We start from the raw sequence: 144,179 nt of genomic DNA on the forward strand, positions 1-144,179 counted from the left end.
CTAATAGTATGGCCGACGTCCGTCATAAGGAAACTGTGTTAGAATTAGAGATATATTCCTGTAATCTCAAACTAATTCTATCTCTTCCTCTCCCGTAGCTTCTCCTATCTCCTTTGTAACAAACCGAATCCCTAGAGATCGGTAAACTCCTTGTAAGCCACGACAGGGGCCTTTCCTGCCTCAGATCAATATATACGCATGCGGCTCCCTCATGAGGGAGTAGGAACGCTTCCCATCTAACATGGTATACAGAGCCATCCTCTTCCTATCGATCTAGCCAGCTACCTCCTTCCTCGATCGCCCTCGCCATCCTTCCTCACTCACCCTCGCCATGTCGTCGTCATCAACCGTCTCCCTCAACCTTGGCACTCTCCCATCAGAGAAGCTCACCAAGACCAATTTCATCCTATGGAAGGCACAGGTCATGCCGGGCCTGCGAGGAGCGCAGGTCACCAGCCTGCTGGACGGATCAGACGTAGCGCCACCGAAGACGGTGTAGCAGCAGCAGACGGACAAAACCGTCACCACCGATCCCAATCCTCTGTACGCTCAGTGGATATCGAAGGATTAGCAAGTCCTTAGTCACCTCCTGAACTCCCTATCAATGGAGATTCTCTCCCAAGTAGCGAGCAAGGAGACGACCTTCGACCTCTGGACTGCCATCACCACCTTATTTGCCTCGCAGTCCCAATCGCGCATCACCAATCTGCGGATCGCCATCACCAACACCAAAAAAGGCTCTATGTCTAGTAGTGCCTTCATCTCCAGGATGAAGAACCTGGGAGATGAGCTTGTAGCAGCGGGACGCCCCGTCTCGGACCCTGAGATGGTAGATTACGTCCTCGCTGGGCTTGACAGGGACTATGACCCTGTTGTGGCAGCCATTGGCGCAGTTAAAAATCAGATTTCAGTAGATGATCTGTTCGCCCAGATTGCAGCGTTTGATCAGCGCGTGGAGATGCTCGGTGATGGTCCAGATGCAGGATTCAAAACCTCAGCAAACTTAGCCTACAGGGGGCGCGGGCGCGGCTACAATAGAGGCCGCAGGTGCAGCAATAGCAGGGGGCGCGGCCGAGGCAGGCGCCCCTCCCCAACTCCATCTGGTGGAAATAGCGGCGGCAGTGGTGGCCGCGGTCGTCCATAACAACAGCGTCAGCAGGTTCGAGATTATCCAGAATGTAAGATTTGCTACAAGCATCATCCAGGAGGTGCTCGTGATTGTTGGCATCGATATGATGATGAAGATGAACACGAGGAGAAGGAGGCCAACATGGTCACCGACTCCTATGGTGTCGACACCAACTGATATGCAGACACGGGCGCCACAAATCACATCACAGAGGAGCTCGAGAAGCTGACGATCAGAGACAAGTATCGTGGAGATGACCAAGTGCATACTGCTAGCGGTTCTGGTATGAAAATCACTCACGTTGGTAGTTCAATTGTCAAAACCCCCATAAAAAATTTGCATCTAAAAAGAGTTCTATATGTCCCTTCAACATCAAAAAATCTCCTTTCAGTTCATAGATTTACTCTTGATAATCGTGTCCTTATTGAATTTTATCCTTATTTCTTTTTGGTAAAGGACTTGGACACGAGGAGAGTGCTTCTTAGGGGCAAGTGTGTGGGAGGTCTCTACCCACTCATATCTTCGTCATCATCATCATCGAATAAACAAGCTTTTGTTGCTGTCAAGCCTTCTTCAGCAAAGTGGCACAGTAGATTAGGTCATCCTTCATCAGCTATTGTCAAGCTTGTTCTTAGCAAGAATAAACTTCCCCACTCTCATGAGTCTAGTGTTGAGTCTATTTATGATCCATGTCAACAAGCTAAAAGTCATCAGTTGCCATATCCTATTTCATTTAGTGTTTCTACTGCACCTTTGCAACTTGTTTTTTCTGATGTCTGGGGGCCAGCTCCCACCTCTGTTGGTAGACACTCGTATTATGTTAGCTTCATCGATGACTATAGCAAATTTACATGGATCTATCTTCTTAAGAAACGATCCGAAGTGTTTCAAGTTTTCAAGAATTTTCAAAACCTTGTTGAGCGAAAACTAAACACTAAGATTATTGCTATGCAAACCGGCTGGGGAGGTGAATACAATAAACTCAATCTCTTTTTTCTAGAGCTTGGCATATCACACCATGTATCATGCCCTCATGCACATCAACAGAACGGCTCGGCCGAAAGGAAACATCGTCATGTTGTTGAAGTAGGGTTAGCTCTACTAGCAAATGCATCCATGCCACTAAAGTTCTGGGATGAGGCATTCTTGACTGCCACATACCTCATTAATTTACTCCCTAGTAAAGTCATCAAATTTGAAACTCCCATCACACGTCTTTTTGGTACAACTCCCGACTACAAAACACTTCGTGTATTCGGTTGTGCTTTGTTGGCCTCACCTTCGTCCATACAATACACATGAGCTTGCATTCCGTTATAAAAAGTGTGTGTTTCTTGGATATAGTCCAATCCACAAAGGAGTCAAATGTCTTGATGTTTCCATTGGTAGAGTTTATATCTCTCGAGATGTTGTGTTTGATGAATCTGTTTATCCTTTTGCATCCCTTCATCCCAATGCCAGAGCACTTCTCAAGAAAGAATTACTTCTTCTTCCACCACATCTCCAAAACATTGATCATGGGGGCGACAATTGTACTAACCCAACTGATGATCCTACTAGTGGAACCATGTCTCCTTGTGTGCAGGATCATGCAGCAGAAAATCGGTGCAGAAAATGCTCAAAATTTTGAAGAAAACGAGCTTATATTGCATGTGCCAGAAGAAGACGGAGCAGGCGCGGAGCACGAAGCAGATCCGCCGTCACCTAGAACTCCTGTGCGCCAGGTCGCCTCGGATCAAGCGCGCATATTTGCTCTGGATCGCGCGCCAGGCAGGAGCATGCAGCGCCAGTTGGAGGGCGACACGTCACCGCATCGCGACGAAACTCCGCGCCGCGCACCGCGTCCCACGCGCGGGCCCAACGCGTCGACAGCGATAGGCGGATCCGGGTCAGCATCGGGATCCCTGACCCACGCGCGCGTGCAGGCCAGCAGCGCAAGATCTTCTGCGGCTGCTGCTTCTGGTGGGTCGGCCACATCACAGGCCACACGGCTCGGATCGGGATTCGCTGTGGAAAGAGAATCTGAGGCATCCCCAGGATCCTCTGCGGCTAGTCCTGCTGCATCAACTCCTGTGCCAGCTCTAGCTACAGCTCCATGTGTCATGACTCGGCTCCAGAAAGGTATACGAAATCCAAAAGTTAGAACTGACGACACTATTCCATATGGTATGATGTGTATCACAGGAGAACCGGCAAGGTTAGAAGATGCCTTAGGGGATCCAAGATGGAAAATGCAATGGATGAGGAGTACTCAGCTCTCATGAGGAACAAGACTTGGCGTCTTGTACCTGAAAAACGAGGTAAAAATATCATTTACTGTAAGTGGGTTTACAGAATCAAGAAAAAGGCAGATGGCACCATTGACAGGTATAAAGCACGCTTAGTTGCAAAAGGTTTTAAACAACGTTATGGTTTGGACTATGAAGACACTTTTAGTCTGTTGTTAAAGCTGCAACCATTAGGCTTGTGCTAGCAATTGCTGTGTCCAGCGAATGGAGTCTGAGACAGCTAGATGTTCAGAACGCGTTTTTGCATGGTGTTCTGGAAGAGGAGGTTTACATGAGACAACCACCTGGGTATGAAAGTAAGAAAACACCTCATTATGTGTGTAATCTTGACAAGGCACTTTATGGTTTGAAGCAGTCACCAAGGGCATGGTATTCAAGGTTGAGCTCTCAGTTGAAGTACCTTGGTTTTGTTGCATCCAAGGCTGATACATCACTGTTCATCTACAACAAAGCAAGTATAACTATATTTGTGTTAATATATGTTGATGATATCATAGTTGCAAGCTCCTCTCAAAATGCCACTAATGCTCTTTTGAGTGATCTGAGTTCACAGTTTGCCTTGAAGGACCTTGGTGATCTACACTTCTTCCTAGGTATTGAAGTTAAGAAGATTCAAGATGGCATAGTACTGAATCAGGAAAAATATGCCACTGAACTCCTAGCTCGTATGGGGATGAAGGACTGCAAGCCTTCACCTACACCATTGTCTTCTTCAGAAAAACTTTCAGCTTTTGAAGGAGAGCCACTTAAGGAAGAAGAGAGCACAAGATACAGGAGTGCAGTAGGAGCTTTGCAATACCTGACAATGACAAGACCAGATATATCCTTTGCTATTAACAAGGTTTGTCAGTATCTTCATGCACCTACCACTGTACAGTGGACAACTGTTAAGAGAATTGTACGATATGTAAAGCACACTGTGAGTTTAGGTCTTCAGTTCAGACGCTCTAACTCATCTCTTGTTAGTGCTCTCTGATGCTGACTGGACAGGATGCAGTGATGACAGAAAGTCAACTGGAGGTTTTGCAGTTTTCTTTGGCTCAAATCTCATTTCTTGGAGTGCCAGAAAACAAGCCACAATGTCCAGGTCAAGTACTGAAGCTGAATACAAGTCACTAGCAAATGCTACTCTGAAATCATTTGGGTTGAATCATTGCTCAATGAGTTGGGAGTTAAGCAGCATCGTGTGTCATGTTTGTGGTGTGTCAACTTGGGAGCCACATAACTTTCTGCAAACCCAGTGTTCCATGGCAGAACCAAGCATATAGAAATTGACTTTCATTTTGTAAGAGAAAGGGTTGCAGAAAAGAAGTTAGACATACGGTTCATTCCTCTCCAGAGATCAAGTTGCAGATGGATTCACTAAAGCTTTGCCAGTCAAGCCCTTCGAGGAATTCAAGAAGAATCTTAATGTAGGATAGTTGAGATTAAGAGAGGGTGTTAGAATTAGAGATATATTCCTGTAATCTCAAACTGATTCTGTCTCTTCCTCTCCCGTAGCTTCTCCTATCTCCTTTGTAACAAACCGAATCCCCAAGAGATCGGTAAACTCCTTGTAAGCCACGGCAGGGGCCTTTCCTGCCTCAGATCAATATATACACACGCGGCTCCCTCACGAGGGAGTAGGAACGCTTCCCATCTAACAAACCGAACCGAATTACGATGCAAAAAGAAACCAAAAAGTTCATGTCATCACTCACCCTGGGCCCCTGCCCGGCGGTACACCTACCGGCCTTCTTGCATGCCCAGTACTCCTGCCCTTGCCCGTCCAGCGTCCCACCACGGATTGCCAGGCCGTCGGCATGGTGGAACATGATCCACGCCCTGTTGTCCACTGTCGACGGTGCGAAGACGGTGCTGTTGTTGTCAATGGCCACGTCCACGCCGGCGCTCCGGCAGGGCCCCTTGAAGTAGGCCTGGCTGATCAGGAACCTGCCTGCCGGCACCCATAGCACCGGCCGGGAGCCGCAGCGCCCCGTGTCATTGCATGCCGCACCCCACGCGGCCAGGAACGCCCCCGCCGAGTCCAATACCTGCCCACCACGTTGTACTCTACCGCCGCCGTCAATGCCACTAATGCCGTCTCTGTGAAGCTATGCTATGATGATAGCCTAGGTACTCATCAAGTATATAAAGAAAGCCTGGAGCTAGATCCCTCAGTCAAGTACTAGTAATCCTCCTTGATGTATATAGAATCGTTTACGGACCGTGCAACAACCTTCCTCCAATCGTGATTTGCGGATTTCACTAATTTCTATTACCCCACGAGTAGTATTCTATTTGTACGTTGTCTTGGGCGTGTCTAACGCGCGCGCTCGATTTCCGACCAGAGCGCAAACAACAACTTCAGTCTTTTTTGAGACAAAAAAACGACAACTTGAGCGATCGGGTTTGGTCCTATTCCCGGTCCGGATCGATCCCGGCCGGGAACGCTCTACCTATTCATGAGTTTGGCCCAGCGCTGGCCCAATACCTGCCCTAGTCTCTTTTTCTTTCCACGTTTTTTTCTCTTGGGCCTGTATATTCCTATTGCGCCCATTCCTTATCTGGGAAAGAAATTTTCAGGGACAGTAATGGGCGGCAAATTCCACTTTTGATTGAAATAAACCCCCAAAAAAAAGAGACTGAAATAAACTAGCACTTTCAACAAAAATTAATTGCTAGTTTTGCACAGAAAAATTAACCTATCCTTCTATTCCCTTCGATTAAATTTGTCCATGTTTTTATTCAGACAAAAAAAAGCATGCTCAATTGAATTGATCTACAGCTTTTTGGTTGAATCGGGAATGTTCATTGAATTGATCTTCTATGAAAAATTTCAAATTAACGACAAATTTTCGAAAGCATGAACATATTTTGTAAATTCTGAACAACTATTGAATTTATGATTTCTGGAAATCATGAACATATTTTGAAATTCATGAAAACTTTTGGAAAACTCAAACATTTGTTGTGTCAATTTGGTGTCACGTGCAAGCGACGATGTCCACCTCGACTCGCGTAACATTAAGACAGGATGGCAGTGGTGTCACGTGCTCGTCTTGGCGTTCAACGTCGCAACCGCGGCGACGTCCACCTCGACTCGCGTAAGCCTAAGACAGGGTGACAGTAGTGTCACGTGCTTGCTCGTCGTCCGTCTTCACACCACGAGGACGCCCGCCTCGACTCACATACACTAGTAGAAAAGGGGGCATCAGTCCCGGTTCGTGAGGGCCTTAGTCCGGTCTTGAACCGGGACTAAAGGGTCGTTACTAATGCCTCCCCCCTTTAGTCCCGGTTCAAACTGGAACCGGGACTAAAGGTCGCGGCCACGTGGAGCTCCACCTTTAGTCCCGGTTGGTAACACCAACCGGGACTAAAGGAAATTTTATGATTTTTTTTTGAAAAAAAATTTGATTTTTTTTTGAATTTTTTTATTTTCAAATTTCTGAATTATTTTAACCTCTAATCTCTAATCACCACCCTCATCACTGCTCAATTTATCCTCTAATCTCTAATCACCCCTCATCATTCATAATCATCTAACTTCCCGAACGGTCACCCATCCTCCCACTCCCCCAGCCTGAGCATGCTTAACTTCCGGGTTCTATTCTCCCTCTATTCCAAGTCTGCACTTGTTGTTTTGCTGACAATAGTAAGATGTCAATTCTATTAACCCTCAGGAATTTTGCGTGAGCATGAAATGACACATTTCACTGTTTGAGTTTGAAACTATTGTTTTAAAAAACAATAATTATTTAGTAACACTAATATTTCTTGAATAATTAGTCTGACCATTGTTTGACCACAGTTTGACCAGATTTGACTAAAATTCAAAATAACTGAAATAATTATTTAGTAACACTAACATTCTAGAATAATTAGTTTGACCATTGTTTGACCACAGTTTGAATTTTTTTTGATTTTTTCCACTCTACATCTTAAAAGCTCCGTAATTTTTTTTTCTGTTAGGTTTTTGAGGATTCTAAAAATGTTTAACGTGGTTCCCCGGTTAAATTTGGATGTAACTTTTCGAGTAGATGATTTTTCATATAAAAAACATTTTCATCCGAGTCAGTATGCAAAAGTTATGCCCATTTTACTAAATTCTAGAGAGATTTTGCAAATAAAGTCAAAATTCATATTTGTAAATTTTCCCAACAACTAGACCACATATCACATGGGAAACTGAAAAGGCGATCCACGGGGGGGGGGGGGGGGGGATGGGGTGGAGTTTGAAAATGGGACCTTTAGTACTGGTTCGTGCCATGAACCGGTACTAATGCCTCAAACCCCATTAGTACCGGTTGGTGGGACGAACCGGGACTAAAGGTCTAACCCTTTAGTCCCGGTTGGTGCCACGAACCGGGACTAATGGGCATCGCACCCTTTAGTCCCGGTTCGTGGCACCAACCGGGACTAAAAGGTCCAGACGAACCGGGACAAATGGCCCACGTGGCCCCTGGGCACACGAACCGGGACTAATGCCCCCATTAGTCCTGGTTCTAGACTAAACCGGGACTAATGGGCTAACCCGGGGTGGACCAAAGCCCTCTTTTCTACAAGTATTAACACTAAGACAGGGTGGCAGTGGTGTGACGTGCTCGTCTCGGTGTCCGTTGTGGTAGCGACGATGACGTCCGCCTAGACTCGCGTAACCCTAAGATAGGGTGGCAGTGGTGTCACGTGCTTGTCTCGGAGTCCGTCATCGCCATTGCGACAACGTCCGCCTCGACTTGCGTAACCTACTCTGAGATTGTAAAGGATAATCGGACAATTACGGAAGAGCGGTTTGAAATATTCAAGGCGTCTTGTGTTGCCGCAGCTACCAAAGAAAAGTCAGAGTACATGAAGGGGCTCCAAGAGAGGAACATGGGGTGCCACCACCTCAGAAGCCGTGGTTACGCGGGGAAGAGGTCCATATGGGCCAAGGAGGACACGAAACGTGAAAGTCTGGGCATCCCAGACCCCTTGGCGGAGTTCACCTTCCCGTAGGAGCGTGACGTTATCAGGGCCTGGTACCGTTGGGACCCAGTCAAGAAGGTTTTCGAGATGGACGCGGTCACGACAGAGTTCATGAGACTGCTGGTAATTTTAGCTTCTGATCAATTCGACTCCATGTTTAGTCATATTTGTAAACGATCCTTGTTCCTTTTGCAGAAAGAGCAATACAGGATTGCTGGCCGAAAGCGACTCGCCGTCAGAGGCGTTGGCGAGGCCCAAGTGGGACACCCCATTCAACTGGGCCTTGAACATATTGAAAGGACTTCCGGTGGACACTCGGTCGTCGTATGGACGCGTGCACGGTATCGAAGACGGCGCCACGTGGAAGAAGTACTACCGTGATACCATGGGGGAGAGAAAGGAAAGACTGAGGTTAAATGAAGAAAACATCGACAAGAAGGTTGCGATTGGGGTTGATAAGAAATTAGCTGAGACAATCAAAGCAGCGGTAGCTGCCGCAAAAGAGGAGATTGCAACTTCCTATACTGTCTTGGTTCCGGCTATCGTCAGTTGGACCAAGCAAAATCCAAATAAGGATGTAGAGGACTTTCCCCTTTTCAACTTCTTGGGGAGCAGCTCGACTAGCGTTGCAGCAGCACTTGCCCCCGCACCTGCTCCTGCACCGGCTCCTACACCGGATCCTGCACCTGCTCATAGCAGCCCGTCCTCCGTCTCGGACGTGCTCGGCGGTGCTTCGTCTTTGGCTGAGCTCGACGCCCTCACGGTACTTGTCACACCGACCCTCTTCAATATATGCATCAATCTTCCGTTTCCATTGCCTTTCGGATGTCTCACGTCACAGACATGTCTTTGCAGGCCGACATAACCCCGTGCACTATACTGTACACTATCAGTGGCTAGAAGGTGGACGTGGGGAAGGCGACGATAGTGAAGCCGAAGGAACAATTGTTCGACAGCCGTCCGATCCCCCTGATGTCTTCAAGGTTTCCGTGGCCAGTGTCAAACCGGGCCACAAGAATTTGGCTCCTCCGATACTAGGGGGAGATGACGATGAGACCCGGCGGTGGCTCGGCGATTGCAAGAGTTGGGTCCTGTTGTGGCTAAAGAGTCTGCTTCGTCTGGAGGCGGCCAGGAGCACACTCACCATGACCACGCAGCCTCAGCAAGGTATGAACATCAACACCCCACCTACCCAACTAGCGTCGCCTGTCGTGCCGGGTGATAGCGGACGGGGTGAGGAAGAGGCTCCATTAATCACTGATGACGTCGCCGCCGTCGAAGAAGCAATGCATGATATCGATGCCATCGATGAGGATGAGGATGACGATGACACTCTACAGTATCTCAATACTGGCGCCTATGACGACGGCCGTTTGATGGCTCAGCAGTATGAGTACTCAGGGTTTGAGCGTCATGAGTCAGTGCCTGAATTGCCGGAGGATGAACGTATTATAGACGACCTTCTAGTAGCAAAGAAGCAAAGAAGCATAGGAAGAGATCGAGCAAAGGCAACAAAGCTACTTCTATGATCTAGCCGACTTCGCAGCCTCTGGTTCAAGACCATATACCTATCCCCGGTGCGGCAAAATGGCATATCCCCGGTCATCCGGTCCTACCTAAGGCAGCGGTAGAGGCTATATACGGCGACCTAAGGAGACTTCATGACGATGTGCTGCGGAGAGAGAAGAGCCTGATCCCCTAGGAAAATCCAGGATACCCGCTCTACGTGGTTAACGTGCCGCATCAAAGGTTGTACGTCGACACATTCGCTGCGGAGAAGTTCTTCCTTCGATTCGATTACATCTTCGACATGTTTCACTTGAAAAAGTTGGATTTTAATTTTGTTCGCCTTTTTGCCTTGCACATGAACCACATCATTAGGATTGAGCAGATACCTTATATCTGTGTCGCTGACCCGTACTTCATGCATGAGGGCTTCTTGGCAGTCTGCCCAAAGCACCGTGAATACGCGTATAACTAAATTGCTGATTTCATGGTCACCAATAAGGACAAGTAGACGATTCTCGTGCCTTATCATCCTATGTAAGTCATCCGCAGATATCTTTCCTTCGATTTCAATCATTCATTTGCACGCGTGGAGGCTAGATTGAGGTGTACTTATTTTGCCCAGCGACAGGCGCGCCGTCCTCATCATCCTTTACCCCCCCCCCCATTCTTCCACGCTCTTTACTTGGACTCGTCAAAGAACACGAAGAAAAAATATTACACCCACATAAGGCCTGTTCTCGACAGTGCTATCTTTACCTGCGACCTACGGGGCGGAGAGATCAAGAACAGGAAGACAAGGAACCGCGCGCCCGCCTTCGGCTATAAGACCGACTTCTGCTGCATCCAACAACCAAGTGATACTCTTAGTGATGGATTCTATGTCCTCTACCACATGCTGGAGTACAAACGGGATCAATAGAACCTTCGAATGTCACCTCGATCCGGCGATGCCCATATTCTGTAATGGGCAAAGAACCTAGGAGATGTCCCGGATCATCGACTCCGAGCTGAGTTCTATCACATCTAGCATGAGCTTGTCCAAATCATCATGAAGGAGGTCCTCGAAAAAACAGGGATGTTCTACGAAGAAGGGCAAATGTCGAGGGAAGACGTCCAAACACGCGTAGCCGCTCAACGTCTCGACCTAAAGCCTTTCAGTATGCTCGGGGACTATCTCCTTAACTTGGATGGATGACACGACATGTTGGAGTGATTGACGATAAATGACAATGTGTCCGTTTAGTCCATACTTTCTCTATGACGAAACTTTGAGTTATGCATGACGAAACTTTATTTGTGATGTAATTAAACCGTCCTCCTCAACTAGCGAAGATCACTCTAGTTAGGGCATTTTGGGTATGATGAACTTTGTTAGTTATGCTTATGATATGTTGCTTCTTTTATTTTCAAGTCTGTCTTTTTCTGTTGCTCAACTATATATGTTGCATATCAACGACTCATGTGACAATGCAGGTGCATAGATCATCGATGGCGAAGAAAGTGCTATGCCAGGAGTATACGACGAGTGGCCGAAGTGTCAGGCCCAGGTGTACCAGTTTCCGAGCGACAGCCAGTAGTTAGTTTAGGTTCATGCTAGTGCGAGAGAGGGATATGAACCGACGCCTCAGGAAGTACTACATTATGTATGATGAGACATGTCATGTAACTTGTATAGCTATATCGTGATTATGATGTGATGATATGATTTGTGTTGGATGATATGATGAGACTATTATGTGTATGATATGATGAGAATATTGCATGTTTATGGTATGATTAGAATACTGTATAAAACCTGTAAAAACATCGCAAATACGTAGCAAAAAAATGAGAACATATAGTAGTAGCACCCTTTAGTGGTGGACAGGCAAACACTGCTGCTAAAGCACTTAGCAGTAGCACCGGTATGGAAAGCACTACTATTAAGTAGGTATAGCAGTAGCATGTGTCAGAACGCGCTACTGCTACATGCGCTACTGCTAAACGTTAGCTGTAGCGCCGTATCAGTAGCGCGGTTACCCACGCTACCGATACACCAAACACCCGCACTACTGATGGGCTTTTCCCTAGTAATGCTTATGGTTACGTTTTGAAATCACCACCTCATGTTCTGCCTTGCAATATTGTCTCTGTTTGATCAAAGTGCATGAATCTCTAGACACACCATAAGGCAACTTAGTATTGAAAATGTTGTGCATGACTGCACATTTTTGGAGAAATATTCCTGAAATTGATACTAGCTCCATCTTTTTTTTTGTTTGCACGTAATTGCAACACACTCTTTTTGAGCTTCGCTATTCAGAGATTTAACATTGGTTGTGTTTTTCTGCGGCTTAGCAGAAGCGTCGTTGTTGGGGGTCGAGCCACTAATGTAGAAGATTCATAGCGGGATTCGCCAAGTGGATGCTGGCATCCTCCTGCCGTCCGGCACCGGGTTTGGTCTCCTGATCCCAGGTTCCATTAGCTTTGCAATATCTATGATCTTTACAGTAAGACTGGTTAATATGGCCAAACTAATGTGTGAAAAGGAGCCTAATCCTTTTATATTACAATTTTTTTATCTTTGGTATACACACCTCAGCTTTAATAATATGTTCTGTGACAGATTAGGAGTAGGAGTATTTGTCCGATATATATTTATGGTGCAGCTTTGTCCAAACTGATAATTAGGTGGTAGCTTTGTTAATAATAATTAGAAGCTTAGAACTGTCAGTAAATCCATGGTATTTACAAACATGAGTGACAGTACTAGGACTGAATTTATATTCAAGCAGGGATCATGTTAGTATTTGGTGCATGACAAGGAGCGGAACTTTTGCAAGCAGATCTGTTTGGTTTGTGCTGGTTTACTCAATTCTTTGTTTGAAAATTATGGGATTTTGTATCTAGATTTGATCCTTTTCTTTTAACTGTTAATGTCAATAACAAAATTCTACACTCGCCGTTTCTATAGTGAGGCACATTGGTCGTGTAGGAATGCCACCAAGTTCGAAAGCAAACATTTTCTCCACTGTGTTTAAACTTCAAAACCATAACCAAATTTTGAATCCCATCTTATAAACATTTTTATTTTTGGTAAAAAGAGCAACACTAGCATTTTTTGTGGTGATGCAGGCGTGTGACGATGTTGATTTTTGGGTATGCAGGAGTTTCGTTCCCTCTGGGCTATGGTTTCCGATCTGATATGGTGTTATTGCGAGCGTGACGATGGTGATTTTTGGTGGTGATGGAGGAGTGTAGTAGCCTCAATGCGGCGACCGAGTCGCTCCTGAATGCGCGGAGAAGCAGTGCCGCCTGGCCGGCGAAGTGGCCGGCAGCAGGAAGTCCACCGTCGAGCACAGCAATATCTGGAGTAGAGAAGCAGAGTTGGATTCCAGTTCCGACGCCGAGATCTCTGCTCGCCGCCGCCACTCCCCCCATCCTTCTTCAGTCCCTCCCTCCTCAAGGCCGGCGCCTCCCCGGACGGAGCGGCCGGTCACCCTCCTTGAATTTGACACGGACCGTCCCGCGGCTTTTTCCTCTGTTTACCTAGGGCTACGGGGGCTTCAGGCAGGTACCTGCAGGGTCTATATCTGTGTTTATTTTTTCGCATCTCAAGCTGATGAAATGAACCGTAGTAGATCTGTGTGGTTTGTGTTGAATCTTTTTTTTGTCCCGATAACTGCTACACGTGTGAGCGTTAAGGGATCTGCCCACACGTTCTGTGTGGTGCCTAAGAGGACCAGCCCACACGCTTGTGTGTGGGTAAAACAACTAGCACCCACACGCCTTTGTTTCCCTCCCGGTCCCTCTTATACGCGTGCGTGTGGGCGAAATAGATAACGCCCACACGCCCGGTACGTCAGGCCTCGTACCTCGTGGTCTTGCACGCCCCACGTGACACTTTACCGCGTGCACGCAGTTGCCATGGGCCGGACCCTCGTCTATGTTCGTTTAAGTGCAGTTGCCATGTCGCTGAACTACGGTTGCCATGTCGGACAACTACAGTTGCCATGTCTACTCAATTGCAGTTGCCATCTCAGGTCAAAGTTCCAGATTGCCATTTTTTGGACAACTACAGCTGTTGCCATGTGTGGTCTGGTCTACTGCAGTTGCCATGATTTCAAAACTTTAGGAGTTGCCACCTACTAACACTAGGCAGTTGCCATGTAGCACTGAAAAAATGGCATGGCAAAAAAACATGTTCGGGTAAAAGAGAGAGTTGCCATGTGCTCACAAGCACGTTAGGGCAGTTGCCATGTAAAAAGAAAGAGTTGCGATCTGCTTACGTGCACGCTAGGGCAGTTTGCCATGTACCATGCAAAACATATGGCAACTGACATGTTCGGGTAAAAAAAGAGAGTTGCCATCTGTTTGCAATCACACTAGGGCATTGCCATGTACACTGCAAAACGCATGGCAACTGGCAGCTTGGGTGTGGGAGAGGAGGCGGACGTGTGGGCGAGATGGCAAACGCCGACACACCGGCCCTTGTGCGTGACTGAAAACTGGTGTGTGGATGAACTGCTAAACGCTCACACACCGGCCCCTCCGTGTGGTAAAACAGATGTGTGGACGAATTATGTCACACACCACACACACGTCTTATCCTACGTGGCACAGAAAATCAGCCAGATTTTGCCAAGATTCGTGCATATAGTACTGGACGGTGATGGATGCGTGTGGTCGAGATGGTCAACGCCCACACGTGTGAGCGTTAACATTTCCGGTTTTTTTTCGCGGGATGGCTAGGACTCTTGTAATCCTTTTAGGAGTAATATTTTTTAGCTGGTTACTTTTTTGAGAACTAATTACATTTTTAGAGAACCTTTTGATGCGAAACATTTTCTGAGAATGAATCGGTGGGCTTCTTGCCCACTGGCTTGGTGTAGCCCGTCACTAACCACGTTTCATGCTAAACAAAGAAAAGGCCCAAGGCCTAGTTTGCTAAAGGAGATAACGTTGGGGTCTTTCTTCCTCTTAGACACACATCAACCGGTGCGTTTCATACAGAGCACTTTGCAGCCTATCAAAAAAAAAATAGAGCACTTTGTAGCGCTCCAATGGCGACTCCGATAGATCAGGCGAGATACTCGGGTGCTCGCACGGACCTGGCTGGGGGTCCCGGGGGGTGTGCGGCAAGGCTGCGAAAGAGTGCCACCGTCCACTGGCTGTAGAAGCGGGCGGCTAGGCCGTCGACGGCAGTGCGGTTTGAAGCAAGAAGAAAACCAATGGGAGGAAGAAGAAAGAGATCCAGCCATTGATCTTGTATCCGACGGCTGAAAAATCCCAAAAACATTTTTTTCCAGGCGAGTGACATATAACCAGACCCCCACACTTCACTGTTCGCCAGTTGGTGCTTGGCCAAGAAGCAAACGACCTTGTTTTCGTGCAAGCTCAACATGGTTGTATCCACCAAGAGGTGATTAAAACATGTCTCATCGTCCAACTCCAGAGCCTCGGGCTGTAGCAGTCCATCAACGCCGACGCCGTCGGCCATCGAGAGTTGAGAATCATAAAGCATGGAGTCCTTCTCCCAGGCATCCAATTGGCACCAATGGCTCATGGCCGTGGTGGTGGTAGACTGGTAGTCCAGGTGGAAACAAACCAAACCAGGGAGGAGGAGGAACAAACCACCTCGACGTACCTGATGTAGCTTTTGTTGCCCTCCCCCCCACCCATGTCGAATGCGATGGCTTGAGGTTGCAGCCGATAGTTGGTGCCATAGAGATCTGCAAATATGCAGCCGGAGATAGTGGAGCTCAGAAACCGAGCAGAAGCCGCGGCTGAAAAGTTGGGCTTCTGCTCCTCATAGCCGGCTCCAAAGTGGCCAATGACTGGTTTGCCTCCCGCAAAAGCACGTAATACTGCCGAAATACCCTTATCGGTTCAGTCAAATACCCAATCAACACGAGCGACTTTTCCCCATCACCCCAACCACGGGTAAGGGTGGACATGGTCCAAGCCGGTCCAAGTCGTCGTTTGGACAGGCTGCCGCCAGTCCGAGCCGGACCGGACCGAGAAGCATGGCGGTCCTGTTTTTAGGGACCAGACCGGCAATGGCGAAGCTCGGGCCGGACCGAGAGGACCGGTCAACTGACAAGGGCAGAGCGCACACTGGAGCTCCAGCGGTCTTCGGTCCGCTCGATCGGACCAGCTTTAACTGGACCGGGCCAAAGATTTTTTTGGTCCATCTTTTAGGGACCGGACCGGCCTTTTTTTAGCGGGCCTGGATCGAGCGGGCCGCGAGTCGGACCGGACCGCTTCGTCCACACTGAAGCGCGGGTAGGGTTCCTCGCTCGCCGCCTCTGCCGACGGACGGCCTCAGCTTCTTTCCGTATCGCCGGATCTGGCCGTTGCCGAATCCGGTATTGGCCGTCCCCTTCTCTCCCTGTTTAGGCTCCTTTGCTGGCCCCTCCCTCTACCAGCGTGGGCGGCGAGCGAGCGGTGTGCGTGCTATGTGTGTGTGTTCTGCCGCTGCTGCCTTCGCTATGTGCTTGTGTTGGAATCTGTATGAGCATTCATCAGATTGTATGTCTGTTTTACAAGATCACATGTTTCTTTTTCTGCAGCTTCACAAACTATGAGGAAAATCATTGAGATAAATCCCTACATGTGGGCAACGATGCCAGCCGATGTTGTTACATGGTGCTGCTGCTATGAAAAAATGATTCTCGTTTGGAATTGATTGTAAATTGGTACGGGGAATTTTTTTCGTAGCTGTAATACTAATTGGTAATCTATGTTATGATGAGTTCCAATGTATTGTCATATGTCAAATTTGTCTAAATACACTATCTACACCATCAAACAAGTGAAATCCTCTATAACACTAAGGTCCCTAGTTTTAAATAGCCCACATTTAATTGGGGTCTCCAATTAAAATTGGGTCAACCGATTTTGACCGGGTCAACAATTCCACAAAGCTCTCTCATTAAATTGTTTTATACTATACACTATGCTTTCTAATTTTTAATGTCTAACAATTAATTAAGGTATTCAATTTAGAATTGTGCGATCTAATGTTGACTGGGTCAACAATTTCTCAAGCTCTCCTATTCAATTCTTTTAATTCACTATGTTTCCTAATTTTGAAGCTCTTTCATTCAATTAAGGAATTCAATTTGTGATTTGGTTTACGACTTTGACCGGGACAACAACTTTTCAAATCAATTAGCCGCAACCGGCCTACAAAAACATATCAATCCCATGCGCCCTCCCACCACTAAGAAAAAAGAAGCGCCATCATGTGATATTATAGCACCAATATAGTATATACAACCACCGACATAGAAATTTCTTCACATAAATATAGATTGGTTAGCGGATAACACCGAATCACACCACGAAAGGCCACCCAATCAACGCATTATAAATAAAAATAAAACACGCTCTATCATCTCCCCTACCCGCCAAACTAAACATTCCACCGGTTTTAAAATATAAGGGGTATTAGTTTTTTCGAAAGTCAAATTTCTTTTTACCTTGACCAAGTTCAGAGCAAAAATATCAAACACTGAGAATACTAAACAAAAAAAAAGTATGGAAATTCATTTCATGATGAATCTAAAAATACCGATATGATATGATGGATTTTAATATATTTCTCGAAATATTTGATCAAACTTATAAGTTTTTCCTTTTCAAAAAAGTAATACACCTTATATCTTGAAACAAAGTGATTCTTTCTTAAGAGACCCAACAACACCATCGACGCAACAAAGTGCGCCCAACCCTTATAGTTTTAGTTAAAACCCATGAAAATGGCCATTTGCCGCAAAAAGAACTCTTAAATGAGTCATTTACAATCATAGCAGTACAATCAAGACGTTAAACTGATTTACCGAACAATTAAGGGCATTTTGGTTATTTCAGCATGTTTCTGCATCAGCCGCAGCTACTACAACATAACCATCAAATGACTGCATCTCAGCTCCAACCTTTTTGCTGCAGCCGCTCCTTCCAGCCGGAGCTGTTGCAGCTGCAGCCAGGGAAGTTGCATCCCAATCAAACCCACCTATAATATTCTGGGAATGGCTATCTCTTCATGTATACGCGATGGTGAGGGCGATGAGGCCGCCGTGGGTGGAGAGGACCAGAGACTCCTCAGTAAAGTAGGTGTCAGTGGCCCAGGCGAGCACGTAGGAGATGCGGGGTGGGCGGCGACGAACAAGGTGGCCTGGATGGCCATGGCGCGGTGTTTGTTGTCTGGGTCGGTGGTGTGGTACCTAGTGATGGTGGCGTTTATGTGCTCGCCGAAAAAGGGCTTGTTGTCTAGAATGCAGCTCTTGGGGGGATCAGTCACAACGCCGGTGTCGATGTCAGACGGAGTTAGCGAACCTAGCGAAATCCCTGCCTTAGGAGCCTGATGCGAATCCATCCTAGATAGCCTTTCTGGATTGGATTGGATTGGATTGGAATTTCTCGGATGGATCTTGACTATCGCCAATCAGACCAGTCAAGAGTTTCAAACCATACATTCACGTGGCTTGGCTAACGCGGATAACGAAAGGAATGGATGGATAAACATAGCTTTAATAATTTATTGTGTTTGGCATTAACAAATGTCACAGTTTGTAAACCGTAGTATCCACAGTATCATGTTTTCTTAACACAGCACATACACATATGCTCATACATACACACATACTCACCTCTATAAGCACCTCTGAGATACTGAGTAGGCACATAATCTTGATATTCACGAACTCACCATGGGTCTGCTCCCGCTGAACGAACAAAGTCTAAAGTGAATCCAGAAATATACAAGCACCATTGTCAAGTCTAGGACCAGAACCTTGATGGACTGGTTTAACCATAAATAACCTAACCATCTAAGATAGGCTTAGTTCTCAATAACGTGTGTTTTAGTATTTGAGAAAGAGCTCTTCGGCTCTTTTTTCTGAACCGAATTTCAAAAATTGTGGTATATAAAAAATTGAGTATTCACTGTCTAAGCATTGAAATGTCGAGGTTGCATTTGTCAGTTAAGTAGTTTTAGAGTTTTTTTTAGGAATATCATGTTATTTTAGAAATCATAGATTCTAAAAAAACCTATATGTTAGGTATCAATAAATACCACATTCTAATAAATCGCAGTACTACATTTCTAATAAATCGTAGTAAGCATAGTATCTCCAATACTGTAGTATTTTTGCAGTATCTTAAAGAGTTCTTTCTTCTAAACCACAGAAGTTTTCACAAACAGAAGTATTCATTACTCAGACGTTAGAATATTGAGGTTTTACATCATCACAGTTTTAAATATGAAAAACGCTCGCCTTCAGCCAGCGGATCGCACCCGAGTGTCCGCCGTCTCGTATGTGCGACACATGTCCTGCGTGGCTTGCCTAGAATTATCTCTTGCATTTTTTCAACTGAGCTCTTGTTGCAGTTTGCCCACCGCAACAACTCGTGTGTTGCAGGACCTGGATCCTTGAAGGTGTTGCCCCCGCAGCCGAGGTACCCGCTGCCGCTCCCTACCTTCCTCTTGCTCCACTCGCCGCGCTGCCGCATGTAACGGCACCGCCCTTGCTGTTGGAAATATGCCCTAGAGGCAACAATAAAAGGATTATTATTATATTTCCTTGTTCGTGATAATTGTCTTTTATTCATGATATAATTGTATTATCCGGAAATCGTAATACACGTGTGAATACATAGACTACAATACGTCCCTAGTAAGCCTCTAGTTGACTAGCTCGTTGGTCAACAGATAGTCATGGTTTCCTGACTATGGACATTAGATGTCATTGACAACGGGATCACGTCATTAGGAGAATGACGTGATGGACAAGACCCAATCCTAAGCATAGCTCAAGATCGTGTAGTTCGTTTTGCTAGAGCTTTTTCAATGTCAAGTATCTCTTTCTTAGACCATGAGATCGTGTAACTCCCGGATACCGTAGGAGTGCTTTGGGTGTACCAAACGTCACAACGTAACTGGGTGACTATAAAGGTGCACTACAGGTATCTCCGAAAGTGTCTGTTGGGTTGACACGAATCGAGACTGCGATTTGTCACTCCGTATGACGGAGAGGTATCTCTAGGCCCACTCGGTAATGCATCATCATAATGAGCTCAAAGTGACCAAGTGTTTGGTCACGGGATCATGCATTACGGTACGAGTAAAGTGACTTGCCGGTAACGAGACTGAACGAGGTATTGGGATACCGACGATCGAGTCTCGGGCATGTAACGTACCGATTGACAAAGGGAATAGTATACGGGGTTGCATGAACCCTCGACATCGTGGTTCATCCGATGAGATCATCGAGGAGCATGTGGGAACCAACATGGGTATCCAGATCCCGATGTTGGTTATTGCCCGAGAGCCGTCTCGGTCATGTCTACGTGTCACCCGAACCCGTAGGGTCTACACACTTAAGGTTCGGTGACGCTAGGGTTGTATGAATATGAGTATGCAGTATACCGAATGTTGTTCGGAGTCCCGGATGAGATCTCGGATGTCACGAGGAGTTCCGGAATGGTCCGGAGGTAAAGAAAACTATATAGGAAGTGGTGTTTCGGCCATCGGGAAAGTTTCGGGGTCACCCGGTATTGTACCGGGACCACCAGAAGGGTCCCGGGGGTCCATCGGGTGGGGCCACCCATCCCGGAGGGCCCCAAGGGCCGAAGTGGGGAGGGGAACCAGCCCATAGTGGGCTGGTGCACCCCCCTTGGCCCACCCCCTGCGCCTAGGGTTGAAACCCTAGGGTGGGGGGGCGCCCCACTTGGCTTGGGGGGTACTCCACCCCCTTGGCCGCCGCCCCTTGGGAGATTGGATCTCCCAGGGCCGGCGCCCCCCCTTGGGGGCCTATATAAAGGGAGGGGGGAGGGGGGCAGCCGCACCCTAAAGTTCTGGCGCCTCCCTCCCACTGCTACACCTCTTCCTCCTCACGTGCTTGGCGAAGCCCTGCCGGAGTGCTGCTGTTCCACCATCACCACGCCGTTGTGCTGCTGCTGGAGCTTTCATCATCAACCTCTCCTTCCCCCTTGCTGGATCAAGACTGAGGAGACGTCACGCTGACCGTACGTGTGTTCAACGCGGAGGTGCCGTCCGTTCGGCGCTAGGATCTCCGGTTATAGGATCACGACGAGAACGACTACTTCAACCCCGTTCTTTTGAACGCTTCCGCGCGATCTACAAAGTGGTATGTAGATGCAATCTCTCTCCCATGACTCGTTGCTTAGATGAACTCATAGATGGATCTTGGTGAAACCGTAGAAAAAAATTTAATTTTCTGCAACGTTCCCCATCTGTGGCATCATGAGCTAGGCCTATGCGTAGTTCTCTATTGCACGAGTAGAACACAATTTTGTTGTGGGCGTAGATCTTGTCAACTTGCTTGCCGCTACTAGTCTTATCTTGCTTCAGCGGTATTGTGGGATGAAGCGGCCCGGACCAACCTTACACGTACGCTTACGTGAGACCGGTTCCACCGACTGACATGCACTAGTTGCATAAGGTGGCTGGCGGGTGTCTGTCTCTCCCACTTTAGTTGGAGCGGATTCGATGAAAAGGGTCCTTATGAAGGGTAAATAGAAGTTGACAAAATCACGTTGTGGTTATTCGTAGGTAAGAAAACGTTCTTGCTAGAACCCGATTGCAGCCACGTAAAAGATGCAACAACAATTAGAGGACGTCTAACTTGTTTTTGCAGCAATTGTCATGTGATGTGATATGGCCAGAAGTTGTGATGAATGATGAATGACATATTGTGATGTATGAGATCATCTTGTTGTAATAGGAATCACGACTTGCATGTCGATGAGTATGACAACCGGCAGGAGCCATAGGAGTTGTCTTTATTTTTGTATGACCTGCGAGTCATTGAAGAACGCCATGTAAATTACTTTACTTTATTGCTAAACGCGTTAGCCATAGAAGTAGAAGTGGTCGTTGGCGTGACAACTTCATGAAGGCACAACGATGGAGATCATGATGATGGAGATCATGGTGTCATGCCGGTGACGAAGATGATCATGGAGCCCCGAAGATGGAGATCGAAGGAGCTATATGATATTGGCCATATCATGTCACTACTATATAATTGTATGTGATGTTTATTATGTTTTATGCATCTTGTTTACTTAGAACGGCGGTAGTAAATAAGATGATCCCTTATAATAATTTCAAGAAAGTGTTCCCCCTAACTGTGCAGCGTTGCTAAAGTTCGTCGTTTCGAAGCACCACGTGATGATCAGGTGTGATAGATCCTTACGTTCACATACAACGGGTGTAAGACAGATTTACACATGCAGAACACTTAGGGTTAACTTGACGAGCCTAGCATGTACAGACATGGCCTTGGAACACAAGAGACCGAAAGGTCGAACATGAGTCGTATAGAAGAGACGATCAACATGGAGATGTTCACCGATGATGACTAGTCCGTCTCACGTGATGATCGGACACGGCCTAGTCGACTAGAGGGATGTCTAATCTGAGTGGGAGTTCATTAAATAATTTGATTAGATGAACTTAATTATCATGAACTTAGTCTAAAACTTTTGCAAAATATGTCTTGTAGATCAAATGGCCAACGCTCATGTCAACATGAACTTCAACGCGTTCCTAGAGAAAACCAAGCTGAAAGATGATGGCAGCAACTATTCGGACTAGGTACGGAACCTGAGGATCATCCTCATAGCAGCCAGGAAACAATATGTCCTAGAAGGACCGCTAGGTGATGCACCCGTCCCAGAGAACCAAGACATTATGAATGATTGGCTGTCTCGCGCTGATGGTTACTCCCTCGTTCAGTGCGGCATGCTTTACAGCTTAGAACCGGGGCTCCAAAAGCGTTTTGAGCAACACGGAGCATATGAGATGTTCGAGGAGCTGAAACTAGTTTTCCAAGCTCATGCCCGGGTCGAGAGATATCAAGTCTCCGACAAGTTCTATAGTTGTAAGATGGAGGAAAATAGTTCTGTCAGTGAGCATATACTCAAAATGTCTGGGTTGCACAACCGCCTGTCCCAGCTGGACATTAACCTCCCGGATGAGGCGGTCATTTACAGAATCCTTTAGTCGCTCCCACCAAGCTACAAGAGCTTTCTGATGAACTACAATATGCAGGGGATGGTGAAGACCATTCCTGAAGTATTTTCAATGCTGAAGTCAACAGAGTTTGAAATCAAGAAAGAACATCAAGTGTTGATGGTCAATAAGACCACTAAGTTCAAGAAGGGCAAGGGTAAGAAGAACTTCAAGAAGGACGGCAAAGATGTTGCCGCGCCCGGTAAGCCAGTTGCCGGGAAGAAGTCAAAGAATGGACCCAAGCCTGAAACTGAGTGCTTTTATTGCAAGGGGAAGGGTCACTGGAGGTGGAACTGCCCCAAATACTTAGCAGACAAGAAGGCCGGCAACACTAAAGGTATATTTGATATACATGTAATTGATGTGTACCTTACCAGTACTCGTAGTAACTCCTGGGTATTTCATACCGGTGCCGTTGCTCACATTTGTAACTCACAGCAGGAGCCGCGGAATAAGCGGAGACTGGCGAAGGATGAGGTGACGATGCGCGTCGGGAATGGTTCCAAGGTCGATGTGATCACCGTCGGCACGCTACCTCTACATTTACCTACGGGATTAGTTTTAAACCTCAATAATTGTTATTTAGTGCCAAGTTTGAGCATGAACATTGTATCTGGATCTCTTTTAATAGGAGATGGCTACTCATTTAAATCCGAGAATAATGGTTGTTCTATTTATATGAGAGATATGTTTTATGGTCATGCCCCGATGGTCAATGGTTTATTCTTAATGAATCTCGAACGTAATGTTACACATATTCATAGCGTGAATACCAAAAGATGTAAAGTTGATAACGATAGTCCCACATACTTGTGGCACTGCCGCCTTGGTCACATTGGTGTCAAGCGCATGAAGAAGCTCCATGCCGATGGACTTTTAGAGTCCCTCGATTATGAATCATTTGACACATGCGAACCATGCCTCATGGGCAAAATGACCAAGACCCTGTTCTCCGGAACAATGGAGCGAGCAACCAACTTGTTCAAAATCATACATACCGATGTGTGCGGTCCAATGAGCATTGAGGCTCGCGGAGGATATCCTTATGTTCTCACTCTCACTGATGACTTAAGTAGATATGGGTATGTCTACTTGATGAAACACAAGTCTGAGACCTTTGAAAAGTTCAAGGAATTTTAGAATGAAGTAGAGAATCAACATGACCGAAAGATAAAATTCTTACGATCGGATCGTGGAGGAAAATATTGAAGTCACGAATTTGGTACACACTTAAGAAAATGTGGAATCGTTTCAAAACTCACACCGCCTGAAACACCTCAGCGTAATGGTGTGTCCAAACGTCGTAATCGCACTCTATTGGGTATGGTGCGATCTATGATGTCTCTTACCGATTTACCGCTATCATTTTGGGGATACTCTAGAGACAGCTACATTCACTTTAAATAGGGAACCGTCTAAATCCGTTGAGACGACACCTTATGAATTATTGTTTGGGAAGAAACCTAAGTTGTCGTTTCTAAAAGTCTGGGGATGCGATGCTTATGTCAAGAAACTTCAACCTGAAAAGCTCGAACCCAAGTCGGAAAAATGCGTCTGCATAGGATACCCTAAAGAAACCATTGGGTATACCTTCTACTTAAGATCCGAAGGCAAGATCTTTGTTGCCAAGAACGGATCCTTTCTGGAAAAAGAGTTTCTCTCGAAAGAAGTAAGTGGGAGGAAAGTAGAACTCGACGAAGTACTACCTCTTGAACGGGAAGTAGTGCAGCCCAGGAAAATGTTCCTGTGATGCCTACACCAACTGAAGAGGAAAATAATGATGGTGATCAAGGTACTTCGGATCAAGTTGCTACTGAACTTCGTAGGTCCACAAGGACACGTTCCGCACCAGAGTGGTACGGCAACCCTGTCCTGGAAATCATGTTATTGGACAACGGTGAACCTTCGAACTATGAAGAAGCAATGGCGGGCCCAGATTCCAACAAATGGCTAGAAGCCATGAAATCCGAGATAGAATCCATGTATGAAAACAAAGTATGGACTTTGACTGACTTGCCCGATGATCGGCGAGCGATAGAAAACAAATGGATCTTTAAGAAGAAGACGGACGCGGATGGAAATGACACCATCTATAAAGCTCGACTTGTCGCTAAGGGTTATCGGCAAGTTCAAGGGATTGACTACGATGAGACTTTCTCTCCCGTAGCGAAGCTTAAGTCCGTCCGAATCATGTTAGCAATTGCCGCATACTATGATTATGAGATATGGCAGATGGACGTCAAAACGGCATTCCTTAACGGGCATCTTAAGGAAGAACTATATATGATGCATCCGGAGGGTTTTGTCGATCCTAAGAATGCTAACAAAGTATGCAAGCTCCAGCGATCCATTTATGGGCTGGTGCAAGCATCTCGGAGTTCGAACATTCGCTTTGATGAGATGATCAAAGCATTTGGGTTTATGCAGACTTATGGAGAAGCCTGCGTTTACAAGAAAGTGAGTGGGAGCTCTGTAGCATTTCTCATATTATATGTAGATGACATACATTTCATGGGAAATGATATAGAACTTTTGGACAGCATTAAGGCCTACTTGAATAAGTGTTTTTCAATGAAGGACCTTGGAGAAGCTGCTTATATATTAGGCATCAAGATCTATAGAGATAGATCGAGACGCCTCATAGGTCTTTCACAAAGCACATACCTTGATAAGATTTTGAAGAAGTTCAAAATGGATTAGTCCAAGAAGGGGTTCTTGCCTGTATTGCAAGGTGTGAGATTGAGCTCGGCTCAATGCCCGACCACGGCAAAAGATAAAGAAGAGATGAGTGTCATCCCCTATGCTTCAGCCATAGGATCTGTTATGTATGCCATGCTGTGTACCAGACCTGATGTAAACCTTGCCATGAGTTTGGTAGGAAGGTACCAAAGTAATCCCGGCAAGGAACACTGGACAGCGGTCAAGAATATCCTGAAGTACCTGAAAAGGACAAAGGACATGTTTCTCATTTATGGAGGTGACGAAGAGCTCGTCGTAAAGGGTTACGTCGACGCTAGCTTCGACACAGATCTGGATGACTCTAAGTCACAAACCGGATACGTGTATATGTTGAATGGTGGAGCAGTAAGCTGGTGCAGCTGCAAGCATAGCGTCGTGGCGGGATCTACATGTGAAGCGGACTACATGGCAGCCTCGGAGGCAGCGCATGAAGCAATATGGGTGAAGGAGTTCATCACCGACCTAGGAGTCATACCCAATGCGTCGGGGCCGATCAAACTCTTCTGTGACAACACTGGAGCTATTGCCCTTGCCAAGGAGCCCAGGTTTCACAAGAAGACCAGGCACATCAAGCGTCGCTTCAACTCCATCCGTGAAAATGTTCAAGACGGAGACATAGAAATTTGTAAAGTGCATACGGATCTGAATGTCGCAGATCCATTAACTAAACCTCTTCCGCGAGCAAAACATGATCAGCACTAGAACTCTATGGGTGTTCGATTCATCATAATGTAACTAGATTATTGACTCTAGTGCAAGTGGGAGACTGTTGGAAATATGCCCTAGAGGCAATAATAAAAGGATTATTATTATATTTCCTTGTTCGTGATAATTGTCTTTTATTCATGCTATAATTGTATTATCCGGAAATCGTAATACACGTGTGAATAGATAGACCACAATACGTCCCTAGTAAGCCTCTAGTTGACTAGCTCGTTGGTCAACCGATAGTCATGGTTTCCTGACTATGGACATTAGATGTCATTGACAACGAGATCACGTCATTAGGAGAATGACGTGATGGACAAGACCCAATCCTAAGAATAGCACAAGATCGTGTAGTTCGTTTTGCTAGAGCTTTTTCAATGTCAAGTATCTCTTCCTCAGACCATGAGATCGTGTAACTCCCGGATACCGTAGGAGTGCTTTGGGTGTACCAAACGTCACAACGTAACTGGGTGACTATAAAGGTGCACTACAGGTATCTCCAAAAGTGTCTGTTGGGTTGACACGGATCGAGACTGGGATTTGTCACTCCGTATGACGGAGAGGTATCTCTGGGCCCACTCGGTAATGCATCATCATAATGAGCTCAAAGTGACCAAGTGTTTGGTCATGGGATCATGCATTACGGTAGGAGTAAAGTGACTTGCCGGTAATGAGACTGAACAAGGTATTGGGATACCGATGATCGAGTCTCGGGGATGTAACGTATCGATTGACAAAGGGAATAGTATACGGGGTTGCATGAACCCTCGACATCGTGGTTCATCCGATGAGATCATCGAGGAGCATGTGGGAACCAACATGGGTATCCAGATCCCGCTGTTGGTTATTGCCCGAGAGCCGTCTCGGTCATGTCTACGTGTCTCCCGAACCCGTAGGGTCTACACACTTAAGGTTCGGTGACGCTAGGGTTGTATGAATATGAGTATGCAGTATACCGAATGTTGTTAGGAGTCCCGGATGAGATCCCGGACGTCACGAGGAGTTCCGGAATGGTCCGAAAGTAAAGAAAACTATATAGGAAGTGGTGTTTCGGCCATCGGGAAAGTTTCGGGGTCACCCGGTATTGTACCGGGACCACCGGAAGGGTCCCGGGGGTCCACCGGGTGGGGCCACCCATCCCGGAGGGCCCCAAGGGCCGAAGTGGGGAGGGGAACCAGCCCATAGTGGGCTGGTGCGCCCCCCTGGCCCACCCCCTGCACCTAGGGTTGAAACCCTAGGGTGGGGGGGGGGGGAGACGCCCCACTTGGCTTGGGGGGTACTCCACCCCCTTGGCCGCCGCCCCTTGGGAGATTGGATCTCCCAGGGCCGGCACCCCCCTTGGGGGCCTATATAAAGGGAGGGGGAGGGGGGCAGCCGCACCCTGAAGTTCTGGCGCCTCCCTCCCCCTGCTACACCTCTTCCTCCTCCGTCACGTGCTTGGCGAAGCCTTGCCGGAGTGTTGCTGTTCCACCATCACCACGCCGTTGTGCTGCTGCTGGAGCTTTCATCATCAACCTCTCCTTCCCCCTTGCTGGATCAAGACGGAGGAGACGTCACGCTGACCGTACGTGTGTTGAACGCGGAGGTGCCGTCCGTTCGGCGCTAGGATCTCCGGTGATAGGATCATGACGAGAACGACTACTTCATCCCCGTTCTTTTGAACGCTTCTGCGCGATCTACAAAGTGGTATGTAGATGCAATCTCTCTCCCATGACTCGTTGCTTAGATGAACTCATAGATGGAACTTGGTGAAACCGTAGAAAATTTTTTAATTTTCTGCAACGTTCCCCATCACTTGCGACGTCAGTAATGCCGGCCCGAAGCTCCATGGAAGTGATCGGGCTCGCCCGTCGCCTGACTCTACGGCTGCTGTCGAGCTGTGCATGGCCGCCCCCGCCTGAATCTGCTTGTCCCCAGCCCTTCTTGGTACCTCGTCGTTCGTCCTGTTTCCTCGGCATGTGTGCTGCCGCCGATTACCAGTTCGCTGCCTCTGCCTGGGAAAAAATAATTCTGCAACATCACCTTTGTTGCAAAAATGTTTCTGCAACAAGAACTATGTTGGGAAAAATTCTGCAACAAGTTCTCCGTTGCAAAAAAAATCTTGTTGCAAATTATTTCTGTAACAAGACCTTTGTTGCAAAAACATATCTGCAACATCACCTCTGTTGAAAAAGTTTATACAACACGACGTATATTAGAAATGTTCCTGCAACACCGTTGTTGTTGCATGAGAGGTGACACACATGGATGAGTAGATCGGACGGCTCCCGGCATCAATCCAACGGACACCCAGGCGGCGGATGTTTTATAGTTATTCATCGGCTGACGCGTAGCAGCCCCCTTTAAATATACCTACAATTCACCCAAACTAACCCTAATCTTAGAGTACTACGGTTTTAAAAAACTGCTAAACTAAGTCTAATTCATTTTTCCATGGCACTCACTCGGGTTGCATTTATTTATTTCAACATATCTACTAATTCAATAACTTTAATCTCAATCAAGGTGTGTGGTAACGTGAACTCATATTTCGCCGGTTAGAAGCCATTTTGATCGTTATAAGATATAGAGAAAAGTATATTTTTCGTCCCTCAACTCTTAACGAAGTCTAGATTTGGTGCCTCAACTTCAAAACCGGACAATTTGCACCCTCAATTCTTGAAACCGGATAAGTTTCGTCCCTCAACCCAACCGACTGTATTTTGACGCTGACTCACTCCGGTTTTTACCAAGTTGTGGTGCCCACGTGGCAAGGTAATTCTTTCCTTCCATCTACTATGTATGGTATGGACATTTGACAAACATTTGGCGTGCTATGCCTGCCACCCCGCTACCAACGACCTGCCTCTGTCGCACCATGTCCATCATCACCACAAGCAGAAACTCGCACGGCGTGCGTCGGGGCGTGCTGGTGCTGCGTCGGACTCGCCGCTCTCGCTCGGCTTGGTGCACGGCTTGCCCTTTGCGTTCAAGTCCTGCGAAGTGGACAGGTCACCGGGCTCGTCGGGGGAGCAGCGCAGCTCGACGTCGTCTCCGTTGCTGATGTCCTCATTGACAGAGTGCTCGCTGCGGCAACCTGGCGATAGTGCAGTGTTTAGCCGTGTCAACCCCTTTGCCGTGGTGGCTCTGCACATCGGCACTCTGCGTCGGGGATGCCGAAGCTTGCAGCACTCATGTCCGGGTTCAGGTGCGCCTGCGTTGAAAGACACGGATGATGTGCAGCTGGAGGAAGTGTTCGAGCTGTGCTTGTCTGACGTGTTTTGTCGGTTTTTATTTGATGTTTTTTTTGTTGGACTTTCGGATTTGGCTGTGTGCATCCTAGTTATGCAGAGGCCGGGTGTTACTCATAATGCTTTGTATCCACTTGATGCTACATTTTGAATTAATAAAATCGCACTTTATCAAAAAATGTGCATGTCGTGGGCATGATGCATATCTGCATGCATGTGTGTACATGTTCGGGTCGTGCGCTAGGCCACCGGATACAAAGACCACCACCAACTACCTATCGCCGCGCACCCCCCTGCCCGGCCTCCGCGCATAGGTCCTCCTCGCCGTCCTCGTGCTCACCGTGTGCTTTTGTCGCTGCCAACGACGGTGCTGTTGATGCCCTACGTCGCCCAGAGCCTACACCAGTGAGGCACCATCCCCCGCTCCACGAGTGCGCGTAGTCAGATGAACTTGTGGAGTAAGCACGCGTGTCGTCATGCTCGGCCTCCGTGCTTTGCGACGAGCATAGTGCGGGTTTCAACGCAGCTTCGACGTCGGCGACCTGCACCGCTGCGTCGCCTCGTCCTCTGGCTCCAGTACGAGGGCCGCGACACTACTAGGGAAAAGCCTACCAGCAGCGCGGGTTTTGGGCCTATTAGTAGCGCGGGGGCGGCGCTACTACTACGTCCGTTAGTAGTAGCGTTGGTAAAAACCCACGCTACTACTAATTTTCGATTTTTTGAATTTTTTTGATTTTTTTTAATTTTTCCCCCTAATTTTCAAATTTTTGAATTATTTTAACCTCCAATATCTAATCACCCCTCATCACTGCTCAATTTAATCTCTAATCATCTAACTTCCCGAACGGTCACCCATTCTCTCACTACTTCAGCCTGAGCACGCTTAACTTCCGGGTTCTATTCTCCCTCGTTTCCAAGTCTGCACTTGTTGTTTTCCTGACAATAGTAAGATGTCAATCCTATTAACCTCAGGAATTTAGCTTGAGCATGAAGTCACACATTTCACTGTTTGAGTTTGAAACTATTGTTCTAAAAAATAACACTAATATTTAGTAACACTAATATTTCTTGAATAATTAGTTTGACCATTGTTTGACCACAGTTTGACCAGATTTGACCAAAATTCAAAAAAACTGAAATAATTATTTACTAACACTAATATTATTGAATAATTAGTTTGAACATAGTTTGATCAGATTTAACAAAAAATAAAAAAACTGAAATTTGATGAATTTTTTTGCCTCAAGATCTTAAAAGCCCTTAATTTTTTTTCTGTTAAGTTTTTGAGGATTTTGAAAATGTTTAACAGGGTGACAGTACTAGGACTGAATTTATACTCAAGCGGGGATCATGTAGTATTTGGTGCATGACAAGGAGCGGAACTTTTGCAACCAGATCTGCTTGGTTTGTGCTGGTTTGCTCAATTCTTTGTTTGAAAATTATGGGATTTTGTATCTAGATTTGATCCTTTTCTTTTAACTGTTAATGTCAATAACAAAATTCTACACTCACCGTTTCTATAGTGAGGCACATTGGTCGTGTAGGAATGCCACCAAGTTCGAAAGCAAACATTTTATCCACTGTGTTTAAACTTCAAAACCATAACCAAATTTTGAATCCCATCTTATGAACATTTTTATTTTTGGTAAAAAGAGCAACACTAGCATTTTTTGTGGTGATGCAGGCGTGCGACGATGTTGATTTTTGGGTATGCAGGAGTTTCGTTCCCTCTGGGCTATAGTTTCTGATCTGATATGGTGTTATTGCGTGCTTGACGATGGTGATTTTTGGTGGTGATGGAGGAGTGTAGTAGCCTCAATGCGGCGACCGAGTCGCTCCTGAATGCGCAAAGAAGCAGTGCCGCCTGGCTGGCGAAGTGGCCGGCAGCAGGAACTCCACCGTCGAGCACAACAATATATGGAGTAGAGCAGCAGAGTTGGATTCCAGTTCCGACACCGAGACCTCTGCTCGCCGCCACCGCTCCCTCCATCCTTCTTCAGTCCCTCCCTCCTCAAGGCCGACGCCTCCCTGGACGGAGCGGGCGGTCGCCCTCCTTGAATTCGACACGGACCGTCTCACGGCTTTTTCACTAGTAGAAAACATGGCTTTGATTCGGCCAGAAAAGAGCATTAATCCCGGTTGCATTACGAACCAGGACTAATGTGAGCATTAGTCCCGGTTCGAGCGGCTAGTGCACCGTACAGGCATTAGTCCCGGTTCAAATGCGACCTTTAGTCCCGGTTGGTGCCACGAACCGGGACTAAAGGGTGCGATGCCCATTAGTACCGGTTCGTGGCACCAACCGGTACTAAAAGTTAGACCTTTAGTCCCGGTTCGAGCCACAAACCGGTACTAATGGGGTTTGAGGCATTAGTGCCGTTCATGGCACGAACCGGTACTAAAGGTCCCATTTTTCAAGCTCTACCCCCCCATCGCCTTTACAGTTTTGTAAAAAGAAAAAGAAAATGATAAAAACTTCAATAATTAAAATCCTTCCAGATGTAGTTATGTTACTACATGTACTAGTTAGGAAAATTTAAAAACTTAAATTTGGACCTGTTTTACAAAATTTAGGGAAACTGTAAAACGGCTATAACTTTTGCATACGATGTCAGGAAAAATGTATAATATATCAAAATGTTGAGCACGAAAATCCGCATTTGATTTTGACTACCTACGGCCTGTTTGCAAATTTTAATTATTATCAAATTCTAAAAGGAAAAAAAGTTATGCTCAAATTTCAATTTTTTTTGAATTTTTGTTAAATCTGATCAACCTATGGTCAAACTACTTATTCAAGAAGTATTAGTGTTACTAAATAATTATTCAAGAATATTAGTGTTACTAAATAATTATTTCAGTTTTTTTGAATTTTGGTCAAATCTGGTCAAACTGTTGTCAAACAATGGTCAAACTAATTATTCAAGAAATATTAGTGTTACTAAATAATTATTTCAGTTTTTTTGAATTTTGGTCAAATCTGGTCAAACTGTGGTCAAACTATGGTCAAACTAATTATTCAAGAAATATTAGTGTTACTAAATAATTATTGTTTTTTAGAACAATAGTTTCAAACTCAAACAGTGAAATGTGTGACTGAATGCTCAAGCTAAATTCCCGAGGGTTAATAGGATTGACATCTTACTATTGTCAGGGAAACAACAAGTGCAGACTTGGAAACGAGGGAGAATAGAACCTGAAAGTTAAGCGTGCTCAGGCTGAAGTAGTGAGAGGATGGGATGACCGTCCGGGAAGTTAGATGATTTGGAATGATGAGGGGTGATTAGATATTAGAGATTAAATTGAGCAGTGATGAGGGGTGATTAGAGATTAGCGGTTAAAATAATTCAGAAAATTGAAAATCAAAAAAACATTAAAAAAATTCAAAAAAAATCATAAAATTTCCTTTAGTACCGGTTGGTGTTACCAACCGAGACTAAAGGTGGACCTCCAGGCAGCGGCCACGTGGAGGGCCTTTAGTCCCGGTTCGTGTAAGAACCGGGACTAAAGGGGGAGGCTTTAGTAATGACCCTTTAGTCCCGGTTCCAGAACCGGGACTAAAGGCCCTTATGAACCGGGACTAAAGGACCTTTTTCTACTAGTGTTTCCTCTGTTTACCTGGGGCTACGGGGGCTTCAGGAAGGTACCTGCAGGGTCTATATCCGTGTTTATTTCTTTGCATGTCAAGCTGATGAAATGAACCGTAGTAGATCTGTGTGGTTTGTGTTGAATCCTTTTATTTTTTTTGCAGGATGGGTTATGTTGAGTCTGCCATGGCTAAGACTCTTGTAATCCTTTTAGGAGTAATATTTTTTAGCCTGGTTACTTTTTTGAGAAATAATTACATTTTTAGAGAACATTTTAAGAATGAATCGGTGCGCTTCTTGCCAAAATCACTAATTAAGGAGTACTCCTTGCGGAGATCACTCCAACTTCCCCAGGTTGCGACAAGTGGCGCGCTGCATGTGCACCACTTGTCGCAACCGGGGAGTTTTCCCTTTTTTCGTAGATCCGTTTATTCAAAATGTTTTATCTCTTAAACCGTGCGTCCAAATCTCGAACCGCTTTCTCCATTGAATTCCTCGCGTCGAGATCTTCAAAACTAGATCCCATGTTGATAGGTTTTGACGAACTTTTTTTTCATGAAAAAAAAGGACGAAAAAAACCACCGAAAAAACCAAACCGGGAACACGGGTTTTTTTCCCTTTCCGAAAGAGGCACGCCCGTGCCTCTGAAGAAATCACAACTGTGCCTCTCGCGGAAGCAAAACCGTGCCTCTCGCGAAAGAAAAAAAAACAGAAAACGCATTTTTTTCCTTTTCCGAAAGGGGCACGCCCGTGCCTCTCGCGAAAGCACAACCTTGCCTCTGGGGGAAGCAAAACCGTTCCTGTCGCGAAAAAAAAACAGAAAACACCTTTTTTCCCTTTCCGAAAGAGGCATGCCCGTGCCTCTCGCGGAGGCAAAACCGTGCCTCTCGCGAAAAAAACAGAAAACACATTTTTTTTCCGAAAGAGGCACGCCCGTGCCTCTCGCGAAAGCACAACCGTGGCTCTCGCGGAAGCAAAACCGTGCCTCTCGCGGAAGAAAAAAACAGAAAACGTGTTTTTTGTTTCCGAAAGAGGCACGGGCGTGCCTCTCGCGAAAACAAAATCATAACTCTCGCGATTTTTTTTTTCATTTTTTGCGCAAAAAAAATTTGCACCCTCAATTCTTGAAAAAGAATAAGTTTCGTCCCTCAAACCAACCGACTGTATTTTGACGCTGACTCACTCCAGTTTTGACCAAGTTCTGGTGCCCACGTGGCAAGGTAATTCTTTCCTTCCATCTACTATGTACGGTATGGACATTTGACAAACATTTGGCGTGCAATGCCTGCCACCCCGCTACCAACGACCTGCCTCCGTCGCACCATGTCCATCATCACCACAAGCAGAAACTCGCACGGCGTGCGTCAGGGCGTCCTGGTGCTGCGTCGGACTCGCCGCTCTCGCTCGGCTTGGTGCACGGCTTGCCCTTTGCGTTCAAGTCCTGCGAAGTGGACGGGTCGCCGGGCTCGTCGTGGAAGCAGCGCAGCTCGACGTCGTCTCCGTTGCTGCTGTCCTCATTGACAGAGTGCTCGCTGTGGCAACCTGGCGATAGTGCAGTGTTTAGCCGTGTCAACCCCTTGGCCGTGGTGGCTCTGCACGTCGGCACTCTGCGTCGGGGATGCCGAAGCTTGCAGCGCTCGTGTCTGGGTTCAGGTGCGCGTGCGCTGAAAGACACAGATGATGTGCAGCTGGAGGAAGTGTTCGAGTTGTGCTTGTCTGACATGTTAGCATGATCATTCGTGTCTTAGCTAGTTTAGTGGCATGTTTATTTTTCCTTGTGCATGTGCATGCCGTGGCAGCATAACCTCCAGATCGACCCACCACCTCCTTCGACATAGGCATATTGTCGGTCTATAGGACTCTACTATTGCCGTTTTGTCGGTTTTTATTTGATGTTTTTTTAGTTGGACTTTCGGATTTGGCTGTGTGCATCCTAGTTATGCAGAGGCCGGGTGTTACTCATAATGCTTTGTATCCACTTGATGCTATATTTTGAATTAATAAAATCGTACTTTGTCAAAAAATGTGCATGCCGTGGGCATGATGCATATCTGCATGCATGTGTGTACATGTTCGGGTCGTGCGCTAGGCCACCGGATACAAAGGCCACCACCAACTACCTAACGCCGTGCACCCCCCTGCCCAGCCTCCGCGCATAGGTCCTCCTCGTTGTCCTCGTGCTCACCTTGTGCTTTTGTCGCTGCCAACGACGGTGTTGTTGATGCCCTACGTTGCCCAGAGCCTACACCAGTGAGGCACCGTCCCCCGCTCCACGAGCGCGCGTAGTCAGATGAACTTGTGGAGTGAGCACGCGTGTCGTCATGCTCGGCCTCCGTGCTTTGCGACGAGCATGGTGCGGGCTTTAACGCAGCTTCGACATCGGCGACCTGCACCGCTGCGTCGCCTCGTCCTCTGGCTCCAGTACGAGGGCCGCGACACTACTAGGGAAAAGCCTACCAGCAGCGCGGGTTTTGGGCCTATTAGTAGCGTGGGGGCCGGCGCTACTAATAAGGCGCTACAGCTAATGTATAGCAGTAGCGCGCGGGTGTCACCCGCGCTACTACTACGTCCGTTCGTAGTAGAGTTGGTAAAAACCCGCGCTACTACTAATTTTCAATTTTTTTTGAATTTTTTTGAATTTTTTTTTGATTTTTTCCCCTAATTTTCAAATTTTTGAATTATTTTAACCTCCAATCTCTAATCACCCCTCATCGATGCTCAATTTAATCTCTAATCATCTAACTTCCCGAACGGTCACCCATTCTCTCACTACTTCAGCCTGAGCACGCTTAACTTCCGGGTTCTATTCTCCCTCGTTTCCAAGTCTGCACTTGTTGTTTTCCTGACAATAGTAAGATGTCAATCCTATTAACCTCAGGAATTTAGCTTGAGCATGAAGTCACACATTTCACTGTTTGAGTTTGAAACTATTGTTCTAAAAAATAACACTAATATTTAGTAACACTAATATTTCTTGAATAATTAGTTTGACCATTGTTTGACCAGATTTGACCAAAATTCAAAAAAACTGAAATAATTATTTAGTAACACTAATATTATTGAATAATTAGTTTGAACATAGTTTGACCAGATTTAACAAAAAATAAAAAAAACTGAAATTTGATGAATTTTTTTGCCTCGAGATCTTAAAAGCCCCGTAATTTTTTTCTGTTAAGTTTTTGAGGATTTTGAAAATGTTTAACAGGGTGACAGTACTAGGACTGAATTTATACTCAAGCGGGGATCATGTTAGTATTTGGTGCATGACAAGGAGCGGAACTTTTGCAAGCAGATCCGCTTGGTTTGTGCTGGTTTGCTCAATTCTTTGTTTGAAAATTATGGGATTTTGTATCTAGATTTGATCCTTTTCTTTTAACTGTTAATGTCAATAACAAAATTCTACACTCGCCGTTTCTATAGTGAGGCACATTGGTCGGGTAGGAATGCCACCAAGTTCGAAAGCAAACATTTTCTCCACTGTGTTTAAACTTCAAAACCATAACCAAATTTTGAATCCCATCTTATGAACATTTTTATTTTTGGTAAAAAGAGTAAAACTAGCATTTTTTGTGGTGATGCAGGCATGCGACGATGTTGATTTTTGGGTATGCAGGAGTTTCGTTCCCTCTGGGCTATGGTTTCCGATCTGATATGGTGTTATTGCGAGCTTGACGATGGTGATTTTTGGTGGTGATGGAGGAGTGTAGTAGCCTCAATGCGGCGACCGAGTCGCTCCTGAATACGCGGAGAAGCAGTGCCGCCTGGCTGGCGAAGTGGCCGGCAGCAGGAACTCCACCGCCGAGCACAACAATATATGGAGTAGAGAAGCAAAGTTGGATTCCAGTTCCGACGCCGAGATCTCTGCTCGCCGCCACCGCTCCCTCCATCCTTCTTCAGTCCCTCCCTCCTCAAGGCCGGCGCCTCCCTGGACGGAGCGGGCGGTCGCCCTCCTTGAATTCGACACGGACCGTCCCGCGGCTTTTTCACTAGTAGAAAACAGGGCTTTGATTCGGCCAGAAAAGAGCATTAATCCCGGTTGCATTACGAACCAGGACTAATGTGAGCATTAGTCCCGGTTCGAGCAGCTAGTGCACCGTACAGGCATTAGTCCCGGTTCAAATGGGACCTTTAGTCCCGGTTGGTGCCACGAACCGGGACTAAAGGGTGCGATGCCCACTAGTACCGGTTCGTGGCACCAACCGGTACTAAAGGTTAGACCTTTAGTCCCGGTTCGAGCCACAAACCGGTACTAATGGGGTTTGAGGCATTGGTGCCGGTTCATGGCACAAACCGGTACTAAAGGTCCCATTTTTCAAACTCTCCCCCCCCCCCCCAATCGCCTTTTCAGTTTTGTAAAAAGTAAAAGAAAATGATAAAAACTTCAAAAATTAAAATCCTTCCAGATGTAGTCATGTTACTACATGTACTAGTTAGGAAAATTTAAAAACTTAAATTTGGACATGTTTTACAAAAATTTAGGGAAAATGTAAAACGGCTATAACTTTTGCATACGATGTCAGGAAAAACGTATAATATATCAAAATGTTCAGCACGAAAATCCGCATTTGATTTTGACTACCTACGGCTTGTTTGCAAATTTTTAGAATTATCAAATTCTAAAAGAAAAAAAAGTTATGCTCAAATTTCAGTTTTTTTTTGATTTTTTGTTAAATTTGGTCAACCTATGGTCAAACTACTTATTCAAGAAGTATTAGTGTTACTAAATAATTATTCAAGAATATTAGTGTTACTAAATAATTATTTCAGTTTTTTTGAATTTTGGTCAAATCTGGTCAAACTATTGTCAAACAGTGGTCAAACTAATTATTCAAGAAATATTAGTGTTACTAAATAATTATTTCAGTTTTTTTGAATTTTGGTCAAATCTGGTCAAACTGTGGTCAAACTATGGTCAAACTATGGTCAAACTAATTATTCAAGAAATATTAGTGTTACTAAATAATTATTGTTTTTTAGAACAATAGTTTCAAACTCAAACAGTGAAATGTGTGACTTAATGCTCAAGCTAAGTTCCCGAGGGTTAATAGGATTGACATCTTACTATTGTCAAGAAAACAACAAGTGCTGACTTGGAAACGAGGGAGAATAGAACCTGAAAGTTAAGCGTGCTCAGGCTGGAGTAGTGAGAGGATGGGATGACCGTCCGGCAAGTTAGATGATTCGGAATGATGAGGGGTGATTAGATATTAGAGATTAAATTGAGTAATGATGAGGGGTGATTAGAGATTAGAGGTTAAAATAATTCAGAAATTTGAAAATCAAAAAAACATTAAAAAAATTTCAAAAAAACCATAAAAATTCTTTAGTACCGGTTGGTGTTACCAACCGGGACTAAAGGTGGACGTCCAGGCAGCGGCCACGTGGAGGGCCTTTAGTCCCGGTTCGTGTAAGAACCGGGACTAAAGGGGGAGGCTTTAGTAATGACCCTTTAGTCCCGGTTCCAGAACCGGGACTAAAGGCCCTTATGAACCGGGACTAAAGGCCCTTTTTCTACTAGTGTTTCCTCTGTTTACCTGGGGCTACGGGGGCTTCAGGAAGGTACGTGCAGGGTCTATATCTGTGTTTAATTTTTTGCATGTCAAGCTGATGAAATGAACTGTAGTAGATTTGTGTGGTTTGTGTTGAATCCTTTTTTTTTTTTTTTTGCAGGATGGGTTATGTTGAGTCTGCCATGGCTAAGACTCTTGTAATCCTTTTAGGAGTAATATTTTTTAGCCTGGTTACTTTTTTGAGAAATAGTTACATTTTTAGAGAACCTTTTAAGAATGAATCGGTGCGCTTCTTGCCAAAATCACTAATTAAGGAGTACTCCTTGCGGAGATCACTCCAACTTCTCCAGGTTGCGAGAAGTGGTGCGCTGCATGTGCGCCACTTGTCGCAACCTGGGAGTTTTCCCTTTTTTCGTAGATCCGTTTATTCAAAACGTTTTATCTCTTAAACCGTGCATCCAAATCTCGAACTGCTTTTCGCCATTGAATTCCTCGCGTCGAGATCTTCAAAACTAGATCCCATGTTGATAGGTTTTGACGAACTTTTTTTTCATGAAAAAACCGGACGGTAAAAACCGACGAAAAAACCGAACTGGGAACACGGGTTTTTTTCCCTTTACGAAAGAGGCACGCCCGTGCCTCTGACGAAATCACAACTGTCCCTCTCGCGGAAGCAAAACCGTGCCTCTCGCGAAAGAAACAAACAGAAAATGCATTTTTTTCCTTTTCCGAAAAAGGCACGCCCGTGCCTCTCGCGAAAGCACAACCGTGCCTCTGGCGGAAGCAAAACCGTGCCTATCGCGAACAAAAACAGAAAACGCCTTTTTTTCCCTTTCTGAAAGAGGCACGCCCGTGCCTCTCGCGGAAGCAAAACCGTGCCTCTCACGAAAAAAACAGAAAACACGTTTTTTTTTCTTTCCGAAAGAGGCACGCCCGTGCCTCTCGCGAAAGCACAACCGTGCCTCTCGCGGAGGCAAAACCGTGCCTCTCGTGGAAGAAAAAAAATAGAAAACATGTTTTTTTGTTTCCGAAAGAGGCACGACCGTGCCTCTCGCGAAAACAAAATCATGACTCTCGCAATTTTTTTTTCATTTTTTTGCGCAAACAAAATTTGCACCCTCAATTCTTGAAACCGGATAAGTTTCGTCCCTTAACCCAACCGACTGTATTTTGACGCAGACTCACTCCGGTTTTGACCAGATTGTGGTGCCCACGTGGCAAGGTAATTCTTTCCTTCCATCTACTATGTATGGTATGGACATTTGACAAACATTTGGCGTGCAATGCCTGCCGCCCCGCTACCAACGACCTGCCTCCATCGCACCATGTCCATCATCACCACAAGCAGAAACTTGCACGGCGTGCGTCGGGGCGTGCTGGTGCTGCGTCGGACTCGCCGCTCTCGTTCGGCTTGGTGCATGGCTTGCCCTTTGCGTTCAAGTCCTGTGAAGTGGACGGGTCGCCGGGCTCGTCGGGGGAGCAGCGCAGCTCGACGTCGTCTCCGTTGCTGCTGTCCTCATTGACAGAGTGCTCGCTGCGGCAACCTGGCGATAGTGCAGTGTTTAGCCGTGTCAACCCCTTGGCCGTGGTGGCTCTGCACGTCGGCACTCTGCGTCGGGGATGCCGAAGCTTGCAGTGCTCGTGTCCGGTTCAGGTGCGCCTGCGCTGAAAGACACGGATGATGTGCAGCTGGAGGAAGTGTTCGAGCTGTGCTTGTCTGACGTGTTAGCATGATCATTCGTGTCTTAGCTAGTTTAGTGGCATGTTTATTTTTCCTTGTAAATGTGCATGCCGTGGCAGCATAACCTTCGAATCGACCCACCACCTCCTTCGACATAGGCATAGTGTCGGTATATAGGACTCTACTATTGCCGTTTTGTCGATTTTTATTTGATGTTTTTGTGGTTGGACTTTCGGATTTGGCTGTGTGCATCCTAGTTATGCAGAGGCCGGGTGTTACTCATAATGCTTTGTATCCACTTGATGCTACATTTTGAATTAATAAAATCGCACTTTATCGAAAAATGTGCATGTCGTGGGCATGATGCATATCTGCATGCATGTGTGTAGATGTTCGGGTCGTGCGCTAGGCCACCGGATACAAAGGCCACCACCAACTACCTATCGCCGCGCACCCCCCTGCCCGGCCTCCGCGCATAGGTCCTCCTCGCCGTCCTCGTGCTCACCGTGTGCTTTTGTCGCTGCCAACGACGGTGCTGTTGATGCCTTACGTCGCCCAGAGCCTACACTAGTGAGGCACCGTCCCCCGCTCCACGAGCGCGCGTAGTCAGATGAACTTGTGGAGTGAGCACGCGTGCCGTCAAGCTCGGCCTCCGTGCTTTGCGATGAGCATGGTGCGGGTTTCAACGCAGCTTCGACGTTGGCGACCTGCACCGCTGCGTCGCCTCGTCCTCTGGCTCCAGTACGAGGGCCGTGAGGACGAGTTTGACTGCCGCCGCTGCTCGATCCCTGTAGCCGGACAACCTCGCTCCTCAAATGCACCCGCTCCACGGTCTTCCCCATGAAGTCCTCCGACGATGAATCTTGGTGCGGTGGTGATGGAGTCACTGGTCAACGTGGCCATGGACGGCGGTATCGACTCGCTCGTGCTCCTCTTCCTCCAAGAGCTCATCATCGTCAGCAGCTCTAGACCTTGGACGCCAAGTGCTTGATAGAATACCCACACTACAAATAAATCAACGAAAATGTTAACGCCCACACGTGTGGGTGTTTGTACATCGCCCACACGCCTCCATCACCACTCATTTTGCCACGTATGAATAGATGACATCAGCAGATTTTTTTTTTTTTGGTTTTCGGCTTAAAAATGTTGTATCTCCTAAATAAAAAAGCGAACTAAAAATCCGTTTTCACCATTAAATTCGTCTCGACGAGATCTTCAAAACTAGACCCCATGTTGATATGTTTCGACGAAATTTTTTTTTGCCAGTAGTTGCCACGATGTTTACACTGCAGTTGCCATAGGACTTAAATTAAAGTTGCCATGTGGCAATTTTAGTTCGTAGATCATGGCAATTTTAGTATTTTGATGATGGCAACTCCAGTACTTTGACCATGAAAATTATTTTTTGTATGAACCATGGCAATTTTACGTGCATGTATCATGGTAATTTTAGTTTATGGTTCATGGCAAGTCTAGTTTCTTAATTCCCCATTTTATAAATGTCAAAATTTACTTTTAAATGTAGAAGAAAATAGCTGAAACATATCATGGCAACTTCAGTGTAAACATCATGGCAATTCATATGCAATAGACATGGAAACTTTTAATCTAAAAAAAATTTCATCAAAACATATCAACATGGGATCTAGTTTCGAAGATCTCACCGCGAGGGATTTAATAGCGAAAACGGATTTTCAATCGGATTTTTCGTTTAAGAGATAAAACATTTTAAAAACTGAAAATCCAAAAAGATTCATGCATGCATGCATGCGATGACGTGGCAATCTGTTTACATTAGAGACGTGTGGTGCGTCTCCCTTCCAGCCAGACGTGTGGCAGTTAGCGCGACCCTAAATCAAAGGGGAGAAATAGATTGCCACGTGTATTAGAACCAGTCAAAACCGCGCCGAGTCAGCAGAAAGACAGCTTTGGTTGGTAGAGGGACGAAATTTGTCCGGTTTTAAGAATAGGGGGTGCTGGTTGTCCGGTTTCAAAGTTGAATGACTAAATCTAGACTTCCTCAAAAGTTTAGGGACAAAAAATATACTTTTCTCTAAGATATACTACAAAACAACACATATGCATGTTATAGGCTAAAAATAATTGTTGTTTGACATAGTTAGCAAGTTGAGGAGTCTGTCGGCAAAGATTATATAGGCCCCCTCTCAGTATCGGGAATAGAGAGTTAAACCTTTTCTGTTCTTGAGAGAGTTCTAGAGTGGAGAGAGAAGTGAGGCCACTTGATTTAAATTTGTCAACACGCTTTACGCCAAACGGCACAACACGCCACGCCTGCAGGGTAAGTTATTTTGAATTCCGGGCTCCCGTAAACATATACGCTCACAAATTAGAACCATGGGATTTTACACCATGATTCGCCATCTCCAAAAACAAATAAAAAATCTCAAAAAAATCAACAAGAACAACCATGCAAAATTTATGACGTTCATTCTGGTTTAACTATGTCTCAGTCAATTGAGAATCAGTAAATCCGCTAAAACTACTAGCCTGGGCTACATGTAAGGGTCGCTTTGTGATCCACCAAGCAATGATCACACGACCATGTTTTTTATCTTACGCAACCGTGGAAGGTGTATACTAGTAGTACACGAACCAGTGAGAACTCCGATCGTCAGAAGCAGCTCGGCGGTGTGACCTCTCCGGACGCGAACCCGCCGGCGTTTTGGCACTTGGCCTGCGCCGGCCGCTGGTGCCGGTACCTCGGCCTGATGTTTCTGAGCTTGATCCCGCTGCAGGGGTTGGTGCCGCTGCAGTTGAACTTCACCGCCACGGGCGTCGCCGACGAGCCCTTGATGTCCGTGTACGACAGGTCGCTGATCTGCACCCCCAAGCTCTGCAGGCACACACAACAACACAGCTCATGATATAGTCGATCGATCACGTGTAGTTGCATGCATGTACGGAAGGAGACGTACATTGCCCGGGCAGTCGCCCTTGCGGGGGCAGTAGTTCTGGTCGACGAGGATGGGGTTGGCCACGCGGTTCATTGTGACCCGTGAGAAGGAGACGTTTGTGACGGAGCCGGAGTTGGGCATCGCCCACGTCTTGATCCGCAGGCCGTTGGTCATGCCCTTCAGCACCACCCTGTCCACTGTCACGTTTCTCACCCCCTCCTCACCGTCCTGCCATCCCAGGCTCCCGTTGCTGCCACCGTCCATTCAACGTAAACACAAAACCAATGCTATCTATCAAACACTGCACAAATCACAAGCAAACAAAAAATAATGTATGATGAACTGGCAACTGAAGGTGACACCTGATGCCGTGGCCCGGACCGCACTTGATGTCCCTGATGAGCATGTCGGAGGTGCCGGGCCCCAAGGAGATGCAGTCGTCGCCGGTGCCGATGGTGGTGTTGAGGATCCTCACGTGGCGGGAGTGGCTGGCGTGGATGCCGTCGGTGTTGCGGCTGTCGGCCGGCGCGATGATCCGGACGCCTTGGACCGTCACGCCGCTGCAGTCGAAGATGGTCATGTGGAATTCCTTGCTGTCAAGCAGTGTCAGCTGCTTCACGCTCACGCCTTTGGATTGGCTAATGTCAAGCGTCTGCAATCATAAGTATGTATGGCCGGCGTCCGTCATAAGGATACTGAATCGAATCACGATGCAAAAAGAAACCAAAAAGCTCATGTCATCACTCACCCTGGGGCCCTGCCCGGCGGTGCACCTGCCGGCCTTCTTGCACGCCCAATACTCCTGCCCCTGCCCGTCCAGCGTCCCACCACGAATCGCCAGGCCATCGGCATGGTGAAACATGATCCACGCCCTGTTGTCCACTGTCGGCGGTGCGAAGATGGTGCTGTTGTTATCAATGACCACGTCCACGCCAGCGCTCCGACAGGGCCCCTTGAAGTAGGCCTGGTTGAGCAGGAACCTGCCCGCCGGCACCCGCAGCACCGGCCGGGAGCCGGAGCGTCCCGTGTCATTGCATGCCGCACTCCATGCGGCCAGGAACGCCCCTGCCGAGTCCGCCCCGCTGTCGGGCCTCGCGCCGTAGTCCACCACGTTGTACTCCGTCGCCGTCGTCAACGCCACCAGTGCCGTCAACGCCACCAACAATAGCAATAGCCTATGTCTGCTCATCCTCCGCGCGATCGATCGGGCGCTATCTCCGTCAAGCACCCGATGACGATGATTCGGTCGCGAGGACAGTTTTGTTGGCCCAGACTAGATGCCAAGTATTTTCGGGCGACGGCTACACGTGACGGCGAGCTGCGGTTTCGCTCCTCGCGCTTATGCAATCTAGCCGATACACAACGTACGCGGGAGGTATATAAAGCCTTTGACGTAGAATCCAATACGGACTCAGGAGGAAACGTGTTTAATCCAACAACAACCTTCCTATTACCCCACGCGCCCTGTTGCTGCCCGCACCGGGTGTCGCTTCTCTGGCTCGCACCAATCATCGTCATCCGCTCTCGCTCAATCATCGTCGTCCGCTACGGCCAGCCGTGCAATCTCAGCCTGCCGCTCTCGCACCGCTGCCACCTCCTCTATTTTTTTTAAAAAAAAAGGAAGAACCCCGGCCTCTGCTTCAGAACAATGCGTACTGCCACCTTTATTATAAAGCAAATAAGTTCAACAAAGGTCATGAAGTCTCAAATAAACGAACCATAAAAAGGGTCACGAAGAGCGGAATGATAAAAGAAAAGCCGCAACCGGCTGGCACAAGAAAGATAGGAAAACTAATTGCCTATCTTATTACATGATCGTCATCCAAACCGGTTGAATATAGTCCGAGCTACCATTTCCCATCGGATAGATCCAGTAACCAAACACTCCCTGACCTCCGTCTGAGCGAGTAGCGACCACATACGGATCAACGCAGTGGCTTGGAAGATAACCTGCAAAAAATGAGTATTTGTTGTTCTGTGAAAAACCAAATCATTCTTGCAGTTCCAGACTGCCCATAGTAAAGCACATACTCCTACACGAATGTGTCTCGCTGTTTGGGAATCTATCCCGTCAAGCCACGTCCCAAATAACGTGTTGATATTATTCGAAGGAGTAATATTAAAAGCAATATGAACAGTCTGCCATAAAATTTTTGCCATCACACAATCAAGAAAGAGGTGTTTGATGGTCTCATCCCGATCACAAAAAAAAACATCTCGTAGAACCAATCCAGTTGCGCTTTGTCAAGTTGTCCTTAGTTAAAATGACTTGTTTGTGTACAAACCACATAAACACTTTAACTCTCGAAGGTACTTTGACATTCCAAACATATTTCGAACTAGGAATAGAGTTAGAGTTGATAACATACAGATACATAAATTTAACCGTAAACTCTCCATTCCTGGTTAGCTTCCAGCACAACTTGTCTGGCTGTTGAGAAAGCTGCACATCCATAAGTGTTTCTCACCAGATGGAGCCATGCTTTCCAAAGGGCTCCGGCAAGTGTTCTCCTGAACTGAATATTAAGGGGAGTGGACTGAAGCACGGTTGCAACGAAAGCGTCTCTTCGTTACACAATCCTATAATGGAAAGGATATTGAAGTACGAGGGGTGTTTCCCCTAGCCATGTATCCTCCCAGAATCTTGTAGAAGTACCGTTTCCGACTAGAAACTTTGTCCTGTTGAAAAGACAGGTTTAACTCTCATCAGCCCTTTCCAAAAAGGCGAGTCCGTCGGCCTCACTGTCACCTGGGACAAAGTTTTTGAATGAAGGCACTTATTACGCAGAATTTGCGCCCACGTGGCCTCCGACTCTACAGATAGCTTATACAGCCACTTATTGAGAAGACATATGTTTTTAACCTCTAGATTTTCGATACCTAAACCCCCTTCGTCTTTCGGTCGACAAATAATATTCCATTTAGCGAGTCTATACTTTCTTTACAGGTCATCACTCTGCCAGAAGAAGCGGGATCGATAGAAATCCAGTCTTTTCCGAAGTCCAACTGGTACCTCGAAAAAAGACAAGAGAAACATAGGCATGCTCGTGAGTACCGAATTAATGAGATTTAATCAGCCCCCATACGACATCAGCTTGCCCTTCCAGCAACTCAGTTTATTTTCAAATCTATCCTCAATACACTTCCATTCTCTATTTATTAGCTTACGATGGTGAATTGGTATACCCAAATACGTGAAAGGTAAAGCCCCTAGTTCACACCCGAACAATTGCTTGTACGCCTCTTGCTCCTCTTTGGCTCTTCCGAAGCAGAACAATTCGCTTTTGTGGAAGTTAATCTTTAACCCGATCACTTGTTCGAATAAGCATAACACTAGCTTCATGTTTCTCGCTTTTGCCAAGTCATGCTCCATGAAGATAATAGTATCGGCGGCGTATTATACGATGGACACCCCTCCATCAACTAGATGGGGTACCAGGCTACCTACTTGACCAGCCTGCTTTGCCCTTCCTACTAGAATTGTCAACATGTCGACTACAATGTTGAACAGAATAGGTGACATTGGATCTCCTTGTCTCAGGCCCTTGTGTGTCTGGAAATAGTGACCTATGTCGTCATTTACTTTGATCCCAACACTTCCTTTTTGCGTGAACGATTCAACCTGGTGCCTCCAAGCCGGGTCGAAACCCTTCATGCGCAAAGCCTGTTGCAGAAATGGCCATTTGACTTTATTGTACGCTTTTTCGAAATCCACTTTGAAAACAACCTCGTCTAGTTTTTTCGTATGGATTTCATGGAGCGTTTCATGAAGGACCACAACCCCTTCTAGGATGTTTCTGTCTGGCATGAAAGCAGTTTGGGTCGGCTGCACCATAGAGTGTGCAATCTGTGTGAGTCTATTAGTCCCAACCTTGGTAAGAAAAATTGAAACTAACATTAAGAAGACAGATAGGCCTGAACTGCTCAATTCTCACATCCTCTGTTTTCTTCGGAAGCAAAGTTATTGTTCCAAAATTCAAATGAAACAACTGAAGCTGTCTGGAAAATAGATCATGGAGCGTTTAATAATGTGCCAACATTTTTTATAAAACTCCGCCGGAAATCCATCCGGACTTGGAGCTTTATTATTCTTCATCTGTGAAATCGCTTCAAACACCTCTTTCTCCGAAAATGGGGCGGTTAAAACATCGTTCTCATCTGCAGCCAACTGAGGCACATCCTCAATCCTAGACTCATCCAAGGACATAAAATTATCCTTTGGAGGCCCAAATAGCTGCTTGTAGTAATTGGTAATGTATAATTTTAGGTTTTCCTTCCCTAAAATCGTCCCCTCGTCTTACTCAAGCTGAAAAATTCTTTTCTTTTTATACTTGTCATTGGCGATCATATGAAAGAATTGAGTGTTAGCGTTCCCTTGGACAACTTTGCGAACCTTAGCTCGCAATGCCCACTTCAACTCCCCTTCTCGCAGAAGTTCTTTCAATCTCATATCCGCGTCTACTTTAGCATGAAGCTCCGAGGTTTGTAAAATTGTGGACTCGGCTTTTAAATCTAGGGACTGAATAAGTGTAAGGAGCCTTTCGTTTTCAACCTTATAGATCCCACTGAGATGCTTAGCCCACCCTTGCAAGAAACTCCTCAAGTTCCTAATCTTGTTCTGCCATCTCTCAATAGAAGACCTCCCCCGTGCATCTATCGCCCATTTCCTGGCTATCAGATTTGGGAAACCTTCTCTTTCAAACCATGCTAGTTAGAAAGAAAAGGTATTTTTATTACCCACATGCGTTGCCTCACCAGAGTCAACCAGCAAAGGGGTGTGGTCAGAGTTATCGCGAGATAACGCTTGGACTGTTACCAGGAGGAACTTCTGTTCCTAGTCGACGCTCGCTAGGACTCGATCCAACTTCTCATACGTCAGTTTTTTTGTCCTTGCCTACTATTTTTTTCTTAATCTGAAGTGATGTGCAATCAGTGATTGATTTTTTTCTTAATCTGAAGTCGTTGCCTACTATTTTTTCTGAAATAATGATACTGCCTCCACATCCTTCCTATTACTTTACTTTGTGGTTACTCATTCAGTACATATATGTCACTAAAAAAATCAAGAAACTCAAAAACTCAGGTTTGCAAATTGTCTCGTACTTCCAAACCCATTCAAATGACATTTTCCAAATTTCAGAACAATACGAAATAAACATGGGCGAGAGTATATGCCAATTATTCTCACTGTTAGAATACCAATTCATCGCTACGGAACGACCAAAAGATGTAAATATATGTACTGTGCAACACTTGTCTGGTTTTCAGATGCAACAAATATCTTAGTTTTTCTCTTGCTTTCTAGACCTTCTACACTATGTTTTTCTTTGTCCATATTCTTTGATAACACCATTTTTCTTGGCTCTTATCATTTCTCTCTACGTTGTTGTGTGGTTGTGTGCATATAACCTCGATGAATTTCACATTGTTTTCATCATTGTCGGGTTTGTATATGGCAGCATATTTGTCACCTCATAAGCATTCACGCCTAGGGCTGGGCCGGTAAAATCCGGGGCCCTGTGCGAAACTAAAAAATGGACCCTATCTAACTAGAAAAAAGAACAAACGAACAATTATAATGTGTATGATATAATGTCTTACATAACAATTGGTTACATAAAAAATCATTCTGATTCAACTCCATGTTGTATAATATTTATTTGAACAACATCATTCTTTTAGTATTCTTTGAAGTGAAATCTTCAATGATATCCTCGTAATCAATATTCTCCCCATGATGATTCAAATCTGTTTTATTGAAGAAACAAGATACGAAAGATGAATAAAATAAAATTAAAGTGATAGGGCAGCTGTCAGCATATATCAATTAGAGATTATGCGCCAATATTTGGCAATTAGATGAACCATCTAACTCACCTAGTCTTGTGTCATGTCCGAATGAACTGCTATACTGTGATCTTTAATCAAGAAGGCAAGAACTGATCTCCAACGAAGTAAACCATTCCTGCCAAAAGTTAATTAGGATTTAGGACTTAGGTGTAGGACTGCAGGATCCAAAGTTAATCAGGAGGGCAAGCTAGTGGCAGCCGGCAGGAGTAGTCAAACACTTAAACTAGGGCCTGGACCATGCAAGTATTGATGAATTCTCTAACTCTTGCCGATATCAAATCAAGACGGGGAAGGGGAACCCTCCACGACCGATCCTACACATGCTGATACATGACTAGCGAGGGTAGAGGAACATGTTTTGTTGATCTACCTGTCAGTTTTGACGATGGTGAGAGGAACATCTTCATCAGAGTTCAGAAGAAGTTAACAGGAACTCGAAAGGCTCGTCGGCTCGCCTGCCGTCGTGTTGCCCTCCGCCTCCTCTAGATGCAGTGCGGTCAATTTTGATCCGGTCTAGGTGCGCCCTCTCGTCTGCCAATTTCCTCTGGATGCGATCGATCCCATCCTCTTTTTTCTTTCGAGGGGGATCCCGTTCTGTTTCTGATCGAGGCATCGCATCGAGCAGCGGCCTCACGCGGAGTCGCGCGGAAGCGCCAGGCGCCAGCGGCCCAGCACCCAGGAGAAAATACATTTTTTTAAGGTAAACTAGGGATTTTATTAAAAGTTCACGCCATCCGGAATACAGGCAATATCTGGCAAAACCCTAGCCACACATGGAGGCCCACCGCGAAAGACGCAGCTCCCTTAACTAGCATGTGGGCCTCAAAATTACTGCATCTACTCTCAAAACTGAAATCAACAGAAAAAAAATTATTGCTACTAGTTTGAATCTCTCTAAGGATAGGAGCATAAGATGAAGATCCTACAGATTTGATATTAGAGATCACTTCTGCACTATCTGAAGCAATGACAAGATCTTGCATATTCAAATCCCGGGCTAGGGCAAGTGCTTCGCTACATGCATGAGCCTCAAGACTTGCCGGGTCAGTGAGGCCATCGAAAACCATTGCTGAAGCACCCAAAAATTTGCCCAACTTGTCACGGCATACCACTCCCGCTGCACCTTTGTCTCCTAAAATTGACAAGCCACCATCACAGTTAAACTTTGCAGCCTCACCCGAAGGCGGAAGCCAAACTTCCGCTCTCGGCTGATTCACTCGTTCTTCATTAGCCATGGGTCTTCGCGAGGTAGCTATATCTAACTCCTCCAAAAACCTCTTGATAAGATTCATAGTAGAAAGTGGACTCTGAAACTCATTATCATGAATATCTTTCCTTCTTGCCCACCAGATTGCCCGCATGGTCCGCCAGAGCCTAGCATCATCGTTTTGGTTTGATATCACATGCTCGACCCAGGAGAAAATACATAGGCCTATATAAAAATTTTGGGGCCCCTGAAAATTATGGGCTCTGTGCGGGCCGCACACTCTGTACACCTATGGGCCCGGCCCTGTTCACGCCTCTCCTTCACCCATTGTTGCCACGTTGCAACTTCTACTCCGCCTCGGTCACCTCCAACAGCGCACAACCATGATGTACCACAGAAGTGTTCTAAGAGCATCTACAATCAGGATCAGCAAATTGCGGCTCCCAAACGCTCGGGCGCGTCCACTAGCAGTGCCCGAGCAGTTGTCATTTACGGACCTGAAATGTTCAAACTCTTTTCCATACAAACACATGCAAAGTACCTAGATCATACGGAATAGCATAGGACATAGCATTTCGTTCATCGGACATCCACAAAATTCATCCAAAAGGGCCGACCGAGTTCAGATTCTACCTAATATGGCATAAAACAACTATTTTTTTAGCATAGCAGTGGGGGGTGGCCGGAATTCACTACTTCCTTGCCGTGCCCTTGCCCTTGCGGTCGGCGGCGCGGCGGTCCATCACCTACATGTAGGCGCTCGTGGCGGGAGGATCGTCGTTGTCGTCGTCGACGTCTGTGGTAGTGCCGCCCTCCAGCGACGAGAATATGTAGCCGTAGAGGCGGCTAAGAAGGCGCTGCTGCTCAATCGCATGGCGGGCCGCCTTCGCCTTAGCGGACTCCTCCCTCGTGAGGCACTTGGACGCCTCGATACCGTCGGTCTCCATTGTGGTCAGCAAGTGCCACATGACTTCGCAGAGGAGGGCCTCATCCGGCGCGTCACTGCTAGATCGGCGTCCTCCACCTTGACGAGGTTGTCCCAGTCAATGTGATCCGGTCGCTGCCAGAGCCGGCGCCAGAGTTGGCCATGGCGGACAGTAGGAGACGGAGTTGAGAGGGAGCTAAGAGGACGAAGGGCACATATAGGACTAGTTGACTGAGAGGAGTGATGGGTTTGCCTAGGGTTCATCCGGCCGGGTGGGGTTTCTATGCTGACATCGGCAGGGCTGGCGCGGGCCCTAGCGGCCCTATTCTACACGGTGACTGCATCTGGGGCATGTCAGGACGTTCCAATATCCGCCCATATATGGGGCAGAAATGGGGTTGCTGGTCAATTCGGGCATTTTGACAAGAAATGGGGTGCCTGGGTAGCGTTTTTGCGTCCGATCACTGACCGAACAGCCCGTCGGGATGTTTGGGACGGTTGTCGATGCTCTAATATATTCCCTCTATTTCAAAAAGGTTGTCTTATATTTGTCTAAATATGGATGAATCTAGATAAATACATTCGTATCTAGACAAATCTAATTCAAAAAATATATCATCTTATCGTTCCAACTAAACTACAAGATAGCATCAACAAAAAAACTTCATTGATAAGTATTAGCAGACAGTTATGAACCCAAATTTATGACAAGGCATCGTATACAAGCCCAATAAGTTTCTCAAGCAGGGGCGTACGTGCCCAATGTCCCTCTAGTTTGATATAGAGGATTTTATTATTTGTTTTTCTTATAAATATGTTATTTTTGGTTTTCCAGAATAGACCAGGATGATAAATTTTAGTTTGTTTGAGGGTTTTTAAGAACACAATACAGACACATGCGCTCATATATACGCGCGTACATTCACCCATCCTACCTTATGAAGACTTTCGAAAGACCGAACTGGCATATCATTTTGAGATAAAGGAAGTCATCGTAGGTGCCTCGTAGTGGACAAGAAAGTCTTTTTCTAACGCGCATCACTGACAATCCTGAAAAGTATCCAGCAAAATACGAGCACTCTGCTGGTCCATCAGTACCATTGTCCTCCTAACGATGCACGAGAAACAAGGTACATTTACGTGGGATTAGTAGGTTGGCGTATAAGAAATTCGTAGGTGAGAGACGAGGAAGAGAGGAGAGGTGATGGAAGACCATGACGACTACATCGCTACCCAGAAACCCTCAAATTCCAGACCGCCACACATTTTCCTCCCGATGGCTACCCCCTAGCCGCAGCCGCCTTTGTGTTGGCCCTTCGGACCATCGCGCTGCGGCACGTGGTCCACGCCACCGTCCATTGGACCATCGCCAGCGACCAGTTTTCTTCCCGCGGCTGCAGCACTCGGCGAACCGTCGCTACACCGTCTCTTCGGGCTGTAGCGCCGCAGCACACGATCCACCGCCGCCGCCCAAGGTCGTCCTCGTGGCTGCACCAGCCCGCGCTACGCCGGCCCTTCGTGCGGTAGCGCCGTGGCGCGCAGTCCACTCTGTCGTCCCCGCGCGTCGACTTCCTGTGATATGCGCTGCACCGCCTCCCTTGGCGTGAGAGCGCTACTGTCTGCGCCGGTCTTTGTCATGCCGTCGGGTTGTTCCTGGCCTACCTAGGTCACCGGGGTGGGCGATTATGTTTTATGTATTAGGTGATTTGAGAGGTGTATGGTGGTTTAGGTGACTTGGTTCGACGGGTGCAGCGACCTAGGTTCCCGTGGTGTGCGAGTATGTTTTGCATCTTAGGCGATTTGGTAGGTGTGTGGTGGTTTAGGCGACTTGGTTCGACGGGAGCAGCGACCTAGGTTACCGTGGTGGGCGAGTATGTTTTGCGTATTAGGCGATTTGGAGGTTGTGCGGTGGGTTAGGCGACTTGGTTCGGCAGGTGAGACGACCTAGGTCACCGTGGGCGGTGAGTGTGTTTTTGTGTTTTAGGAAATTTGGGGGTGTGCGGTGGTTTAGGCGACACAGTTCGGCGACCTAGGTCACCGTGGGAGGCGACTTGGTTCGGCGGGTGAGGTGACCTGGGTCACTGTGGGAGGTGAGTGTGTTTTTACGTCTTAGGCGATTTGGGGGCGTGCGGTGGTTTAGGCGACTTGGTTCGACAGGTGCGCGACCTAGGTCACCGGGGTGGGCGTTTGTGTATTTGGTGATTTGGGAGGTGTTCGGTGGTTTAGGAAACTTGGTTCGACGGGTGCGGCAACCTAGGTCACCGGGGTGTGCGACTATGTTTTGTGTCTTTACGCGATTTAGGAGGTGTACGGTGGTTTAGGCGACTTGGTTCGGCGGGCGCGGTAACCTAGGTCACCAAGGTGGACGCTCGTGTAGTTGACAATTTGGGAGGTGTTCGGTAGTTTAGGTGACTTGGTTCGACGGCTGCGGCAACCTAGGTCACCTGGGTCTGCGAGTATGTTTCGTATCTTATGCGATTTACGAGGTGTGCGGTGGTTTAGGTGACTTAATTCGGCGGGTGAGTCGACCTAGGTCACCATAGGAGGCGAGTGTGTTTTTGCGTCTTAGGTGATTTGAAGGGTCTGCCGTGGTTTAGATGACTTGGTTTGACAGGTCAGGCGACCTATGTCATTGGGTGGGCTAGTGTGTTTTTGGTTTGCATGTGTTGTCAAAGTTTGTGGTCAAAACAAAACTTGCAACTACATCCAGTTCATCAACAACTTTCAGAAAATAAAAAAAATACATAGAATTGCCTGGTTTTTATTTAGAGTACTTTATAAAAAAAATCGAGAGTATATCGGTTGACTATGTATGTTTTCGAAAAAAATCAGGTACTCTGGATTTATTTTTTCAGTAATTTTTTGTATCTCTATTATTTATAAAAAAAGTTTCAGTATTTTTTTACTCAGGCAAAGAAGATAGAAATGGCTGAAACGCGTGTATATTACTATATTTTTTAGGGCTGAAACGCGTGTACGCGTGAAATAAGGATGAGTGGGGTCGACTCGACTGGGACGCGTGCGATCTCCCACCGACGCGAATGGTTTTCCTTCATCATTTGTTAAAGCAAAGCAAGCAACATGCAGGATTCGGTATATCACGCCAGTTGGTGCTCTCTCCTCTAGTCAAACCCTTGTCGATCCCCTTCCTTCCCGGCTCCGGCGCTCTCCGCACACCGAGATTCATCTCGATCCGGTGCTAATCCGGCCCGGACCGGCGATCCCTCCCCCGACTCCCGGCAATCCGCGCTCATCTCGCGGCCGCCGTACGCCGGTCGCACCCAGCAGCACCACGTCCTCGACTACGGCATCAGGACAACCACGCCCACGCCCACGCCCACGCTCTCGGTCTTCCTGGCCACGGTGAGTTCATCCCTCTCCTTCCTCTGTTCTCTACTTCTGTTCCAAGTAGCCCTAGTGGTGGCCGCGCCCGTTGACCTCACAGAGAAAGTTTGGCTAGCACCCCCACGGTGGCCTCAATCCTGCTTGTGAAGTAGATCCGTCCTTCACCATTTACCATGAAGTAGATCCGTATTTGCAGTCGCGCCTGCTGACATTCTAACGAGCCTCGGTTTTCATGAAGTAGTACTCGTAGCTAGTAGTACTCACCATCCCTGTTTCCTTGTTTTGGTTGCCACCAGGAAAGATCACTAGATCAGCCAGCGATCCTCCATTCCTGCGTACCACCATGGAATTTTTCGCAGACTGGTCCTCTCTTCCGGCCGACCTCATCAACCGCATCGCCGACCGCTTCCTAGGCACAAGTGACGTCGACTACTACATGGACCTCCGTGCCGTCTGCCATAGCTGGCGCTCCGCCACCCAAGACCCCAAGAATTCCCCGGACCCTCGCTTCCACCCCCGTCACTGGGTCAACATCAACGGAGCCTCTTGCCGCTCCAGCACGCGCCTCTTGGTGAACACCGCCACTGGCCGAACCCTGCGCCAGGAACTCGGTCTGCTCGGTCACTATAACTCTATGAGAACCACCACAGATGGTCTCCTCGCTTTGATGGATTGTACACCCCCCCCCCCCCCCCCCCCACACACACAGTACATGTGTCCTCAATCCTTTCACAGGCTACTTGATCCGTTTTATGGCGCACCGACCCTGCGAGATCGTGGAATATGCTGCCCTCGAGTCCGGTTCTTCACCCACCATTTTCTTTTTCTGCAAGGACTACATGGATGATAACTGGGTTATACATGAATCGTCTCGTAAGGTCTACATGGCTGAGCCTGACAGTGAGTCTCTCGTCATCTATGAGGACATGTGTGCTTTCCCTTTGATCAGGCTGGCTACCAGCGGTATCTACACTATTCGCGGTGCTGACCTGGGATCCGTGGCCAGAAGGATCTTTGATCTAATGAGGTTTTACAAGGCCGATCTTGCTGAGATATCTGACAATGAATATACCATGATGTTGGACGAAAAATCTTTATGGAAGCTTTGTGTAGGACGTTGTTTCCTAACGGAATCTGCTGGAAAAGTGTTGATCATCATGAAGCTAGCACAAGGCGTCGTGGTCTACAGATTACACACTCACAACTATAAACTCGAGCATGTGGAGGACATTGGCAACTGTGCCATCTTCTTAGATCTGTATTGTTGGTGCTTGTGTGTTAATGCTGATAAATTTCCGTCCGTCCATGCCAACTGCGTCTATTACCAGAAAAGCCAACTAGCTGTTGCTAATTACTTGTGCATGTATAATCTCAAGTCCGAGAGAGAAGAAAGAGTTGATGAAAATTTTGAGCATCTTCTTTTGGACCAAACGCTGTCTCGGCTTTAAATTAATAAAGCACAGATCGGCTATAAGTACAAGAACAGCACATAAATTCAAGTCAGCGGCTGCTGGGGATACGACTCGACACGCGCATGCGTACAAGAACACAAGTATTCAGCCTCTTTGCCATAGATGGAAGGGAGTGTAGGCATCCATATTGCTCTGGCGGTGTTCCTTAAGTTTTATGTTACTTTTGTTATGAGATTGTAATGGTTTGAGTATGTTTAAGCCAAGACTTTACTTTTTAAATAACATTGTAATAATGGTTTCAGTATGTTTTAAGCCAAGACTATCCCCTTCTCCATAAAGTTGTCTTATTTTGGGCACAACTTTCATTTAGTACAATACTCTATATAGCATTTATGTGGTCTGAAGTTAGTTTGTGCAGAGGTACTGATCGAGAAGATGATGCATTTAATCTAACATAGTTTCCGAAGGAGGTAATATCACCGGTAGTCATAAAACTTGCGGTGGATGTTCAGTTTGGTGCTAAAACTTGTAAAATACGGATTTGTGGTCATCTAACTTGTTGTTTGGTGCAAATACGGTGCATTCTATTGTATCATGGCGTACACCCTGCCTACATGCCATGCCAGCGTGGCAGCGCCCACATGTCAGTGGCTAGGAGTAAATTTTTGTAGATAACTCTATATTTTTTTAGTTACGCAAAAAATGCCTAAGTCAGTGAACAATCTAAGAGAAAAGTGATAAATATTGTTTGCAGTGGCCGGATTCGAACCACCGACCTTCAAAAGGCGAGCAAACCAGGTGCAGATAATATAAGAGAAAAGAGATAAATATCATTTTCGAGCGGTGGGATTCGAACTATCGACCATAAGAAGGCGATCACACCAGATAAATAAATAGGCCCAACAACGTTTGTTGTTTCATAAGAATATAACTAATTTCTATAAGCCTTCTCTTAGAACACCTGGGCCTGCCAGCTCTAATGGGCCATGATCAGTGGGGCCCATTTTGCACCTTTGAATTTTTTTGAAAATTTGTATGTAAATTATGATCTCAGTAAGAATAATATATTATGGATTACAAAAAAGTTTGCATAATTTAAAGTAATCCAAATATTTGTAAAGTTACAATTCAAAAATATTATAAAAAACTAAACTGCTCATAGATGAGTGATTTTTTAACATAAAATTAAGAGAGCAGCTAGGTCTCGAACCCACGAGGCCGCAATCAAAAACACCCTTCACGCTCTATTGTCTATACATACAGAAAATGATTAGTAAATCAAAAAGAATCATATAAGCCTGAGTATTATATAAAAATATTTAGTAAAATGTAAGTAACAAAATTATGTTCAAATATTAGTGTGTTAAAAATATTATACATAGAAACGATGATTAGTAAATAAAACTTTTAAATATAAACTCGTGTAATATATTAGACACGACCGAATATTCATATCCATAATTTTAATTTTAAATTATGAATATGTAATTGCATGGAAATTGAACTATACAAATGTCCATATAATATTTTGGAATAGTTTTACAAATATTTGTATTATTTAAAATTATACAAACATTTTCGTAATTCATAAATAATGTCTTAAATATACAAATATTTTAAAATAATACATTAACAATTTTGAAAGTAAGTTAGTTCGTTTGTATTAATAATATCTATAACAAAAGTATTTAAACAATATTTTTCTGACGGAGATCATAATTTCCTTACTATCTACAAATTTCTAACAAAAATCAAAGATGCAAAATGGGCTACACTGATCAGCGGCCCGTTTGAGCTAACAGGCCAACGCATTTTAAAATGAGGATATGACACGTAGTTATCCTTGTGAAGTATCATTGTCATCGGCTGTGGTGGTGTGAGCACCGAGCCATCTATATGTGATATTTATCATTTTTTCTCTTATATTATTCACTGACTGGGGGGACACCTAGGCTTTTTGTGTAATTAAAAATTTGAGGGAGCTATGTAGAAACACTTACTTCAAGCCAATGCCACGCGGGCAAGGTGTATGTCCTGATATGGTAGAACACACCGTATTTGCACCACACAACAAGTTAGATGACCACAAATTTGTATTTTACAAGTCTTAGCACTGAACTGAACACGCATCGCAAGTTTTATGACTGTCATTGATATTACCTTTTTTTTCTTCATGTCTACTTCCTCCGTTCGGAATTACTCGTCGAAGTAATGAATGTATCTAGATGTATTTTAGTTATAGATACATCCATTTTTATCCATTTTTGTGACAAGTAATTCTGAACGGAGGGAGTACCAGAAAAAAGCTAAGCCCGCCTGTTAGATCACAGTGACGAGATGGATTTCGAATCGAGTGTTCCATTGGAGGCGACCCGTGGCGACTCGGGCGGCGACTCTGACCTCCGTCGCGCTTTCGGCGCGGAGGCGGCCTGGGTCCTGGTCCGACGGGGCCCCTGCGGCGCCCTGGCGCCCGCCGCCCCGGCGTGCCCTCCTGGGGAAGGACGGGCGAGCTGCGGTGGCTGTTTCTGGGCCCTGTCGGGGGTCGAGTCCGACGACGAGGACGGCATCTCCTCCCCGGGGTTTACCCCCCCTCCGGCGGGGGCGTCTTTTGGTGAGTATGTGCTCGCGGCGGCTCGCGGCGGGGCTGGTCGGGGTGACCGGCGCCGTCGCTCTGCGTCGGGCGGTGGGGGATCGCGGGCAACGGCGGTCCGCTGCTGGAGGCCGGAGGCCTCTTCCTTGCATGCTCCGGGGGCCGATCTGGTGCGCCCGCGCTCCCCTAGGTGCTCGGGGCCCGCGGCGACACCGGTGTCGACGGAGGATTGGCCTGCCCTTCCCCCTGCCTTCGACGGAGCCATCGGGGCCTGTGGCGCCGCGGGCGGCGGCGGTTGCGCCGGCGGTGGGTACGCCGCTAGGGTTGCTGACGCCTGCCCTGCCCTTGGGCCAGATCCTGCCCTCTGGGCCTGGGCCGGCCCCGCTCGGCCCGCTGTCTGTCGTGCCCCTTGGTGCGGCCCAAGGCCCTGGACCTGGACCGCGCGGCCCACCGGCTCGACCTGGCAAGGGGGGGCCCGGGAGCCTGCTAGCCATCGCTTTATATGGCTGCGCAGGGGGTGCCGCGACCCCTCGCTAGGGTTTCCGGCTCGACAAAGTGAGTTGCGGCGCCACCGTCTCCCCATCAGATCCCTCATCCCCATTCCTCCCCCCTCCCTCTCTCGCGGTCCTTTGCCGAGGCGGCGGCCATGGGCGACCGCCGTGCTGACAAGCGCCCAATGGAGCCCGCGCGCCCGGAGGAGGAGTGGCGGCGTGAGAAGGCCCTCCGGGAGGAGGCGAAGCGCAGCCAGCGGGCCAAGGGGGCGGGCACGCGGACGGCGGCGGTGGTTCCTCCCACGGTCAGGGCGGCGGATCTGGGCGCGAGCATGGTGGTTTCCAGGGCCAGGACTCTGGATCTGGCTTCCAAGGGCGTGAGGGGGATTGGGGTCCTCCTCCCCCATGGTGGGGCCAACAAGAACAGAAGAAGAAGCGCAAGCATGGCTCTCGGCGGCGTGAACTGGAGCGCAAGACACAGGATCTCCCCCCCTCTAGCGATGGCCATGGCGACCCGCTGGCGAAGAAGGCGCGGGCTGGGGCTACTCCGCTCGTAATGGCTACGGTCGATGCGCCGCGGGGCTCGGCGGCCGCCCCCATTCCGGTCGAGGAGGAGGGAGGAGAATGTTTCAAATGTGGCCGAACCGGTCATTTCCAGGCCAAGTGTACCTTCCTCCCACTCTGTGTGATCTGCAAGTTGGAGTCCCTCAGCGCGCGCCCAACGCTCGGGCCAAAGCGGCGCTGGGTGACCTATCTTCCCTGGAGAGCGCGCAACTCCGCCCAGCTGATAAGAACATGGAAATCTCAGGTAATCCACCCCCTCCTTTAAGATTCTGAACGCGTTAACCGATCCTCAAATTGCTTCGATCTTAGACGATAGCGGTTTTGACTTAGGCGAGGACCGTGGGGAGCTTGTGTCCCTTATTCGTGCTCGTGAGGAGGCCCAAGCGGCTCTGGCCGAAGCCGCTGCGGTGGCTAAGGCCAGGGAAGACGCGGGCACGTCGGTGGAGAACCCCGCCCCCCTCGTGTCTGCGGATTCCCCCACCCTGCTCCTGTCGAAGGGTGTTGCTGCAACCAGGGAGATTGCTGCAGCGCCTACGACTAGCCGTGCCCCGGCTAAGAAACGAGTGGCAAAACCGGTGACCTCCAGGGGGGTTCGCCTTCGCAATCGTATCATCTGATGCGTTACATATTCTGGAATATCCGGGGCTGCGGGCACTCGGGCCGTCGCACGCAACTTAGGGAGTATATTGCTCGCGAACACATTGACGTCGTAGCTCTCCAAGAGACTATCAAAGTAGACTTTACTTATCGGGATCTCTCGGCTTACGATCCTCTTCACCGTTTCGTGTAGGGTTGGGTACCTTCCGCGGGTCATTCGGGCGGTCTTCTTCTGGGATGTAATTCTGATGTGTGTGGCATTGTAACCTGGGACGTTGGTTCTTTTTTCATTGCTGTAACGATTAAGCATAGAACCTCACTCGCCACCTGGGCGATTGTTTGTGTCTACGGTCCGGCCGATCACTCGCGGTCGGCCGATTTCTTGCGCGAAATTCAAGCCTTGGTTGGGGCCAAGCAAGCTGCTAACATTCCAATTGTCCTTGGGGGCGACTTTAACGGTCGAGTGCAGACAAGAACAATGACAACATAGACTGGAATAGGATCTCCCTTTTCAACAACGCCATTGCGGCCTGCGCCTTACGTGAGCTCGCTCGGACTGGGGCCAGGTATACGTGGACCAACAAACAACTCAATCCGATCCGTAGTGTCCTCGACCGTGTGTTTGTCTCGTCTGACTGGGAAATAATCTTTCCCATGTGCACCCTGGTCGCGGAAACCCGCATCGGTTCTGACCACGTGCCGTTGATCTTGTGCTCTGGGGAGGACAGGATCACGCGTAGCAAGCGGTTCTACTTCGAATCAGGGTGGTTCGAGGTAGAGGGTTTCATCCCTTTGCTTCTCGCTCGTTGGGAGCGTGCCAAAACTTCGAGGGGCTGTTGCAGGGGTCCCTTGGACACTTGGATCTCGGCAGCCTGCACCCTGCGTGGTTTCCTCCGTGGGTGGGGAGCAAATCACGACAGCGAGGCAAAGCGAGCTAGGGAAGCTCTACTCGAAGAAATTAAAGCTCTCGACATTCAGGCAGACACCAGACCCTTTTCGGAGGCTGAGTGGGCTAGCCGTTATGCCTTAGAGAACCAAGTATTGGCCATCCTCAGGGAAGAAGAGGAATATTGGCGCCGTCGGGGTGGTGTCAAGTGGGTCACCAAGGGGGATGCGAACACCGGCTACTTTCACGCCTTTGCCAATGGCCGTAAACGGAAATGCACGATCTCGCGACTGCAATCGGACCAGGGGGTTCTGGTTAGCCAGGCTGAGATCTCGAGACACATCTACGATTTCTTCCTCTCTCTCCTGGGTACGGCAGAGGGGAAGGGCCTGCGCCTGCGTGACGACTTCTGGGGAGAAGAATCACGGGTCTCTCAGGCCGAAAACGACGGGCTCGCTTTAACTTTTTCCACTCAGGAGATTGATGAAGTGCTTAGCTCGATGAAAACTGAAACCGCGCCTGGGCCGGACGGATGGCCGGTGATTTTCTTCCGGCGGTCTTGGCCGGCGCTTAAGGACACGTTCTACGATATCATTAATGGTTTTGCACTAGGTACGGTTGACATTTCGCGCCTTAACTACGGCGTCATCAGTCTCACTCCCAAAGTAAAGGGGGCCGATACGATTAAGCAATACCGTCCTATAACTCTTATCAACGTCCCCTTCAAGATCTGCTCCAAGGCTTACACCACGCGGCTGGCTCCGGTCTCCCAACGTGTGATCGACCGCAGCCAGTCCGGCTTCCTCAAAGGCCGTAACATCCTGGAAGGCCCGATGGTCTTGCAGGAGATTGTTCACGAACTTAAACGCACACGCCATCCGGCCGTGCTTTTTAAGATGGACTTCGAGAAAGCTTACGACCGAGTGAACTGGGAGTTCATTCAAGAAGTTCTCACTCGGAAGGGATTCGAGTCGGGATTCATCCACCGCACTATGCAGCTGGTCTCGGGAGGCCAGACAGCGGTATCTATTAACGGAGAAATTGGGAATTTCTTCCGTAACAAACGTGGGCTCAGACAAGGTGACCCCTCCTCGCCTCTCATCTTCAATTTTGTCGCTGATGCCCTCTCGACCATGGTTCACAAGGCCAAGGCCGCGGGCCACGTCCGGGGCGTGGTCCCACACCTGTGCCCCGGCGGGATCACCCACCTCCAATACGCGGACGACACCCCGCTCCTTTTCGAACCTGACGATATTAGTATAGCCTCGATCAAGCTCATCCTCCTCGCTTTTGAGATCATATCTGGCCTGAATATTAACTTTGCTAAAAGCGAGGTGATCGCCATAGGGATGGACGATCACCAGGCCACCCGCATTGCCAACCTACTTAATTGCAAACTAGGGAGTTTTCCATTTAAGTACTTAGGGCTCCCCATCTCGGACAAACACATCTCAATCCTCGAATGGGAACCGTTATATGGCAAGGTGGCGAATCGGGTTAGCCCCTGGCGTGGCAGGTTTCTTTCCTCTGCGGCTAGGCTGATTCTGACTAATTCCAGTCTGTCTTCCCTGCCCCTATTTACTATGGGCATGTTCCTGTTGGTCGACGGTGTTCACGCCAAACTGGACACACCCAGGTCTAATTTCTTTTGGGAAGGAACTGGGACCAAGAAGAAATACCACCTTATCAAGAGGGCGGCGCTTTGCCGCCCCAAGAAATTTGGTGGTCTCGGGATCCTGAACTCCAAACTTATGAATGTGGCGCTCCTTGCCAAGTGGATCTGGAAACTTTCCCAAAACGAGCAAGGGCTCTGGGCTGAAATCCTCCGGGCCAAATACTTTCCGTACGGAAATTTTTTTGCCTCAAAGGCGAAGGGATCGTCTTTTTGGAACGACATCCAGGCTGTTAAGCCTGCCTTCACTCTCGGAGCCAAGTTCAATGTTAATAATGGGGCTTCTACGCGGTTTTGGCTCGACCACTGGCTTGGTCCGGAGCCCCTCTGGCAGAGCCATTTTGCCATCTACCAACTGGCTACCAACGTTGACATTATGGTGGCCGATGCGCTTAGATGTAACCCTCCCGCCATCTCCTTCAAAAGGCCACTCCTCACTCATGAACGCGCCAGCTGGGATGGGCTCCTAGCTAAGGTGCAAGGCTTCACTCTTCTCCACGAGAAGGACACGGTCTCTTGGTCCCTCACGAACTCTGGGAAGTTCTCGGTCCAATCCCTCTACAACAAGATGACCGAAGGACCGTCACTAGACATAGCTAGGGGGCTATGGAAAGCGGCCATCCCTCTGAAGATCAAAATTTTCCATTGGCAACTCTTCCGAGATTGCCTTCCTTCTTCCAACAACATTGCCATTAGACATGGCCCTTCGGATGGTACTTGCACGCTCTGTGGTCAGCATGAAGATGCCAACCATATCTTTTTCAAGTGCCACCTGGCCCGTTTCGCCTGGAGTGCCGTCCGTTCGGCTTTCGACCAAACCTGGAACCCCAACTCGACGTCGGACCTGCGTAGGCTCCTTCTTGCGTATAGGGGCAGTTTCGGTCGTGTATTGTGGCGATGCGTAGGGGCGCTGTGCTGGTCTCTTTGGACCATTCGCAATAAGATGACGATCGAACACAAGTTCCCTAACCACCCTGCTGACATTATTTTCAAATGCCATGTGTTCCTACAGACATGGACTCCGTTGGGGAAACGGCGTGATGCGGATCGGATGCGGGAAGCCATGGAGCGGATCCGCACGATCCAAGTTGAGGCCCGAGCCTAAGTTGATGCTTTTGGAGCTTTTTTGGCTACCCTTTGGCTGGCTGCCTGTCGCACTGCTATTTATGTTATATCTCCTGGCGGCGGTCAGCTGCTTGTCCTTTGTTTTTTGGCTTCGGCCCTTTTAGCTTGTTAAAACTGTTGTCCCTGTTATGTATTACCTATGGATGCTGCCTGCTGGTGGGCTTTATTAATTTAAAGCCGGACGCATCGTGCGTCTCCGTTCTAAAAAAAACGGAGGGAGTACCTTGGTGTCAAGCTACAGCCCCCCCCCCCCCCCCCCCCCCCCCCCCCCCCCCCCAAAAAAAATTGTTCAAAGCACATGTTAGGAGGCCTTGTTGCTAGTAGAACAAGCGGCATACTTTGAAAACTATGTATGTGGCGAATCTGCTTCGGTGTCCACTATCTTTAACTAAGAATGCAGAGGCACAATCTAAACATGTTATTTCAGTAGCCGAAGTGTTTAGTTAATAGAAACCAGACCTGCAGAGGCTCAGACGATGTCCCTTGATGTTGTATATATGTTTTCCCTACCCCCAAGCACTAGTGTCTTTTTTTTTGGTTTTCATTGGGTTTTCCCTAATTAAGCAGGAAATGTTAGATGTTTGGGTCTGATTCCCTTATAAAATGGACTATCCCACTTCTTCTTAATGAAATGCAGGACTCCACCTACCATCGCGATGAGGTTCTGGAAAGAGGAGAAATCCTAGAACACCTAATGAATAGAAGTTGGCACCTGAGGGCTGAGGCATGCATGTCAAAAGTGTCATAGGCCAAGTTATTCAGCTTCATAAGAACCTTTTTCCGCACCACCAAACTTGTCAATAAAACCATCTCCCCTTGCATTGCCTATGATTGAATCACCAGATTTATATACACAAAAGCATTATCTACCTTGCGCACAATAGCTAAAAATATGGGTCACGCAATGGCCCGAGACCATAAATAGTGAAAACAAAAGGAAAACAAAACCAGAAGTCTTAAAAAAAGAATAGAAGCAAGATCTCATTGTATCATTTAACCTCTCCAACCACGTTTTAATGCCATGAGGATCTTCCATACGATTTCAAAGCTTGATCATTTCTTGAATTAACATTCATACTCTGGCTCCATGGCATCCTTAATTATGTGCCAGAGGAAGGATGCATAATGGATGAGTAGGGGTTTGTTTGTAGACATACGTGCAACAGAGATGGTATGATTTTGGCTTGTGTTCTTGCGATATTGATGGACGGGAAAGGGGATAGAACTACATACCACCATCCAGGCAATGACTACAACAGACTGCTTTAATAAAAAATGATATAGACCAAACTAACCTTCCTTTATTTCCTTGTGGCGTTCGCTAACTCATATCATGTAGAATCCTCTACTAAGATATTTAAGCATTTAAATGGATGTGAAAAACAATATAATATATCTAACATGAACAATGTTATTGGTCTTCTATTTTCCATTTGCTCATATATATCTATATATTATACCATATTGTAACTGTGTCAGAAAGAATTACATACGAACATTTAGCATCATCATTGGATGACTAATATAAGTTTTGTTGTATGTTAAATATGCACATATAAGAAACATGTTTAATGATTACGGGTTGTGAAAATGTAAAAAAGTTTAGTATAAATACTCCCAGGTCCAACAAATCATTAAATAAATGATACAATTTAGAATGAGCTAAACAACAAGCAATTTCTTCTATTGCAAAAAAAAAAGACATTACTCTTGGAAAAAAACATACGCTTTGCTGCCCCAAGTTTATTTAAGTCAAGTTCGATAAAACCACTAGAGCGGAACTCGCGTGTTGTCTGGCAAAGCTTTAGTGAATCCATCTGCAACTTGATCTCTGGAAGGAATGAACCGTATGTCTAACTTCTTTTCTGCAACCCTTTCTCTTACAAAATGAAAGTCAATTTTTATATGCTTGGTTCTGCCATGGAACACTGGGTTTGCAGAAAGATATGTGGCTCCCAAGTTGTCACACCACAAACATGACACACGATGCTTCTTAACTCCCAACTCATTGAGCAATGATTCAACCCAAATGATTTCAGCAGTAGCATTTGCTAGTGACTTGTATTCAGCTTCAATACTTGACCTAGACACTGTGGCTTGTTTTCTGGCACTCCAAGAAATGAGATTTGAGCCAAAGAAAACTGCAAAACCTCTAGTTGACTTTCTGTCATCACTGCATCCTGCCCAGTCAACATCAGAGAGAGCACTAACAAAAGATGAGTTAGAGCGTCTGAACTGAAGACCTAAACTCACAGTGTGCTTTATATATCGTACAATTCTCTTAACAGATGTCCAGTGTACAGTGGTAGGTGCATGAAGATACTGACAAACCTTGTTAACAGCAAAGGATATATCTGGTCTTGTCAGTGTCAGATTTTGCAAAGCTCCTACTGCACTCCTGTATCTTGTGCTCTCTTCTTCCTTAAGTGGCTCTCCTTCAAAAGTTGAAAGTTTTTCTGAAGAAGACAATGGTGTAGGTGAAGGCTTACAGTCCTTCATCCCCATACGAGCTAGGAGTTCAGTGGCATATTTTTCCTGATTCAGTACTATGCCATCTTGAATCTTCTTAACTTCAATACCTAGAAAGAAGTGTAGATCACCAAGGTCCTTCAAGGCAAACTGTGAACTCAGATCACTCAAAAGAGCATTAGTGGCATTTTGAGAGGAGCTTGCAACTATGATATCATCAACATATATTAACACAAATATAGTTATACTTGCTTTGTTGTAGATGAAAAGTGATGTATCAGCCTTGGATGCAACAAAACCAAGGTACTTCAACTCAGAGCTCAACCTTGAATACCATGCCCTTGGTGCCTGCTTCAAACCATAAAATGCCTTGTCAAGCTTACACACATAATGAGGTGTTTTCTTACTTTCATACCCAGGTGGTTATCTCATATAAACCTCCTCTTCCAGAACACCATGCAAAAACGCGTTCTGAACATCTAGCTGTCTCGGACTCCATCCTCTGGACACAACAATTGCTAGCACAAGCCTAATGGTTGCAGCTTTAACAACATGACTAAAAGTGTCTTCATAGTCCAAACCATAACGTTGTTTAAAACCTTTTGCAACTAAGCGTGCTTTATACCTATCAATGGTGCCATCTGCCTTTTTCTTGATTCTGTAAACCCACTTATAGTCAATGATATTTTTACCTCGTTTTTCAGGTACAAGACGCCAAGTCTTGTTCCTCATGAGAGCTGAGTACTCCTCATCCATTGCATTTTTCCATCTTGGATCCCCTGAGGCATCTTCTAACCTTGCCGGTTCTCCTGTGATACACAACATACCATATGGAATAGTGTCGTCAGTTCTAACTTTTGGATTTCGTATACCTTTCTGGAGCCGAGTCGTGACACGTGGAGCTGTAGCTAGAGGTGGCACAGGAGCTGATGCAGCAGGACTAGCCGCAGAGGATCCTGGGGATGCCTCAGATTCGATTTCGACAGCGAATCCCAATCCGAGTCGTGTGGCCTGTGGTGTGACCGACCCACCAGAAGCAGCAGCCGCAGAAGATCTTGCACTGCTGGCCTGCACGCACGCGTGGGTCAGGGATCCTGATCCTGACCCGGATCCGCCTGTCGTTGTCGATGTGTCGGGCCCGCGCGTGGGACGCGGTGCGGGGCGCGGAGTTTCGTCGCGATGCGGTGACACGTCGCCCTCCAACTGGCTTTGCATGCTCCTGCCTGGCGCGCGATCCAGGGCAAATCTGCGCGCTTGATCCGAGGTGACCTGGCGCACAGGAGTTCCAGGTGACGGCGGATCTGCTTCGTGCTCCGCGCCTGCTCCGTCTTCTTCTGGCACATGCAATATAAGGTCGTTTTCTTCAAAATTTTGATCATTTTCTGCACCGATTTTGTACTGCATGATCCTGCACACAAGGAGACATGGTTCCACTAGTAGGATCATCAGTTGGGTTAGTACAATTGTCGCCCCCATGATCAATGTTTTGGAGATGTGGTGGAAGAAGAAGTAATTCTTTCTTGAGAAGTGCTCCGGCATTGGGATGAAGGGATGCAAAAGGATAAACAGATTCATCAAACACAACATCTCGAGAGATATAAACTCGGCCAATGGAAACATCAAGACATTTGACTCCTTTGTGGATTGGACTATATCCAAGAAACACACACTTTTTGGAACAGAATGCAAGCTTACGTGTATTGTATGGATGAAGGTTAGGCCAACAAGCACAACTGAATACACGAAGTGTTTTGTAGTCAGGAGTTGTACCAAAAAGACGTGTGATGGGAGTTTCAAATTTGATGACTTTACTAGGGAGTAAATGAATGAGGTATGTGGCAGTCAAGAATGCCTCATCCCAAAACTTTAGTGGCATGGATGCATTTGCTAGTAGAGCTAACCCTACTTCAAAAACATGACGATGTTTCCTTTCGGCCGAGCCGTTCTGTTGATGTGCATGAGGGCATGATACATGGTGTGATATGCCAAGCTCTTGAAAAAAGAGATTGAGTTTATTGTATTCACCTCCCCAGTCGGTTTGCATAGCAATAATCTTAGTGTTTAGTTTTCGCTCAACAAGGTTTTGAAAGTTCTTGAAAACTTGAAACTCTTCGGATCGTTTCTTAAGAAGATAGATCCATGTAAATTTTCTATAGTCATCGATGAAGCTAACATAATATGAGTGTCTACCAACAGGGGTGGGAGCTGGCCCCCAGACATCAGAAAAAACAAGTTGCAAAGGTGCAGTAGAAACACTAAATGAAACAGGATATGACAACTGATGACTTTCAGATTGTTGACATGGATCACAAATAGCCTCAACACTAGACTCATGAGAGTGGGGAAGTTTATTCTTGCTAAGAACGAGCTTGAAAATAGCTGATGAAGGATGACCTAATCTACTGTGCCACTTTGCTGAAAAAGGCTTGACAGTAACAAAAGCTTGTTTATTCGATGATGATGATGATGATGGCGAAGATATGAGTGGGTAGAGACCTCCCACACACTTGCCCCTAAGAAGCACTCTCCTTGTGTCCAAGTACTTTACCAAAAAGAAATAAGGATAAAATTCAATAAGGACACGATTATCAAGAGTAAATCTATGAACTGAAAGGAGATTTTTTGATGTTGAAGGGACATATAGAACTCGTTTTAGATGCAAATTTTTTATGTGGGTTTTGACAATTGAACTACCAACGTGAGTGCTTTTCATACCAGAACTGCTAGCAGTATGCACTTGGTCGTGTCCACGATACTTGTCTCTGATCGTCAGCTTCTCGAGCTCCCCTGTGATGTGATTTGTGGCGCCCGTGTCCGCATACCAGTTGGTGTCGACACCATAGGAGTCGGTGACCATGTTGGCCCCCTTCTCTTCATGTTCATCTTCATCATCATATCAATGCCAACAATCACGAGCACCTCCTGGATGATGCTTGTAGCAAATCTGACATTCTGGATAATCTCGAACCTGCTGACGCTGTTGCTGTGGACGACCGCGACCACCACTGCCGCCGCTATTTCCACCAGATGGAGTTGGGGAGGGGCGCCTGCCTCGGCCGCGCCCCCTGCTGTTGCTGCGCCCGCGGCCTCTATTGTAGCCGCGCCCGCGCCCCATGTAGGCTAAGTTTGCTGAGGTTTTGAATCCTGCATCTGGACCGTCACCGAGCATCTCCACGCGCTGATCAAACGCTGCAATCTGGGCGAACAGATCATCTACTGAAATCTGATTTTTAGCTGCGCCAATGGCTGCCATAACAGGGTCATAGTCCCTGTCAAGCCCAGCGAGGACGTAATCTACCATCTCAGGGTCCGAGACGGGGCGTCCCGTTGCTGCAAGCTCATCTCCCAGGTTCTTCATCCTGGAGATGAAGACACTACTAGACATAGAGCCTTTTTTGGTGTTGGTGATGGCGATCCGCAGATTGGTGATGCGCGATTGGGACTGCGAGGCAAATAAGGGGGTGATGGCAGTCCAGAGGTCGAAGGTCGTCTCCTTGCTCGCTACTTGGGCGAGAATCTCCATTGACAGGGAGTTCAGGAGGTGACTAAGGACTTGCTGATCCTTCGATATCCACTGAGCGTATAGAGGATTGGGATCGGTGGTGATGGTTTTGTTCGTCTGCTGCTGCTGCACCGTCTTCGGTGGCGCTACGTCTGATCCGTCTAGGAGGCCGGTGATCTGCGCTCCTCGCAGGCCCGGCATGACCTGTGCCTTCCATAGGATGAAATTGGTCTTGGTGAGCTTCTCTGATGGGAGAGCGCCAAGGTTGAGGGAGACGGTTGATGACGACGACATGGCGAGGGTGAGCGAGGAAGGATGGCGAGGGCGATCGAGGAAGGAGGTAGCTGGCTAGATCGATAGGAAGAGGATGGCTCTGTATACCATGTTAGATGGGAAGCATTCCTACTCCCTCATGAGGGAGCCGCGTGCGTATATATTGATCTGAGGCAGGAAAGGCCCCTGCCGTGGCTTACAAGGAGTTTACCGATCTCTTGGGGATTCGGTTTGTTACAAAGGAGATAGGAGAAGCTACGGGAGAGGAAGATGTAGAATCAGTTTTAGATTACAGGAATATATCTCTAATTCTGACACTGTTTCCTTATGACGGACGTCGGCCCTACATACTTATGTTTGCAGACACTCGACATTAGCCAATCCAAGGGCGTGAGCGTGAAGCAACTGACACTGCTTGACAGCAAGGAATTCCACATGACCATCTTCGACTGCAGCGGCGTGACGGTCCAAGGCGTTCGGATCATCGCGCCGGCCGACAGCCCCAACACCGACGGCATCCACGCCAGCCACTCCCGCCACGTGAGGATCCTCAACACCACCATCGGCACCGGCGACGACTGCATCTCCTTGGGGCCCGGCACCTCCGACATGCTCATGAGGGACATCAAGTGCGGCCCGGGCCACGGCATCAGGTGCCACCTTTAGTTGCCAGTTCATCATACATTATTTTTTGTTTGCTTCACCTTTTGATAGATAGCATTGGTTTTTGTGTTTGCGTTGGGATGGACGGTGGCAGCATCGGGAGCCTGGGATGGCAGGACGGTGAGGAGGGGGTGAGGAACGTGACCGTGGACAGGGCGGTGCTGAAGGGCACGACCAACGGCCTGCGGATCAAGACGTGGGCGATGCCCAACTCCGGCTCCGTCACGAACGTCTCCTTCTCGCGGGTCACCATGAACCGCGTGGCCAACCCCATCCTCGTCGACCAGAACTACTGCCCCCGCAACGTCGACTGCCCGGGCAATGTACGTCTCCTTCCCTACATCTACATGCAACTACACGTGATTGATCGACTATATAATGAGCTGTGTTGTTGTGTGTGCCTGCAGAGCTCGGGGGTGCAGATCAGCGACCTGTCGTACACTGACATCAAGGGCTTGTCGGCGACGCCCGTGGCGGTGAAGTTCAACTGCAGCGGTACCAATCCCTGCAGCGGGATCAAGCTCAGGAACATCAGGCTGAGGTACCGGCACCAGCGGCCGGCGCAGGCCAAGTGCCAAAACGCCGGCGGGTTCGCGTCCGGAGAGGTCACACCGCCGAGCTGCTTCTGACGATCGGAGTTCTCACTGGTTCGTGTACTACTAGTATACACCTTCCACAGTTGCGTAAGATCAAAAACATGATAGTGTGATCATTGCTTGGTGGATCACAAAGCGACCCTTACATGTAGCCCAGGCTAGTAGTTTTAGCGGATTTACTGATTCTCAATTGATTGAGACATAGTTAAACCAGAATGAACGTCATAAATTTTGCATGGTTGTTCTTGTTGATTTTTTTGAGATTTTTTATTTGTTTTTCGAGATGGCGAATCTTCGTGTAAAATCCGATGGTTCTAATTTGTGAGCGTATATGTTTACGAGAGCCTGGAATTCAAAATAACTTACCCTGCAGGCGTGGCGTGTTGTGCCGTTTGGCGTAAAGCGGGTTGGCAAATTTTTTGATCAAGTGGCCTCACTTCTCTCTCCACTCTAGAACTCTCTCAAGAACAAAAAAGCTTTAACTCTCTGTTCCCGATATTGAGAGAGGCCCATATAATCTTTGTCAACAGCCTCCTCACCTTACTATGTCAAACAACCTATATTTTTTGCCTATAACATGCATATGTGTTGTTTTGTAGTATATGTTATAACGATCAAAATGCCTTCTAGCCGGTGAAATATGAGTTCACATTACCACATACCTTGATTGATTAAACTTATTGAATTAGTAGATATGTTGAAATAAATAAATGCAACCCGAGCGAGTGCCATTGGAAAATCAATTAGACTTAGGTTAGCAGTTTTTTAAAACCATAGTAATCTAAGATTAGGGTTAGTTTGGGTGAACCGTAAGTATATTTAAAACCGTGATGATGTAAAACCTCAATATTCCAACGTCTGAGTAATGAATACTTTTGTTTATGAAAACTTGTGTGGTTTAGAAAAAAAGAACTCTTTAAGATACTGCAAAAATACTACAGTATTGGAGATACTACGGTTACTACGATTTATTAGAAATGTGGTACTATGATTTATTGGAATGTGGTATTTATTTATTCCTAACATATAGATTTTTTAGAAACTATGATTTCTAAAATAACATGGTATTCCTAAGAAAAACTCTAATAATACTTAACTGACAAATGCAACCTCAGCATTTCAATGCTTAGACAATGAATACCAATTTTTTATATACCACACTTTTCGAAATTTGGTTCAGAAAAAAGAGGCGAAGAGCTCTTTCTCAAATACTAAAACACACGGTATTGCGAACTAATCCTATCTCCCATAGTTAGGTTATCTGTGGTTAAACCGGTCCATCAGGGTTCAAGTCCTAGACTTGACACTGGTGCTTGTATTTTTCTGAATTCGCTTTAGACTTTCTTCGTTCAGCAGGAGCAGACCCATGGTGAGTTCATGAATCTCAAGATGATGTGCTTACTCAGTATCTTAAAGGTGCTCATAGGGGTGAGATGGGGTGAGTATATGTGTGTATGAGCGTATGCGTATGTGCCGTGTTAAGAAAAAAATGATATTGTGGATACTACGGTTTCTAAAACTGTGACATTTGTTAATGCCAAACACAATAAACTGTTAAAACTATGTTTATCCATCCATTCCTTTCTTTATCTGCGCTAGCCAAGCCACATGAATGTATGGTTCAAAACTCTTGACTGGTGTGATTGGCAATCGTCACACTACTAGATAAAACCCTAGTACTAGCGCTGGTTTTTTGCCTACCAGTAGTGCGGGTTGCCGCGCTACTACTTCGGCGCTACAGCTAACTTGTAGCAGTAGTGTTGGTTGGACCAGCACTACTGCTATACCTACTTAGCAGTAGCGTAGCTTTGCCCAGGGCTACAACTATGTATAGCTATAGCGCTCGCACCCAATCCGCGTTGCTAAGTAGCCCGCACCACTGCTTCTTTCTAACCAGCGCTACTGCTAGCGTTACAGATAATCTTTTTTTTTTGGTACGTATTTGCGCCGTATTTGTACAGGTTTTATATAGTAGTCTAATCATATCATAAACATACAATATGCTCATCATATCATACACATAATAGTCTCATCATATCATCACACTAGTAGAAAAGGGGGCATCAGTCCCGGTTCGTAAGGGCCTTTAGTCCCGGTTCTTGAACCGGGACTAAAGAGTAGTTACTAATGCCTCCCCCCTTTAGTCCCGGTTCAAACTGGAACCGGGACTAAAGGTCGCGGCCACGTGGAGCTCCACCTTTAGTCCCGGTTGGTAACACCAACCGGGACTAAAGGAAATTTTATGATTTTTTTTTGATTTTTTTTATTTTCAAATTTCTGAATTATTTTAACCTCTAATTTCTAATCACCACCCCTCATCACTGCTCAATTTATCCTCTAATCTCTAATCACCCCTCATCATTCCTAATCATCTAACTTCCCGAACGGTCAACCATCCTCCCACTCCCCCAGCCTGAGCACACTTAACTTCCGGGTTCTATTCTCCCTCGTTTCCAAGTCTGCACTTGGTGTTTTCCTGACAATAGTAAGATGTCAATCCTATTAACCCTCAGGAATTTTGCGTGAGCATGAAGTGACACATTTCACTGTTTGAGTTTGAAACTATTGTTTTAAAAAACAATAATTAGTTAGTAACACTAATATTTCTTGAATAATTAGTTTGACCATTGTTTGACCATTGTTTGACCGTAGTTTGACCATAGTTTGACCATATTTGACCAAAAGTCAAAATAACTGAAATAATTATTTAGTAACATTAATATTCTACAATAATTAGTTTGACCATTGTTTGAACATTGTTTCACCACAGTTTGAAATTTTTTCGATTTTTTCCCATTGATCTTAAAAGCCCCGTAACTTTTTTCTGTTAGGTTTTTGAGGATTTTGAAAATGTTTAACGAGGTTCCCCCGGTTAAATTTGGATGGAACTTTTCAAGTAGATGATTTTTCATATAAAAAACTTTTTCATCCGAGTCAGTATGCAAAAGTTATGCCCATTTTACTAAATTCTACAGAGATTTTGCAAATAAAGTCAAAGTTCACATTTGCAAATTTTCCCAACAACTAGACCACATATCACATGGGAAACTTATTTATTTTTTTTGACATTTTCATCATTTTCTTTTATTTTTTTAAACTGAAAAGGCGATCGGGGGGGGGGGGTGTTGGAGTTTGAAAATGTGACCTTTAATACCGGTTCGTGCCATGAACCGGTACTAATGCCTCAAACCCCATTAGTACCGGTTGGTGGCTCGAACCGAGACTAAAGGTCTAACCTTTAGTCCCGGTTGGTGCCACGAACCGGTACTAATGGGCATCGCACCCTTTAGTCCCGGTTTGTGGCACCAACCGGGACTAAAAGGTCCAGACGAACCGGGACAAATGGCCCACGTGGCCCCTGGGCGCACGAACCGGGACTAATGCCCCCATTAGTCCCGGTTCTAGATTGAACCGGGACTAATGGGCTAACCCAGGGTGGACCAAAGCCCTCTTTTCTACTAGTGTCACATCATCCAACAAAAATGATGTTGTCTCTCATCATAATACTCGATATAGCGATACAAGTTAAGTGACATGTCTCGAATACAAGCCACTGCAAGTTTCATCATCACATAGCGATACAAGTTCATCACATACACATGTTTCATCATCTATATCTAAACTAAGATATAGAAGAGAAGAGTGATCAGTATGAGGATAATGTAGTAGTTCTTGAAGCGCCGGGTCCGGTCCCTCTCTCGCGCTAGCGTGAACCTCAAGTAACTGTCTTCCGCTTCGGCTCTGCTATCGAACCCTCTCTGGCCACCGCCCGAGAACCCCGACACCTGGGCCTGACACTCTGGCCGCTCGTCGTATACTCCTGGAACCTTCCCTACATACACGGCGTAGCACTTCTTCGCCATTGATGATCTATATGCCTGCATCATCACATGATGAATTCACCGATAATATGCAACATAATATAGTTGAGAATCAGGAAGAGACATAGTTAGCAAAAAAGCAACATATCATAAACATAAATAACAAAGTTCATCGTACCCAAAATAATTAACTAGTGTTCTACACTAGTTGAGGAGGAGAGTTTAATTACATCACAACGTTCGTCATGCATAAATTCAAAGTTTCATCATAGAGAAAGTAGTGACTAAAGGGATTGTCATATATCGTCAATCAATCCAACATGTCGTGCCATCCATCCAAATCAGGGAGGTAGGACCTGAGCTCCGCGAAAGGCTTTATGTCGAGACGTTGAGCGGCTACGCATGTTCGGACGTCTTCGCGTGACATTTGCCCTTCTTCGTAGAACATCCTTGTTTTTTCGACGACCTCCTTCATGATGACTTGGGCAAGTTCACGCTGGATGTGATAGAACTCAGCTCGGATTCGATGATCCGGTACATTTCCTAGTTTCTTGGCCCATCGTGCAATATCGGCATCGCCGGATTTAGTTGGCATGCGAAGTTTCTGGAAATCCCTTCTGTAGTCCAGCATGTACTGGATGACATAGAACCCATCTCCAAGACTACCATTCGGTTGCTGGATGCAACAGAAGTCGGTCTTATGGCCGAAGCAGGGTGCACGGTTCTTTGTCCTCTTGACCATGATTTCTCCACCACGATGGTCATAGGTTAAGATAGCACTGTTGAGAACACCCTTGATGTGTGTGTAATCCTTCTTCATGTTCTTCGGTGAGTCTAATTAAGGCGCGTGGGAGAATCGGGGGTAAAGAATTATGAGGACGATGTGCCCCTCGCTGTGCAAAATAAGTACACCTCAAGTTAGTCTCCACATGTGCAAATGAATGATTGAAATTTACAAAATTATGTATGTGTCATAGAGGATATCCGTAGATGCCTTGCATGAGGTGATAAGGCAGGAAATCGCCTCCTTGTCCTTATTTGCGACCAAGAAATTGATGATCTAATTCCTCGCATATTCACGGTGCTTTGGGCAGACTACCAAGAATCCCTGGTGCATAAACTATGGGTCCACGACTGAGATATTAGATATTTGCTCGCACCTGATGATATAGTTCATGTACAAGGCATAAAGGCCGCCGAACAAAAAATCCAGCTTTGTCATGTGAAACATGTCAAAGAGGTAATCAAATCGAAGGAAGAACTTATGCGCGGGGATTGTCTGGACGTACAACCTCCCCAGTGGCTCGTTAACCACGTAGAGCGGGTATCTAGAATTTTTCGAGACGATAAGGCTTTTCTCTCTCAACAGCACATCGTCATGAAGTCACCTTAGATTGCCATTTATGGCCTCTAGTGCTGCCTTAGGTAGGATCCGATTACCGGGGACATGGAATTTCGCCGCACCTTTGATAGGCATACGGTCTGCAACCCTAGGCTACGGAGGTGGCTGGCTGATAGAAGCAGCTATGGTGCCAGTAGGGCCTTTCCTCGATCTCTTCCTATGCCTCTTTGGTACTGATGTCTACTACACAACCTTCTTCCTGTAGACGTTGTTGGGTCTGCAAGTGCACAGGTTTGTAGGACAGTAGCAAATTTCCCTCAAGTGGATGACCTAAGGTTTATCAATCCGTGGGAGGCATAGGATGAAGATGGTCTCTCTCAAACAACCCTGCAACCAAATAACAAAGAGTCTCTTGTGTCCCCAACACACCCAATACAATGGTAAATTGTATAGGTGTACTAGTTCGGCAAAGAGATGGTGATACAAGTGCAATATGGATAGTAGATAAAGGTATTTTTAATCTGAAAATATAAAAACAGCAAGGTAACTAATGATAAAAGTGAGCGTAAACGGTATTGCAATGGTAGGAAACAAGGCATAGGGTTCATACTTTCACTAGTGCAAGTTCTCTCAACAATAATAACATAGGTAGATCATATAACAATCCCTCAACATGCAACAAAGTGTCACTCCAAAGCCACTAATAGCGGAGAACAAATGAAGAGATTATGGTAGGGTACGAAACCACCTCAAAGTTATTCTTTCGGATCGATCTATTCAAGAGTTCGTACTAGAATAACACCTTAAGACACAAATCAACCAAAACCCTAATGTCACCTAGATACTCCATTGTCACCTCAAGTATCCGTGGGCATGATTATACGATATGCATCACACAATCTCATATTCATCCAACCAACACAAAGTACTTCAAAGAGTGCCCCAAAGTTTCTACCGGAGAGTCAAGACGAAAACATGTGCCAACCCCTATGCATAGGTTCATGGGCGGAACCCGCAAGGTGATCACCAAAACATACATCAAGTGGCACGTGATATCCCATTGTCACCATAGATACGCACGGCAAGACATACATCAAGTGTCCTCAAATCATTAAATACTCAATCCGACAAGACAACTTCAAGGGGAAAACTCAATTCATCACAAGAGAGTAGAGGGGGAGAAACATCATAAGATCCAACAATAATAGCAAAGCTCGCGATACATCAAGATCGTGCCATAGAGAGAACACGAGAGAGAGAGAGAGAGATCAAACACATAGCTACTGGTACATACCCTCAGCCCCGAGGGTGAACTACTCCCTCCTCGTCATGGAGAGCGCCGGGATGATGAAGATGGCCACCGGTGATGGGTTCCCCCTCCGGCAGGGTGCCGGAACGGGCTCCCGAGAGGTTTTTGGTGGCTACAGAGGCTTGCATGTTGGGGAACGTAGTAATTTCAAAAAAATTCCTACGCACACGCAAGATCATGGTGATGCATAGCAACGAGAGGGGAGAGTGTTGTCCAGGTACCCTCGTAGACCAAAAGCGGAAGCGTTAGAACAATGCGGTTTATGTAGTCGTACGTCTTCACGGCCCGACCGATCAAGCACCGAAACTACGGCACCTCCGAGTTCTAGCACACGTTCAGCTCGATGACGATCCCCGTACTCCGGTCTAGCAGAATGTCGGGGAAGAGTTCCGTCAGCACGACGGCGTGGTGACCATCTTGATGTTCTACCGTCGCAGGGCTTTGCCTAAGCACCGCTATAATATTATCGAGGACTATGGTGGAGGGGGGCACCGCACATGGCTAAGAGATCAAGAGATCAATTGTTGTGTCTATGGGGTGCCCCCTCCCCCATATATAAAGGAGTGGAGGAGGGGGCTGGCTAAAGGGGGGTGGCCCGCCCTAGGGGGGAGTCCAACCCCAACCGGGAGTAGGACTCCCCCCCTTTGCTATTAGGAGAGGGAGAGGAAAGGAAGAGGGGGAGGGAAGAAGGAAAGGGGGGCCGGCCCCCCTCCAAATTCGGATTGGGCTTGGGGGGCGCGCCCTGTGACGCCCTCGATTCAATCGTACACTAATCATACACGCAAATGTGTACGATCAAGATCAGGGACTCACGGGAAGATATCACAACACAACTTTAGACACAAATTAAAATAATACAAGCTTTATATTACAAGCCAGGGGCCTCGAGGGATCGAATACATAAGCTCGAATACACAAGAGTCAGCGGTGGTCGTGGATCATGTTCCACCATGCCGACGGCCTGGCGATCCGTGGTGGGACGCTGGACGGGCAGGGGCAGGAGTATTGGGCGTGCAAGAAGGCCGACAGGTGCACCGCCGGGCAGGGCCCCAGGGTGAGTGATGACACGAACTTTTTGGTTTCTTTTTGCATTGTGATTGGGTTTTAGTTTCCTTTGTAATGGACATTGGCCATACATACTTATGATTGCAGACGCTCGACATTACCAATCCAAGGGCATGAGCGTGAAGCAGCTGACGCTGCTCGACAGCAAGGAATTCCACATGTCCGTCTTCGGCTGTAGCGGCGTGACGGTCCAAGGCGTCCGGATCATCGCGCCGTCTAACAGCCCCAACACCGATGGCATCCACGCTAGCCACTCCTGGCACGTGAGCATCCTCAACACCACCATCGGTGTTAGAGTTGTGTCGAATATTATGTACAAGGTAGGTTACAGTTGGACTCTGAGTAGTATTGTGTTTAGATAGGATATGGAGTCGTGTCCTAGTAGGGCACTTATATCCTAGGCCTCTCATATATAGCGGGGGTAGACACACGATGTAACCTATGCCAACATAATAGCATAGGCACAGAGGGGGAGCCGGCGGCGTGTGCCGGCGCCCGGGTGGCCGGAGTGCGGTATTGTGACGGTGTCACGGGGAGGAGCGCCCGTAGTTAGGCCCCGGGGATGTAGCCATATCGGTGAACCTCGTTAACAAATCTCGGTGTCGTGCTCGTGTGATTGCTTGGTCCTCGGATGATCAACGGTATGCCTCGAATTTATTCTAACAAGTGGTATCAGAGCTAGGTCGTTCGGAGGCTACGGATTGTATTAATCTAGAGAAAGGAACAGATGGATTCATCGAATCGGTCGAACTCAGTCGCGGGCGGCGATCGAAGAGAAAACTGATGGTGCGGCGAGATGTTCTGTTCATGTAGGCAATCGGAATCAGCCAGGTGCTTGGAAGCAGATCGGATCGTTCTCGCTTGATCGATAGCGTGTAGCGTCTGCGGCAGCAAGGAGCAGCGCAAGGTAGCGACACATACTTGGAGCGACCTAGGATGTCCTAGCGGGAGCTCGGCCAGGTGGGCTACGGCCCCAGGCAGTTTTGGACATCGGATAGCACGAAAACAACAAGTTCACGTGGGGATCTCCGTCCATGACGTGTGCCATTGTGTGTTGCTGCTGCCCAGAGTAGACGCGGAATTGTCATGTTAGTATTTGGGCTGTTGTAGACATTGTCAGAGATTTGTTTGACGAAAAAAATACGGCACAAGGGCTTAGTGAGATCGTGATGCTATCATGAAAAAATGAAATAAAAGAAGGAATCCAGAAGCTACGTACGTGTGGTTCACACGGGAAAGCTATGAGGGAATTTTTTTTTTCTTTGGTTTTCTTTGTCGGTACACATGTGTGTGCGGATGACGGTGGTCATGGTGACGACTTGAGAAGTCTGGAATGTGTCTGCAGTCGGAGAAGTTCGGCTGGGTCAGACTGGACAGTCTGACAGATCGACGCAAGTCGATTGATACAGAAGACGGTGGTGGGATCAGCGACGACATAGGTGCGTGATGCTGATAGTGACTGACTTCTGTGGCGTGGAAACACGTGGCGCAGGCCCAAGGGCTTGTGTGGCTTCGACAAGGCTATGGCGCGGGGTTGATTCAAGGTGATGTACAGACGGAGCTTGAAGTCAACGGGGAGTGAGGGTGGACTGATCATCTACCATAGAGTCATGTTGAACGTGAAGCTGGATTGAGGGGCTACGGTGTAAGGATCCAGAGAATCGAAGCCTATTCAGCTGGAAAAAACTGAGTGACACGTAGTTCGGACTGGAGCCCAGTGGTCTGATGGAAGCGGGAAACTCGTCATCGGTCGATGATGATCGGTGGTACTCTGCAGCGGGGGTTGAGAGGTGTGGGTTCACGACCCTTGAGACTCGACCGGGATAGCGGAGACTCGACGCGATAATAGCGGGGAGGCGTGCGGCATGCACGGGACATGGAGACGGACCAGGGCTCTGGTGGTCATACATGTGGTGAGACAACTGCGAATTTGACTCGGGATGACTACAAGCAACGGTGAAATTCCTTCAAGTTTCAGACAGGAGGTCAAGAAAGGAGCGGTGATGTTGAGTTCGGATAACTCTTATGTGTGACACCCAATATGTGAGTTGTTCACTTTCACGCAGGTCGGTGATCGGTGTGTGATGGCGTTGGACTGATACTCTGGAAGTTGAGAGCGCAAACTAGAGTAATGTGGAACTTACTTTCGCTCGAGTGTTGATTGTGGTCAAGAAAAAGAAGGGACTATAAATTGCAGGTGGAGTCGCATGGAGTCTTTGGAGTAGCAGCGGTGCTAATGGGACAAGTTCAAGTCCAATGTACATGGAAGTTTGACACATGGACGAACTCAAGGTGGTGGAGAATATTCGACATGGTGGAGTTTGTTAGAGTTGTGTCGAATATTGTGTACAAGGTAGGTTACAGTTGGACTCTGAGTAGTATTGTGTTTAGATAGGATATGGAGTCGTGTCCTGGTAGGACACTTATATCCTAGGCCTCTCATATATAGCGGGGGTAGACACACGATGTAGCCTATGCCAACATAATAGCACAGGCACGCAGGGGGAGCCGGCGGCGTGTGCCGGCGCCCGGGTGGCCGGAGTGCGGTATTGTGACGGTGTCACGGGGAGGAGCGCCCGTAGTCAGGCCCCGGGGATGTAGCCATATCGGTGAACCTCGTTAACAAATCTCAGTGTCGTGCTCGTGTGATTTCTTGGTCCTCTGATGATCAACGGTATGCCTCGAATTTATTTTAACAAGTGGTATCAGAGCTAGGTCGTTCAGAGGCTACGGATTGTATTAATCTAGAGAAAGGAACAAATGGATTCGTCGAATCGGTCGAACTCAGTCGCGGGCGGCGACCGAAGAGAAAACTGATGGTGCGGCGAGATGTTTTGTTCGTGTAGGCAATCAGAATCAGCCAGGTGCTTGGAAGCAGATCGGATCGTTCTCGATTGATCGATAGTGTGTAGCGTCTGTGGCAGCAAGGAGCAGCGCAAGGTAGCGACACATACTTGGCGCGACCTAGGATGTCCTAGCGGGAGCTCGGCCAGGTGGGCTACGGCCCCAGGCAGTTTTGGACATCGGATAGCACGAAAACAACAAGTTCACGTGGGGAGCTCCGTCCATGACGTGTGCCATTGTGTGTTGCTGCTGCCCAGAGTAGAAGCGGAATTATCATGCTAGTATTTGGGTTGTTGTAGACATTGTCAGAGATTTCTCTGACGAAAAAAATACGGCACAAGGGCTTAGTCAGATTGTGATGCTATCATGGAAAAAAGAAATAAAAGAAGGAATCCAGAAGCTACGTACGTGTGGTTCACACGGGAATGCTATGAGGGAGTTTTTTTTCTTTAGTTTTCTTTGTCGGTACACATGTGTGTGCGGATGACGGTGGTCATGGTGACGACTTGAGAAGTCTGGAATGTGTCTGCAGTCGGAGAAGTTCGGCTGGGTCAGACTGGACAGTCTGACGGATCGACGCAAGTCGATTGATACAGAAGACGGTGGTGGGATCAGCGATGACATAGGTGCGTGATGCTAATAGTAACTGACTTCTGTGGCGTGGAAACACGTGGCGCAGGCCCAAGGGCTTGTGTGGCTTCGACAAGGCTATGGTGCGGGGTTGATTCAAGGTGATGTACACACGGAGGTTGAAGTCGACGCGGCGTGAGGATGGACTGATCATCTACCATGGAGTCATGTTGAACGTGAAGCTGGATTGAGGGGCTATGGTGTAAGGATACAGAGAATCGAAGCCTATTCAGCTGGAAAAAAGTGAGTGACACGTAGTTCGGACTGGAGCCCAGTGGTCTGATGGAAGCGTGAAACTCGTCATCGGTCGGTGATGATCGGCGGTACTCTGCAGCGGGGGTTGAGAGGTGTGGGTTCACGACCCTTGAGACTCGACCGGGACAACGAAGACTCGACGCGATAATAGCGGCGAGGCGTGCGGCATGCACGGGACATGGAGACGGACCAGGGCTCTGGTGGTCATACATGTGGTGAGACAACTGCGAATTTGACTCGGGATGACTACAAGCAACGGTGAAATTCCTTCAAGTTTCAGACAGGCGGTCAAGAAAGGAGCGGTGATGTTGAGTTCGTGTAACTCTTATGTGTGACACCCAATATGTGAGTTGTTCACTTTCACGCAGGTCAATGATCGGTGTGTCATGGCGTTGGACTGATACTCTGGAAGTTGAGAGCGCAAACTAGAGTAATGTGGAACTTACTTTCGCTCTAGTGTTGACTGTGGTCAAGAAAAAGAAGGGACTATAAATTGCATGTGGAGTCGCATGGAGTCTTTGGAGTAGCAGCGGTGCTAATGGGACAAGCTCAAGTCCAATGTACATGGAAGTTTGACACATGGACGAACTCAAGGTGGTGGAAAATATTCGCCAAGGTAGAGTTTGTTAGAGTTGTGTCGAATATTGTGTACAACCTAGGTTACAGTTGGACTCTGAGTAGTATTGTGTTTAGATAGGATATGGAGTCGTGTCCTAGTAGGACACTTATATCCTAGGCCTCTTATATATAGCGGGGGTAGACACACGATGTAACCTATGCCAACATAATAGCACAGGCACGCAAGGGGAGCCGGCGGCGTGTGCCGGCGCCCGGGTGTCCGGAGTGCGGTATTGTGACGGTGTCACGGGGAGGAGCGCCCGTAGTCAGGCCCCGGGGATGTAGCCATATCGGTGAACCTCGTTAACAAATCTCGGTGTCGTGCTTGTGTGATTTCTTGGTCCTCGGATGATCAACGGTATGCCTCGAATTTATTCTAACAAGTGGTATCAGAGCTAGGTCGTTCGGAGGCTACGGATTGTATTAATCTAGAGAAAGGAACAAATGGATTCGTCGAATCGGTCGAACTCAGTCGCGGGCGGCGACCGAAGAGAAAACTGATGGTGCGGCGAGATGTTCTGTTCGTGTAGGCAATCAGAATCAGCCAGGTGCTTGGAAGCAGATCGGATCATTCTCGATTGATTGATAGCGTGTAGCGTCTGCGGCAGCAAGGAGCAGCGCAAGGTAGCGACACATACTTGGCGCGATCTAGGATGTCCTAGCGGGAGCTCGGCCAGGTGGGATACGGCCCCAGGCAGTTTTGGACATCGGATAGCACGAAAACAACAAGTTCACGTGGGGAGCTCCGTCCATGACGTGTGCCATTGTGTGTTGCTGCTGCCCAGAGTAGAAGCGGAATTATCATGCCAGTATTTGGGCTGTTGTAGACATTGTCAGAGATTTGTTTGACGAAAAAAATACGGCACAAGGGCTTAGTCAGATAGTGATGCTATCATGGAAAAAAGAAATAAAAGATGGAATCCAGAAGCTACGTACGTGTGGTTCACACGGGAAAGCTACGAGGGAGTTTTTTTTCTTTAGTTTTCTTTGTCGGTACACATGTGTGTGCGGATGACGGTGGTCATGGTGACGACTTGAGAAGTCTGGAATGTGTCTGCAGTCGGAGAAGTTCGGCTGGGTCAGACTGGACAGTCTGACGGATCGACGCAAGTCGATTGATACAGAAGACGGTGGTGGGATCAGCGATGACATAGGTGCGTGATGCTGATAGTGACTGACTTCTGTGGCGTGGAAACACGTGGCGCAGGCCCAAGGGCTTGTGTGGCTTCGACAAGGCTATGGCGCGGGGTTGATTCAAGGTGATGTACACACGGAGCTTGAAGTCGACGCGGCGTGAGGGTGGACTGATCATCTACCATGGAGTCATGTTGCACGTGAAGCTGGATTGAGGGGCTACGGTGTAAGGATACAGAGAATCGAAGCCTATTCAGCTGGAAAAAAGTGAGTGACACATAGTTCGGACTGAAGCCCAGTGGTCTGATGGAAGCGTGAAACTCGCCATCGGTCGGTGATGATCGGCCGTACTCTGCAGCGGTGATGGAACCTCGTTAACAAATCTCGGCGTCGTGCTCGTGTGATTGCTTGGTCCTCGGATGATCAACAGTATGCCTCGAATTTATTCTAACAATCGGCACCGGCGATGACTGCATCTCCTTGGGGCCCGGCACCTCCGACATGCTCATCGGGGACATCAAGTGCGGTCTGGACCACGGCATCAGGTGCCACCTTCAGTTGCCACTTCATCATACATTATTTTTTGTTTGCTTCACCTTTTGATAGATAGCATTGGTTTTGTGTTTCCATTGGGATGGACGGTGGCAGCATCGGGAGCCTGGGATGGCAGGACGGTGAGGAGGGGGTGAGAAACGTGACCGTGGACAGGGCGGTGCTGAAGGGCACGACCAACGGCCTGCGGATCAAGACGTGGGCGATGCCCAACTCCGGCTCTGTCACGAATGTCTCCTTCTCGCGGGTCACCATGCACAGCGTGGCCAACCCCATCCTCGTCGACCAGAACTACTGCCCTCGCAAGGTCGGCTGTGTTGAGTAAATAGGCAATTTCTCGATTAAATTAATCCACGAGTAAATCACTAGCATGGCATTGACTAAGTTGATGACGTACTGACTTTGATCTAAACATGCACGTACTAAGCAAATAGTAGACAAATCTACACATACTGCTAGTCCTGCTAATATGAAATTAATCAGGAGCGGGATAAACGGGTTATACCCTCCAGTAGGCCATGCAGAGGCCGCGGCTTTGGTGGCAGCAGCGGCGTCCTCGGCGGCCTTCTTGTCGGCTTCAGCTTTCTCGGCGGAGGCACGGTCGGTGTCGGTGGACATGGTGATGATGAAGGCGACGCGGACGTAGAGGAAGTAGACGATCGGAAGCGAGCAGTCGCGTAATCGCTGCCCAAAAACCTATTCGCCCCTCACCCCGTACAGAAACCAGAAGGGCGTGGATTCGGAGACATGCTCTCTCGTCGACCGTGTACGCGGCGGACGGGATGGAGTCACCGGCGGCAGCAGCAGCAAAGGAACGACGATGGGCGTGCGCGTGAGCAGATGTGATCTGTTCGTAGCGGCTTGGGTTAGGGGACACAACACACTTACATAGACGCAGCCGCGTGGAGAGACGTGGGCTTGACCCACGTCCGAGTCCATGACAGCCCACGATCCGACGTCTCGGATCGTGGCCCTGCTATCAGAACCTCTCCGTTAATTACTGGCAAAAATAAGCGCATAGGTGTGAGCTCGGCTCGGCTCATTCCCGTAACCCGCGGCGCGTCGTGACGTGACGTGACATGACGAGGCATGGCGAGGCGGGCGGCGGAGGAGGAGCGCGCGAGGGCCTCTTCTCTTCTCAAGCTCCAATAGCATGTAGAAGAGCCACCCTTATAAACCACTCCAACTTTCCTTCCACTAGCATGGTGGGACTAAACTTCCCACCACCTTGTCATGCCACCTACATGGGCCCTTAGAGATCAAATCTGAAATTGTTATATGGGCTCTAGGCCCATCTCACATTTCAACAATCCCCCACCAGATCTCAGGGGCCCACTTTGTCCTTTGTTCCAAACGTTGTTTTGATATACTAGCGTTTCAGTGAAGACCTGTTAAGGTTGAGCTTCACCTAGAGCAAGTAGCTACACTCCTTCACAACTGAACAATGGACTATGCCTTGAATTGTCAGTTTGGCGTAAAGAAGTTTCACCACATGTCTTACTAGTACTGGGCTGCCGAAAGCTGACCCCTCAGGTGGAGCATATAAGTCACACTCCTGGCCTATTCATGAGCTTACTAGAGATCACCCCAACCTCATAGACTGTGACTAGCAGTCGGGCTCACATAGGTGTGTTCCTCCAAAGATCGCTCTGTAGGATAGCATCTTGCTTATACATATAAGCCTTGGAACACATTAAGACAATAGTCATCCTTCCATACAGTTTCGAGAGTATTGCATCTCCAACGGAGTGGGTTAGTAAAGTTACTCTCCTCAGTTCACCACTGGCTTGTTTCCCAGGTCCTACTTCACGGGATCTCCGATCACATAGGTTGGGTTACCACCATGGCAACTCATGTGGGTCTCATACCCATCTCCCTCGATGCACTATCTATCACTACACGTGATAGCCCTTTCGTAAAGGGATCTGCCAGATTCTTAGCCGTATGGACATAGTCCGGCGCTATCACTCCGGAGTTTCTTAATTTTCTGACAGCTTTTAATCTCATTCTTATGTGTTTGTTGGACTTCATGTTGTCCTTTGAACTCTTCACCTTGGTGATGACAGTCTGATTGTCACAGTTCATAAGGATAGCCGGAACCGGTTTATCAACCAGTGGCAAGTCAATCAAAAGATCTCGAAGCCATCCTGCTTCAACACCAGAAGTGTCTAATGCTGTTAATTCTGCTTCCATTGTCGATCTCGTTAAGATCGTTTGCTTGCAAGACTTCCAGGAAACAGCGCCACCTCCAAGAGTAAACATATACCCAGTTGTGGCCTTCATCTCATCAGCATCAGAGATCCAATTCGCATCACTATACCCTTCAAGTACCGACGGGTCTCCGGTATAGTGAAGTCCATAGTTCATAGTACCTTTCAGATAGCGCATAACTCTTTCAACAGCATGCCAATGTACATCACCCGGTTTGGAAACAAACCGGCTCAGTTTGCTCACAGCAAACGCGATGTCAGGCCTAGTTGCGCAACACGCTAGGATCATCAGTGAACCAATGATTTGAGAGTATCTCAATTGATCTTTAGCCATGCCTTTGGACTTTCGAATCAATACGCTAGGATCATATGGTGTTTGAGATGGTGTGCAGTCCAAATATCCAAAATGACTCAACACCTTCTCAACATAATGGGATTGCAGAAATGTGATCACATCCTCATTATCTCTCAGTAGCTTGATGTTCAAGATAACATCAGCCACACCAAGGTCCTTCATCTCAAAGTTCTGAGACAGAAACGATTTGACCTCCTCAATGACTTTGAGGTTTGTTCCGAATATCAGTATGTCATCAACATACAAGCACAGTATAACTCCTTCGCCCCCACCATGGCGATAGTATACACATTTGTCAGCCTCATTAACAACGAAACCAACAGATGTCAGAGTTGTATTGAACTTATCATGCCATTGCTTAGGTGCTTGCTTCAGGCCATATAAAGATTTCAGCAACTTACACACCTTCGTTTCCTGACCATCTATCACAAAGCCATCTGGCTGTTGCATGTAGATTTCCTCATTTAGCTCTCCATTCAGAAAAGCCGTCTTAACATCCATTTGATGGACGAGAAGACCATGTGAGGCCGCCAACGAGAGTAATACTCGAATGGTGGTCAGTCTAGCCACAGGTGAATAAGTATCGAAGAAATCTTCCTCTTCTTTCTGGTCATAGCCCTTGGCCACAAGCCTGGCCTTGTACTTTTCAATCGTACCATCGGGCCTAAGCTTTTCTTGAACACCCACTTACATCCCAATGGTTTGCAACCATAGGGACGCTCAGTGATCTCCCATGTCCCGTTAGCCATGATGGAATCCATCTCGCTACGGACCGCATCCTTCCAGTAGTCAACTTCTGGAGAGGCATACGCTTCTGAGATAGAAGTGGGAGTATCATCCACGAGGTACACGAAGAAATCATCACCAAAGGTCTTTGCAGTCCTTTGTCTCTTGCCCCTACCAAGGGTTTCCTCGTCATCCTCCTCAGGATTTTCATCATGTGTTCGTTCATAATATTCCATAGGAATGGCAGGCTCAGGAGTCTCCTCGGATTCCTGTCTAGAAGTGCTTTGCATATCTCTCATAGGAAAAATATCCTCAAAGAATGTAGCATCCTTAGACTCTATGATTGTACTGACCTTCTGGTCAGGTAACTCAGATTTCACTACTAGAAATCTATAACCAACGATGTTCTTAGCGTAGCCCAAATTAACGCAGTCCACAGTCTTGGGTCCAAGCTTACGCTTTTTGGGGATCGGCGCGTTGACTTTCGCCAAACAGCCCCAAGTACGCAAGTACGAGAGTGTTGTCCTTCTATTTGCCCATCTCTCATAGGGAGTGATCTCATTATCCTTTATCGGAACTTTATTCAGGACATGACATGCCGTCAATATAGCCTCCCCCCACCATGCCTTGGATAAACCCGACGTATCTAACATGGCGTTAACCAGATCCGTTAGAGTACGGTTTTTCCGCTCGGCAACCCCGTTTGACTGGGGTGAATAGGGAGGCGTCCTCTCACAAATAATGTCGTGTTCCGCACAGAAGGAATCAAACTCACTCGAGAAGTACTCTCCACCACGATCTGAATGGAATCGTTTAATTTTCTTTTCAAGTTGATTCTCAACTTCTGCCTTATAGATTTTAAAGTAGTGTAGAGCCTCATCTTTAGTATTTAACAGATACACATAGCAATACCTAGTGGAATCATCTATCAATGTCATGAAGTATTTCGTTCCACCTTTAGTCAATACACCGTTCATCGCACAAAGATCAGAATGTATGAGTTCTAATGGTGCCAAGTGTCTCTCCTCCGCAGCCTTGTGAGGCTGGCGAGGTTGCTTAGCTTGCACACATGACAGGCACTTAGAACCTTTGGCTAAAGTGAAACTCGGGATTAAATCCAACTTAGCTAGCCGCGTCATAACACCGAAACTTATGTGACAAAGACGTGAATGCCAAACCTCAGATTCATTAACACTCGAATGAATATGGTTCACGACTTTATTACAGAAATCTGCGAGGGAAAGGCGGAACATCCCTCCGCTCTCATAACCTTTTCCAACAAATAGTCCATACTTAGTAACAACTAATTTATTAGACTCGAATACCAACTTAAACCCTTCTCTACATAGAAGGGAGCCACTAACGAGGTTCTTCTTGATGGCGGGGATATGCTGCACGTTCTTCAGCTGCACGATCCTTCCCGAAGTAAACTTCATATCGACCGTGCCAACACCATGAACAGAAGCACTCGCGCCATTCCCCATCAATACGGACCCGTCGCCTGTGACCTGGTAAGAAGAGAACATTGAAATGCCAGCACACACATGAACACCTGCACCTGTATCCACCCACCAATCGGTAGGCTGAAACACTAAAAAAACAGTAAATAAATTACCGTACCCAGATGCACCATTCTCATTGTTGCCCACAATCATGTTGACAGACTTGGAGTCCTGTCCTGACTTCTTAAATTTGTTTGGGCACTTGTTGGCCCAATGTTCAGTCGAACCACAAGTAAAGCAGCCCTCATCCTTCTTGTTCTTCTTGAAGGTCTTCTTACCCTTCTTCTTGAAGTCGGTATTCTGTTGGACACCGTTCTTTCCCTTGAACTTGTGGGAGTTGAAGTTCCTCTGGTTCACCATGTTGGCAACAGAAGTCCCTTCGGCTCCTTTTCCGTGCGAGTCCTTTGCCCTCGAAATCTGCTCAACACTCAGATGGCCAATGACATCCTCCACAGAGAATTCACGCCTCTGATGTTTCAGAGTGGTGGCAAAGTTCCTCCAGGAATTGGGGAGCTTAGCGATTATGCAGCCCGCGACAAACTTGTCCGGTAACTCGCACTTCAGAAGCTCAAGCTCCTTAACAATGCATATTATCTCATGAGCCTGCTCCAGTACAGGACGGTTCTCAACCATCTTGTAATCGTGCAACTGCTCTATAATATACATCTCGCTCCTTGCATCGGCGGCCCCGAACTTAGATTCGAGCGCCTCCCACAAGTCCTTGGCGACATGCACATGTAAATATGCGTCGACCAGTTTATCTCCGATCACGCTAAGAACTGCTCCGAGAAACACAGTGGTTGCCTCCCTGAACGCCTTCTCCTGTTCAGGAGCAATCGTTTCCGTGGACACACCGGTGACCCAGAACACGTTCATAGCCGTGAGCCATAAAGTGGTCTTTGTCTGCCAACGCTTAAAATACGTACCGGTAAACTTATCCGGTTTCAGTGTTGCGGCAAAGCCACTTGCCAAAAAATTCCTACACATAATAGGTTTTTGGATTGTTGAGTAAATAGGCAATTTCTCGATTAAATTAATCCACGAGTAAATCACTAGCATGGCATTGACTAAGTTGATGACGTACTGACTTTGATCTAAACATGCACGTACTAAGCAAACAGTAGACAAATCTACACATACTGCTAGTACTGCTAATATGAAGTTAATCAGGAGCGGGATAAACGGGTTATACCCTCCAGTAGGCCATGCAGAGGCCGCGGCTTTGGTGGCAGCAGCGGCGTCCTCGGCGACCTTCTTGTCGGCTTCAGCTTTCTCGGTGGCGGCACGGTCGGGGTCGGTGGACATGGTGATGATGAAGGCGACGCGGACGTAGAGGAAGTAGACGATCGGAAGTGAGCAGTCGCGTAATCGCTGCCCAAAAACCTATTCGCCCCTCACCCTGTACAGGAACCAGAAGGGCGTGGTTTCGGAGACCTGCTCTCCCGTCGACCGTGTACGCGGCGGACGGGATGGAGTCACCGGCGACAGCAGCAGCAAAGGAACGATGGTGGGCGTGCGCATGCACACTTATATAGATGCAGCCGCGTGGAGAGACGTGGGCTTGACCCACGTCCGAGTCCGTGACAGCCCACGATCCAACGTCTCGGCGAGGCGAGGCGGGCGGCGGAGGAGGAGCGCGCAAGGGCCTCTTCTCTTCTCAAGCTCCAATAACATGTAGAAGAGCCACCCTTATAAACCACTCCAACTTTCCTTCCACTAGCATGGTGGGACTAAACTTCCCATCACCTTATCATGCCACCTACATGGGCCCTTAGAGATCAAATCTGAAATTGTTATATGGGCTCTACGCCCATCTCACATTTCAACGGGCTGCCCGGGCAATGTACGTCTCCTTCCCTAGATCTACATGCATGCAACTACACTACACGTGAACGACCCATGGGTCGACTATATATATGATGAGCTGTATGTGTTGTTGTGTGTGCCTGCAGAGCTCGGGGGTACAGATCAGCGACCTGTCGTACACGGACATCAAGGGCTCATCGGCGACGCCCGTGGCGGTGAAGTTCAACTGCAGCGGCATCAACCCCTGCAGCGGGATCAAGCTCAGGAACATCAGGCTGAGCTACCGGCACCAGCGGCCGGCGCAGGCCAAGTGCCAAAACGCCGGCGGGTCCGCGTCCGGAGAGGTCACACCGCCGAGCTGCTTGTGACGATCGGAGTTCTCTTAGCTTGACTGGTTCGTGTACTACTAGTATACACCTTCCACAGTTGCGTAAGATCAAAAAAACATGGTAGTGTGATCATTGCTTGGTGGATCACAAAGCGACGCTTACATGTAGCCCAGGCTAGTAGTTTTAGCGGATTGTTCTTGCTGAGATTTTTTATTTGTTTTTTGAGATGACAAATCTTCGTGTAAAATCCGATTGTTATAATTTGTGAGCGTATAGGTTTATGGGAGTCCAGAATTGCATCTAAGTTACCCAGCAGGCGTGGCGTGTTGTGCCGTTTGGCGTAAAGTGGGTAGACAAATTTTTAGATCAAGTGGCCTCACTTCTCCCTCCACTCTAGAACTCTCCCAAGAACAGAAAAGCTTTAATTCGCTATTCCCGACATTGAGAGAGGCCAATATAATATTTGCCGACAGCCTCCTCAACTTGCTAACTATGTCAAACAACCGTTATTTTTAGCCTATAACATTCATATGTGTTGTTTTGTACTCCCTCCATTCCAAAATAGATGACCTAACTTTGTACTAACTTTATACTAAAGTTAGTATAAAGTTGAGTCACCTATTTTGGAACGGAAGGAGTAGTATATATGTTATAACAATCAAAATGGCTTCTAACCGGCAAAATATGAGTTCACATTACCACATACCTTGATTGAGATTAAACTTCTAGAATTAGTAGATATGCTGAAGTAAATAAATGCAACCCAAGTGAGTGCCATGGAAAAATCAATTAGACTTAGTTTAGCAGTTTTTCAAAACCATAGTAATCTAAGATTAGGGTTAGTTTGGGTGACCGTAGCGTAATGATGTAAAACCTCAATATTCCACGTCTGAGTAAGGAATACTTCTGTTTGTGAAAACTTGTGTGGTTTACAAAAAAACAACTCTTTAAGATACTGCAAAAACACTACAGTTTGGAGATACTACGGTTACTACAATTTATTAGAAATGTGGTACTACGATTTATTAGAATGTGGTATTTATTAAGATATATTTTTTAGAAACTATGATTTCTACAATAACATGATATTCCTAAAAAAAAACTCTAAAGATACTTAACGGACAAATGCAACCTCAATATTTCAATACTTAGACAGTGAATACTCAATCTTTTACATACCACAGTTCAGAAAAAGAGGTGAAGAGCTCTTTCTCAAATACTCCCTCCGTTCCTAAATATAAGGTGTATTAGTTTTTCAAAAAGTCAACTGTTGTCTATGTTTGACCAACTTTACAACAAAATATATAAATATTTATAATACTAAATATTTAAAGTGTAAAAATATAGTTCATGATGAATCTACTGATAATGATTTGGTATTCTAGATATTGATATTTTTGTCTATAAACTTGATCAAACTTAGAGAAGTTTGACTTTTTAAAAAAATAATACACCTTATATTGAGGAACGGAGGGAGTACTAAAACACACGGTATTGCGAACTAAGCCTGTCTCAGATAGTTAGGTTATTTATGGTTAAACCAGTACATCAGAGTTCAAGTACTAGACTTGACACTGGTGCTTGTATTTTCTGGATTTACTTTAGACTTTCTTCGTTCAGTGGGAGCAGACCCATGATGAGTTGGTGAAGCTCAAGATGATGTGCCTACTCAGTCTCTCAGTGATGCTCATAGGGGTGAGATGGGGTGAATACATGTGTGTGTGTATGACCGTATGCGTATGTGCCGTGTTAAGAAAACATGATATTGTGGATACTACAGTTTATAAAACTGTGACATTTGTGAATGCCAAACACAATAAATTGTTAAAGCTATGTTTATCCATCCATTCATTTCATTATCCGCGCTAGCGAAGCCACGTGAATGTATGGTTCGAAACTCTTGACTGGTCTGATTGGCGATCATCAAGATCCATCCGAGAAATTCCTATCCAATCCAATCCAGAAAAGCTAGCTAGGATGGATTCGCATCATGCTCCTATGGCGGGAATTTCGCTCGGTTCGCTGACTCCGTCCGAGATCGACGCCGGCGCTGCGACCGGTCCCCCAAGAGCTGCATTCTAGACAGCAAGCCCTTTTTCCCGAGCGCACAAACGCTACCATCACCAGGTACCACACCACTGACCCAGACGACAAACACCACGCCACCTTGTTCGTCGCCCCCCCCCCCCCCCCCCCCCCCCCCCCACCCCCGCACTGCGTCTCCTACGTGCTCGACTAGGCCACCGGCACCCACTTTACCGAGGAGCCTCTGGTCCTCTCCACCCACGGCGGCCTCATCGCGCTCACCATCGCGTATGCATGAAGAGATAGTCGTTCCCAAAATATTACAGGTGCGTTTGTTTGGGATGCAACTTCCCTGGCTGCAGCTGCAATGGCTCCAGCTGGAAGGAGCGACTGTAGCTGCTAGCTGCAGCTAGAAGGTTAGAGCTAAGATGCAGTCGTTTGATGGTTGTGTTGTAGTAGCTACAGCTGATGCAGAAGCATGCTAAAATAACCAAAATGCCCTTAATTGTTCCGTATATCTGTTTAACATGTTGATTGTACTGCTATGATTGTAAATGACTCATTTAAGAGTTCATTTGGCTGCAAATCACCATTTTCATGGGTCTTAACTAAAACTAGAAGGGTTGGACGCGCTTTGTTGCGTCGTTGGTGTTGTTGGGTCTCTTAAGAAAAAACCACACTGTTTCAAAATAAAAGGTGTATTACTTTTTTGAAAAGGCAAAACTTTTAAGTTTTATCAAATATCCATCATATCAATATCGGTATTTTTAGATTCGTAATGAAATGAATTTTCATACTTTTTTTGTTTAATATTGTCGATGTCGATAAGTTCGCTCTGAACTTGGTCAAAGTAAAAAATAAATTTGACTTTCTATAAAACTAATACCCCTTATATTTTAAAACCGATGGAATATTTAGTTTGGCGGGTAGGGGAGATGATAGAGTGTGTTTTAGTTGTATTTATAATGCGTTTATTTGGTGGGCCTTTCATGGCATGATTCGGTGTTATCCGCTAACCAATCTATATTTATGTAAAGAAATTTCTGTGTCGGTGGTTGCATATACTATATTGGTGCTATAATATCACATGCTAGCGCTTATTTTTTTTCTTGGTGGTGGGAGGGTGCGTGGGATTGATATGTTTTTGTGTGGGATTGATATGTTTTTGTAGGCCCGTTGCTGCTGATTGATTTGAAAAGTTGTTGGCCTGGTCAAAGTCGTAAACCAAATCACAAATTGAATACCCTAATTAAATGAAAGAGCTTCAAAATTAAGGAACATAGTGAATTAAAAGAATTGAATGAGGGAGCTTGCAAAATTGTTGACCAGCTGGTCAAAATTAGACGGCACAATTCTAAATTGAATACGTTAATTAATTGTGAGGCCTTAAAGATTAGAAAGCATAGTGTATAGTATAAAATAATTTAATGAGAGAGCTTTGCGAATTTGTGGACCATATCAAAATCGGATGACCCGATTCTAATTGGAGACCCCAATTGAATGTGGGCTCTTTAAGACTAGGGAGCTTAGTGTTATAGAGGATTTCACTTGTTTGATGGTGTAAATAGTGAATTTAGACAAATTTGACACATAACAATACATTTGAACTCATCATAACATATACATTACTAATTATATAGTATTACAACTACTAAAAAGTTCCCCGGACCAATTTACATTCAATTCGAAACGAGAATCATTTTTTCATAGCAGCAGCACCATGTAACAACATCGGCAGGCATCGTTGCCCACATGTAGGGATTTATCTCAATGATTTTCCTCATAGTTTGTGAAGCTGCAGAAAAAGAAACATGTGATCTTGTAAAACAGACATATAATCTGATGAATGCTCAAATAGATTCGAACACACAAGCATATAGCGGAGGCAGCAGCGGCAGAGCACACACACATAGCACGCACACCGAGCGCATACACCCCGTACGTACAAAAGCAGCAGCACTGAGCACACACGCACGGTATTGAGCAGTGAGAACGAAGACCCGCCATGTAGCACGCACGCCACGGAGCGGCGCCGCCCACGCTGGTAGAGGGAGGGGCCAGCAAAGGAGCCTAAACAGGGAGAGAAGGGGACGGCCAATTCCGGATTCAGCAACGGCCAGATCCGGCGATACGGAAAGAAGCTGAGGTCGGCCGTCCATCAGCAGAGGCGGCGAGCGTGGAACCCTACCCGCGCTTCAGTGTGGACGAAACGGTCCGGTCCGACTCGCGGCCCGCTCGATCCAGGCCCGCTAAAAAAGGGCCGGTCCGGTCCCTAAAAGATGGACCAAAAAAATCTTTGGCCCGGTCCAGTTAAAGCCGGTCTGATCGAGCAGACCGAAGACCGTTGGAGCTCTAGTGTGCGGCCCGGTCCTCTCGGTCCGGCCCGAGCTTCGCCATTGCCGGTCTGGTCCCTAAAAACAGGACCGCCATGCTTCTCGGTCCGGTCCGACTCGGACTGGCGGCGGCCTGTCCAAACGACGACTTGGACCGGCTTGGACCATGTCCACCCTTACCCGTGCTTGGGGTGATGGGGAAAAAGTGCTCGTGTTGATTGGGTATTTGACTGAACCAGTAAGGGTATTTCAGCAGTATTATGTGCTTTTATGGGAGGGCAAACCGGTCATTGGCCACTTTGGAGCCGGCTACAAGGAGCAGAAGCCTGACTTTTCAGCCACGGCTTCTGCTCGGTTTCTGAGCTCCACTATCTCCGGCAACCATATTTGCAGATCTCTACCGACAGGCACCAACTACCGGCTGCAACCTCAAGCCATTGCCTTCGACATTGGGGGGAAAGGGGGGGGGGGGGGGGGGCAACAAAATCCACATCAGGTACGTCGAAGTGGTTTGTTCCTCCTCCTCCCCGGTTTGGTCCGTTTCCACCTGGACTACCAGTCTACCACCACCACGGCCATGAGCCATTCGGGCCAATTGGATGCTTGGCAGAAGGACTCCATGCTTTATGATTCTGAACTCTCGATGGCCGACGGCGTCGGCATTGATGGACTGCTACAGCCCGAGGCTCTGGAGCTGGACGATGAGACGTGTTTTAATCACCTCTTGGTGGATACGACCATGTTGAGCTTGCACGAAAACAAGGTCGTTTGCTTCTTGGCCAAGCACCAACTGGCGAACAGTGAAGTGCGGGGGTCTGGTTATATGTCACTCGCTTGGAAAAAAAAAGTTGTGGGTCAATCTATTTTTCAGCCGTCGGATACAAGATCAATGGTTGGATCTCTTTCTTCTTCCTCCCGTTGGTTTTCTTCTTCCTTCAAACCACACTGCCATCGGCGGCCTAGCCGCCCGCTTCTACAAGTAGTGGACGGTGGCACTCTTTCACAGCCTCGCCGCACCCCCCCCCCCTAGCCCTGACGACGACGGAGATTTTCTCCGGCAAAGTTGCACCACCACCATGTTGCCGCGCCCCTACCCTGTACCCTAATATAGATGATGACGTAGCCCTCCGACGAGCTCCTTCCTTACTTCTGGGCTCCGATCCCTCCGGCAAACTTTTTTGCCCATCTCAAAATCAATTGACCCAAAAGCTAAAATTAGTCAACTGATGCTCTAGACATGGAGACGAAGAGGCTACAAGGAGTCAATCTTCTTCAGGGTGGAAGATGCACGAGACTATTCTACAACACCATCTCCAGCCATCTCACTCAGGCCCGGCCCGGGGGGGGGGGGGGGGGTGGGCTGGAGGGGCGTCCGGCCCGGGACCCCAGGGCCAAGGGGCCCCCAGCCAGGTCCGTGCGAGCACCCGAGTATCTCGCCTGATCTATCGGAGTCGCCATTGGAGCACTACAAAGTGCTCTATTTTTTTTGATAGGCTACAAAGTGCTCTGTATGAGACGCACCGGTTGATGTGTGTCTAAGAGGAAGAAGAAGAAAGTATACTTTTTCCCTTCAAATCTGCCTCAATGGATCGAATCCCCCAGAACTCCAAAACCGGATAAATCACCCCCCAAACTTTATAAAACCGGATAAATTTCACCCCTGAGCGGTTCTGGAAAGAATTAAAGGTGGTTTTCTTATTAAGGATGCTGACTGGGCTGGTAATCACTAACTAGGCAATTAATGATGTTGACGTAGCAGTGAAAGATTCGCCATGAAATGTGGTCCTTGAGCAATCCATCAAGCTCCACCACGTCCTACAGGCTCAGATCAATGCTGCAAGTCCCATCATGATCTCGCCGATGCAGACATCGCCGTTGTCGTCACTCATGCCGTTGTCTTGCTGCATCTTGTCGCCGACAACCTCCTTGAAAATCTTCTGCGGCGGCAGAGGTCGCACACTGTCAATTTTGTTGTTCATGTGAGGCGTCTAGGATTCACGTAATTTTCGTCATACGATTCTGACCCAAGTGCCCAACCAATTCCAAGTGCTATTACTACTTGCAGAGCCCCACTTGTTCACTGTGTAGTCATCATCGTTCCTTTCCGCTCGGCACCGTACGAGTTGCCATGAAAGCAACGCTCGCCCGAGCATGGCCGGCGCAGGGGCGGGGACGGCAAGGGGAGGGGGCGCGTGTTTGCCAAGGGCGGATGCAGGCTAGGCGCGCGGTGTGGGTGGACGAGCGCGGGCACGGCCGATCTCGGCCATGGCCTTGCCGGCCGAGCTCGAGCTCGAGCGGGGCGACGCTACGAGTGAGGGAATCGGACGGGGAAGAAGGTAAGAGGGGCGCACGCTCACCGAGAGCTCGTAGGCGAAGTCAGGGCGGTCGGGGAAGCAACAGTGGTTAGGAATTTGACGCCGGTGGCTGACGAACATAGGCAAAAAAGAAGGTCCAAAAATTGGGAAATTTAACCCCAAACCGTTCCTTGTCGCTGCCCAGTCAGCATCATTAACGATCATTGGTAAGAAAACCACCTTCAATTCCTTTCAAAACCGCTCCGGGGTGACATTTATCCGGTTTTGCAAAGTTCAGGGGGTGATTGATCCGGTTTTAGAGTTCAGGGGGAATTTGATCCATCGAGGCAGATTTGAGGGGGAAATCTGCCTCAATGGATCAAATCCCCCCTGAACTCCATAACTGGATAAATCATCCCCTGAACTTTATAAAACCGGATAAATTTCACCCCTGAGCGGTTTTGGAAAGAATTAAAGGTGGTTTTCTTATTAAGGATGCTGACTGGGCTGGTAATCACTAACTAGGCAATTAATGATGTCGACGTGGCAGTGAAAGATTCGCCATGAAATCTGGTCCTTGAGCAATCCATCAAGCTCCACCACGTCGTACAGGTTCAGATCAATGCTGCAAGTCCCATCGTGATCTCGCCGATGCAGACGTCGCCGTTGTCGTCACTCATGCTGCTGTCTTGCTGCATCTTGTCGCCGACAACCTCCTTAATAAAAGGAGCCAGGCTAAAAAATATTACTCCTAAAAGGAAGATGGAATTGAGGAATCACTCAAAAAAGAAAGATTGAATTAACGATTAATTGATGGATTTTTCGCATGCTTGTTGCTTGCGGAGGCGGTAAATGTTGTCGTGTAATGGGCTTAACCTAGCAAAATAATATCTCAAAATAAAATAACCCTAAGCAAACTATGTATGGTGGCAGAGTGGCACACATGGCCAATGCCAAGATAGCTACACATATGCACACTGTGGCGGTAGCAACGACACATTCGGTACTCTCGTGTTGGCTAATTTGCATCAATACTAATTCGTTATTTTTGTAAGGACGATTATATATTATAAATTGACATTTAATTGTTCTATCAGCTTTGTTTAGTGACCTATATTTTTGGATACTTTGGCCTTAATATGTTTGTATTCATGACTGTAGCTGTTTTGTCATACACTACCAGAAACCCTAATATTTCTGTGGGTTGGAAACCGACAGGAAAAGAGCCAAACCCGATAGGGAAAGTATTTCCTGTCGGTCACTCGTCAGGGAAAGCCGACAGAGATAGTTTGACAGGGAAACTTGTTTTTGCCTGTTGGCCGACCGACAGGAAACATTTCCCTGACGGTGACCGACAGGAAAATATGATTTCGTCAGGCATAGGGTAGCCAGGAGTATACGTTATTTCCCTGTCGGTCCGAACCGACAGGAAAATTCGCAACATTTCGCTGTCAGCTCATCGCCGACAGGAATACTCATTACATTTCGCTGTGTGTTCGTGCCCAACAGGAATTTGTACATGTCACAACCAGAATTATTAGTCCTGTCAGCCCAAAACCGCCAACAATGGATGGTGCAGCTTAATGATCCATTTAAATTTGTATATTGCATCTATCTACACAAATTATACCATGATGATCCTTGTGTCAACCACTACCATAAATTGGACTGATAAGATTCAGTTTTGCACATCTAAGTACATAACAGTTCTCGACAACAAAAGATAAATTGTTCAACTTGCAAGTTGCAAGGATAAGCTTCGGTGCATTACAAACAAAATACAACATAGTTCACAGAAGTAGATAACCTGCCTCTAGTGTCTATTACAACTTCCAAAATGCTACTCTATTACCAACACCACCATTAGTTCCAAAGTTGTGTTACCATTTTCTAAGTCAACAAAGGCACTGCCCAGGTTACTACCACTCTAAGTCTCGCTTTCCAGGTTGTTGGAGTGAAGGTTAGTTGCACCAATAGCCATGTCGCTGATATTCCCATTGGAGTTGTCACCGCCAACAGTTCCACCCAAATCACCATCACCGGTGTTGTCATCAAGCGCTCGGGTTCCAATATGAGATGAATTAGTGCCCCCCTACATAAGATTATTTATTTAGACAAACGAGGAGAGGTTATGAAGCAAACCAGAAAAGGCTTCTCAATTAAAAGTTGCAGTAAACCATCAGGTAGAAAATATAAATGATAATACAACCAAATGGCCTTTTGTGAGTAAACCATCAACACATCCATTTTGGACAGATTTGGCCAACAACGTTATTAGTAAGCCATATGGGCTCCTCCGCCACTTACCACAAACAAATCTCAGATGCCATATGAGCGTCACCTGTACAGGAATGGGTGGTACCTGGATTGGAAAGGGTGCCACTCAGGGAAGGATGCGGTGGTCGAGTGACGGCGGCCACGGGCTCGTTGACGACGACCCTCTTCCGGAAGCCGCGGGAAGCTTTGCCGGCGACACTTCGGAGGCAGCGGGTCGTTGGGCTACTGACCAGCGAATCAGGCGGAGGGGGCAGACGAGAGGATGGCAGAGGCGAGGGATTTGGGGGCGGAGGGGGCAAACAAGAGAATGGAATAGGTGAGGGATTTGGGGGCGCAGCCGACAGCGAGAGATTCGGGGCGCAGCCGGCCGATGGCCGATGGAGAGAGAGCTAGGTTGGGGGCTGAGATTTGGGGGAGAATGTTCGTGAGTGAGTTAGGTCTGGAGCGATATGGGGATAGAGCCCATATGTTCTTTTTTTTAGAAAAAATAGCGGGCTCGAATTGGCAAACCGGCGGGACATGGGCTACTTTTGGCGCGAATTAGATGAATCTGTAGCGCCAAATGGTCTATTCCTATGGACCGAGAACCGACCGACATGTATATTACTATTCCTGTGAGTGAATGGACGAGCGCACAGGAAAAGAAATCTATTCCTGGCGTGCAGCTGCGGCCCGACAGTAGAAGCCCAATTCCCTGTGCTCTAACGCGGGCCCGACAGGAAAATAAGAGACTCACATAAATATTTCAGTTTCTGGTAGTGATAAATCTTTCTCTCTGTACAACCGGTTTCGCCATAAAAAAATTAGTTTGCCCTCGGCCACCTCACGAAGGGGCAATTTGGCTTGATCTCTCGCGTGACACCCTCCCCCTGGTTGTCTGCAACGGACACTTGATCTTTCGTGTACCCTAGCCAGAGACACCCCATCACCGGTCCCAGATGGACACGCCGGTAGGAGACCGCACAACATCCATCGGCCGACGCAATGACGTGATTTCGGAGAAGGCGTGTCTTTAAGTCCCATTCTATTTTTTTCCCGCAAAAAAAAAGTCCCATTCTATTTTGTCAATGACTTCATATCTAAGAATATTTAAATTTTAGGGCCCCCATATTCTAATCTCACTCTGGGCCGCCGAAATTTCAGGACCGGGCCTGATCTCACTATGCATGACTGCTGCTTCAGGTGAAAAGGGAGACCTGGAAAAGGCCAGGAATGCAGATGTTAATTTCTGAACCTTGTAGGTGCGAATTTCTGTTAAAGAAATTCGGGATGAAATGGATTTAAATGGAAAAAATAAATGGTTATGAGTTCAAGAATTCCTGTGATTTTCAACCACGCAACATTGGAGTACTCCAGCAAGGAGAAGGATTACCCAATGTCACAGGCTCTGAACGCACAAGATCAGATGGCCAAATGCAGCAACAATTGATCACTCCAAAGTCTAGCCGCCTCCTCCTCCTCCAAGAAAGAAAGTTCGGGTTCGTGCCTCTCGCCGGCGCCGGCGCAGGTCCGCCTCGTCTCCGGTGGCCCTAGGGCCATGGAGGCGCGGTGGATCCTGGCAAGAGCCGGTGGGAGGACTCGGTTTTTAGTCTTTTTTCAATCTTGCTAGGGTTTGTGTCCCGCTCAGGAAGGCGAGAGGTGGCGGCTCCTTGAAGATGGAATAAAGGTCTCCTCGCATAGCCCCCGTTCCGGCAATGCGTCTAGCATCATTGATGGACGTGTGGAGGTCTGTCTCCGGCAGATCTATCTTTGGTGGATTTGCTCGAATCTCGTCGTTCTTCGTCTACGTTCGTGTGTCTTCGGTTTGAATCCTTCCGATCTACGTTATTTTTCATTGGCGGCGGTTGCTGTTCTGGGGTGCTGGTCCTATGGGGCCTTAGCACGATGACTTCCCGACTGTCTACCACAACAAGTTGTGCCCGACTTTGATGATGGAGGAGCGATGACGGCGGCGCACCTTCGGCTCGCTTCAGTGCTTGTAGTCGTCGCTAGATGGTCTACGAATCTGGATGTAATTTTTATTTCTAGTATTCGTTATACTGTCATGATGGAAGAGGAATGGATTGGAAGTTTTCCTGTGAAAAAAATTGATCACTCCAAAACCACTACAAGGCACGGAACACTCTTCCTACACGCCGGCCGGAAGGTAGACGCCACGCCGCCACGTAGCTTTGCTGAATACAACTCCCAAGCTGCTAGCAAGCCAACCCACCAGCAACCTGCCAAGCTGCAAGGCATCTCCGGCCACGCGCAGACCCACGGGGGCGGACGCTATCGCCCAATGCCACCACGGCGCACCAGCTTCGCACTTCTCGCGCACCTGTGCGTGTCCTATGGCGTCATCGACTACGGTGCCGTGGCCGAAGGCCGGACGGACTGCGCGGGCGCGTGGGCCTCGGCGTGCACGGCGGAAGGCGAGGACCCGGCCGTGGTAGTCGTGCCGGCGAATTTTTGTCAGATAAGACCACTTAACAGAAAGAATCACATGTGATCCATATTAACAATGTCTGCCGTCACGGGAGGAAGCAGCAGCTCAAGCGAGCGTGGGAGCTGGAACGGAATGGCGACGCGGTGACGGGTCCTGCCGCCACTCCCTCAAGTGGCAGCCTGTGACGCGTGCACACTAAAGTCGATCCTTTTAAAAAAAAACTAGAACAATGCCCGTGCGTTGCAACGGGATATAAATATTTTAGTACATTTACTCATGATTTATTTGTCCATATAAATGCAAGTGTGTAAATAAATGTTTATAAAATCCTGCCCGCATTTACCTTTAATTAGTTTGATAAGTAAAAGTTGGATAGTTAAATTAAGATGGAATTGATTAAGAAGGTAAGTAAATTAAGATAGTTGATTAGCATTTGGGGGGGGGGGGGGGGAGCTACGGACATAGGGCGTGGTGTGGCAGAAAAATCGACAGGGATGTGGTGGGACCGGGAAGAAAAGGTTGCCAAAGCGTTCTGCCAGCAGGAAACAGAACGCTTCTCTCTTTTAAGTAGTATATACTCTGTAAACAAATATAAGATGTATTAGATCACTACTTTAGTTATCTAAAACGTTTTAGATTAGTTTAGAGAGGTAGGTAACAACCCTTGTGTTGCACGGGGTGAAAATTATGTATGGGTGGATGATATATTCACGCTATGCTATCAAGATTGAACAGAACCAAAAATTTCAATGTGATTAACCTTACTTTTGCGAGGCATCATGTAATGCATGTATTTTTTGTTTTCAACATAAAGATATATAGTTGGTATATGGTTGAATACCTCATGCTATATGTCATGGGAGCCTAACTCAATTTCCTTTTCGCCAATAAAAACAATATAATATGTTGAATATGTATCATGAAATCACTACAAGTCCACACATCAGGAGCAACCTCTTGCAATATTTACCTGGCTATTTTCAAGGCCGGCCTACAATCTGACATGTCACCTTGATTTTGCATCCATTTCCAAAAAGTCTTCTCAACTATTACCTAAATGTATGCTTGATAGAACATGCCAAAAAATAAGAAAATTATGCAACAAAGAATGGTCTCAAATTTAGGAATCCCTTGCTCAGAATTCAATCATTTACCCTGGAAAAATGTGAGGAAGACAAGCCAATCGAGGAGAGGCAGATCTACGGTGGAGAGGTGTAGAAGGAGGCCGAAAGGACGCGCCGACAGGTGCTCTCCCTCCACACCCATCCAATGCGTTGGAGCCCAGAATCTTCACGTACATACTGTATTGTGTGCATATATCCCTTCAAGCGCCAATACTAAATGGGGAAGAAAATAGCATCTCTGTCAGCTTAACTTTGTCACGCACGGCCGGGGCATTCACCACCTCTCCTCGCCGCAGTGGCTCGCCGGATGTGAGGGCCAAGTTGTCGCAGCTATCCTTGTGCCTCTTGTCTTGACGTAGAACCCGGTCTTCTAAAAGCCGTTCAGGATCTCCTGCGCGCACAACATCAAATTAAGTGAACGGCGATTCTTTCATAGACTCCATCTCTCGAAAGGCGTGTAGGATGTTAGGCCTAGCTAATCTCATGCACCGTTTGTTGTTTTCTGTTTAGAATAATGTGTGCATGGTTGTGATGTGACCCATGCATCATGCACGTACGTAGTGGGGAGCTGCTCCTACCACGCATCTCTCCTTTCCTTTCTTTTCCCCCGGTTGTTGGCGTGAGGTGTGCGGAAGCAGTCGTCGGATGGAGCCATAGTTGCAGATCATGGCGGCCTGGCCGGGAGGTTGTTATAGCTTCTTTGTGTGTACTCGCATAAAGGAATGAAAAGATAACAGAAAACGCTGTGACATTGGCAGCACAAAAATTATCTTGCCTGTGTAGCGTCTCGTTCTTCTCCACTTGTTCTACAACTACCTTGTGCGTCTTCGAGAGTTCGGCAACGACAAAGGAACTCAGATTTTACAAGCAGCATGCCGTCGAGCTTCTCAATCGATGGCGGGGAGGTTGACATAGATGTCGGATCTCGGCCTGGTCACCATTACCTGACAGAATCAGAATGCACATAATACATTGTCGTTGCGTTGCTTTGCCGGTGACCTAAACGTTACATATTTTCAAGGCATGGTACTGATGTCTCGATTCCTCACCTCTCGGGTTGGACGGGAAGAAGTCGTAGACCCAGAGTAGGCAGTCCATCTCGACTCTTTCTCCACCGGCAGAGCCGCAGAGGTTCCAATCTGTGGCAGCTCCGAAAAACGGTGGTTGCGAGCAGGCGAAGCAATGGATATTGTCTATTGATAATTAACCTCTTCCGCACAAGGTCAAGCCGGCATGATTAATTACTTACTGTGTAGGTTAGTTATGGCAGCGGCGGTGGAGACAGCCTTGCCGCCGATAGACATGTCCTGCCTGATCACGTGCTTCCAGAACTTCCGCGGGCTCCTTGCGTCATGCCCGTATCGAACCGCTCGCTTGGCGAGCCGATCACCACACCACAGCAGTAGGATCCCTTCGCCGGTCGCCTCGCACACCGATCGTGCCTCTACGGCCAGTACCGCGGCTGCTCTCCTCTCTGCTCTCGCTCATTCTCTCTCTCAGCATCTTTCACGACGGCATAAGAAAGGCCCCCTCCTCTAGATCAGATCGAGCGGGGCAGTAGAAGATCGGGCAGGGAAGGTTTGGAAGGAATAAAATCAGGAAACTAAACGGGAGTCAGGGGAGCAATTAATTACGGGATTAGTTAAGGGAATCAGATGTAATCAACCTGATAGGAGAGAAAACCGCTAGAGGAAGGAAAGAAAATCGATGAAGGGCTGGCTGTCGTACGAGAGGGATGGACGAAGAGCGGCAGACGTAAGAGGGGAGACGGAACCTTGCGTTTCTTTTAGGTAGTAGAGAAATGAGGGGAGCCTGAATATATTTTTTAAGTTTGTAACCTAACATTTGTCTGATTACAAAGGTGAATTATATAAGCACGTGTAATTATGATAAAAGGTATTCATTCCCTCGCATGCGCGCATATATCGTCAGTCGTCAAGGTAGATGGAGTGATGCGTCGTCGTAGGACGGAGAGTAGTACGTCGATGCATGGAATGGAACCAAAGCGCCCAAGACGTACATGCTCATGTGTGGCCTCGTTGTGTTGATCGATCATGAAAGTGTTAGGTGGCGGAGGCGTTGAGGACGTGCCGTCTGTGGGAGTGGCGGCAGCTTCCACGTTACAGCATGCCACCTAGATCCCCCTCACTCCCGAGTCCCGACCCCAATCCTCCCCCTCACCCCGACCCCAGCTCCCGTGCGGCCGCTCCGGGCCGCACCAGGGCGCCCACCGCCCGTCGCCAGCAGTCTTCTCCCGCGCCGCCTTCCCTCCTCCCGCCGTCGGGGTCGTTGTTGGGCAAAGCCTGTGAGGCGCGGCGTCGGCGGATCTCCTCGGCGGCGGTTTGGTCTGCGGCGGCGGCGCCCGTCCCGGCCTCTATGACGGCAGTGCTGCAGGGTGGCGGCGGCCAGCGCGGATCGGCGTACTTGCAGCAGCGAGCGCGCCTGGGCTAGCCCCGCGGCATGAGGAAGTCTTCGGCAGCGGCTCGGGCATGGCGGCGGCGGCCTACTCCTCCAATGGAGTTGGTGGGCCGACTGGTTGTGGCGGCACTCTCCTTCCATCAGTGCTTGCGGCCATGACCAGGATGGGGTCGCTAGCCTCGGCCAGATCTGGTCGTGGCTGGTGGCTATACGTGTTCGTGATGCCCGGTAGCTGGCTTTCGGCCCCATGGTCACCGGGTTGCGGAGGGCGTGCTGGCGGGTGTGGCATGTCGGCAACTGGGCGGATCTTGACAGGTCCTTCGGATCTCACCGGGGTTCAACCCTTGTCTGAGTCCTTCATCACCGTGGGCAACTCCGGGGCAAACCCTAAATCTCGTTGGGATCGAGCGATGGCGGTGCTTTTGTGTCATAGTCCCTCTTGAGGGCGTCATTTCTGTAGTTTGCTCAGGTTGAAGGGACCAGCGACGCCGGCGGTGCACAGCCTGGTGGCGCAACTGCCGATGAAAATCGAGTCGACTTCGGTCGTGGCAGACGATGGCGGCGTCTCAGATGTCGTTTACTTGTCGAGGCATCATCGTTGCAGTCTGCGTCATCATACTCGGGATGCTCCGGGGAAACCCTAGATCTGGGTCTCCTGGATCGGACGATGACGGCGCCTTTGGTGTCGTTCTCCCTCCTGAAGACATTCTTTTGGAGAAAGTGCTAGCTGGAGGGGACTAGAGGAGGAGCGGTGTCACATCTACCGCAAGGTCGAAGGCGGATCCCGGGGGCATGGCGCTGCGGAGTTTCGACGACGGGCGCGTATGGATGGATACGTGCAGGATGGTGGCACTGTCCACAGCAGGCCTGGCAAGGTCGGTGCGTTAGTACCTGCTCTGGAGATGGATAGGTGGAAGACGGCGGCGGCGGCTTTTGAGAGTGTACTGGACCGGTGTGTGACATAGTCCCAATATGTGGCTGGGCTATGGCATCCGGCTTTAGATGTTAGGCATTGGTACGATGTCTGTCTGGTATTCGGTTCTGACATTCGGCACCCCTTCATCAAGAGGATGGAAGTAGCGATAGTTGTTACCAAGATGATGGCTTCAGGCTTACTGATGTATTATGTTATAAGGTTTTTGTGAATAATTAATAATATGACTGGATGCATCGCACAGATGCTGAGGCCGGGAGTATATCCTCCTTTTTAAAAAAATGTCACAGCCTGCCGCTTGTGGGAGTAGCGGCAGGGCCCACCATTCCGTTATAGGTGAGTCGCCGCCGTTGCCGGTGGCGATGGGTATGGCCACCTCTGTTGTGGCGGCAGGTGTCACGTATTGGCTGCTGGACTTGTTGCCACGGCATACATGGTCTTTTCTGTCACTAGGAATGGTAGGCTGCCTTTTCTGTCAATACTAGAGCGTAGGTTGTCTTGTCGGACAAAAATTATGTGCCGGCAGTCAAGCTGTTGGTGTCCAGGGCGGACAAAATCACTGTTATGACCTAAAAGGCTAACAAAATCCCGATTTGACCTCGTTTCAAAAAAAATCCGTTTTTGACCTTTTTGGGTGACGCCAACATCCCTGGCGTCTGGGTTGCGAAGCAGACGCCAGGGGCCCTGGCGTCTGGGTTGCGAAGCAGACGCCAGGGGCCCTGGCGTCTGGCCCCTGGCCCGCACTGCCCGCCTGCCCGTTGACCTCTCTCATCCCGTTGGTAAGTGGATAACCCCACGGGCCCAGCCCACTCATCCCCAACCTCTCTCCCTGGCGGCCGAAGAACAGAGAGTTTCTCTCTCTCGCCCCTCTTCTCCCTCACACCAACCCCCCCCCCCTTGATCTACTCCATCCTCCACCCAAATTTGTGGATCTGACCCCCCAAGCATCCTTGAGGTATTCTCCCCTATTCCCTCCAATTTGTTTTGGTTTTCCCCTCTCTTGTTGGATGCATTATTCAACACTAGGTGATGTTAGATGAGTATATGGTTTCTTTGTTTTAGGAAATTGTTTGTAGTTGATAGATGATTTGGTAGGCAGTAGATGATGTGTAGTTGAACATGTAGGCAAAATCAATTCCGTTTTGTGTATATGTTGTCCATAGGTTTTTTTTTGAACTAAGAGGGGTGATGAATACATGATTTTTGTATGTAAAATAGACTTGTTTGATAATTTGGTTTGATAGATGATGTGTGTATGTGTAGATAATCCTATTGTTGGCATACTATATTTGCAAAAAATATGGTGAAATTTGGTACTCTAGATGATATGTATTTGCATATGTGACACCATATTATTTGACAAATTTATTTGATTGAGATGATGTTGGTATGTTTGAGAAGAATTATGTGTGCATATGAAGAAGAAGAAAATGATGTGGTTATGTTTGAGAAGAATGGTTTGTTCATATGGCATAACTTGGAGAAGAAAATTGTATTGTTTTATATTGTTCATGTATTCATAGATGTTTGTGATTTGTTTTGTAGGATGGCGGATGATGATGGACCTTGGTATGTCGGATTAATCGATGAGTGGGATAAGGAGCATCGTGCTCCTGCCATTGAGAATGGAAATGTAAGAAGCAAGACTTGTCAAATTTCTTTATTTCTCATTTGTGTTCTTGTATTGATCAAAACATCACTTTATTTGCAGCATGTAGTTGCTATGCGCATGAGGGGTCATTCCGCTGATGGCTTTACTTACGACCCGCAGTACGAGCCTTATATTCGGAGATTGGGTCTTCTCCCATTCGTGTTGCAGTTTAAGCGACGCGCTCCGCCGGTGAACCACGCGGCGTTGACCGCACTTGTGGATCGTTGGAGGCCGGAGACTCACTCGTTCCACCTTCCATGTGGGGAGCTGACGATGACCCTAGAGGACATGGCTATGATAAGCGGCCTTCCTATCGACGGACAAGCTGTTACCGGTCGTGTCAGCGTCGTTAATTGGCGAGAACGGACAGGCATTTTAATTGGTGTTCAGCCCGACGACCCTCAAGAAGGCAAGGCCGGTACCGCGAGAGTGAGGCATTCTTGGCTAAAGCTAGTCAGAGGAGACACCAATCCGTGCTCTCAGGGTGCCAATGACGTGGTTGTGCAACAGTACGCGCGGGCATATCTTTGGTATGTACTAACCAAGGTAGTCTTCTCAGATGCAACCGGGAACTCAGCCCTCTAGATGTTCTTGGAGCTACTCAATAACTGGGATACCCAGTATAGCTGGGGTTCGGCCGCACTAGCATATTTGTATCGTCGGGTAAGAGATATTTGCAACCATTTATCTTGCATTTGTCATGCGCCTCCATATCTAACATGTTTGTTTGATTGCAGCTTGACTTGGCGTGTCGGAGGAAGGGAGATACATCCTCATTGTATGGGTTTGTTTGGAGCCTATCCGTGTGGATGTGGGAGCGGATCCCGGTTGGACGGCCCGATTTCAAGAACCCCCTCATGGCAAACCCACGGGGTAATCATGACGTCTTGCATGATGATGATCCATATCGGCGCCCTACGCTTGCTTACTATTGGGAAGAAGTGACAGTCTACACAGGAAGCTCGCATGTGCGATACAAGTGCTATATAAACGAGCTAGACACCTTGACTGCTGAGCAGGTTTTGAGAAGTTCGATGAGATAAAATTTAGTCAATAATGAAACTTATGTAGCTAACAATGTATCTTTTTGTTTTGCAGGTATATTGGTTGCCTTATGTGGAAGATAGTGACTTTGATCTTAACGAGATGTGCATGCGTGATAGCCATCTTTGGCGGGCGAGGTGTCCAATGATATGCTTCTTCGCAGTCGAGTGGCACTTTGTAGACCGTGTGGCAAGACAATTTGGAAGAAGACAAGGTATTCCAATTGAGGAGAGCAAGGAGGAAATGCTATCTCTGCATCGGTAAGCAAGCATGCCTTGAGTATGTAGTAGATCATTGAATAAGTTAATGTTTGCTAATGCTTTGTCCCGTGCATCATTTGTAGGTTCGATCGAAGGAACAATCAGGATATATCGGATTGGGCAAACAAACACCGTGCGTGGATAGAAATTTGGAATCAAAGAGACACGTTAGTGCAATCAGAGAATAGACCTCACAATCAGTCAGCATATCAGAAGTATCAAGTGTGGTATGCGGATCGTTACCGGTTGAAGCTGAAGCCTGGTTGGACTTATGAGGAGTGGTCGGAGTTGGTGTCTGAAGACCCGGAGACTGCACAAGGTTATCAAACCTTCAACACGGCTGTGAGAGACACCAGAGGGGCTCACGTTGACTATGCACCGATGCATGACGAAATGGTAGTCTGTTTGACCGATTCTAACATACTTGCATCATGTTGTATTCTTTCAAATACATAAGTTTGGTGTGTTCATGAATTGCAGGGCAGAGAGTTGCTTCTGTGCGTCAACGATGCCAATGTTGCACTGAGTCATCCACCTGGTGGTTCATTATCTGAGAGGACTCTTAGGAGCACGATGGAGGTTAGTCGCAATATATTATAAAAGTTTCTTTTCGCGGATTAGTTATTTGCATCTCATATCATAGCATATTTTGTGTTGTCGCAGAAGTTCAAGAAGCGGTTCCATAAGATGGCAGCTATGCTTTCTTGCCATGGTGCTCAGTCCAGTGACGTGTATGCACCTGGTAGCCGCGCCGCCAGAGCTAATAAACGGCGTTATGTCCAGAACAAAGAGGACATAGAGGAGGAGGTCAATGAAGAGGAGCCAGCACATCAAGAGGAGCCAACACATCATGATGAGCATGAGTATGATGCAACACATCAAGAGGATCATGAGTATGATGTTGATGCTCCACAACCATCAAAGGTTACACAACCGACACAAGGCAATGCCCGCTCTGAAAAAGGCAAAGCAATAGCTAAGACACCGGGCCAGAAAGGTAGAAAGAAGATATGGAACGCTCAATTCCATAGTCTGGAGTATCCTCATCAATTTATGCCTACAGGAATGCAAAGATATAAGTCCAACAATGATGCGGAGGCGGAGGAGGCTAGCGAAGAGGAGGAGCATACACTTGCAGATATCGTGAAGAGAGGAAGGAAGAAGTGAGCTTGTTCTAGTTTGTTTCAATGAGCTTGTTCTAGTTTGTTTCGATGAACTTGGTGTACGATAATAGCAAATGACAAACATAGTTCATGACCACGATGGTCTACGATACAATGTCTCGAATGACATAGCAAATTACAAACATAGTTCAGATTACACAAATAGTCTCGAATGAGAAGTTCATCACATACAATGAACATCACATATAACTCGGTTTCCTGTAGCAATGCAAGTCAACAACCCTTTTCCATTTCCATTCTTCCAGCATTTCTTGGATCTTGTCATCATTAGTTATGTCAACCAATTTTCTTTCCCCGGGGCCATCTGACTGCCTCCTGCTGACGTAGTACACAAAATCCTCTTCCTTCAACCCTTGCTTCAACATGAATTTAGTCTTCAACCAATCGAAAGTGAGGTCCACTTCACTAACTTGCACAATACATGGAGACAAGCCTTGCACATGAACAACAGGGCTAAGCACCCACTGAGTTTTCTTAGCCATCTACAACGCACAAATCTCTTAGTAGCTAACCTATGATACATTAGACCACGAGGAAAACAAACTAGGGTTTTCACAAAATGGGGGTGGAGTTGATTTACCTTCTAGTCTCGAAATCCTGAAGATCCAACGGTGAAACCGGACCGATTTATGAGAGATCTGGGGGGGTTAGGGTGCTGGATGAGGGAGTGACGTTGGCAGGGCTAGAGGTGAGAGTGGGTGGATATGAGTGAAATGAGAGGGGTAGAGGTGGAGATGAATGGATGAGAGGGCTAGAGGTGGGCCCAAAAAATCTTATCCACTCGAATCTTATCCATCAGACAGATAACTGCAAGAATGCTCTCTGGACACCAGACGGCATGGACCTTGGCGTCTGGATGGCCATCAGACACACCAGACAGCTTGTCTGGTCACCTGCGCGAGCAAAGCAAGCCAGACGCCAGGGTCCCTGGCGTCTGGGTTTGGGAGGCAGACGCCAGGGATCTTGGCGTCTGGGTGTCCATCAGACACACCAGACAGCTTGTCTGGTCACCTGCGCGAGCAAAGCGAGCCAGACGCCAGGGTCCTTGGCGTCTGGGTGTGGACCTGGTGTTTTTGCACACACTTCTGTCTTTTGTTAATGTTTTTTGCTTAGCAACTTGTAGCAAACACTGTTAAATATGAACAAAGCATGCCAAAAATATGAACAAAGCATACTAACTAGTCTCGAATGACGAACATAGTTTGCACATAATCTCAAATAGTCTCGAATGACATAAGTAGTTCACGACCACACAAGGTCTCGAATAGCAAGTTCATACATTAAACAAAGTCTAGGCAGTTCATCATCGACGCCGGTGCCTTTCCATTTGTCTACTAAGTAGCACGGGGCCACTTTCCCTTCTTGTCACGTGCCTCGTCCTCCTCTCGTGCATCGCGAGCCCTTACAAGTTTTCTTGCCCTCTCTTCTTGACGAGCCTCCTTCTCTTTGCGTGCCCTCTCTTCCTCACGCTTCTTGCGCTCACGAGCCTCCTTCTCACGACGCTCACGCTCCAATCCCCGTGCATAGGACTCCTCGAATAGGCGTTGCCTCCGTAACCAATCTCGACGTTGGTCCTCTTGGACATCTTTTGGTACCTCGTGATCTATCCAAGTGAAGTACTTGCAAAGTGGAGGAGGGGACTACATATAAACCATGTTTTTGTTAGACATATGAGTGACAACTTGTTGATGTTTTTTGTATGTACACCTAACATACCGGTGGTATGTCATATGCGTTAGTTGGCCTTCGACGATCATGTGCATAGTTGGGACACACGAAAAACCTTCTACCTTCTGTCCATGACTTGTTGCGGTCAGTGGACACCTTCAGCTTACAAACATCAGCACACCAACATGATGGTATGTGCACATCCTTCTCCTTATCCTTGTCCAAACTGGCCTCCATCCACGTCTTCGGCATGTCCTCTTGGTCTGCGCACGCCGGCCTCGTCCTGGAACCGGATGAAGCCATGCCTACAAAAAGAACAATTGTTAACACAAGACATAAAGAGAGTAAATGCGTAAATACAGTAAATGAATAAATGCTAGGAATTGTATGAACAAATAATATACCATTATTATTAGATCAACCATCTGGATTAAGCAAAAAACCGAAGGCCGATCCATTATCAACCATTCTTCTACGACCACCACCACCTCTAGCACTTGTGCTTCCTCTCCGACCACCACCACCTCTAGCACTTGTGCCTGCTCGACCACCACCTCTAGCATTTGTGGTAGCTCGACCACCACCTCTAGCACTTGTGCTAGCTCGACCACCACCACTAGCACTTGTGCTTCCTCGACCACCACCTCTAGCACTTGTGCTACCTCGACCACCACCACTAGCACTTGTGCTTCCTCGACCACCACCTCTAGCACTTGTGCTAGCTTGACCACCACCTCTAGCACTTGTACTCCCTCTACGAACACTAGCACCTCTAGCACTTGTGCTCCCTCTACGACCATCGGTGCCGCCTCCACGACTTGTTTTTCTTTTTTTGGTTTTCTTATTCTTGCATGTCCGCTCATTGTGTCCCCCTTCACCGCACACCCCACAGTTGATAGTGTCAGGAGCCTCCATGAAATGACCGCTACCAAATTGTTTCATGCTAGTGTATCCAGCTAGGTCATCCATATCACCCCTAAACCTCTTAGTTCTCCTTCTACCCTTCGTCTCCACCTTCAGAAGAGGGTCTGGCCTAATATGAGGACCATGGTACTCAGGCCACTGTGATTGGTCCAAGAAAGGGCGAAATCTTGGCGCCCATGTCAACCTAGTAGCTTCCAGATGGAACTCTTGCATCCGCACGGTTTTTCCATCACAAACATGTATGTTTCTCGCCTTCGCCGCCGTTATCAAATGCGAGCATGGCCAATGATACTTACTAGGCCTCTCGCACTGGCACCACCGAGTCTTTAGTTTCACCTCAAATGCAGCACCACCATATTGTCTACCATCTCGTGTTGTGCCACCTGGCTCATCAATTTGATAGATCATTTCAATTCTATCGAATATGATAACTTGTTGCCGTGAAGACTTGCTTGCTTGTAACTGCAACCATTCATCAACCTTTTCCGGATAATCCTTTTTTCACCTATCCATTTTGCAGTCTCTTCAGAATGCCTCTGAAAGTACTCATTAAGCTTGAAGAAGGTGTACTCCACTATTGCAGTCACCGGCAATGCACGAGCACCCTTCAACATATTGTTGAAACATTCTACCAGATTGCTCGTCATGTCGCCATATCGCCAACCACCATCGTCATGCGTGCGTGCCCACTTGTGCTTCTCGCTTAAATTCCTAGTTAAGAAGTCTTTTCCCCCTTCGTTCACCGCTGCAAAGAGTTTGTTGTACCGAGCATCGAAACCTTGGGTGGTGAAGGCCACACATACATGGGTAAGGTCTTTGCTGAGCTCCTTGCTCTTACATGCCCGGTAAAAGTTGGCCACAAAATGCCCCATGCACCATCTGTGGTGAAGCTTTGGAAATCCTGGAATAACAATGTCCATTGCCTTGAGTATGCCATGATGCCAGTCCGATATGATGCATACCTCCCTAGCCCCAATCACGTTATGCCTAACATGACCCATGAACCACTCCCAGTTGTCTTGGTGCTCGGAAGGCACCAAAGCAAATGCACACGGCAACACATTGTCGTTTGATGAGTGCGCCATTGCTACCATTAGTGTGCCCTTGTATCTACCGGTCAAGAACGTGCCATCTATAGACAAGACCGGACGACAATGCTGAAACGCCTCCACACATTGTCCATAACTCCAGAAGGCACGGTGGAACACTCCCTCGTGATCCTCGACCACATGAAACATGCCCGAGTTCCTATGTGCAATGGTGGCCAACAACCTTGGGAGCTGGTTTTATGCTTCTTCGTAACCACCATACAACATCCTAATAGCATTTGCCTTTGCCTTCCATGCCTTCCCATACTTGACTTCATAACCAAATTGTTTTTTCACCGTCCGCATGAGAAACCTCACTTTCACAGTGGGATCAAAGCCTATGTCTTTCATCCATTTGTATCCGAGATACTCAGATGTGAGTTGACGGTGTGTCTTTCTAAGTCGCTTAGATGGAGGTTTGCATCTATGAGTGGCAACACAACTTTTTAACACCCATTCTTCGGTTTCTTTAAGCTTTCTTGCACGAACCTTCCATGGGCATCCTTCTTGCTCACACACCATGGTGTAACGCAACTTCATGTCGGAGTGCTCAACATAAAATGGCCTATGGTTTCGAATCGCATAGTCAGCCAACCAAAACTTCAGCATAGGCAAGCTCAGACTCCTTTCTTCAAATAAGCATTCTCGTCCTCATTCTCCACCCTTGGTTCTCCTGGATCCGGGCATGGTGTTGGCTCAATCGCCGTCATTCTCATTCCACCGTCAACAACAGCTCTATGGGCAAGGCTGAGATCTTTAAACAAGTGAGTTCTTTTTTGTAAGCCCGTCAGCTCAAAGTGGATTTGGTTCTCCTCCTTTGTGAATCCATCCTCGTCCAACTGTTCAACTGGACCCTCGTCATCCGAGTCATACGCATATTGACGCCTAAAAGGCAAGTCACGATCCATGTCCTTTTGCGCTATGTACGCATCCAAGTCACCAACATCATTACCATGAAACCCTTCCTCTTGCTCTTCGTCGTCATCATAAGCATCTTCATCCTCTTGAATTACTCCGTCACTAGCAATCACCTCAACTTCATTTGCTTGGCTAGTTGGTGGTTGGCTAGAAGCATTGGGGGCATACAACTCAACCTCATTTGCTTTAATAGATGGTACACGGGGATGTGGTGGGGGATAAACATTGGGGGCATCAACCACAACCCTATGCTCAACAAGTGGCACCATTGTCCTCTCGCTCATGTCATCCATTGGGGAAGAGACATGTCGGTTCAAATCAAAGGTAAACCGAGGAGATTCAACCTTGGTGGCAAACAATTCAAGTGACTTGTCTTCCGATTGGGATACTTTTTCCTTGTATACATCCCAATGCAAATCCGAAGTGATAGGCATACTTTTCAAGCGAGATTTGGCTCCAACTCCAACATCATACCTTCCTATTAACTTAACATCAACATTGGTGTCCATCCACTTCAAAACTTGTCTCACTTTTGCAACAACATCCTCATAGCTAGGGCTTGTATCAAAAACCAATGGTTCCTCACCCGTGTTGGCATTGTTACTCAAGAATGCCTCCTTGTCAATGTAATGAACATTAACAAGTCTCTCCATCTAAAAATAACATGAATGCATTTAAGACTTAAATGAGAATTGGTGTTTATCCAAATAAATCTTATTATATCCAAATCATATCAACACTAAATTATTGGTCATGTCCACAAAAGTATCACTAATTAACACACACTAAGCAAAGTTAACCCTAATCACTAACAAACCATAACCCCCAATATTTGTACTCAACAAGCATATATTCCTACTACACACCATGCATATCACTATATTATCAAAGTTAACCAAGCCATTCACACTAACATAAGGGAGAAAACATGAACTAGGGTTCCACCAACATGTATAAAATGCAACCAAAATAACAAGATTGAACAAAAAATAATTAGATGATTTGGGGGAGATTACCAAGAGCAACAAAGTGATGGAAAGATCCACCTAAGGGATGCACCTTTTGGAGAGGATTTGAGGGGGAGCTTGAGGGGTGGGAGAGAGTATGAGAGCTCCAAGTGTTCTTCAAGCTCGGGTTGTGGATTGGGGAAAGTGTGTGGGGTGGGTCCCACACACTCTCCCGTGGGGTTATCCACTTACCAGGGCCAGACGCCAGGGTCCCGGGCGTCTGGCCCCTTTGCCACGTCAGCAGGTCAACGGGCAGGCGGACAGTGCGGGCCAGGGACCAGACGCCAGGGCCCCTGGCGTCTGCTTCGCAACCCAAACGCCAGGGATGTTGGCGTCTCCTAAAAAGGTCAGAAACGAAATTTTTTTGTAAACGAGGTCAAATCGAGATTTTGTTAGCCAGAGAGGTCATAACAGTAATTTTGTCCGTCCAGGGCGAGGTTCAGCGGGCCGTGTCGCGGCGCCGTGGTGGCCGTACGCCCGCGTGCTACTCTGGATCGTGTTCCAGAACGTAGATGGCGTGTCCATCAGTGGCGGCACGCTCGACGGCAGGGGCAGACCTACTGGGCATGGTGGAGATCCGGCTACGGCTCCTCTTGCCCCGACGCCCCTACGTGTTTTCTTTCAGAGAAAGAGTGAGCCGAGAGATAATGCATGAACCCAAATGATTTGGGAATACTCCATCGCAGCCGTTGACGATATACCGGTTGAGGAACGTGGTGATCCAAGGCCTAACGTCGCTGAACAGCGCGGGCATCCAACACGGACGACAGCCACATCAAGCAGTCGAGCGACGTCACCATCCGAACGATATCATCGGGACCGGGGACGAATGCATCTCCATGGTCGAGGGCCCGTCATATTATTTTTCTAGTATTAGCTATCAATACAAAACAGTTATTGAAAATACAATTATCTTGTTGATGCTATCTTATTTTAAATTATATTGAGAATTTAGTTGGGATGACAAGTTGATCGGTTAGAACACATCTGCGTAGAACATCACCGTCGTGTGCAGGGGAGGCCACTGAGGCGGGTTAGAGGTAGGATCGTTGCAACAGTTGGCGAAGGAGAGACATGAATGTCTGTATAGCCCCCCTTAATTGTGACACCAAAAGGAAGCGACAAATATACCATACATTACCTACTATGACACCAAAAGGAAGCGACACATACGCTAGCATACATTACCTGACGATGATGAAAAATGCATATGATTTTCACTAAAGTTATGGGAGGCGTGAACATGACAACACGACGATGCGGTGGGGCTTCGGCTGGACCTGACCAGGGCGTGGAGGCACATGTGTTGTGGTGGTGGTGGCGCAGGTTGGGGCAGTAGCTTGGCGCGGTTGCTGCTACGTGGCGCTACACGGTAGCTCGGCAATGGTGACAGCCGGCCTCTCCGGCGTCAGTTCGTTTGCAAGCAGACCGTTTCGGCCTCGGCCTCCTCTCCTCGTCGTGTGTGTGTTGTCTTTGCCAGAGGACTGACCCTCTCCCGATCATTGTCCACCATTGAGGAACGATTCCCCTGCCAGGAGGGCCGCGGAATCATCCTTGCCTTTGGTGTACCACCGGGGAGCTCATCCTTTGCCAAGGAGCGGTAGGGCGGGGCGGTGGCGGCCTAATCTGGCCGACCCGGGGTGGATCTCAGGGCTGGGGGCCGTCCAGGGGTAGGAAAGGAGGGTCCTTCCCGCCCATCTCTTTGGTCATCGTAGCTACATATCTCGGGTGGGGATGGTGTCGGTGTCTTGGATTCCGGGGTGGTGGCCTTAGTGGTGGTAGCTGTCGTGGTTCTAAGCCTGACAGTAGAGTGGGGGGTAGGTATGGAGAGGCAAGGTCCTAGCTATGGAGAGGTTGTAAGCACAAAGGATGTACGAGTTCAGGCCCTTCTCGGAAGAAGTAACAGCCCTACGTCTCGGAGCCCGGAGGCGGTCGAGTGGATTATGAATGTATGAATTACAAGGTGCCGAACCCCTCTGCCTGTGGAGGAGGGTGGCTTATATAGAGTGCGCCAGGACCCTAGCCAGCCCACGCAGGAGAGGGTTTAAGGTGAGTTAAGTCTGGGGCGTTACTGGTAACGCCCCACATAAAGTGCCTTTACTATCGTAAAGTCTACTTGATTACAGGCCGTTGCAGTGCAGAGTGCCTCTTGACCTCCTGGTGGTCGAATGAGTCTTCGTGGTCGAGTCCTTCAGGCCAGTCGAGTGAATCCTCGTTGGTCGACTGGAAGGCGACCTCTTCTAAGGATGTCCTAGGGTAAGTTTGGATCAGGTCCATGATCCTACCCTAGGTACACAACCCCATCATTAGCCCCCGAATGGATCGAGGCTTCGAGTGAAGAAGGAGTTGATGTCGTTTCCGATTAACCTTTGCGCTCCGGTTGTGCGCTGTTCTGGACCAAAGAATCCCTTTGTCGACAGGAAACAAATTGCCTTCAGTCAACTTGATCCATTCTGTTTTTGCGTCGAGTGATCTTTCAGGCTTCGACGATCTCCGAGCGACGGATCGCCGGAAACACCGCGCCTGACAGACTGATTTGTTGCTCGCGGATTCCGCGGGATGCGAAATTTTGGGGCGCGCGCGAAGCGGGGCGGACCGCGGCGTTCGGATGGGACGGGGCATGGACGCCTCGATCTCCGCGCCGCCTTTTTCGCCACGTATCCCGCCTGCATAACTGTTCCAGATATGATTAGATCGCCCGGGCCCACCTGTCATCCACTCGGAAGGGACCTTATAAATGTGCCCGGCGAGGATTTTTGTGCTGCGCCTTAGCATTCTTCCCCTCTCTCTGCTTCCTTCCTCCCTGCTCAGCGTGCTCGCTCTCGCCCCCGCACCACTTCCCTTTGCGCATCTCTCCGGCGACCATGGCCAAGGAGAAGACGGCGGCGCTGGAGCGCGCAAAGAAGGCGTCGGCATCGGAGAAGGCGAAAGGAAGATCCACCAGCCGCGGAGGGTCCTCGTCCAGATCCCGCCTGCCGAAGGGCTGGGTCCAAGGAGACTGGATCCAGTCGACCATCACGGAGAATGACCTCCTCGACATGGCCAACGAGGGCTTGATCCCCCACGGAGCTGCGAGGCTTCCGGGGAAGGAGTGGCAGCCCCAGCCAGAAGAGGGTGAGTGTGTGCTTTTGGCCACCCATGTTGATCGCGGGTTTTCCTTGCCACCGAGTGTTTTCTTTCGTGGCTTTTTGAACTTCTTCGGAGCGCAGCTCCACCACTTTACCCCAAACTCCATTGCCTATCTTGCCGCGTTCGTGTCCATGTGTGAGGGTTTCTTGGGCTGTCGACCGCACTGGGGTTTGTTCAAACATATATTCACGTGTCGATCTCAGACCGTGAAGAAGGCGAGCCCAGGTGATGAGAGAACCCGAGTCGTCCAAATGTGCGGAGGCCTGGGGATTCAGGTGAGGAATAAGAGCACCTTCCCGCCCATGACCTTTCCCGAGTCCGTCAGAGGCTGGCAGTCGACTTGGTTCTACTGCCAGGTCCAGTCGACGCCAGGGCAGTCGAGTGGACTCCCTCCGTTCACCATGGACCGAGTGAGCAAGCCTTCCCCTCTGAAGCTGATTCCGGAGGAGAAAGTTGACGTGAAGATGTTGATGGAGCGCGTGGTGCAGTTGGTTCGGGAGGGAGTGACGGGCATGGACCTCCTGGAGTTTTTCCTCGGGCGTCGCATCCAGCCTCTCCAGTTCCGGAGCCACTGCATGTGGTTGTACTGTGGGACCGAAGACGAGACTAGAGTCCATCCAGAAGCAGTCGACGATGTCACTCTGGAAAGATGGATGGTAGCCGTCACCGGAAACAAGGACAACCCACGCGGAGCCAGAAGGATTCCTCCACTCGACCACAACAGTGATCCAAATAAGGTACACTTGCCCTGCTCTCCACTGCATTCTTGTCGCATTCATCTCTGTTTACTCTGCCGACTGGTCGGCTGATCATTGTCTTGATATCTGCTAGGCCCTCACCGAGCTGTACTCGATGCCCAATGGGGCACAAACTCCGACTGAGGAGGGTGAGGCGAGTGGGGGCGAGAGCCAGGACAAGGAGGAATGGGACTCGGACGTTGCAGGGGACGACGACGACGATGATGATGACGACGGCGATGATGATGACGCCGAAGACGAGGAGGAAGAGGAGGAGGTCGTGCCACCGCGCTCGGAAAGGCGGTCGAAGCTCGTCCACGACCCTTCGACTGAACGTGGCAAGGGGGTTGCGACGCAGTCGACCAAGCGCCCTAGGACCACTTCTCCAGCGCCGACTGAAAAGGCGCCGAAGCAGCCTAGGGGGGCTCCGCCAAAGCCGACCAAGCTCCTGCCGAAGATGAAGGTGTCCATCCCCACCATATCAGGGTAATTGTGCTGCTCATATTTTCTTATTCTGTGCGAACTTTATCTCTGGTCGACGCTGAAGTTAGTCGACTGATCCTTTGGAGTTGCAGTGCTGCTACTTCTGAGACCTCGGCCCGGGCTGATGACCACGAGATGGAGGATGCAGCAACTTCGAATCCAGGTACTGTGTTCTTAACACCGATCTTAGTCGACTGACTCGCGATCTCTGATCCTGATCCTTCTCCGCAGCTCCACCCAACACTGTTATCAATCTCCCTGACGACGACGAGGATGAAGAACCACTGACACGCAGGAGGAGTCAGAAAGCGTCCGCCAGTAAGGTACCTCAGGATGTGACGGCGCCTGAGATTCTGACTGTGGAGGAAGGGAACACCACTCGACACACGGTGTCCTTCGCAAATCCACTGACGAGTGCTCAGCAGCCCTCCCTCTTTACGACGCACCACGTCCCAGAGGACCAAGCTGGCGCAGCGAAGGAGGCAATACGCCAGGCGGGACTTATGATGGAGCAGCCGAAGACCATCCGGGACGCGAGCCAGGCAGCTTATGACGCCAGTTCTGCCCTCCAAAGCAATGTCCAGGTCAGTCGACCGCTGTTTGTTCTGTTGGATATGCTACCAAAAACTTTTCTTTTCCGGAATTTATATTAGTCACCCACTGGGTGTGTCGAATAAACTCCGTGTTAGCGGGGGCACGCTGAGTGCACCCGCTGGGTGTAGTCCCCAAGGCTAAGGTCGACTGCTGGCAGTCGGCTTTAGGCTTTATGACGTCAATTTTTCTTTCAGTCGACTATGTCGACTGGATTTCACAAACCGGTGGGGGCACGCTGAGTGCACCCACTGGGTGTAGTCCCCGAGACTGTGGTCGACTGCTTGCAGTTGATCACAGTCTTAGAGAATGCATCTCTCTCTTTTTTTTTTGAGGTCGACTGGTCGACTTTGTCTTCAACAGGATTAGTGGGGGCACGCTGAGTGCACCCACTGGGTGTAGTCCCCGAGACTACGGTCGAATGCTTGTATTTGGCTGTAGTCTTAGAAACGTGCGTTTATCCCTTTTTCACTCGGAAGTGAATTATATTTGACATTTAGTCGATTGGTTCTTCACAGAACTCCTGTGATCTTGTGGCTCGCTACTCAGAGCTGGAACAAAAACATACTCAAGTCGAGCTGAGCTTGAAGCTGGTTCAGGAGAAGCTGACAAAGGCAAAGGAGGAGACCGAAGGTATGTTTGGTGAGACCCTGACGACTGCTTTTCCCCTTGCTTGTTTCAGCATCTGATCTTGCTGTAACTTGCAGGTAAGGTAAGGGAGGCCCAGCAGAAGAAAGACCTTGAGCTAGCTGAGAAGATCAAGCTTGCTGACGAGAAGTTAGCTTCAGTCACCAAGCTCGAACAAGACAATACCAATCTGAAAGCTGCTCTTGGGATTGCCAACAAGGAGGTCAGTCGACTGAAAACTGACAAAGCTGCCCTGACCGACCAAGTCAGCAAATTGACTGAGAAGAAAACTGAACTGGAGGCCTTCCTGAGTGGCCTTGCCAAGAAGTTGTTCCTTATGCTTGAAGGTAGACCTCCATGTTTGGCAAATATTTCCAATTGTGGCTTTTTCCATTCGACTATCTCCTTGACTTAGTGATCACCCTTGCAGAATTTTGTCAAAACTTTGAAGAAGAAACCAGCCGACTGGAGCCAAACCTTTACCCCGTCAATTCTCCGGTGAACGACGAAGTTGCCATGGATGTTTTCCGACTGGAGTCTCGTGTTGCAGCTGTCGTGGACTATCTCGCAAGGCTGAAGGCCGCCACATCTCGCATCGACTCGACGCTCTGGCCTGAGGAGACACTTCAGAATGACCTTGAGTCGCTGATGGCCCGCTTGAACACGATCCCTGGTCGAGTGCAGGAGTGGAAGAAGTCCTCGGCTCGGTGTGGTGCAGATGTCGCTCTGTGTCTGGCCCGAGTCCACTGCAAAGATGCGCGAGAAGAGAAGCTGGCGGACCTTCGGGTGGCCAATACCAAGAAGCACGACTTCAGATCCTTTATGGAAACTTTCCTTGCAGCTGCCACTCGGATCGCCGACGGGATTGACCTTGATGAATTTGTTGCACCTTCCAGCCCTCCACAGGAGGGGTAAAAAACTTCTTCTGGCTCGACGCTTTAAATTTGCCTCGGTATGCCGAGTGAAATTGTAACCGACAAACCTTAACAGGCTTGACGCCTGAGCACTTTCGATTCCTTTAGATGTCGATTCATACTTGGATTTGGTGCTTGAATACGATTGCCTTCGGCTCGGAATGTCTTTTGCAGGTTCAAAGCAAGGTGCCTGTGCTGCAATCGACTTATTCTTTAGTCCACTTAGACGAGCACTGGGCTGCAGCTAAGCCCTCCGAATGAGAGGGTTGCTCTCCACTTGGCAGGGTTTTTATACCTTAGGCGAGCGCTTGGACTGCAGCTAAGCCCCCGAGTGAGAGGGTTGCTCTTCACTCGGTAGGATTTTGTAACTTAGGCGAGCACAGGGCTGCAGCTAAGCCCCCGAGTGAGAGGGTTGCTCTTCACTCGGTAGGATTTTCACAACTTAAGCGAGTGCTTGGACTGCAGCTAAGCCCCCGAGTGAGAGGGTTGCTCTTCACTCGGTAGGATTTTTATAACTTAGGCGAGCACGAGGCTGCAGCTAAGCCTCCGAGTGGAAGGCTGGCTTACCACTCGGTAGGATTTTGATAACTTAGGCGAGCACGAGGCTGCAGCTAAGCCTCCGAGTGAGAGGATTGCTCTTCACTCGGTAGGATTTTCACAACTTAGGCGAGTGCTTGGACTGCAGCTAAGCCCCCGAGTGAGAGGGTTGCTCTTCACTCGGTAGGATTTTTATAACTTAGGCGAGCACGAGGCTGCAGCTAAGCCTCCGAGTGGAAGGCTGGCTTACCACTCGGTAGGATTTTGATAACTTAGACGAGCACATGGCTGCAGCTAAGCCCCGAGTGAGAGGATTGCTCTTCACTCGGTAGGATTTTGATAACTTAGGCGAGCACGAGGCTGCAGCTAAGCCTCCGAGTGAGAGGATTGCTCTTCACTCGGCAGGATTTTGATAACTTAGGCGAGCACAAGGCTGCAGCTAAGCCTCCGAGTGGAAGGCTGGCTTACCACTCGGTAGGATTTTGATAACTTAGGCGAAACGGATTCGCAGCTAAGCCTCCGAGTGGGAGCCTGGCTCACCACTCGGTAGGATTTTTACAACTTAGGCGAGTGCTTGGACTGCAGCTAAGCCCCCGAGTGAGAGGGTTGCTCTTCACTCGGTAGGATTTTTATAACTTAGGCGAGTGCTTGGACTGCAGCTAAGCCCCCGAGTGAGAGGGTTGCTCTTCACTCGGTAGGATTTTTATAACTTAGGCGAGCACGAGGCTGCAGCTAAGCCTCTGAGTGGAAGGCTGGCTTACCACTCGGTAGGATTTTGATAACTTAGACGAGCACATGGCTGCAGCTAAGCCCCCGAGTGAGAGGATTGCTCTTCACTCGGCAGGATTTTGATAACTTAGGCGAAACGGATTCGCAGCTAAGCCTCTGAGTGGAAGTCTGGCTCACCACTCGGTAGGATTTTTACAAACTTAGGCGAAACGGATTCGCAACTAAGTCACCCACTGAGGGGAATTTTATTGGAAAATAAAAATAAAAAGTGACAGATATTGTGGAGGAACTATGACACTATTATTTTGAGGTCCATGAACTACAAAAGTACTTTATTGCAACTCATCCGAGTGATAAAACTTAAGTGTAAAATGGGCGGAGTAGCTCCGCGTTCCAAGCTCGGGGCTCGTCGATATTATGCTCGACGTTGTAAAGACGGTACGCCCCGTTGTGGAGAACCTTGGTGACGATGAAGGGGCCTTCCCAAGAAGGAGCAAGCTTGTGTGGTTTGTGCTGATCCACTCGGAGAACCAAATCCCCTTCCTGGAAGGCTCGACCTCTCACATTTCGGGCGTGGAAACGGCGCAGAACTTGTTGGTAGATGGTCGATCGGATCAGAGCCATCTCCCTTTCTTCCTCTAAAAGGTCGACTGCGTCCTGCCGCGCTTGTTCAGCTTCTGCTTCGTTGTAGATTTCAACTCGAGGAGCATTGTGGAGAAGATCACTCGGCAAGACTGCTTCAGCTCCATAGACCAAGAAGAATGGAGTTCTTCCGGTCGACCGATTAGGCGTGGTCCGCAGTCCCCAGAGTACAGATGGAAGTTCGTCGACCCAAGCTCCAGCCGCGTGTTTGAGATCACGCATCAGTCGAGGCTTCAGTCCCTTGAGAATCAGTCCATTAGCTCGCTCTGCTTGTCCATTCGACTGCGGATGGGCGACTGATGCGTAGTCGACCCGTGTGCCCTGGGAGTCGCAGAAAGCTCTGAATTCCTCTGAGTCAAAGTTCGACCCATTATCCGTAATGATGCTGTGCGGGACTCCATATCTGAATATTAGTTCCCTGATGAAGCTAACAGCAGTACCGGTGTCAAGGCTCTTGATTGGTTTAGCCTCGATCCACTTGGTGAACTTGTCGACTGCCACCAGTACATGCGTGAAGCCACTTCGTCCTGTTCTCAAAGGACCGATCATGTCCAGCCCTCAAACTGCAAAAGGCCAGACGCGTGGGATGGTCTTCAAAGCTGACGCAGGCTTGTGCGACATATTCGAGTAGAACTGACATCCCTCGCACTTATCTACTATCTCTTTTGCCATCTCATTCGCCTTGGGCCAGTAAAATCCGGCTCGGTATGCTTTGGCCACGATGGTCCGAGAGGACGCATGATGACCACAGGTCCCCGAGTGAATATCATTGAGGATGAGTCGACCTTCTTCTGGTGTTATGCACTTCTGACCGACTCCAGTCGCGCTTTCTCTGTATAATTGTCCTTTGATTACGGTAAAGGCCTTAGATCGACGGACGATCTGTCGAGCCTCTTCCTCATCCTCCGGAAGCTCTTTCCTCAAGATATATGCGACATACGGAATCGTCCAGTCGGGAATGACCACCAAAACCTCCATGATCAAGTCGACCACCGCTGGGACTTCAACTTCAGTCGGATCTGTGGCGCTCTTGGGCTGCGGAGTTTCTTCGGTGAAAGGATCTTCTTTGACTGACGGAGTGTGTATATGCTCCAAGAACACACCACTCGGAATGGCTTCTCTCTTGGAACCTATCTTTGCTAGATCATCAGCTGCTTGATTTTTCAGTCGGGGTATATGATGGAGCTCCAACCCCTCGAACTTCTTCTCCAGCTTCCTCACTGCACTGCAGTATCCAGTCATGGCTGGGCTTCTCACGTCCCACTCTTTCATCACCTGATTGACCACTAAATCCGAGTCGCCATAGACCATTAGGCGACGGACGCCGAGTGAAATGGCCATGCGCAACCCATATAGGAGGGCCTCATATTCTGCCTCATTGTTGGAGGAATCAAAGTGAATCTGGAGCACATATCTGAGCTTATCTCCTCTGGGGGAAACCAGGACAACCCCAGCACCGGAACCATTCAACATCTTAGAGCCATCGAAAAACATGGTCCAATGCTCCGAGTGAACTTCAGTCGGCTGCTGTTGTTCAATCCACTCGGCGAGGAAATCTGCTATCGCCTGGGACTTAATGGCTTTCTTTGCCTCAAACTTGATATCAAGGGGAAGAAGTTCAATCGCCCATTTGGCCACTCGACCAGTTGCATCTCTGTTGTGCAAAATCTCTGATAGTGGAGCGTCGCTGACGACTGTGATGGAATGGTCAGAGAAATAATGAGCAACCTTCTTTGTGGTCATGTATATTCCATACACAAGCTTCTGATAATGAGGATATCTCTGCTTGGATGGAGTCAAGACTTCAGACAAATAATACACTGGGCGCTGAACTTTGAGAGCTTTTCCTTCTTCTTCCCGCTCGACCGTTAGCACAGTACTGACGACTTGTCCTGTGGCTGCGATGTAGAGCAACAGAGGCTCTTTGCTGATTGGAGCAGCAAGCACCGGCTGGGTGGAGAGCAGAGCTTTTAGCTCGGCAAACGCTGCATCAGCTTCTGGAGTCCACTCGAACTTGTCAGCCTTCTTCATCAGTCGGTAAAGAGGCAGTGCCTTTTCACCGAGTCGTGAGATGAATCGACTTAATGCGGCCAAGCATCCAGTAAGCTTCTGGACATCGTGCACTCGCACAGGGCGTTTCATTCGGAGAATAGTGCCAATCTTCTCTGGGTTAGCGTCGATTCCCCGTTCGGAAACGAGAAAACCGAGTAACTTGCCACCAGGAACTCCAAATGTGCACTTTGATGGATTGAGCTTGATATCATACCTTCTGAGGTTGGCAAATGTTTCGGCGAGGTCAGCGAGCAGGTCGGAACCTTTTCGTGACTTGACAACAATATCATCCATATAAGCTTCCACATTCCGACTGATTTGGGTGAGTAGACACTTCTGAATCATTCGCATAAATGTGGCTCCGGCATTCTTGAGGCCGAATGGCATGGTGATATAGCAGAAGCACCCGAATGGAGTGATGAAAGCTGTTTTTACCTCATCGGGCCCGTACAGATGGATCTGGTGGTACCCGGAGTAAGCATCTAAAAAAGACAACCTCTCGCATCCCGCGGTCGAGTCAACAATTTGATCTATGCGAGGGAGAGGAAAGTGATCTTTCGGGCAGGCCCGGTTGATGTGCTTGAAATCAATGCACATTCGGAGCGACTTGTCCTTCTTAGGAACCATGACGACATTAGCGAGCCACTCGGAGTGGTATATCTCTCGGATAAATCCTGCCGCCAACAGTCGAGCCACTTCTTCACCGATGGCCTTTCTCTTCTGGACGGCGGACCGCCGAAGATGCTCTTTGACTGGTTTTGCAGATGAGTCGACTCTTAGGCGATGCTCAGCCAGTCCCCTGGGAACACCTGGCATATCAGCGGGCTTCCATGCAAAAATGTCCCAGTTCTCACGGAGGAACTGGATAAGCGCTTCTTCCTATTTTGGGTCGAGTGTTGTGGAGATGCGGGTCGGAGCTGCTTCGGGATCGGTCGGGTGAATGTGAACAGGCTTCGTCTCACCGGACGACTGGAATGCAGACTCTGTGGCGGGCTTCTTGGATCGCAGCAAGTCACTCGGATCTGCATTTTGCTTGTATTCTTCGAACTCGACCGCTGTCACTTGGGAATCGGCAATCTTGGAGCCCTTCTGAAAGCGCTCCTCTGCCTTTTTCCTATCACCGGTGACAGTGATCACACCTTTGGGACCGGGCATCTTCAATTTGAGGTACACGTAACATGGTCGAGCCATGAACCGTGCATAGGCTGGTCTCCCCAAAATGGCATGATATGCACTTTGAAAATCCACGACCTCAAACGTCAACTTTTCTTTGCGAAAATGCTTCGAATCACCAAACACTACGTCCAAAGCTATCTGGCCGAGTGACTCGGCCTTCTTCCCTGGTATAACTCCATGGAAGCTCATGTTACTAGTGCTCAGTCGGGACATCGGAATGCCCATACCTTTCAATGTGTCTGCATACAATAAGTTCAGCCCACTTCCACCATCCATCAGCACCTTTGTCAGTCGAGTGCCTTCGACAACTGGATCGACCACCAAAGCTTGCCTCCCGGGGGTGGCAATATGAGTCGGGTGATCAGATTGGTCGAATGTGATGGGTGTTTGAGACCACTTCAGATAATTTGCCTTTGCTGGGGCAACCATGTTCACCTCTCGGTTAATCACTTTCAGTCGACTTCTGCTTTCCACATCTGCAAAGATCATCAGAGTGGAGTTGATATGCGGATATCCTCCCTCACTGTCCTCTTTGTCTTCGGCCTTGTCCGACTCCTTCTCCTTGTCCTTAGAATGTTTTCCCTGAAACTGCTGGATCAGGAGTCGACATTGGCGAGTGGTGTGCTTTGGGTAAATGATATTCCCCTCTTCATCTTTCTTCGTGTGAATGTGACACGGCATATCCATCACGTCGTTCCCTTCTTTATCCTTTACCTTCTTGGGGTTCCAGGATCCTTTTGGTTTCCCCTTAAACTTTCCTTGAGTCACGGCCAGAGCCTCTCCAGGAGCTGCCGGTTCAGCCTTCCGCTTCTGTTTCCGACTGGTGTTTCCTTTTTCCGACTGACTCGGCTTGTGCTTGCCGCTTCGGAGTCGGTCTTCTTCTTCGCCGTTGGCGTACTTGGTAGCAATCTCCATCATCCGACTCAAGGTCATGTCACCGGTTCGACCAAATTTCAAACTCAGTTCTCTGTTCTTGACGCCGTCTTTGAAGGCGCATACTGCCTGATGATCAGAGACATTTTCCACAGTGTGGTGCAAAGTGATCCACCTCTGAATATACTCTCTGAGAGTCTCATTAGTTTTTTGCACGCAGACTTGCAACTCTGTCAATCCCGCTGGTCGCTTGCAAGTCCCTTCAAACGTTCTGACGAACACTCGGGACAGATCTTCCCAAGTGTAAATGCTGCTAGGAGGTAATTGAGTCAACCATGCCCTGGCAGAACCTTCCAACATGAGGGGCAAATGCTTCATGGCCACCTCGTCGTTCCCACCACCGATCTGAACTGCCACTCGGTAGTCTTCAAGCCAAGTTTCAGGCTTAGACTCACCAGTGAACTTGCTGACTCCTGTTGCCAACCTGAAATTGGGGGGGATAATTGCGGCTCTGATAGCTCTGCTGAAACATTCAGGACCAGAAACATGTACTCGACTGCTCGTGGGTACATCTCTGTCGAGTGCGCCTCGATGGGCTCTGTTCCGGTCGACCAACCCTTGCACGATAATGGATCGCGCGTCGAAGCCTGGCTCTCTGGGGTCAAATGGAACCCTACGCCCTGTACTGTACTGACGCCTATCATCTGGCTGCCGAGGAGCGTAAGACCCACCCCTCGGAGGGGAATAGGGCACTCGACGCCTATCATCTCGGTCGAGTCTGTCGCCATATTGATCTCGCCGATTCTCACGCCCTTCGCGCCGCGGAGGCGATCTGGGGCTGTGAGCCGACTGAACCGTATTCACAGTGACAGATCGACTGTGAATTCTGTTGCGCGACTGAGACACGGCTGAATTCTGATCTCCTGCTGCCCGGAGCAGATCCCTGATCTGCAGCAAACCTCTGCCAGCTTCCGACTGCGAAGGCTGAATGGACTCTGCTATACGGGTCGCAGCTGCTAAATTCTGAATTGGGGTTCGATATACCTGAGTCGGCGGGAAGAGTTGACGTCGACTGATGTCGGGAACTCGTTGCCGCGCGCGCTCGTCGAGTGCTCGCTGAAGGTTCTCCAGTCGAGTGCGCTCGGCCAAATTGGCCAGACGCGCCTCCTCCAAGGCACGAGCCTCGGGGGTTTCTCCTGCGATGGGAATACGCAGGGGATCCTCGTTCCTGCGGCGAAGCTCTTCTCTTTGCAGAGAGTCGAGTGGCTCGGGCTGGTACTCTTCGTAGACTCGTGCAGGGTCGCCGCCGTCACCTGCTCCACCACCACGGGCGAAGCCAGGAGGGCTGTGGGGCCCGTCGACCATCAAGATTTCCGCCGCTGGATCACTGCTTCCGCACTCAGATGCAGTCTCTCCGGAGCCAGTCGACTGATCGAACAAGCCGTAGAGAGATTCGTTGGGCTCGATTGCCGCAACTTGTGTAGTGGCCGATTGGCGAGCCACCGCGTGACTCACCCATCGCGGAAGCCTCGACCGGCCTGAGCGCTTGCGCTGGCGGGAGACCGGGAGCATGGACGATGGAGGAGCCGACCGATACTGGGTCGACGGTTGCCGCAGCAGAACGCCGCGGACACATGCGCGAAAATGCGTCGCACCGCGGACGGGGAGCGCGTCTACGTCGAGTGGAGCCTCCTGGAGCCGTGCGGAGTCGTCGGCGATGAAGGTGAGAGTGCCGAGACGGATCTCTTGACCCTTGACCAAAACTCCAGCAGACACCATGATGAGAGTACTCGGAAGAATCGCAACTTCTCCACAAAATCGCTAAAACACCTGCCCAAGGTGGGCGCCAACTGTCGTGGTTCTAAGCCTGACAGTAGAGTGGGGGGTAGGTATGGAGAGGCAAGGTCCTAGCTATGGAGAGGTTGTAAGCACAAAGGATGTACGAGTTCAGGCCCTTCTCGGAAGAAGTAACAGCCCTACGTCTCGGAGCCCGGAGGCGGTCGAGTGGATTATGAATGTATGAATTACAAGGTGCCGAACCCCTCTGCCTGTGGAGGAGGGTGGCTTATATAGAGTGCGCCAGGACCCTAGCCAGCCCACGCAGGAGAGAGTTTAAGGTGAGTTAAGTCTGGGGCGTTACTGGTAACGCCCCACATAAAGTGCCTTTACTATCGTAAAGTCTACTTGATTACAGGCCGTTGCAGTGCAGAGTGCCTCTTGACCTCCTGGTGGTCGAGTGAGTCTTCGTGGTCGAGTCCTTCAGGCCAGTCGAGTGAATCCTCGTTGGTCGACTGGAAGGCGACCTCTTCTAAGGATGTCCTAGGGTAAGTTACTTGGATCAGGTCCATGATCCTACCCTAGGTGCACAACCCCATCAGTAGCCGCGGTGCTCGTGGGAGGATCTCGTGGCTAGGGTGTGGATTGACTGCCATGGGTCGTGCGGGGCGGCAGCCGGTGAAAGTGGTACGAGAACTGGGCTTGGTGTACTCCGTCTAGGAGATATAAAGGGCGTGCGGTTGAAAAACCCAATCTGGCTTATGCCAGGTCGACTGGCGGACAGTTGGCTATTGGTGTCTTTTTCCCTTCTTAACGGCGTCGTCGCGGCACTTCTTCATCTCCTTTGTTGCTCCGAAGGAAATCCGGATCCCTGGATCAAGCGGCGGCGTCATTTTGGTGTTGTTCCCTTCCTAAAGACAATTTTTTTTGTCAAAATAGACCACATACGCATTCGTTTTGACAGAAAAGACCACCTGCAGACCGTATTGACAGAAAAGATCACGCACGCCGTACCGGCAGGGTTGGCAGCCAACACGTGGAACCTGCCGCCGGAGTTGGAGGCGGCGGGACCTACCACCATAGCCCATGGGGGCACCCCGAGCAGCACAGGATTTCGACGGAGCGAGGAACGGAAAACGGACAATGTGGGCCCCGCCGCCACCAGGTCAGCCGGCACACTGTGACGTGGAGGCTGCTGCCACACCGCGTGGCCGCACTCTCTGTTTTCCTGGCTGGCTAGCGCTCTAGGACGTGACGTGCTGATGTGGTCGATAATCCATCGACCGGCTCCCTCCTTGTCGTGTCCTGAATCACGGTGAACTAAGTGTGTACAAGTACTTCAACGTAATCTGGCTGGCTAGTGCTAGTACTGCAAATAAAATCTCAGGAGGCATATTCAGAAAAACCACAATGTATTGTGTAACCTTTAGACCCAGGTGATTGATTAATCTAATGAGCGTGGACAGCAGTGCTGCATTGCCGACTGGTAATCTAACAGACCACATGTACTATAGCATCAACTCTTCATCAGATAAAACAAACACGGCTGGAAAAGGGATCGTGCCGCCGGTGGCTGCAGCATCCACGTCGCAGCATGCCGCCTGAGCTGGTGGCGGCATGGCCCACCATGTCCGTTTTCAGTTCCTCGCTCAGCCAAAATCTTGTGCTGCTCCGGATGCCGCCACAGGCTGTGGTCGCAGGTCTTGCCGCCTCCGACTGCGGCGGCAGGTTACACGTGTTGGCTGCCACACATTGCCGCCACGGTGTCGGTTGTCTTTTTTGTTAATATGGTCTATAGATGGTCCTTTCTGCCTATACAAAAGCATATGTGGTCCTTTCTCACAAAAAATCTTTAAAGAAGTGCAGGCAGGCTTGAACAAAAGGAATGCACGGTGTCTGGTTATTTCAGACTAAAAACCATGGACTTCATCAGATTAAAGAAACAGAACACTGATTGCACATTACAAAATAATACTAGCTTATTGCTATGCATGCTACTAGTCGACCATTCATGTGGTACTACTCCAGCCCATCATCGTCCTCCCTACAGCTTCTTGACTGCGATCTTTGAAAATTTATAGACCAAGAAAAACAAAGAGTACAAGAAAAATTAGGAAGTAAGAGGAAGATTGCAATATTTAAGTAATTTAAAAGAGGTAATATCACCCGGATTCATAGAAATTGTGTCGCATATTCAGTTTGGTGCTAGAACTTTAAAAATACGGTTTTGTAGTCATCTAACTTCACTCGAGCGTGCAGATACGGTCATAGTATGTGTATGCAAGTGTATCCATGAGTATGGACCCATTTGTTAGTGAGTGATTCAGCTGGGCATGACGTATTTTTATGGAGAACTACTAGGATGCATTTTTGCACAAAAACCCGTCATATATTTTTATTTACATAAATAATCCGACCACAGCACTGGCATTATATGCGAAAATTTACAAAAAATTGTCCTCTGGGACTCGAATACGCAACCAACTGGCTAACACGGAACACTATAGCAGCGAACGGCTGCAGGTGAATACATCTCACATCTATAACGAACTTACTCCATCCATCTGTGAATAAGTGTACATCAAGATTATGTTCTAAGTCAAAAAAATTATATTTTGACCAAGTTTATTAGAAATAGTAGTAACATATATGACATCAGATTGATATATTATCAAATTACATTTCAAAACAGATCTAGTGATACTAATTTAGTGGCATAAATGTTTTTTACATTTCCTTAGAACGTAGGTCAAAGTTTTAAAACTTTGACTTAAGATAAAAGCTAGATGTACGCTTATTCACCAACAGAGGGAGTATATGCAATTAAGGTACGCGCATGTGGAGCTTAAATATTTTATAAACCTGAGTATTATATAAACTAGTGTGTTATATAAATGTGTATATTACATATTTGGTTTTGAAATTTATTATACAAAAAATATTTTAATTACACAAACATTTCAATAATTACATGTACATTTTTATAGTTCAATATTTATATAATTAAAAATATTCTTAATTTAGAATTTCAACTGTTAACATGGACATTCAATCCTGGCTAATATTTAATTTATATATATGTTTGGAATAAAATTTAAGAGTAAAAATTATACACAAGTGGATATTCATAAATATTTAATAAATGTTTGTATTCACCATTTTGTATAATTTTAATATAAGCCGCAAGTGTATATCGTTTGGATTCATTAAACATATTTATTTAATAGAAATAATGTCCATATTAACTAAACATATTTCATATAATACATAGGTTTATATCTAAATGTTTTTATTTACTAACCATGGTTTATATGGAAAGTATTTTTAACATTCAAATATTGGAACATAATTTTATTACTTATGTTTACAAATATAATGAATGTATTATTACTTATTTTTTACTAAATACTCCCTCCGTCCCAAAATAAGTGTCTTAACTTTAGTACAACTTCATACTAAAGCTATCACAAAGTTGAGACACTTATTTTGGGATGGAGGGGGTAGTTTATATATGATACACATGTTCGTATTTAAATGTTTTTATTTACTAATCACCGTCTGTATGTATAATATATTTTAACACACAAAATATTTGAACATAAATTTAGTACTTACATATTACAAATATATTAAAATAATAACACATGCAAAATGGGCCGCAATATACGCAATCCATTTGAGCTCCATATTTGTTCTCAAAACAATAATAATTGAGATCCACATGCGTTCCCTTTAAGTCCATATAAGTTTGTTATCAGTGCATAGACATACAGACCTGTAGTGGCTTTACCATGCCGTTTTAAAACAGTTCGTCGTCGGTTCAGTCCCGCTGCACCCAATTTTGTTCTCAATTTTCGGGCATATAATGGCAGTAGTGTGGTTCGATTTTCCTATAAATAAAAAATGTCAACGAGTTTTCTGCAAATATGTGTCGTCCTGGGAAACTACAAAAATATGAGTTTTTTTTTCTGTGAAAATGTCGAGGTGTTTGTGCAAATATGTGTCACGCCGGGCAACTACAAAAATATGAGTTTTTTTTATCGCCCCTAGTGCCATCACTCACTAACAAATGGGACCATACACATGAATACGCCTGCATAAGCGTATTGTGACCGTATCTGCACTCTTGAGTCAAGTTAGATGACCACAAGACTGTATTTTCAAAGTTCTAACACCAAAGTTAACATGCGACCCAAGTTCTATGGCCCCGGATGATATTACCTCAATTTAAAATCATTCAAAAGTTACAGATGACACATACATATATGGTTTGGTCGTTCCCATAGAAACACACGGGTTCTCACCCATCACACCATTAATAGAAAACGTGTTGGGGAACGTTGCAGAAAATTAAAAAAAATTCTGCGGTTTTACCAAGATCCATCTATGAGTTCATCTAATCAATGAATCATGGGAGAGAGATTGCATCTACATACCACTTATAGATCGCGTGCGGAAGCGTTCAAGAGAACGGTGATGATGGAGTCGTACTCGCTGTGATCCAAATCACCGATGACCAAGTGCCGAACGGACAGCACCTCCGCGTTCAACACACGTACGGAGCGGATGACGTCTCCTCCTTCTTGATCCAGCAAGGGGGAAGGAGAGGTTGATGATGATCCAGCAGCACAACGGCGTGGTGGTGGATGCAGCAGAACTCCGGCAGGGCTTCGCCAAGCTGCTGCGGGAGGAGGACGAGGTGTAGCAGGGGAGGGAGGCGCCAAAACACAAGGGTGCGGCTGCCCTCCCCCCTGCCCTCCTTTATATAGGCCCCCAGGGGGGCGCCGGCCCTGGGAGATGCAATCTCCCAAGGGAGGCGGCGGCCAGGGGGGTGGAGTGCCCCCCAAGGCAAGTGGTGCGCCCCCCCCCCCACCTAGGGTTTCCAACCCTAGGCGCAGGGGGGCAAGGGGGGCGCACCAGCCCACTCGGGGCTGGTTCCCCTCCCACTTCAGCCCACGGGGCACTCTGGGATAGGTGGCCCCACCCGGTGGACCCCCGGGACCCTTCCGGTGGTCCCGATACAATACCGGGTGACCCTGAAACTTTCCCGATGGCTGAAACAGCACTTCCTATATATGATTGTTTATCTCCGGACCATTCCGGAACTCCTCGTGACGTCCGGGATCTCATACGAGACTCCGAATAACATTCGGTTTGCTGCATACTCATATTCATACAACCCTAGCGTCACCGAACCTTAAGTGTGTAGACCCTACGGGTTCGGGAGACATGTAGACATGACCGAGACGGCTCTCTGGTCAATAATCAACAGCGGGATCTGGATACCCATGTTGGCTCCCACATACTCCTCGATGATCTCATCGGATGAACCACGATGTCGAGGATTCAAGCAACCCCGTATACTATTCCCTTTGTCAGACGGTATGTTACTTGCCCGAGACTCGATCGTCGGTATCCCAATACCTCGTTCAGTCTCGTTACCGGCAAGTCACTTTACTCGTACCGTAATGCATGATCCCGTGACCAGACGCTTGGTCACTTTGAGCTCATTATGATGATGCACTACCGAGTGGGCCCAGTGATACCTCTCCGTGATACGGAGTGACAAATCCCAGTCTCGATCCGTGTCAACTCAACAGACACTTTCGGAGATACCTGTAGTGCACCTTTATAGTCACCCAGTTACGTTGTGACGTTTGGTACACCCAAAGCACTTCTACGGTATCCGGGAGTTACACGATCTCATGGTCTAAGGAAGAGATACTTGACATTGGAAAAGCTGTAGCAAAAGGAACTACACGATCTTGTGCTATGCTTAGGATTGGGTCTTGTCCATCACATCATTCTCCCAATGATGTGATCCCATTATCAACGACATCCAATGTCCATAGTCAGGAAACCATGACTATCTGTTGATCAACGAGCTAGTAAACTAGAGGCTCACTAGGGACATGTTGTGGTCTAAGTATTCACACGTGTATTACGATTTCCGGATAATACAATTATAGCATGAATAAAAGACAATTATCATGAACAAGGAAATATAATAATAATCCTTTTATTATTGCCTCTAGGGCATATTTCCAACAGTCTCCCACTTGCACTAGAGTCAATAATCTAGTTACATTGTGATGAATCGAACACCCATAGAGTTCTGGTGTTGATCATGTTTTGCTCGCGAAAGAGGTTTAGTCAACGGATCTGTGACATTCAGATCCGTATGTACTTTGCAAATATCTATGTCTCCATCTTGAACATTTTCACGGATGGAGTTGAAACGACGCTTGATGTGCCTGGTCTTCTTGTGAAACCTGGGCTCCTTGGCAAGGGCAATAGCTCCAGTGTTGTCACAGAAGAGTTTGATCGGCCCCGACGCATTGGGTATGGCTCCTAGGTCGGTGATGAACTCCTTCACCCAAATTGCTTCATGCGCTGCCTCCGAAGCTGCCACGTACTTCGCTTCACATGTAGATCCCGCCACGACGCTCTGCTTGCAGCTGCACCAGCTTACTGCCCCACCATTCAACATATACACGTATCCGTTTGTGACTTAGAGTCATCCAGATCTATGTCGAAGCTAGCATCAACGTAACCCTTTACGACGAGCTCTTCGTCACCTCCATAAACGAGAAACATGTCCTTTGTCCTTTTCAGGTACTTCAGGATATTCTTGACCGCTGTCCAGTGTTCCTTGCCGGGATTACTTTGGTACCTTCCTATCAAACTTACGGCAAGGTTTACATCAGGTCTGGTACACAGCATGGCATACATAATAGATCCTATGGCTGAGGCATAGGGGATGACACTCATCTCTTCTTTATCTTTTGCCATGGTCGGGCATTGAGCCGAGCTCAATCTCACACCCTGTAATACAGGCAAGAACCCTTTCTTGGACTAATCCATTTTGAACTTCTTCAAAATCTTATCAAGGTATGTGCTTTGTGAAAGACCTATGAGGCGTCTCGATCTATCCCTATAGATCTTGATGCCTAATATGTAAGCAGCTTCTCCAAGGTCCTTCATTGAAAAACACTTATTCAAGTAGGCCTTAATGTTGTCCAAGAATTCTATATCATTTCCCATCAAAAGTATGTCATCTACATATAATATGAGAAATGCTACAGAGCTCCCACTCACTTTCTTGTAAACGCAGGCTTCTCCATAAGTCTGCATAAACCCAAACGCTTTGATCATCTCATCAAAGTGAATGTTCCAACTCCGAGATGCTTGCACCAGCCCATAAATGGATCGCTGGAACTTGCATACTTTGTTAGCATTCTTAGGATCGACAAAACCTTCCGGCTGCATCATATACAGCTCTTCCTTAAGATAACCGTTAAGGAATGCCGTTTTGACATCCATCTGCCATATCTCATAATCATAGTATGCGGCAATTGCTAACATGATTCGGACGGACTTAAGCTTCGCTATGGGAGAGAAAGTCTAATCGTAGTCAACCCCTTGAACTTGCCGATAACCCTTAGCGACAAGTCGAGCTTTATAGATGGTGACATTACCATCCGTGTCCGTCTTCTTCTTAAAGATCCATTTGTTTTCTATCGCTCGCCGATCATCAGGCAAGTCAGTCAAAGTCCATACTTTGTTTTCATACATGGATTCTATCTCGGATTGCACGGCTTCTAGCCATTTGTTGGAATCTGGGCCCGCCATCGCTTCTTCATAGTTCGAAAGTTCACCGTTGTCTAACAACATGATTTCCAGGACAGGGTTGCCATACCACTCTGGTGTGGAACGTGTCCTCGTGGACCTACGAAGTTCAGTAGCAACTTGATCCGAAGTACCTTGATCATCATCATTAATTTCCTCTCCAGTTGGCGTAGGCACCACAGGAATATTTTTCTGAGCTGCACTACTTTTCAGTTCAAGAGGTAGTACTTCATCGAGTTCTACTTTCCTCCCACTTACTCCTTTCGAGAGAAACTCTTTTTCCAGAAAGGATCCGTTCTTGGCAACAAAGATCTTGCCTTCGGATCTAAGGTAGAAGGTATACCCAATGGTTTCCTTGGGTATCCTATGAAGACGCATTTTTCCGACTTGGGTTCGAGCTTTTCAGGTTGAAGTTTCTTGACATAAGCATCGCATCCCCAAACTTTTAGAAACGACAGCTTAGGTTTCTTCCCAAACCATAATTCATACGGTGTCGTCTCAACGGATTTAGTCAGTGCCCTATTTAAAGTGAATGTAGCTGTCTCTAGAGCGTATCCCCAAAATGATAGCGGTAAATCGGTAAGAGACATCATAGATCGCAACATATCCAATAGAGTGTGATTACGACGTTCGGACACACCATTACGCTGAGGTGTTCCAGGCGGCGTGAGTTGTGAAACGATTCCACATTTTCTTAAGTGTGTACCAAATTTGTGACTTAAATATTCTCCTCCATGATCCGATCGTAAGAATTTTATCTTTCGGTCACGTTGATTCTCCACTTCATTCTGAAATTCCTTAAACTTTTCAAAGGTCTCAGACTTGTGTTTCATCAAGTAGACATACCCATATCTACTCAAGTCATCAGTGAGAGTAGAACATAACGATATCCTCCGCGAGCCTCAACGCTCATTGGACCGCACATATCGGTATGTATGATTTCCAATAAGTTGGTTGCTCGCTCCATTGTTTCGGAGAACGGAGTCTTGGTCATTTTGCCCATGAGGCATGGTTCGCATGTGTCAAATGATTCATAATCGAGAGACTCTAAAAGTCCATCAGCATGGAGCTTCTTCATGCGCTTGACATCAATGTGACCAAGGCGGCAGTGCCACAAGTATGTGGGACTATCGTTATCAACTTTACATCTTTTGGTATTCACACTATGAATATGTGTAACATTACGCTCGAGATTTATTAAGAATAAACCATTGACCATCGGGGCATGACCATAAAACATATCTCTCATATAAATAGAACAACCATTATTCTCGGATTTAAATGAGTAGCCATCTCGTATTAAATGAGATCCAGATACAATGTTCATGCTCAAACTTGGCACTAAATAACAATTATTGAGGCTCATAACTAATCCCGTGGGTAAATGTAGAGGTAGCGTGCCGACGGCGATCACATCGACCTTGGAACCATTCCCGACGCGCATCGTCACCTCGTCCTTCGCCAGTCTCCGCTTATTCCGCAGCTCCTGCTGTGAGTTACAAATATGAGCAACGGCACCGGTATCAAATACCCAGGAGTTACTATGAGTACTGGTAAGGTACACATCAATTACATGTATATCACATATACCTTTAGTGTTGCCGGCCTTCTTGTCCGCTAAGTATTTGGGGCAGTTCCGCTTCCAGTGACCCTTCCCTTTGCAATAAAAGCACTCAGTCTCAGGCTTGGATCCATTCTTTGACTTCTTCCTGGCAACTGGCTTACCGGGCGCAGCAACATCTTTGTCGTCCTTCTTGAAGTTCTTCTTACCCTTGCCCTTCTTGAACTTAGTGGTCTTATTGACCATCAACACTTGATGTTCTTTCTTGATTTCAACCTCTGCTGACTTCAGCATTGAAAATACTTCAGGAATGGTCTTCACCATCCCCTGCATATTGTAGTTCAACACAAAGCTCTTGTAGCTCGGTGGGAGCGACTGAAGGATTCTGTCAATGACCGCCTCGTCCGGGAGGTTGATCTCCAGCTGGGACAGGCGGTTGTGCAACCCAGACATTTTGAGTATGTGCTCACTGACAGAATTGTTTTCCTCCATCTTACAACTATAGAACTTGTCGGAGACTTCATATCTCTCGACCCGGGCATGAGCTTGAAAAACCATTTTTAGCTCCTCGAACATCTCATATGCTCCGTGTCTCTCAAAACGCTTTTGGAGCCCCAGTTCTAAGATGTAAAGCATGCCGCACTGATTGAGGGAGTAATCATCAGCACGTGACTGCCAAGTGTTCATAACATCTTGGTTTTCTGGGATTGGTGCTTCACCTAGCAGTGTTTCTAGGACATAATCTTTCTTGGCTGCTATGAGGATGATCCTCAGGTTCCGGACCCAGTCCGAATAGTTGCTGCCATCATCTTTCAGCTTGGTTTTCTCTAGGAACGCGTTGAAGTTCATGTTGACATGAGCGTTGGCCATTTGATCTACAAGACATATTTTGCAAAGGTTTTAGACTAAGTTCATGATAATTAAGTTCATCTAATCAAATTATTTAATGAACTCCCACTCAGATTGACATCCCTCTAGTCATCTAAGTGTTACACGATCCGAGTCGACTAGGCCATGTCCGATCATCACGTGAGACGGACTAGTCATCATCGGTGAACATCTCCATGTTGATCGTATCTTCCATACGACTCATGTTCGACCTTTCGGTCTCTTGTGTTCCGAGGCCATGTCTGTACATGCTAGGCTCGTCAAGTTAACCCTAAGTGTTTTTGCATGTGTAAAATTGTCTTACACCCGTTGTATGTGAACGTAAGGATCTATCACACCCGATCATCACGTGGTGCTTCGAAACGACAAACTTTAGCAACGGCGCACAGTTAGGGGGAACACTTTCTTGAAATTATTATAAGGGATCATCTTATTTACTACCGTCGTTCTAAGTAAACAAGATGCATAAACATAATAAACATCACATGCAATTATATAATAGTGACATGATATGGCCAATATCATATAGCTCCTTTGATCTCCATCTTCGGGGCTCCATGATCATCTTCGTCACCGGCATGACACCATGATCTCCATCATCATGATCTCCATCATCGTGTTTTCATGAAGTTGTCACGCCAACGACTACTTCTACTTCTATGGCTAACGCGTTTAGCAATAAAGTAAAGTAATTTACATGGCGTTCTTCAATGGGACGCAGGTCATACAAAAAATAAAGACAACTCCTATGGCTCCTGCCAGTTGTCATACTCATCGACATGCAAGTCGTGATTCCTATTACAAGAACATGATCTCATACATCACAATATATCATTCATCATTCATCACAACTTCTGGCCATATCATATCACATGACAATTGCTGCAAAGACAAGTTAGACGTCCTCTAATTGTTGTTGCATCTTTTACGTGGCTGCAATTGGGTTCTAACAAGAACGTTTTCTTACCTACGAATAACCACAACGTGATTTTTGTCAACTTCTATTTACCCTTAATAAGGACCCTTTTCATCCAATCCACTCCAACTAAAGTAGGAGAGACAGACACCCGCTAGCCACCTTATGCAAATAGTGCATGTCAGTCGATGGAACCTGTCTCACGTAAGCGTACGTGTAAGGTCGGTCCGGGCCGCTTCATTCCACAATACCGCTGAAGCAAGAAAAGACTAGTAGTGGCAAGCAAGTTGACAAGATCTACGCCCACAACAAAATTGTGTTCTACTCGTGCAATAGAGAACTACGCATAGACCTAGCTCATGATGCCACTGTTGGGGAACGTTGCAGAAAATTAAAAAATTTCCTACGGTTTCACCAAGATCCATCTATGAGTTCATCTAAGAAACGAGTCATGGGAGAGAGATTGAATCTACATACCACTTGTAGATCGCGTGCGGAAGCGTTCAAGAGAACGGTGATGATGGAGTCGTACTCGCCGTGATCCAAATCACCGATGACCAAGTGCCGAACGGACAACACCTCCGCGTTCAACACACGTACGGAGCGGATGACGTCTCCTCCTTCTTGATCCAGCAAGGGGGAAGGAGAGGTTGATGATGATCCAGCAGCACAACGGCGTGGTAGTGGATGCAGCAGAACTCCGGCAGGGCTTCGCCAAGCTGCTGCGGGAGGAGGACGAGGTGTAGCAGGGGAGGGAGGCGCCAAGACACAAGGGTGCGGCTACCCTCCCCCCTGCCCTCCTTTATATAGGCCCCCAGGGGGGGCGCCGGCCCTAGGAGATGCAATCTCCCAAGGGGGGCGGTGGCCCGGGGGGTGGAGTGCCCCCCAAGGCAAGTGGTGCCCCCCCACCTAGGGTTTCCAACCCTAGGCGCAGGGGGGGCCAAGGGGGGCTCATCAGCCCACTCGGGGCTGGTTCCCCTCCCACTTCAGCCCACGGGGCCCTCCGGGATAGGTGGCCCCACCCGGTGGACCCCCGGGACCCTTCCGGTGGTCCCGGTACAATACCGGGTGACCCCGAAACTTTCCCGATGGCCGAAACAACACTTCCTATATATAATTCTTTACCTCCTGACCATTTCGGAACTCCTCGTGACGTCCGGGATCTCATCCGAGACTCTGAACAACATTCGGTTTGCTGCATACTCATATTCATACAACCCTAGCGTCACCGAACCTTAAGTGTGTAGACCCTATGGGTTCGGGAGACATGTAGACATGACCGAGATGGCTCTCCGGTCAATAACCAACAGCGGGATCTGGATACCCATGTTGGCTCCCACATACTCCTCGGTGATCTCATCGAATGAACCACAATGTCGAGGATTCAAGCAACCCCGTATACTATTCCCTTTG

The 144,179-nt window shown here is 47.6% G+C and overlaps 2 protein-coding genes and 2 pseudogenes across 2 annotated transcripts; 3 read left to right on the forward strand and 1 right to left on the reverse strand.

The window, feature by feature from the left end:
- Nucleotides 1–42,663: 42,663 nt before the first annotated feature.
- Nucleotides 42,664–44,597, reverse strand: LOC123066851 (polygalacturonase). Its single transcript, XM_044489849.1, has 4 exons — nucleotides 44,013–44,597; nucleotides 43,627–43,916; nucleotides 43,286–43,514; nucleotides 42,664–43,203 (listed from the first exon to the last, which is right to left on the reverse strand). Exons 1-4 carry the CDS (start codon nucleotides 44,451–44,453, stop codon nucleotides 42,982–42,984), a joined length of 1,182 nt encoding a protein of 393 aa, XP_044345784.1. The 5' UTR covers nucleotides 44,454–44,597; the 3' UTR covers nucleotides 42,664–42,981.
- A 9,738-nt stretch (nucleotides 44,598–54,335) lies between these two features.
- Nucleotides 54,336–56,412, forward strand: LOC123066852 (uncharacterized; annotated as a pseudogene).
- Nucleotides 56,413–70,499: 14,087 nt separating this feature from the next.
- Nucleotides 70,500–71,636, forward strand: LOC123068022 (polygalacturonase-like). Its single transcript, XM_044490551.1, has 3 exons — nucleotides 70,500–70,825; nucleotides 70,930–71,158; nucleotides 71,243–71,636. Exons 1-3 carry the CDS (start codon nucleotides 70,500–70,502, stop codon nucleotides 71,462–71,464), a joined length of 777 nt encoding a protein of 258 aa, XP_044346486.1. The 3' UTR covers nucleotides 71,465–71,636.
- A 5,063-nt stretch (nucleotides 71,637–76,699) lies between these two features.
- On the forward strand, nucleotides 76,700–92,197 carry LOC123068023 (polygalacturonase-like; annotated as a pseudogene).
- The last annotated feature ends 51,982 nt before the right edge of the window (nucleotides 92,198–144,179 follow it).

Source organism: Triticum aestivum, chromosome 3B (genome assembly GCF_018294505.1).
Source record: "Triticum aestivum cultivar Chinese Spring chromosome 3B, IWGSC CS RefSeq v2.1, whole genome shotgun sequence".
Taxonomy (NCBI): Eukaryota; Viridiplantae; Streptophyta; class Magnoliopsida; order Poales; family Poaceae; genus Triticum; species Triticum aestivum.

Excerpts from the sequence above, each read along its gene's own strand:
- LOC123066851 (XM_044489849.1), bottom strand. The coding sequence starts at position 44,453 with ATGAGCAGACATAGGCTATTGCTATTGTTGGTGGCGTTGACGGCACTG. Across the intron at positions 43,917-44,012 it reads CCGCCGGGCAGGGCCCCAGG|ACGCTTGACATTAGCCAATC; the intron begins GTGAGTGATGAC and ends TTATGATTGCAG. Across the intron at positions 43,204-43,285 it reads AGGGCGACTGCCCGGGCAAT|AGCTTGGGGGTGCAGATCAG; the intron begins GTACGTCTCCTT and ends GTGTGCCTGCAG.
- LOC123068022 (XM_044490551.1), top strand. The coding sequence starts at position 70,500 with ATGACGGACGTCGGCCCTACATACTTATGTTTGCAGACACTCGACATT. Across the intron at positions 70,826-70,929 it reads GGCCCGGGCCACGGCATCAG|CATCGGGAGCCTGGGATGGC; the intron begins GTGCCACCTTTA and ends GGACGGTGGCAG. Across the intron at positions 71,159-71,242 it reads ACGTCGACTGCCCGGGCAAT|AGCTCGGGGGTGCAGATCAG; the intron begins GTACGTCTCCTT and ends GTGTGCCTGCAG.